Here is a 144,179-nt window from a genome sequence, read left to right on the forward strand (position 1 = left end):
ATTGATTTCAAAGTTTCATTCTTCTTTTTAATTTCCATAAATTGAGAAAAAATATTACTCTGATTGGTAAAAGAAGTTGACCGAGACTATCCTTTTGCTATTTCCACTTGTTGTATATTGTATATAGGCTCAATTAACAAAACAACTGTAGAAGGTGAAGGTACATCAAGTGACATAGTTTATGAAATTTCTTTTTCTATTTCCCTTACTTTTTTCCTTTTGCATACTCTGAATTATGTTCTTTCTGAATTTGAAGTGGAATTTGAAACAACTTAAATAACCATCTTGAGTTATTTTTCTTTCTGTTGAGGAGTAAATAAAACTTCAGGTTTTAGAGGCTGCTATTTTTCTTGCTCTCCTAGTAACCTTTTCTAGGGTACCCTCTTTGGTATATTTCTTTATTTTCATATCCTTCAATGTCTAGTCTTGGTGAACGAAAATATGGGATAGAATCTTCTAGTACTCTAATATATGAAGTATTAGCAATTTTATCATAAGGCCAACTCTGTCCCTTTGTAAACTTCATTTGTTGCAATAATAATTCAAATTAGTTATCAATAACGCTAGTGTTCACAACAAAAGGTCCTACCTCTCCGTTGAGCTTGAAAATAGACTCTTTCTTTCTTGGGAAAATTAAATTTTATCTATATTCAAACTATATCTAATGAATTCAACTGCAAAAAATATGATTGGGAGAAGGAATGGTAAACGGTATGGAGGAAGTTCACATCCATACATCCTTATTTGAGTAAATCTTTTATAAAAATACCAATCTCATAATTGTGTTTGCTCACTAAGATCTAAAGTTTTCTTGAACTTATAGGTAAAATCCTTTAGACTTCACCCTTGTTTGAGAGACCGTAACATACTAATAGAAATTCATCCACAAAGTTTGAAAAAGAAAACTCCTTAAAATGTTTCCTAACCAAAGATGTCTAATGGAAGCATGACCATGAATTCCTTTAACATATTATTTTTGAAGTTGTAGCTAAGAGAACTCACTTAACTGATGGAACAAGAACAAATACACCAAAATTTATTGATGGTGAAAGGATGTCTCAATTTCAAAGTTCATAAATTGTTCATGAATGTTGTCTAAAAGAAACTGATTGAAATTGAAGTACATAGAAGGCTTCTTTCTTGGAGATAAAATGGACATAAAACCTAATACCACTTCATAAACAACCTTATCATTTTCATGTCCTAATAAACAACACAACATTGATATGATTTGCTTGGAAATATATGGGAAGATATTTGAAGGATAAGGAGGGTTGTGCTAGGGAATGCTAGCTCCCTTTGGTAAAAAGGATTCAAATATGAGAGTTCTTTATGGAGCGGTTAATTTTTGATAAGTTTCTAGCAAAATTTCACGAGAAAATGGATGAAGTGAGGGCTTGTAAAATTGACGTAGAAGTGTTATAAACAAGGAATTTTCATTTTTGGCAATAATGGCTCTCTTACTAGGTAAATATCTATTTGAACACCACATGACAAATTCAAGAAAGTGATGGCTTTATGGAAACATGAATTGGGGAAGGAGGGATTCCCAAAGGGAAAAACCATTACTATTATCTTCAAACCTTTGGAATGTCGATTTTTTCAATTCATAAAGGTCGAATTGACATTACGTTTCCACAATATTCATATCTCGTTCGATTAAAGTCATCTCATAAATTTTTACTAAAGTAGAGGTAGGTGGGGCTTTTGATTGGGTTTTACCAGTCTGATTCATACTCATAGTTGTAGTAGATATGAACAAGAATGAGAGAGTGAATAGTAAAATTACCCGGTGATTGGCAAGCTGTTGAATTTGTGCTTTGAGTTTTCTGAATTTTTTATAGTGTTTTGTTGATATCGACAAAATAAATGACCCAATTATAAAAGGAAACAAAACCTTTTTATCGTTGAATGTTTCCCTTTTCTTTGATTTTTGTTGATAAGACATTTGGTAGAAAAATCCTTTGAAACGGCCCCAAACCATGGTGGTAATGCCGTAGCGGGGTGGGTAATTTTTATGAGGGGAGGTATTCTTTTGATTTGAATGCTCCATGTAAACCAGCTTTTTTTTATGAGTACAACTAATAGCGGACACCCCCCCCAAATGCAATAAACATCAGACATGCGAGGTGGTTTTATTTTAATCATGATCCATTGATCTATGCAGTCATATCTACAACATGAAAAAAACACATGTATTATTCCAGTGATAGCAGACCCCCCATGCAATAAACATCGAACATGAGGGGGGCGGGGTGGGGTTCCGCTTTTGATCCTCATTCGTTGATCTTTGAGTGTATATCTACACCATGCAAAGAAGCATGCATATTATGACACGATTTATTTACAATGCTATTAAATTTTTTTGGAAAAACATTTATTTAAGTTTTGATTTAATAAATAGCACTTTATAGAATACAAACTATACATTATTTATACAAAGTGAGAAGAAAAATAAAATTCATTTGGAATATTTAGGGAAACATTTTGTGACGAGAAAATGTTACAACAATCTCCATCATGGCATCAATTGTACCAAGAATACCTATTTTTTCTAAATCCTACTTTGGTTTGGTGATCAGGAATACCTATTTCTTCTAGCATGCACTTTACGAACAAAAAACTTATTTACATTCCAATAATAATCTTTAGAATTTCATATTAATACATAACATTTTATTAATATAAATTTACATATTAATCTTTACAAAGTGAAAAAAATCAAATATTCACAATACTTTTTGAAAAATTTTTCTAACAAGAAAATGTTGAAAAAGGGACAATAATTTTGCATTGATTGATTAAAATGTTGATTTTGTGTTGATTTATTCATTAAAATTTAAATGGTTCGGGAAATGTTTTTTGCTACATCAATTGCATCATCCTCCCAGTGCCTATTTCATCCCAGGAGTCTTTGACCTTCACCAATCTTTGTACTTCCTCTGAAAATAAGGCTACCACTACTTGCATGAGTCTACTCGTGCTTCAAGAGAATAAAATCATTGAATACCATTGAAGGATGAAATTTGATGATCCATCGATGTCAACACATGATTCCATGAGATTTGAGATGTGTGTCATGTATCTGATCAAGGATCTGACCTAATATAGATGCAGAGTGGAGATATACCAATAAAAACCTTCATACATGCTTTAGATCCATTGACGTCTTGTATTAGTCTTTGAAGCCTTGGTGGTGGAGGCACCAATATGTCAACACCTAGGGAACACAAAACTCTAAAGTAAACATTGTAACTGCACAATTGTTTTTTGCACAAATATCAAATAATACTCCAGCACCATCATATATATCACTGGGAGTGACATAATAAGAAACTTTATAATTTTAGATTAATACATAACAATAATCTTTACAAAGTGAAAAAAATCAAATACTCATAATATTTTTTAGAGAAATTTTATGATAAGAAAATGTTACAAGAAGGAAAATACTAAATTTGTGAATGAAAAAGATTTAGGTTTTCCTAGTATGATGTGATAACTGACTATTATCCTAGCTATACCCACCTACTTGGTTCAATCAATCAATTTATAGTTTCAACATTTTCTAAATGTCATATGTTTTATATATCCTTCAAATCTAGTTCATAGATTTCTATATATGCATGTCGAAAAGTTCAACCATCTAAATTTAAGTATGTTAGATGCATAATGGAAGCTAAAACCAGTGATTGATTAGATGATTTTAATTAGAAATGATGATCCAAATGAAGGACTTTCTCATTATTTTTCTTGTTTTATGTTTGTGGCTTTTACTATTGTAAATGATTAAATTCCTCCTAGAATTTTTCCTCATCATCCTTTGCATGCCACGTCTCCTCTACCTATCATCTAATCATTCACCACATCACCCCTCATCATACTAGCCATGCCTAATCCACCCTCCATGTGGTAGGTACCACCTCCTCCTAACACAAGCCTAGCATCACCCAACCCCAAACCAACTGGCACACTCAGATTCAATAATGACAGAGGCGTTTTATCTTAAAGTTGTGTGAATTTTGTGCCGTAAAGCTATGCTTCCATTAAAGCGATAGATTGGTGCAGAGGGGGCCATGTGTCACTCTAGTGGCACACATGTCCATATAGCTCTACACGTGGTTGAACCAGTTAGCACAACACCATAAGAACTTTCCTACCGAATCCGACCCTCACACGTGTCACATCCTAACTGGTATAAAAGGAGAACTAGGTCCCATTTATTGCATTTTATAGGATTACTATCCAACTTGACCTCTACATAATTGTAGTAGTAATTTTCCAAATTTGGTAAATTTTAAGTCTATGTCTTGCAATTACGATGCTAATATCAACACTTGGGATCCACTCATGGAAGTGTTTGACTTGAGCAAGTCCATTAGCATTTTAGGTGAGCAAGTGGGTTCCTTAACAACATCACAAATCATCGAAGAGTCATAGTTTCCACTTACAAATCGAAGCGGGAGTTAGAAATCGTCAAGAGATAACTCCTTTGGGCATGATAACACATTAGTAGAATGGAAACTGAGTTGGAACTTCTAATAAAAGAGAACTATATCGAAACTTCTCTCAAGGTATTGAGGAAGATAGTATGGGGACAAATAATAAACATGGTTGAAAAACACTAGAATCATTTGGAATTTATTCAAGAAATTACCGAGACCATGAGGATAACATGTAGAGAAATAAAGGCCATTGAGAGTACTATTGGATATTCCCCCTCCAAGGCTGAAGTAATTGTAGACTTCCTTAACTAAGTGCCTAAGGAAGAAATTGGAAAGGTCAATCTTAACAGGTCTGAATGGGTGATGAGATCTAACCAAATAATAAGAAAAAATGAATTAGTGATGATGGCTAGAGAAGAGGTGAAAGCATTGACAGAAGAAATATAAGGTTTTAAAAGGAAATGTGAGATTCTTTACTGAAAGAATTTTCCAACCTTCTTTGATAATGATGGGAACTTTCTCCCCAAAGAGTCCTTCATGAAAATCCTAGTTGCAATTAAAGAAGACCACAAGGGTTTCAGAGAGAAATATCACACTCTCCATAGGAAGGAGATTATAAAATTATATAATTATCATTATAAAATTCTATTCTTGGTCAAGAATATTTTCAAAGAGCGAGTCAAAATTGAATTTCAAGACATTGCCATTTTGGAAGGAGATATCATAGAGGCCTAGTCATGTGATATTCCATACGGTAGAGAGTGGAGGACTCTGATGGACTTGAAAAAATGTGATATACAATGGGGATTTGTGCTAGTATTGCACGAAGCCTCAATAGAGGCAAGTTCCAACTCAAAACCTTCATCACATCAGACATGACTTTAGCAGTTTCCACTAGCATCAACATTGGTGTTGACATGACCATCGACATCGTTGGCAGCTCGGCCACAGTAGTGCCCAACTCAAAGAGAGAATGAAGACCTATTATAGCCAAATCTACATCAGTTAAATGAACATAATTTTCAAATTCATAAATATATACCAGTTAGATTGTAATTAATTTTATTGCATTCAACATAGAAATAAACACAGATGCATTAAGATCTACCTATTATTTTAGTGATTGCAATAGTTCTTCAAGCTACTTTGCTTTCTTGTGACATTTTATGGGGGAAAGCATGTGATACTTGAAAATAAACTCAAATTCTAATACAACAATAAGGTTCAACACAAAACTTCATAGTCATTTCATCACAATGCATCACAGGAACAATATTAATATATGGTTTCACTTTCAACAATTTTGTGTCATCTATGTTTTCTTGTTAGAGTTTTAGGACAAGAATGAACAAGTTAGAAAATTAGGCCCAAACGCCACATAAATACATTTAGCAATATTTGAGATAATGATAGATGGATCCATATGCCAAAAATTATTAACAAAACACTAAACTAAGATTTCAATTAGATGTTCCTGGGCTCTGCACTACAACACAACGTAGTGTGACTCTAGGCCCAAAAGCATGACAAGAATCAAGCATTTGAAGCAAAAATAGAACACACAAATTCTTCAAAATTATCTTCATTTGTTTCCACAAAGGCTTTAAAGCACACACATGTCTGTGGTGTAATCATTGAACACATGCATATCTACAACTAGCAGATAAGAGGCAAGAGCCCACACCTTTTCGAATTTTAATTAGGGAGGAGGTTCCATGTTAAGTTGTTTTTGGATACCACCGATCTCAAAGATCTATGCCCATGGTTAAAAGTGACACCGTCCCTCTATTTATCAAAAACTATTGAGAAGGGCCTCGTGTAAGTGGTATGTGGCTTCAACAAAACCATAGGCCAAAACAAACCAGGCCGAGCCAATTGACATGTCACGATCACCTGCACATTCACGCATTCTTCATCAAGTGAATTCGCTAACTTGCAATAGAAGATTCAGGATTTGGAGCACTCCCTTCAAAGAAATTTTTGTGTTTCCTCCCATTTCAGTTGACCTAGATTCCTAAGATCCTTTAAAGAATCTATGCAAAGTATTAACTAATCATAATCTCTCAGAAGTTGAATTAAGAAAAACACAGGGTACTTTAGCAAAAGAAATTGTGCAGTTAAATATTAATGAAATGCAACTTATCTTGGAAAATGAAAGAATTGAGAAGCTCATACAGGAAAAGTAGGTTTCTTTGGAAGAGATTAATAAACTCAAAGAAAAATTGAAGGGAAATGTTTCCCTGTTGAAAGAAAAATGGATAGTCAAGGATGAAATTACACCGAAAACATGCTTAGTCTAGGACTATCTTCATATTGTTTCCAAACAAAAAATCCTACTACAAAAGCCAAAGTGACTTATAAATAGAACTAAATATGAATTAGAAGACAATGTCCCAAAAGCTAAGCATATAGTAAAATATTTGAATGAAATTTATCTAAATGATCTCGGGGCACTAGATGTGGTTCACAGAGCCTCTTTGATTAGATAAGTCAGAAAGGTTATTTGAAAGAACTTCAAAAGGAAATCTCAGTGTTTAACAATAAATCTAATTAGAGAATAAGAGATGGATTTCCCAACTACTGGGATCAGAATGGAAAGTTACTTTATTGGGAGGCTTATGATAAGGAACTAACAAATGTTTAAAATCAAGACATAAAGACACCTGAATCATTAGAATATATAAAGGATTCAACCATTACCACTTATTTGCATCCTAACTTTGAGCTCATGTGGCTGGTAAACGCCTTGTTCATATTCAACTCATATTATACAAAGCATTCCAATTTCTAGACAATTTGTCAAAAAATGGTTGAGTATCGACAACGAGATAGAGCAACATGGGAAAGATGTGAGAGCATGATCACACCTTAAGTTGTAGAAGTAGTGGAACTAGGAAGTAAACAATGACATGTCATATTCAAAACTATCCTTATTTGAATTAGTATTTCAGAAGTTGTCGAATTTCTTTTTATAAGAATTTTTTTGTATGTAAATATTTGTTCAAAAGAAGTTAATGTATGATGCAAAATGTCTCTCTTAAGATAAGTGCATATTTATTAATGTTACATCTTCTGGCAAAAAGTACATGTTTCTTATTTTAAGTAGGCTTAATAGCCACTCCATTAATTTTAGCACTGTCATTCTCTCTTGTGTTCTTTGTTACACTCACTAATTTTCGTACATGCTTCACACATTGGATTCCTCTCGGCCCAAGTAAAAAAATTGTTTATATTTTTTATTATTCATTCCATTTTTAATCAATGAGAGTATGTAACCATCAAGAAAACAACCAATTTGTTAGGTACTGATTTTCTTCAAGAATTTATCATTAGATACATAGGTGGATTGTCTCCAATCATTTATTTTGGAAAACAAATTATTTAAAAGATTTATTACTTTTGTGGATGTCCTAGGCACCAATTCTTTTAAGGATCCACATTACATCGAAACTCGAATACATAAAGAATTGAAATGTGACTCTAGGAAAAATCTCCAAGAAGTAGCTCCTGATATGATGTGGCAAGCATAAAAACTATGGTAATTGTTATATCCCCTCCATTCTCTTTAGAAACTTGGTGTAATAAATTTGTATATATGACACATAGACATAGGTCATCAACCCCATACATTCTCATCCAATCCACAAACAAAAATGAAATTACTTTTATATTACAAGATCGATGACATCATTTCAACAGATAATTGGATGGACAGATTTGAATAACGGGGTAGGGACTCATGATGTCAGCCAGAATGGGGGCCTCATGACGTCACCTAGAAAGGGCCTTCATGAAGTTAGCCAGAAGGGGGCCTCATGATGTCAGTTGGGGAACTCATGACATTAGCTGGAGGGGGGGCTGCTATTGGGGTTTTTCCTCCCAGTTCTGCCCCTCCATCGAATGACTACTATACGACCAACCAAATCCATGATATGCAAGTGGGTATGGTCTTGTTTGGCATACAATGAGAGCGCATGTCCCGCTATCATAGCTTCATCTCTTATTTTTTCTCCTCCCATCGAACAACTATTATCCACATGGAAAAATCCACAATATTCAAGGTATGACATTATTTGGTATATGAAGAGGAAAGGGGTCCCTCTATCGGAAGGTAAAATAAATCTATTTTGCATTAGATGTATTTCTAGCACATAAAACAAACATCGCAAAATTACCTGGGCCTCGTAGAGGGGGGCTAACCTCCCCACTCAAACCCCCTATACAAGGGGGGATTTTGCCCCCCCGTGACCCCCCCGCTACGCAATTGGTGCAATGGAGGGGAGGATCTGCCCCCCCTCTAACCCCCTGATTAACTAGGCGGGCTAGTCGTGGAAAGAATATAACACAACCAAACATTATCCCACTTGTTGTTTTCTTTCCACAGGGGGCCACATGAGAGCTTAGTCATTTATCCAGCCCCGCAACACCCATCGTTTCTCTACACCAAGAGAACTTCTCAGAGCTCATAGATTTTTTTAATGCATTTGCAATATTCTTCAAAGTGTGCACCTTTACTAGCAACACCTTTTGTCTTCTATCATATCCCTCGCAAAGTGATACTAAACATCAATGTGCTTTGTCTTTGAACGGTAAGTAGGGTTCTCTTCCAAGAAAATTGCACTTTGGTTATCACAGTCTACTCTTATAGCTCCCTGTACTAACCCCATACTTGAACATAATCTTTGCAACCAGACTGCTTCCTTGCTTGCATGAGTGGTTGCCATGTATTATACCTCTGTAATTGATAGTGCTGTTTCTTACTCATCCAACTGACTGCACCTCCAAATAGGTTAAACACATACCCACTTGTAGATCTTCTCTGATCCAGATCTCCAACCCAGTCTGCATCAACAAAGCCACGCATATCTAAAACTCTATCCAATCGTAGTCTTCCTTGGTAACACAAACCATAATCACTAGTGCCACACAAATACCTGAAGACCCGCTTCACTGTTGTCCAATGATACTTCCCTGGTTTTGACATAAACCTACTCAATACTCCCACTGCATGTGAAATGTCTGGTCTAGTATAGACCATCGCATACATCAAGCTACTGCCTGCACTTGCATATGGAACACGAGACATGTCCTCTTCCTCTTCTTGTGTCTTGGGACATTGTTCAGCAGATAACTTTACACCACAGGAATAGGAACCTTCATCGGTTTACTATCCTGCATATTAAACCTTTGTAGTATTTTCTTGACATACTTCCTCTAGTTTAACTAGAGCTTCCTCTTTGCCCGATATCTTTTAATTTTCATGCCCAAAATATAGTTTGTAGCACCAAGATCTTTCATGTCAAATTTGGATGAAAATTGGGTCTTCAAATCCTGGATAATTTATTTTTCATTTCCAACCAGCAACATATCATCCACATACATGACCAAATAAATAAAATGGTCACAAATTAATTTAAAATACACACAGTGATCTGCTTTGCTTCTGGTGAAGCCAAGTCCCCGTATAAATGTATCAAATTTATGATACCACATCCTTGGTGACTTTTTTAACCCATACAGAGACTTCTTTAACTTGCATACCAGTTCTTTCTTACCCTTCATTGCAAAGCCTTCAGGTTCTTCATGTAGATCTCTTCTAACAGATCCCTATCAAGAAATTCTATCTTCACATCCATCTGTTCTACCTCAAAATTAAAAGTAGCAGAAATAGATAAAAGTAATCTAATAGAAGCTACCTTGGCAATAAGAGAAAAAATATCACCGAAATCAATTCCCAGCAATTGGGAATAACCTTTTGCTACCAACCCAACTTTGTGTTTCTCCACCTTTCCTTTTGCATTTGTCTTCTCCTTGAACACCCATTTGCTGCCAATGGGTTTCCTTCTAGTTAGCAACTCCACCAGATCCCAAGCCTCATTTTTGTGCACAGATGTCATTTCATCAACCATGGCCTCTTTCCAGAGTTTGCCATCCTCTAAATCTACTACTTCCTTCATAGTTCTGGGATCATCATTAGTAATAGATAAAGAAAAATTTGAACAAAAAGAAGATGGACTATACCTTTCTGGCTGCCTTCTTTCTCGAACTGATCTTCTCATAACTGGAGTTTGTGGTTCTTCATCTTCTGTTTCCTCTTCTGTTGTAGATTCTGATTCCTCCTCCATAATCTCAAACTCTATCTTCTCAGGTTCGCTTTGTTGGACTTCATGTTTAATAACATCTTTCACCTCTCTGAACACCACATCTCGGCTGTACACAACCTTCCTTGTTACTGGGTTTCAAAGATTGTAACCCTTTAAACCATCCTTATACCCAATAAAGATACACTTTTCAGATTTACTATCCAACTTTGTTCTTTTCTCCTTTGGAACATGGACATATGCATCACATCCAAATACTCTCAGATGTGAAAGAGAGGGTTTCTTACTAGTCCATACCTCTTTTGGAGTCTTATCCTCCAACGCTGATGAAGGTGAACTGTTGACTAGGTAACATGCAGTCTCCACTACCTCTGCCCATAATTCCTGTCCTAACCCAGCACCACTGAGCATTCTTCTTGCCCTTTCCATCAACGTCTTGTTCATTCTTTCTGCAACTCCATTTTTCTCAGGTGTGTATGGAGTAGTCTTCTGCTGTGCTATACCACACTTCTTATAGGATTCTTCAAAATCCTTCTTGTAAAATTGTCCACCGTTATCTATCCTCAACACCTTTATCTTCTTCTCCATCTAGTTTTCAACGAGAGCCTTAAATTCTTTAAATGTGTGAAATACTTCAGATTTCTTCTTGAGGAAATATATCCACATATTCGTTGAGAAGTCATATATAAATGATACAAAGTACACAAACTTACCTAATGATGGGATCTTCACAGGTCCAAACACATCACTGTGCACAAGCTCTAATATTTGTTTCGCCCTCTTACCACTACAGGGGAAACTCACCCAATTTTTCTTCCCATATACACAATTTTCACATAAATCAAAATCTAGAGAGCTGTTAGTCATACCTTCTACCATACCTTTACCATGAAGTATTCAAAGGCCCTTCTCTCTAATATGTCCAAGCCTCTGATGCCATAGCATGGTATTTTCTATAGAGACCACTAGATTTTTTGCTCCACCTTTAGGAACCACAGAACTGTTGCACCCATCAACAATAGTGATACCTTCTAATCCGAACTGCTCGCATCAATACAAGTGCTCCCCGAATCATCTTGCAAGTATCCTTCTCGAACATTGTTTTTACACCTGCATCTGTTTCTAGGAAAACTAGTATTCCTAAAGAATGCTAGCCCTCTAGGTTTGGCAACTACCCTAGAAACAATAGTTTAAATCAATTCAATGATTTCTTCTATGTGTAATAGATAAGAGAAAGATAATGGAACCAACCTAGAACTTCTGCTTAATCCCTTGCTTGATCTCTCTCTCCTTTGACAAATCCTACAACTCCTCCCCATACTTAACATGCTTGGAGAGTACCTGCACAAGTACATCAACAAAGAACCATCAAAGCATCGTGATCTATTACAACATAAACATTACAGAATCAGATATATAATGAACAAATGATAGCATTCACAAATGATAAAATTCACAATTGCATAATCATATGGAAGAAAACTTGAAGAACTTTATTAATAGAAGGGAGAATTACAACCCATTTGTTTGATCCAGCATCATCCTCCCAGCTTCCATCCTTCTTCACCTCATGAAATAACAATATCACACCAACGATACAATTCTCTTTCCTCAATTGCAAACTATCAGCACTTCCTTGCAATTCACAATATTTCAGCCTCCAGTCTCTTGGATGAAGGATCCATTTATAGATGTGTGCAAGGGTGTGAGTAATCCATGGGGTTTTATTAGTGCCATTCCACTTGTTACAATTGATTCCATAAGAGAAGGGATTGGAGATTTCTTAGATCCCTTACTCATCCTTGGGCGAATTCAGAGAGGCAAGTGGCATAGGAGAAGTTTCTAGAAGATTCCATGAGCAACCACCTAGCAAACTTTCTCGAACATTTGTCCATCCTCACCCATCGCACCCTATAGAAGGCCTAAATAGTATGCATCACACCCTGGCATTGTACCACTCAGTATGCATCAAACTTTGCCAGTGGAGCTGTCATTATGGTTCAATTTAGGCAATTTCTAGATGGTTTCTCATATGGAACTTTTGGGGAATGATGTATTCAGATGACTATGTTCCTTTAGGGTATGAAAAAACTCTTTTATGGGTTGATGAGCCCTAGAACATTGACATATAAGTTCGGGGTTGATGTGCCCAAATATGTCTATAACAGTTGCCACCTAAAGCATGAGGTTGTAAATATTCATGTCGGGTGAAATGCTTTATCATGAGGATCCGAAGTTTCGAACTGGAAGGTGACCTGCATCAGTTACAATACAATACATCATCATAATATAATTTTCATGATCTAGCTAAGGGAGGCATTCCAATTCTTAGCTTTATAAATTCATTTCATGTACATATATCAAATAATCATTTGCAGATATAGACTGACGATTCTTCAGATATAGAGTCATCATCCATGGTTAGGGTGACCATCTGTGCAGAGCATTTCTACATTTGATGTTTTGATATCCCTGAATATATCACAGCCCAGCTGGATAAAACTAGATCCGGGGTCTTCAAACTCATTCAATCTTCACTCGATGTACAAGTCAATCCATGTGAAGAGATGTTCTGAAGTCGAACATCGAAAGACATCACCTGATTACTAGCCAATGACGTGAGCTATTAACAGACGCGAGAGGGATCACCCATAATGATAATGATCCTCAAGGTACTACAGTATAATTCACGTGGTGTGAATATATGATCCGATGTTGAACACCATGCAAAATCTTTCGGTCGAAGGCCATGGATGTCAACCTGTCGCCGGAAGTGAGAAACTTGCCATTGATGTATGTAAGCTTCAAAGCACCGAAAGGGGTGTTTCTGAGTCAACTTCTTTGATAATGAGCTAATGTCGACAAGAAGTGACTTGTTGTAGGAGGGCCTTGATGTATCCCACATCTATGACACGAAATGAAGCAAATGATTTCTGGAGGTGAAAATGAACTGACGACACAAGGTTCAGGAATGGTGGTCATGAAAAAATGAAGGTTGGAGGTATTGCAGTGTATGGGACATTAACTAGATTGTGGTTTCTCAATTTAATGACCTCTCTTGAACATGTCGGTGACACTGAGATGAACTAGTAGTGTTAACCCAAAAATATGGATGGTATGAAAGACTAATGGTAAGATGACCGGTGAACGGAATAACCCAACCCAACTCAGTAATGGTGATGAAGTGAAAGTGTCATGTTCAAGAGCGACTTGCTACCATAAATTCTTCAAGTTTCTTCCATTTTTCCCCATTCATTGCTGACCAATACCTCTCTATTTTTGTCAAGCTTGAGGAGGATAACATATGCTTGTTCTATAATTCACCCTTTGGGCAAACCTATTGCTATTTGACATTTTAACAAGTCTAGAAACAGTGAAACTCAGTCTCTTCTAGAATGGACAAGTTTGTCGCTATTGTTTTAACGAGTTTAACGACAAGGATACCTAGGTCCTTTTCATGTTTAGAGAGTTCAAAAAGGGATGAAAAGAAAACTCCATAAGTTCTTTTTCGTAAAATAATCCCTCAAGTCTAAAAAAGGATAAAATAATACGAAAGGGATGACTTTTGCAAACACTTTAATGTGCTAAAAAAGACAAGTGCTTGACAATATTTTCATGTTTACAGAGTCTTAAAAGAGTTTAAAGAGGACTCTATTTTGAGGAACAAGTGGTGTCTAGGATAGCAACTGGTTTTGGTGATGTTGGAACTTCTCAAAACATGTTGATTTCTATAAAGACGCTGGCTAATAAGACCACTCATTGCAACTATTCCTCAAAAAAGGTAAAACAACCAAGTGAGAGTGTATGATCAGCCAAATGGATGGTGGCGATGAGATGTACACAACCAAGGCTCAAAAGGCTGATAGAATGGCAGTCACAAGGGTTAAAATTTGAAAATGGGTTCATTTTTAGACAAGCTTGAACCATGGGGAACTATGCTTGGATTTAGTTTCATGTTTACACAAGCTTGAAATGAAAAAATTATGCTTGGATTCAGTTTCATTTTTACACAAGCTCAAAACGACAAAACTATTCTTGGATTCAATTTCATTTTTACATAAGCTCAAAATGAAAAACTATGCTTGAATTCAGTTTCATTTTTACACAAGCTCGAAACGACAAAACTATGCTTGAAAAATGGTTTGCATGGTGGTCAAAGATGTTCAATTCACTATTTATCACATCAGATTCTTTCATTAGTCATTCAACCTGCTCAAAACTCTATCAAATTGATTAGAAATACATATATATGGATGAAAAATGAACTACAACTAACATTTCATTTTGAAGTACATGAATAGTAAGCATAAAAAGAAGTTTTTACCTTTCACTTTCATCATTTCATTTCAAATTTGGGATTTGGAGCTCTGAAGCAGTTTTCCCCCTCAAATTACACCAGTCGATTTTAGGAGATCCTGTGGACCATTTTCCACGCCGTCAGGACCAGGTAGGAGCTACCCTTGAGCTCTTCATTTTCATTCCATCTTTTCTTGATTATGAGTAAGTTTTTTCACTTTTCTAGGCCCCTGGGGTTTAAAGATTTCATTCCCCAATCATTGCACCTAGCCTATATCGAAAGGTGTGATGCATACTGAGCTGCCAATAGGCCATTCAGTATGCATCTCACCTTGCTCAAAGGTAAGGTGCGATGGGTGCAGAAAGGTAACTTTATACATTGTTTTTTCATCAAACTTTAACCTATTTTTGCTCAACATTGGATCCTAACTCATCTATTGTTTGCATTTCAGTTATTTGTTGGATCAAGATGGTTGTCACATGGCATGAACAAGAACATGAAGAGGAGGATATGATTGCTTTACACAACCATGACACAGTGGATGCATTAAGAAACTGTGGTTTACTGAAGTTCTTCCGCATATCCAGCATGAGACAACAGATCAATTTGTTGCAGTATTTTTTCAATGCTTGGGATCCTATTAACCAGGTATTCCAGATCAGAGGTAAATCTATTCCTTTCATGGTCGAGGATATTTATTTTCTGACGGGATTGTCGAGGTGTGGTGCCCCCTTTTCACTATCAGGATTTGCTCATGGGGGTGAATCTCTGAAAGATTACATTTGTCAATTTTGCAGGGGTGGATCTCAACCCAATAGAGATGGTAAGATTAATATCTGGGATGTCACTGATCGACCTTTGAGGACCATTTTATTTACCTTTGCTAGATTGGCTGGCAGCGCGGCTTTACATTTAGCGAATAGATCTTACGTGTAGTATGCCTTGGAATGCCTAGAACCAAAGGTGTTCAATTGGTGTGAGTCAATACTTCCTATTATAAAAGAACAACTATCCAAAGTAAAGAATGGAAGAACCAAGAACTTTGGTTATGGATCCATATTGACTGCTTTTGCTTTGGAAAGAATTCCACTGATGCAACCTCAAAAAATTTCACTGGGATTGCCTGCACCGAGGGAACCATGGATGCAGAGATGGGTAGACCTTATGGCTAGACATGTCGGCCAGTCATAGATCTCCTTCTCAGATGCCTTTTTTGAGTGGTTCAACTAACAAGAGATGGTATTTGTGGAGTATCCATATGTCGGGATGGATTTCCAAGGTGATCTGGATTTAGCATTACCAGTTGGTGAGCAGTTGAGTGTTATAGGTAAAATGATTCAACCACATCTTCATTTTTTTAGTTTTATAATGTTTTTGTGTTTTTGATGTTACCAAGACTAAAGAAACTCCTATGTGTGTGTAGATATTGGATCAGTGTGACCAGTGGTACGCCCATGGTAAGCAGCTGACGCTCCAGTAGGAGAGGGTGTAGGGAGGGTTGTCCTTTGGGATCTAGACATATTAGAGACCCTGGCAGTGCTGCAGGATCACATTGAGGCCTCACTCTCGGCATTTACGATGTCAAAACCGATGAGTTACCTTTGAGGTTACAACACCATACTACTGGTGTACCGAGTCATTGAACTAGGCTCCTGCGCATGATAGTAAAGGTGGTGACATGTTATCACCAGCATCACTAGTCTAGGATGTTTTTCTGCATTCAATTTGAGTTTCTTGGCCAGATGACCAATTTTGTCTTAGACGCAATTTTTTTTTGAAAACTATAAACAGCTATCTACTTTTCATTTTTGGAGTTTTATTTCGGCTAAGTGATGAAATTCTAATGCAAATGTTGATGTGAAATGCTTTATTTAAAATTTTTGCAAATGTCTTTTTAACACATAGTTTGCTAATGAATCAATCAATGTGTTTAAGTTTCTAGAAATGTGTTGATATTGAATGGAATCAGAATGTCTTTCCAAAATACTAACTCTTAGGAACATGCGATAAATAGCTAGGTTCTGAATGGAATAAATTCCAGTAAGTTGTAGAATGACATGTTGTGAATCTAGCTTGATAATGAGTCAGTGTATTCCATGTGAAATGGCATTAGAGAGAATTTCAATCAATGTGCTATACTCAACTATGTTGTTTGTTGATCAGCCAATACATATCCCCCTGAAACTCACTAACTCGCCACTTGGAGCAAAGATGGTCTAGGCCACAAAAGATAGGTTCTACCTACTACAACTAGCTCCGTCGGCATACCCAACAAATGGTGCCAAAAATTCTGCCATCTGCAACAAATGTGAAGTGGATTACCTAACCAAAATGACAACTCTAAAAGAAAACATTCAAAAATTTAATAAAAGCATATGTACAATGATTTTACTACACTTAATCAAGCATAGTAACGTTTAAGATACAACCCGTTTCGGGGCTGCGATAGTGGAATCCCATCATAGTCGACTAGCTCGTAGGCTCCTTTTGTTAATACTCATTTAACAATGTAAGGGCCCATCGACAATGGTTCAAATTTACCTGCTCCTAATTTGTTAGAGTCCTGATCGTAAAGCAAGACTAGGTCCCTTCTGAGAAGACACGAGGCTTGACATTTTTGTCATATTGTGCCTTTATGCATTTCTTATGTACTTCATTAGCCAATGCAGCATCACGATGGGTTTCATCCAGATGGATTAATTCCAAGAAACAAACCTCTTCTTCAGAATTTTCAGGAAGCAGATTGATTGCAAGCTTGAGGGATGAGATTTCGCACTAAATTGGTAAGACTGCTTCCAGACCTTACACCAATTGAAAGGGCGTAAATCCGGTCGCATTTCTCACCAAAGTCCTATATGCCCACAAAGCTTAGTACAGGATTAAATGCCAATTCCGTTTATGGACTCTGATCATTCTCTGCAGCATGCACTTAAGGACTTTGTTGATTGCCTGAACTTGTCCGTTAGCCTACAGATAATAAGGAGTAGAACTATCATGGGACAGTCCTAATTTGGCAGTTAATTCGATCATCATGTGATTGCAAAAATGTGACCCATGATTTGTGACTATATCATGTGGTACACCAAATCTAGAAACTACATGATTGAAAAAGAAAAGAGCCGTTGTTTTGCCACTGTTGTTTAATGTAGGCATCGCCTGTCACGCAGAAAGAGTCGTTAGTGCGGACACAACCGACCTTCCTAGAAGCCTAAGACTTTCTAATGACAAACAAGACAAATAAGAGCAATCCTTCCCTAAATATGCTTTTACAATATGAGAAATCAAGTGTTTAGATCCTACCTGTAATCCAACGCTGTTGTAGTAGTCCAGCTTTGTTGATCCGGATGAGCTCCTCCTTCCCTTCGAAACCTACATTCACTAACAATCAAACGATTAAATAGCACCTGAATATCACATAAAATAAAACATATTTAACATATAGACCAAGGAGTATATGAAACAACTCATAAATAACAAATTGTTGAGAAGAATGGACTAATTTGTATTAAAAGGTAACAAAAGGAACCATTACAACCTGAGCCTTGGTGCTGTGCAAGCTCCTCCCAGGGTCCACAAGAGTTCTCCCTTACTCTGATCAGCTCACCCACCTCCCAATGGAAACAAGTAAAGATGGTAATCTCTCCTCACAAGCTTCTACAAGGAAGTCCTAATTCCAGCAGCATCTACCCTTAGGAATGTTCAGTTTTCAACCTCCCCTCCCTTTGGCCCAATGCCTGTATTTATAGTGTTCTAGAGTAAGTTATTCAGGTCCACCATCAATGGGATAAGCCCCTCTTTGGATGGGATAGCTCCCCTCTTGATGGGATAAGTTCCTCTTTGGTAGGGGTACATGAACCATCTGGAGGCGCTTCATACACGTCAAACAAACTTCTAGAAGACTCTAGAAATGACCACAAGTAACGTTTTTGGAGTGAAACTTGCGCCTTTTGACCTTTACAGGAGTACACACCCATTGCTTTACATACAGAGTGTACAAGTACGCGGGTATTGTGAACTTGGAGTGCATACACGCAGGTAAGGCTAAGAGAAACTGCGTACCAGAGATAATTGACTTTTAATGACTTTTCTCTCTTTCTTGAAGTTTGACATGAAGAGCAGAGGCATGAGACTTGCCAAGGGGGATAGTATGACAGTGGATGGAGCCATACTAACTGCAAATAGTCATGGTGACATTTTTTAGTGTAACAGATTTCCCCCTAAAGTGCGAAGCCTGTAGTAGATTAGGGTTTTTATGATCTAGGAAGGGTGAAGTACTTTATCATTTCAAGGAGTATCTTGCAGAGGACCTGGTCAGAACCTGCAAATTTTCAACACAAAATACATATATAAGATGATATCATCGCTGAGGTAGGCATTCCCATACTCAGATTGAAAACTTTAACTAACAATCTAACTACTGCTCTGATACAAGAATGATTTTGCAGTACATCACAATCATAGACTTTTGTAGACACAGTATGGATGCAACCATCTGTTTATGATTAGTTTACTGTATAATGAATACAGAACCCCTCGCAGCCTGGATGGTGGAAACTAGATCCAGGGTCTTCATCTCTACTTCCTGAATTGGTACGATTCTATCCATGCAAATAAATGAGTTGATGTCGAGCATGGTAGAAACCACTTGATTACTGGTCAATGATGTAAACCGTTAACAAGTGTGAGAGAGACCACCAGTAATGTCAATGGTTCTCAAAGTACCCAGTACAATCCATGAAATGTGAGTGAATGGGTTGATGTCGAACACGTCACGGAATCCTTCGATCGAAAGTCAATGATGTAAACTGTCGTCAAAGGTGAGAAACCTGCCATTGATGCATGCAGACTTCAAGGTACTGATGATTTCTAAGTCATCTTTCTAGATAATGTGCTGATGTCGATAGAAAGCGACCCGTTGCAGGCAAGGCCACAACACGAAATCATTGTTCAAGTTGAAGAAATGTTGCTGTAAGGACTGACTCAGGGATGGTCAAATGGATGACAAGTATTTTGCATATGAATGGTTTATTTGCAGAGACCTCTTGAACACATAACGACACGACAGATGGCTTGGCGACGATTGACCCAAAGTTAATACCCAAAAACGGTTGAAGATTTTTCAAAGTGGTTTGATCAACTTTAAGGCAAAGGATTTCCCAACCCAGGTGAATGAAAAGTGTCATGTTCAAGAGCGGTGATAAGGTTCTTCTGTAACAAAGGATGAAAAATAGGTTCATTCTTCTCTCTTTTCCCCCACCATTTCTGGCAAGTACCTCTTTATTTTTTACAAGCTTGAGGAGGATAACATATGCTTGATTATAAGCTCATCCTTTGGATGAGTCCAACTTAGTTTAGATTCGGACCCTAAGAAGGAGTGGTCCGTTCCTGTTTGTAATCGAACAGGTCCTTTACTGTGAAATTCTAACGAGTCCAGTATAGGAGAAACTCGGCGTTTTTCAATTTTAGAGAGTCTGAAAAAACTAAAGAAGACTCCAAGGTGAACTTTTTTGTAAGTTTGTGTCTCCCAAGCCCGAAAAAGTATAAAATAATACCTGAGAGAACCGCTTCATCTTTTATGACCAAGGAGTACTTTCATCATTAGTGTCTCTGACCTGAAAAGTAAAAAGCGATCAAGGACACGTCGTTTTATTTCCAATATCGAGTTTGAAACGACAAAAACCCGGCAATCTTTTCCTGTTTTTACGGTCAGAAAAGGGCTATAAGGGGACCGTCTTTTAATTCCGTTTTAACGAGTGTAAAAGAAATGCTCGGCAATCTTTTCATGTTTTAGGAGTCAGAAAAGGGCTTAAAAGATGACTCTGATGTCTTGGTTCGTAAAAAATGATGATTTTACCCTAAAGTCCTTTTGTCCTGCACAAAAATAACACATTACTCATACCTGTTTAAGATGGGCAAAAATACATTGAAAAATATCCTTTCATGGTGAAAAATAAACAAACTTAGCATTCATTCATCCAAAAAACCTATAAAAAGACTTTTTACCATGTCATTTTACCATTTTACTGTTGAGGTTGAGAAAAGGGCTTTTGACAAGAAACTTCCCGTGGACTTTGCGGAGAATACGACCGTCAGAATCGAGTGCCGTCTCTTTCAGGTATTTCACAACATCCTCCTCTTCAATTTCATCCATTTAGAATTTCATTTCAAGTCTTAGTTTGATTTTTTAGAGGGTTTTGGGTTTTAGGGTCCTCTTCTCGGGGGACGCAGGTGCCCCATGGGCGACCTGCGTACCCCGACTTTTTCATATATGGGAAAAAGGTCAGAGTAAGCAGCCCACCTTTAGGACAGCTGCGTCCCACCGCTCTGTTTTCTGAACGCGGGGTGCGTACTCCGCGTAAAGCAGATTTTCAAACCCCAAACACAAAAATCAACCATCAAATTTTTATTTTATGAATTCTATTCAATGTTTTTTGGTGTGTAGACTACCCACCATGCTAGATTGGTGTGAAAGAGAACACGAAGATGTCGATTTGGCCGCAATAGGTCATCAACCTTCCATTGATGCTTTAAAGGCATGCGGTCTCTACAAGTACTGGGCCATACCTGGCATGAGGGCCCAGGTGCCATTCTTAGAGTGGCTGGTTGAAAGGTGGAACATTTAGGATCAATGTTTTTACATCGGAGAACATCAGCTCGAGATAGAGTCCTCCGACATATACTTTCTCACTGGCTTGCCTAACAGGGGCGAGCAACTCTCTCTATTCGGGACTAGGTCAGGTGGCTAATCCCTTGCTAGTCTCCTGCTAGAGTGGTGCAACAATCAAAACCAGGATAAGGGGATAGAAATCAAATACATATCCCGACTTGAACTTATGGTAATTGCCTTTACAGTTACCAGACTTTGCGGCGCTGCCGCTTTGCACATAGCCACTGGTTCCCAAATGTGGATGGCTATAGATTGCTTCCAAGGCACCATTTTCAACTGGTGCGATGCTGTGTTGGCCAATATGAAGGGCCAACTAACCAGGGCAAAGAACGGACAACTGAAGGCCTTTGGATATGGGCCTTTAGTTGTGAGCTTTGCCCTAGAAAGAGTTCCAATGCTGATCCCCCAGCATCTTACAGTTCCAGTTGGGCCTCCTCGGGAGCCTAAGTTGACAAGATGGGTTGCGGTAATGGCCCGGCATCCTGATGAGGGAGCAGCAGTTGTTCGATTTCCTGATGGTTACTTTCACTGGCTGGAGGGCCAGGTATTTGCGATTCAGGATTTTCCTTATGCCGGAATGGATTTTCGCAATGATCCGGACATGGTTCTTCCACAGGGAGAACAATGGGATGACAGAGGTATTTCATTTTTCACAAGTTTTTTAAATTATCTATTTTTTTGTTGTTTTTTATATATCGTCTCAAAACTGACAGTGACAAATTTTCAAAATGCAGATGTAGGTCCACGGCGTCCGGCCAATCTCCGGGCTTTTGAGAGAAGAGTACCAGCTGTACCAGCACCGACCCCACAGGATGCGGCCGCAGAGACCTTAGCCGAGCTGGAACAGGATCTAGAGCGTCTGACGGCGGGTATACCAGAGACCACTATAGATGACATTCCTATCCGACTTCAGTGCTATGTGGTCGCAGTCCCAGGACCTTTCAAGAGATTCCTGTGTAGGGTAGCGCGGGCAGTGGTCTCGTATAGAGAGCACCACCAGTGATTGGCTAGTCACTTTTGTAGACACATGCGACATTTTTGGTTTTTTGTACTTATCATTTTTGCCGATCATAAGGTGTTTTTCAACCTATGATCGAAGACGATGTATATTTTTGACACACTCCTATCTATATATATCATTATTACCGGCTTATTTTGTTAAACATGTGTGATGAAATGTTTATAAATTTACATTTATGATTGTTACAAATGTCTATTTAGCATTCGAGACGCCATTGCATCTGCTAATGTATTTAAAGACCTTGGAATATGTTGATATTCAATGTAATCAAATTCACGTTCCAAGAGACGCACCCTCAAAAACAATCTTAATAACACCGGATTTCTAATGGCATAGACTCTATTAAGCTGTAATACAACGAGTTCAGAATCTAACCTCACTATCAAACTCCGAATCCCAAATGAAATAGATTCAAATAATAGTTCAATCACTGCACTGTATTCTGCAATGTTGTTTGTTGTTTGACCGAGGCTCACCCCATGCAAAGAAACTAACTCGTCAGAGGGCGAATAGATAACCCAAGCTGTGGAACAGATATTCCGTGTACTATGACAAGCACGATCAGCAAATCCAATGTACGTTTTGAGAGGTGTCGACATCTGCAATATCAAGAGTAAAACCAAGATAAGCCAGAATAACGACGAAAAACACACTCTCTAAGCTAAGCACACTATCTAAACTAAGCAAACATACCAGCGAGAAAGAAAAAGTAACCTAACTAAAACTAACTGAATCTCCATACCCATCATTTAAGCATAATACCTCTTTAGGTAAAGTCCATTTCTGGGCTTACCCAAAGAGTCCCCATCAAAATCTACCAGCTCATATGCCCCTTTTGCTAGCTTTCGCTTGACAATGTAGGGCCCATGCCACATGGGAACGAATTTTCCAGCACCTAATTTATCGTTAGCTTGATCATATAATAGCACTAGGTCTCCTTCCAAAAAATTACGAGGGGTCACGTTACGATCATACTGAGCTTTCATCCTTTTTGCGTGAGTCTCGATTGCCAAAGCAGCATCTCGTCGAGTCTCAACTAATTTAGCTAAGTATAACAGATGCTTCTCCTCTTCGGAAGTAGCTGGGAGTAATTCGATGGCCATTTGAAGTGATGGGATTTCGCATTCAATGGGCAACACTGCTTCCAAACCATTAACTAGTTGGAAAGGAGTGAACCTTGTTGATGTTTTTACTGAGGTACGATACGCCCAAAGCGCTGAAAATAACATGTTATGCCAATTCGACCGATGAATACCAATGATTCGTCGGATCATGATAACTAGAACTCTGTTGATGGATTCAACCAAACCGTTTGCTTGAGGATAATAAGGAGTAGAACTATCATGGCGTAAACCAAGCTGGCTTGTAAGTTCTGTCATCATAATGTTTCGAAAATGGCGCCCATGGTCAGTGATTATCGCTTGTGGGACACCGAACCTAGCAATAATGTGATTGAATACGAAAATCGCTGCTGTCTTGCCGCTTGCCTCGAATGTAGGCATCGCCTCGGCCCACTTAGTAAAATAATCAACCGCAAGGATGATATACGCATGCCCCCCGGCCGAGTGAGGGTTACATGTAATAAAATCGATACCCCATTTAGCAAAAGGACCAACAACAATTATAGGGTGGAGAGGAGCAGGTGGTGCGCGCATCTTACGATCAAACACTTGATAGTTGTGGCATTTCCGGACCGCAATGATACAATCTTTAAACATGGATGGCCAGAAATAGCCAGCACGCAACACCTTCTGAGCTGTGGCATACCCAGACATATGACCGCCACATGCTCCAGAGTGACAGTCATTCAGAACCCTTTCTGTGTCTTCATGAGTTAAGCAACGACGAAAAACCAAGTCCGCCCCACGACGATAAAGAGTATCTCCAATAATTATGTACTGTTGGGACTGAAATCGAATTTTTCGGCGTTCCGACTTTGAAGCTTCGGGCCGAAAGGATTGGGTTTGGAGATAGACAATTATATCCCCATACCACAGATCTAAAGTGTTGATAAGAAACAGATATTCGTCCACAATGGGTTCCTCTGCCATAGTTTCCGTGTCAGCATGCGGGAAGTCACACATCAATTCCGCAAAGACTAAGGATTTCTTAGACTTGGACTTCTCAAACTCCAAATCAACTCCTGCAGGATAACAATCCATTTGGAGTACTTGCCCCCTAGCAATCGTTTAGTCAAAATATAGATCATAGGGTTGCAATCCGAAATCACTGTAGTTTTACGGAGGAGAATGTAATGACGAAAACGCTGGATAGCCTGAACAGCTGCCAGGGCCAATTTCTCCACATGCGAATATTTTAGCTCAGTGGGATTTAACATCCTACTAAGATAATATATCACATGTTCCGTTCCGAATTCGTCTTCCTGAACTAAGACCATTCCAATGGTGGAGTGGGAGGTGGCGAGATACAAAAAGTAGTCCTGGTTGTAGTTGGGAGGATGCAGCAACGGTGCATGGGTCAACGCGTGCTTAAGCGCATCAAAAGATTTCTGAGCTATCTCATCCCAAGAAAATTGAGCGTTTTGTTTCAACAACCGGGTGAAACCCTTTGTAACCTCGGTGTAGTTAGGAATGAATCGACGTAAAAAGTTTGCTTTCCCCTGCAAACTTTGGAGTTGGCGCAAACTCGAAGGAGGAGGCAAGTTGATGATGGCTTCGACCTTCGAGGGATCGACGCGGATACCGGCTTTTGAAACGACAAATCCTAGCAATCGTCCCACTTCTATGCAGAAGACACATTTGTGTGGGTTCAACCGAATTCGATAATGCCGACACCTCATAAAAATAGCGCGTAAGTGGACAAGGTGATCAGCTCGATGTAAAGAATGAGCAGGCAAATCATCAAGATATGGTTGCACAATGTGCTTGATGTCGTGAAACGCGTAAGACATTGCCCGTTGGAAAGTGGCTCCGGCATTCTTAAGTCCAAAAGGTAATTTGCAGTAAGCAAATGTCCCCCAAGGACAAATGAAAGCCGTTTTTGGTTGATCGGCAGGTAGAATATTGATTTGGTTGTAACCGGAAAAACCGTCCATAAAGGAAAATATTTCACTGCCGGCACAATCATCAATTATTTGATTGATATAGGGCGTGGGATAGTTGTCTTTTGAACAAGCATGATTTATATCCCTATAGTCGATACATATTCTTATTGTTCCTTGTTTCTTGTTAACCGGAACAATATTCGATACCCAATCCGTTAACGGGATCGGATAAATAAAACCTGCTTTCAACAGCTTCTCGAATTCTGCTTTAATCGCAGCCGCTTTCCTAGGGTGTATCTGACACAGACGTTGCCGAACGGGTTTAGCGTCCGGGTAGGTCTTGATTTCATGAACAACAATGGAGGGATCAATTCCTGGCATTTCCTCATAGGACCAGGCAAACACGTCGCAGAATTCTTGAAATAGGACCTTGTATATTTGAATTTCGTTATCTGTACACGAGGCACCTATATGAATGTTTTCAATAATTCCGGTTTTGACTGAAATGTCAATGGCAATAGTTTGGGAGATGTTTCCCAAATTCAACTCTGAATCAGGGTGTTTCATGGGATTTTGAGCGTCCTTGACATATTCAGCTGTAAAAATTGATGAAAAATCATTTTCAAAGTCATCACCCTCAGGTAAAAACGAAGATCTATGATGAAGATCTTCCCATGGTAGATCGTCTACACTTAGGATTTCGCGAAGTTGTTCGTCAGATGACACGACTTCAGGAAACGTTATCCGTTCTGAGGTTGATGTGAAGAGTGATTCCTCATGGACCACATTCATTTGGTCGATTTGGGTTGAACGCGAGTCGGTAAAAGACTGCACGGCTTCATAAGCAATTTCATATGGACTCAAAGGCATGGCATCACCGAATGAGTCTATCTCATATTCAGATGGGACAATCCAAGGATCATCGTAAATAATAGTGTCTGAAGTAATCATATGAATGGATGCGAATGAAGGGTCTGCATTGATCAAAGGAAAAGGAAAAGTTCCCAGTAAACCGGAATCTTTAACTAATCCTACACCAACATCCTTGTAAGGGATAGTCATTTTACCGACATGCTGGATACTCTCTGAAGAGGCTGGGTCGGATGAAAAGTAAGCCAGCTGGTCTATCGTTACGATCTTACCATTATGTGGAAACTTTATAACTCTGAAGACCGATGACACGACCGCTGTCATAACATAAGACCAACTGCAACCCAAAAGAAGGTTGTAGTCTAGAGGGGCATCAACCACCTCCACATCTAGACTAACGGTTTTTCCTTCAACCCCTATAGGCAAATCCTGTAGAATGCCAAACGAATGGAACCCATGGCCATCAAAGGCCTTAAGAATCGTCGGGGATTGGTTCAGTGAAGGAGAACCAAGCGATCTCCAACACTGAATCGACATAATACACGTAGAAGCCCCTTCGTCAATTACAGTCCGATGGATAGGCCTGTTTTTGACTATCACTGGAATCTGGAAAGCCATCTAATGAGGGAGACGCGGTGTACTATTTTCTAGATCAAAGATTATCAGGTTCGGGTCCTGAATATCAACAGATCCTATAGCCGACAAGAGTAATTTTCGTTGTGCTGGGCATGATTGCAGCACTTCCAAAACCGACATTGCTGAGGGTGAAACAGCTAAATCCTCAACAATGTTATAATTCTGAGCTGCTCTCGCATGTGGATTGAAAGCAGACTTTCGAAGTATACCCTTGGTGGGCGGTTTGATTACCAAGTCTGGATTAGGTTTCTTGATCTGTAGTGGATCGGAACCGGGAGCTGAGGTTGATGGATTTGAATGAGAAGATTCTGCTTCTTTTCCATCAACAGGATTCTTACTACCATAATCTTGCGATCGAGTCGCAATCCGTACATGAGACATCATCAATATGGGTTCTTCACTGGCACTCGAGGAGGAACCTATCATTTTACTCTCCTGCTTTGGAAATGGATCTTTCAAAACAGCAGGAGTTGGGGAACCCTTAACGATTTTCACAACCTCTGCCCGATGAGGGCAATCTCTTGTGAAATGATCTTCTTCACAAATTAAACAAGGATAGCGAGGTTTGCGCTTTTCGTTGTTAGATTCCGACTTCTCTTTTTTCTCCTTTGGAGCCTTGTCTGCTTTATCCTTCTTCTTGCCTTTCTTCTTACCACCGTTTTTTGATTTAGCCGTAGATGACTCTACAGCGTGAATGTCAACGGTAATTTCAAGAGAAGACTCTCATGTCGGGGAGTCTGGTAAGGTTATTATTGGAGAAGAATTCTTTGAGGATTTCTTCTTACTTTTCGTATTCACCGTACCAATCATGCCATTAGCAGCATGAGACCCCGAAGGAGCAGCAACAATTTGATTCGACTTAGGAAGATCTGGGATCTTCTCGTGCAACGTACCCGACTGAGTGTAAACTAAGTCAAGGTATTGGGCTTGAGCAATGACTTGCTCCTCAGTAACTACTCCGGCCTTAGCTACATCTTCAGTAATCTTCGGTAATAATGATTTTACAAACCATTCAACTAAGATTTGGTCTCGGATAAAAACTTTCACTAAACGTCTTCGACGTCTCCATTCATGAATATGATCGGAAATATAAGTGGAGGTCGACTGTTTTAATGAAGTTAATAGCTCCGTGCCATTATTGTATCTGACCGGCAACTGAAAATGAGTTAGGAACGAGGTAGCTAACTGGCTAAAATTGTAAAACGAGGCCCGTGGTAACTCAATGTACCACTTGGCCGCGAGACCAATGAGCGTACGCTGGAAAAGACATAAGCGGATCGAATCATCGGAGATAGAATTTGAAGCACACCAGAGGTGGTAAGTCATCACGTGATTGGACGGATCCTCTCTAGACTTACCTTCGAACTTGGGTATATCACTGGGCAACTTATTTGGCATTGGCGGCCAGAACGGAAGATATTGAATTGGATCGTTCGTTAGGCGCGTCAAGTCTGGTAAATCGAAAGTTGCGATAAACGGTAACTGCCGGTTAGGATCTCTAAAAATTTGGGTCACAAGACCAGTCCCAGGAGGAGGATATCCAGGATAACTTGGAACAGGAATCGCATTCGGGATATTATATCCTCCTGGAAAACTAGGATTAACCGGACCGTACTGGGGTTGTTGAGGTTGTTGATAAGTGTACCCAGGATACGGTTGATACTGGTAAACCGGTTGTTGGACAGCAGGACCGAATTGGTACTGTCCCTGGTACTGTTGGTAGGTAAATTGAGGTTGACTTGTTACAACAGTACTTAAACCAGGCTGCCCTACAGGCATCTGGACCGTGGTTTGAATCGTAGATCCGGACAACGGTAAAGATGTCTGAGGAGTGGTTGCAGAGACAGTAGAAACCGGAGCTGTTGATACTCCAGAAGTAAGTGCGGTAGATGTTGCGGTAGTTGCAGCAGCCGTTTGAGATGGAGTACTAGGTGCAATTGGCGGCTGAGTAACTACCAAAGTTACAGAAGTTTGAACATTTGACTGGACAGGTTGTGGTTGCTGGGGTGAACCAGAAACTACAGGTTGTCCAGTTTGAGGTAACAACTGTATACTTGGCTGCAACACCTGTTGACCTTGTGATGGATCCCACACTATCATTCCGGGGTATTGACCCGTAACAGGTTGAGGATACTGAGATCCATAACCAGATTGAGGATAGGATTGATAACTGAAAGGTACAGTTCCCATACCTTGAACATATGACTGACCTTGAGGTGGTTGATAACCTTGACTCGAGTATTGACCTTGAGGTTGATAACCTTGGGTTAAATACTAATACTGGGGTTGACCTTGACCTTGAGGTTGATACCCTTGAGGTTGATACCCTTGTGGTTGATACCCTTGAGGTAAATATTGATACTGAGGTTGACCCTGGGGTACATATTGAGGCTGGGGTTGACCTTGAGGCATGTATTGTACTATGGGTACATACTGGCCTTGAGGTTCCCCCCCAGACACAATTTGTGTACCTTGAGGTTGCCCCCCAGGCGTTAATTGAGCCTGCCCCCCAGGCGGTAATTGGCCACCTTGAGGTTGAGAAACGGGAACTGAACCTGACATCATGTAAATGTCCCCTACACCCAACGGTTTATTACCATTGTTTCCAGCTAATGACCCATGATCAATGGGTTGAGGAGATGCCCCCGCAAAGGTACCAGAAAGTGACTGATACCCGGTGGGAACAGAAGGACTGCCGTGTAAGAAAGATTCAGGAGATTGAGTGAACATGGATGACGGACCAGACATATTTACAGGAGTATAAATACCTCCAGGTGGGAAAGGAGTACGAGGTGGAGAAAAACCTACCCCTGAGTTGTCTAAATAATTTGTTAACGAAAGGTACCAAGTAGTACTTCTAGGAGGACTGTAAAAGATAGATTCACGCTCCCTTAGATCAATAGTAGGTTGATCTTCAAAGATAGATACGCCTAATTCTTCCTTTGGAACAAGTTCTTCAATAGCTATCAAACCAGTAGGAAGATTTTCGGTGATGACTCTTTCTACCCTAGGTGAATCTGGTACACTAGAAGTTGGAGTAACAGGTTCAGATATTTCAGGTTCTTCGCCTATATCACTAGTAGATGAAAAACTACCAGCAAGCTCAGAAACTGCAACTGCTTCAGGATTATAACCTGTCTCTAGACTTTGGTAATCTTGATGGACTACCAACGAAGACTCTCCTTCTTCAGGTGAACCTACTCTACTGCCACTAGGAGGAGTTACAAGGACCTTTAAACCTTCGTGATGACTCGGGACGTCTTGAGGAGGTTCACCCCGAAGTCTACGGGATTTCCTCAACAATTCGGCCACAGAAACAACCTCAGGAGACTTTCCCCGAAGTCTACGGGACTGTCTCGGTAATTCCGCCACAGTTAAAAACTTTTAACTACTGCACACGCAAACAAAGTAAAATCTCAAAGCAAACCACCTAAAGTCTCTAAAGAACCAAACAAATTTGAATCATACGCCTAAAGAATCTAAGGCATCAAACCAAGCACAAACAGTAACCTTCCAGACCGAAAACGCTAGTTGGAGATGAAACCCAACATCGCCGGATTCAATACAGAAGTGGCGGGTGGAACAGTTACCCTGGCAATCTGCTTAATGAATAGACCGGCACAAGTTCCTCCACTTTAACCGTCTCGAGTGAAGTGAACCCCCCGGAAAATCCAAGTGAGTCTAGCCGACGTCTGCTCCAGGTACAGTGGGATCTTCCCTCCACTGTCACCTCGGTAGAATCCTAAAGAAAATGGTCACTAAGGTTACCAACCGCAACAAATGCACCTGGGGGAACAGTCTACACTCCGACAGCACGCAAGGGCAGAGTATCAAGCTCAATCCCCTTACCGGCTCCTTGACAAAAATCCAAGGTTTACCGTTTGTAATACGTGCGTGTCTGGCGTCGTTCCCAACGAGGGAGGATTGATCCCCTCATTGGTTCGGACATGAGCTCGTGCTTCTCCTTTAAGAGGAGCTTTCCCAGAGTACAAATCAAACAATTGGGTTTATTCTATCACAAGATAAGCTACTTGTTTGGTTTTGTTGTCTTGGAGAGTTAATTACTCTCCTACTCCAAGACACTAGCCTGATCTAAATTGGTGTTTCAGAGCCCTAGTAAATAAAAGTTAGTAAGTTGATTTTACTTTAAGCGTTAATTTTATGGTTTTCTTAAAGACAAAAGGTAGTGGAGATGAAACTGGTGGTGTGTAGACTCGACTCGCAACCACTACAAAGATGCATCTAAGATGATTTACACTACTTTTATTTTTTCAATGAATCTCCTAACTAAGAGAGTTGGAAAATGCAAATTTTATAGAAAACAACTTTCTTAGTAAAGACAATCAAAGAAACAATTCTCTTTATCTTTTCAAAACACACAACTCATGACCACTAATTACTCTACGAAATTTCCTTTTTCTCCCAAAAGTCTACAAATGCTACCAAAGCAAACTTTTTCCAAAAGAATTTTTGTGTTTTTTCTAGATTAATAAAGCATGTAAAACTATTTTATCAAATCAAATTTAACAAATCTAATACAATCAAATCAAATTCACTCAAAAGCAAATCAAAAGTAAATTTACCTAAAAGCAAAAAATAATGAGGACAAAAGCCTACAAGGATGATTCCCGGATGTTTTACTCAGTCAAAATGCAACTAAGGATCAGTTCATGCAGAATCATAAACTAACCAAAAAACAAAGTCGAAATCTTTTTGTTCTTTTTTCTCAAGAATGGAATTCAAGGCTTTAACAAACAAAATTTTCAAGATTCGCAAAGAGAAGACGCAAAGGTAGGTCTCTCACAAGGGTGACTTCTACAACAGGCCTGACTCCTAAGAGGACTGACCAAAACCAAGGAGATCCAAAGTTTGACAACCTCTAAAGTCAAAGTCACTACAGGACCAGTTAAAAATCGAACCCTAAGGCAAAATCCCTATGAATTCCACCAAAACCCTCGATACTAACGGGACAAGTTCAGGTGAAGATCTCTGACAGTAAACTAATGGATCTGGGCAGTAAAAAAAAATTAAAAACAAAATCTAAAGAGCAAAAAGAGGAAAAATGGAATTTTCTCAAATTTGACAGGGGTACGCAGGTGATCTGTTGACACAGGCGCGGGTACGCCCTGTGCACAAAGACGCAGTGCGTACTAGTACGCACTGTGTCAAACTCAGAGACTACGTACTGCTGGCAAAGCTAAGAAAAATAGAAATCTAAATTGACTCTAAGCTAACCCACCCAAATACACAGTTAGACAGCCAAAAATCAGAAAACAAGCGATTTTTCTCAGACCAAAATATCAAATCAGAAAGAGCTCAAACACATTCATGGATTCCCCAGCGGAGTCACCATTTTGTCACATAGAAAGAGTCGTTAGTGCGGACACAACTGACCTTCCTAGAAGCCTAAGACTTTCTAATGACAAACAAGACAAATAAGAGCAATCCTTCCCTAAATATGCTTTTACAATATGAGAAATCAAGTGTTTAGATCCTACCTATAATCCAACGCTGTTGTAGTAGTCCAGCTTCGTTGATCTGGATGAGCTCCTCCTTCCCTTCGAAACTTGCATTCACTAACAATCAAATGATTAAATAGCACCTGAATATCACATAAAATAAAACATATTTAACATATAGACCAAGGAGTATATGAAACAACTCATAAATAACAAATTGTTGAGAAGAATGGACTAATTTGTATTAAAAGGTAACAAAAGGAACCATTACAACTTGAGTCTTGGTGTTGTGCAAGCTCCTCCCAGGGTCCACAAGAGTTCTCCCTTACTCTGATCAGCTCACCCACCTCCCAATGGAAACAAGTAAAGATGGTAATCTCTCCTCACAAGCTTCTACAAGGAAGTCCTAATTCCAGCAGCATCTACCCTTAGGAATGTTCAGCTTTCAACCTCCCCTCCCTTTGGCCCAATGCCTGTATTTATAGTGCTCTAGAGGAAGTTATTCAGGTCCACCATCAATGGGATAAGCCCTTCTTTGGATGGGATAGCTCCCCTCTTGATGGGATAAGTTCCTCTTTGGTAGGGGTACATGAACCATTTGGAGGCGCTTCATACACGTCAAACAAGCTTCTAGAAGACTCTAGAAATGACCACAAGTAACTTTTTTGGAGTGAAACTTGCGCCTTTTGACCTTTACAGGAGTACGCACCCATTGCTTTACATACAGAGCGTACAAGTACGCGGGTATTGTGAACTTGGAGTGCGTACACGCAGGTAAGGCTAAGAGAAACTGCGTACCAGAGATAATTGACTTTTAATGACTTTTCTCTCTTTCTTGAAGTTTGACATGAAGAGCAGAGGCATGAGACTTGCCAAGGAGGATAGTATGACAGTGGATGGAGCCATACTAACTGCAAATAGTCATGGTGACATTTTTTAGTGTAACATCGCCTCAGCCCATTTTGTAAAATAGTCGACAGTGACTATAATATACGCATGCACCCTGGTTGAGGTGGGTTTACATGTCATGAAATCAATGCCCCATTTAGCGAATGGGCCAACAATAATGATAGGATGCAGTGGTGCAGGTGGTAATCTGGTTTTGTGATCAAAAATCTGACAAGCATGGCAACTTCTGACTGTAATTATGCAATCTTTGAATATGGTGGGCCAGAAGTAACCAGCTCTATTATAGACATTTTTGGGCACTGCAACCCCAATCATAAATGTCCATAAACCAAGGGCTCTTAAGTCCCTAAAAGTGTTGTTCCAACCTCTAAAGAACAAGGTCAACTTATTACATCTTCTCCCAGAAGTTCTCCATGAAAAACTACTCAAAATTGGTCAAAACTGGACCATCTCACCTGCTTCATAGTCAAAGTGCGTTGCATCCCACCTAAATACACACGGGAGGTGCGATGCATACTGGAAGGCCCTTCTATGGGTGTGATGGGAGAGAGTGGAAAAATGGCAGGGTCAATCTGCAAGGTGGAGGATCATGGAATCTTCCAGAAACTTCTCCTGTGACACTTGCCTCTCTGCATTCGCCCAGGGATGAGTAAGAAATCATCAATCTCCAAGTGGAATCAAGAACTATCAAAGAGAGGACACTAATCAAATCTCAAAAGCTGACTCACCCCCGTTGCAAACATCTATATATGGATCCCTCATCCCAGAGATCCAAGAGGCTAGAATTTTGTATCTTGTAAGGAAGTGCTGCTGGTTTCTTGGTGTAACATCATAGTGTTGGGTGATCTAAGCTTTTCATGAGGTGAAGAATGGCTTTCTTACTGAGAGGATGATGCTGGGTCAGAACAATTGGTTGTAATCCTCTTTTCTATTCTTGATTATTAATAAAGCTATTCAAGTTTTCCTCCACATTCTTGTATTATTGATAATATATGCATTTGTGTGGTCAATATATATCTAATCCTATATTGTTTATGATAGTAGATCTATGTTCTTGGATAGTGTTATGATGCTTTGATTCTACAGGTGCTCTTTGAAGCTGGGTAGACAAGGAAGTGAGTGGCAAATATCTATCAGAAGAGAGAGGAATCAAGCAAGGAACCAAGCGCAAGACAGAGGTTGGTCTCCTTATTTCCCCTCTTATCTACTTCTCATAAAGGAAAATGACAGTGGTTTTAGTTTGTTTGTTTCTAAAGTAGCTACCAGCCTTAGTGGGTCTAGCATCTCTGCATAGACACTAGATTTCCTGATAAAAAGCTCGTAAGATCTTTTGTGTAGTAGCATAAACAGATAGATGCCCCCCACAAGCACCTGAATGACAATCATTCAAAAAAAATTCGGCCTCCTCATGCGTGAGGCACCTTCGTAAAACCGTATTGACACCACGACGATAAAGTGTATCACCAACGATTAGATAATCTTTGGTTTGGTATCAAGTATGTCGTTGTTCAGAGAGAGAGGTGTTAGGCCTAAAAGTTTGGGTCTAGAGATAGACCATTATATCCCCGTACCATGGATCACTAGTATTCCTAAAGAATGCTAGCCCTCTAGGTTTGGCAGCTACCCCAGAAACAACAGTTTAAAGAAATTCAATGATTTCTTCTATGTGTAATAGATAAGAGAAAGATAATGGAACCAGCCTGGAACTTCTGCTTAATCCCTTGCTTGATCTCTCTCTCCTTTGACAAATCCTGTAACTCCTCCCCGTACTTAACATGCTTGGAGAGTACTTGCACAAGTACATCAACAAAGAACTATCAAAGCATCGTGATCTATTACAACATAAACATTACAGAATCAGATATATAATGAACAAATGATAGCATTCACAAATGATAACATTCACAATTGCACAATCATATGGGAGAAAACTTGAAGAACTTTATTAATAGAAGGGAGAATTACAACCCAATTGTCTAATCGAACATCATCTTCCCAGCTTTAATCCTTCTTCACCTCATGAAATAACAAGATCGCACCAAAAATACAATGCTCTTTCCTCAATTATAAACTATCATCACTTCCTTGTAATTCACAATATTCCAGCCTCGAAATCTCTGGGATGAGGGATCCATTTATAGATGTGTGCAAGGGTGTGAGTCATACATGGGGTTTGATTAGTGTCATTCCACTTGTTACAGTTGATTCCACAAGAGAAGGGATTGGAGATTTCTTAGATCCCTTACTCATCCTTGGGCGAATTCAGAGAGGCAAGTGGTTGATGTGCCCAAATATGTCTATAACAACATCATCCAGCTTACTTACATAAATCAAATTTCTAGCCAACGTAAGAATATCTAGAACACCCGGAAGTGTTCTAATCCTTCCACCTTGCAAATTCAACTTAACTTTTCCGTGACCAACGATTTTAGCCTTTCTGGATTTAAGAGATCCGTGGTTTGTATCTTTTGAATCAGTTACCGGAGAATCCATAGTATGAACATTTTTATGCCAACGTTTCAAATCGCAACTGGGATCCATCATCAGGACTTATGAATGATGATAAAAGAAGAGCTGCTTAGAAGGACATAAATAATATTGAGGATAATAAATTATTAGGATCAGCAGCATGTCCGCTGAATATTTATTTTTAATTTATTTATTATTTAATTATTCATTTTTAATTTTAATAAATTATTTTTATTTTATTGTTGAGTTTTATATATTAATTTTTACAGGTGAGAGAATATATTAATTTAAAATTCAAAACCTAAAAGGTAATAATGATTAAATATTTAATATAAGATAATAAAATAATTTTTATTCTTATTTATTTAATTTTTATTTTATTTATTTATTTATTAATTTATTTATTTATGATTTATGTTGAGAAATGATTATTTATTTTTATTTCTATAAATATTAGTATTTAAAGAAAAGAGAAATAAGTAAATTGTATTAATATTTAAAAGTCCTTTGATTTAAAATATTAATATTAATAATAATTAATATATTAATTAATTGCTATAAATTAATTAATATATTGAATTAATTAATAATAAATGATTTTAGCCTTCCTGTCATCCCCCAAGAAGACATCACCACCATCATATTTCTCATACTCACAAAACCACTCTCTATTGGGATTGAAGTCAAAGGATGCACCTAAGTCAATCAACCATGCCTCATGATCTACATGTGTGCTTGAATAAGCCAAGTACACATCTTCACCTTCATTTGAGGTGGTTTTTGCCTCTACGGAAGTAGCATCATCAGATCCCTTTCTTTTGTCAAGAGCTTTAGATTTACAGCCCCTTTTGTAGTATGCTTCCTTTCTGCATTTCCAGCACACCTTTACATGTTTTCTTGGAGATTTAGATCTCCCACTCGATGACTTATTTTTGTTTCTATTCTGGGACCGTTCTCATACAGACAAGGCATCACCATTCTCACTCTCCATATTTTTCTATCTCATCTCCTCCGTCAATACAGATGAGACTATTTCATCAAACTGCAAGGCAGTTGCATTTCTACCTATTGCAATAACTAGACTATCCCACGAATCTGGTAGAGAACACAACAAAATGATGCACTTCTCTTCATCTAAAATTTTAATATCAACAAATAATAACTGACTTACTTGAGTATTAAATGTGTTCAGATGCTCTATCACCGAGTTTCCATCTTTCATCCCCAGGTTATATATATTTTTCAGTAGGAACAGTTTATTCACCAGAGACTTAGATTGGTACAAAGTTCCTAACTTGTTGCACAAAGCCTTAGCAGTAGCTTCCCCTAATACATTCAGCAATACTGAATCTGAGACACAAAATCGTATTGTGTTCTTTGCCTTCCAATCCAACTTCTTCCATTCTTCATCGGACACTCCCGATGGTTTAATACCTAGATCTACCGTGATCCATTGATCTTTATCTACCAATAGATCCTCCATCTTGAGTTTCCATAACTCAAAACTCTAACCATTAAATTTATTAATCTCTATCTTTCCACTGCTCGCCATCTTCTTTCACCACTAGAATCGCTCCCACAAATCTCCCACTGAATAGGGTCTACCACAAGCCCGAGTGAAACCCCTTAGCAACAAAGGCATCCCCTTGATTCCAAAACAACTCCGATACCAAATGTAGGTTTCAACCCCGTACAAAAATTACTTGCATATGAATTCTAAAGCACATAAAATAAACAATAGCTAGAGCATAACACATAAAACAAATATACATAGAGATTTTCCCCTAGATCCCAAAATTGGGACTACCAGATTGATTTTTCATTATGTTCCTTTCAATGTTACAATACATATATATACATGTCGAAGCATCCAATACCATGGACGGAAAACCATTGCACCCAAAACCATCTACAAAAACCATGCACAAAACCATAGGTAGGTTTGGCCACCTAATATAGGTTCCAAAAAAAATTTCCCCGGGACGCTGCCCTAGACCTCGTAGAGGGGGGCTAACCGCCCCACTCAAACCCCCTGTGACCCCCCCCTACACAATCAGCGCAACAAAGGGGGGTCTCTGCCCCCCCTCTAACCCCCTAGTTGACTAGGTAGGCTAGTTGTGGAGAGAATATAACACAACCCAACAATGGTCCCATTTAGCATACAATGAGAGGGTGTGTCCCATTATCCCAGTTTCACCTCTCAGTTTTTCTCCTCCCATCGAACAACTATTATCCACCTGGCCAAATCCACAATATGCAGGGTATGGCCTTGTTTGGCATATGAAGAGGAAGGGGGTCCCTCTATCGTAAGGTAAAATAAATCTAGTGCATACTATATTTGTTTTTAGCACAATTATAAGCATTGGATGTTAAAGCAAATCTAGCACACATTATATTTTTTCTAGCACAAAAAACTTTGTTCTTGACACAAACATAGGCATTGTAAGGTAAAACAAATCTAGTGTAAGGAAAAGCATAAACAAAAGCATTGTAAGGTAAACAATTATCACAAATGAGATTTGTAGGGTAAATAAATATAGTGTTCTGTAGATTTGTTTATAGGACACAAACAAAAGCACTAGAGGCTAACAAAAATCTAACGACTGCTTGATTTGTTTCTAGCACAATCATAAGCATTTGTTGTTTTTTGTTTTATTTTTGTTTGTAAGTGCATGGTTTGTGCTTGCTAGGAGCTATACAAGCATAGACTATTGTTGTATTTTGTTTGTAAATGCATGATCTATAGTCATCTTGGATATAAATGGTCTCTTTTTGATTGGGGCTTTTCCCATACATTGGAATGTTTTACCCTAGGATTTATTTTATATGCAGACTCCTCTTGAATCTGTACACCTTTTTTCTAGTAATATAAAAGGATGGATTTTTCCCTTGGAAAACAAAAATACACTTTCACTAATTTCTAGATGCACAAGGTCACACTTTTCTTCATCAACACAACTATCTTACAAAACTCAAATCTACACTTTTTAAGGACCTAGAGTTTAACATCCCTGTGTATCCATCCTGAATAGTATGTCCTTAGATATGAAGGCAGTGAGTTGTAAAATCGGAACTAAAGTTTTAAATTACTATGAGAATGAAAATGAGAATTATATAGTATTTATAGTACTATAACTTTATTTGGAAGGAAAACCTCTAAAATGACTTCCAAATATCAAATTTAAACAAAAAACATATTCACTAAGTTGTAGGTTTTAACCCTGTACAGAAATTACCTACATACAAATTCTAACAACAGAAAATAAACAATGTGAGAGCATAACAGATTAAACACATATACACAGAGATTTTCCCCTCAATCCCAAAACAAGGACTACCAGATTGATTTTTCATTATTTCCTTTCAATGTTACAATACATATTTATACATGCCGAAGCATCCAATACCATGGACCTAAAACCATCACATCCAAAACCATGTGCGAAAACCATGCACAAAACCGTAGGTAAGTCTAGGGTCCAAAAAAATCTCCCTGGGGCTAACCGCCCCCATACAGGGTGGGTTACTAGCCCCCCGATGCATAGTCGGTGCAACGAAGGGGGGGGATACTGCTCCCTTGCTGCATAGTTGGCACAACGAAGGGGGGGCCTCCACCCCCCAGTTAACTAGGTGGGCTAGTCATATAAAGAATATAACACAAACCAACATAAGTGATATTTAAATATAATTTATGCTTCACTTATGGCTTCTAAAAATATTATGTAGCATCAATTTTGCACATTGTTTTATTTTTGTAAGGACCATGTTGTGGTTCTCCAACTTGTACAAATTTCTTATGAGCATTACATATGCACATGCATTAATAATACAAGTTCCATTTACAAAGTTAAATACAAATGTGGTGGTTTTATATGAACTAATATTTATCATTCTATAAATCTACCTTGGAGAAAAGTGTTTCAATAAATACAAAATTCCTACCATGATGTTTAAAAAAATTTCATCCACAGTACTTTTCTGAAAGTTGTGTTTTGGCTAAAATAAAAAAACCACACTTTGCATGGTTTAACCTTAATTACAAAATACAATTGAATTGTTACAAAATTGGTACAAGTTCCAATGAAAAACATGATTTTGATAAAAGGGGATTAGGTTGACCTCCTAGTTAATGATCAGGTTATTAGGGTCGGAAGGGTGGAATCCATGGAGATCATAACTTTTTATGCTCAAGAAAGTGTTAATGTGGACTATGTTATAATTTTGATAATTGATGTCAATCAACCGCATTTGGTTCTAGAGTGTGTTGATTAAAGGGAAATTCATCAGTGGAAGGTCATGGATTTGAGGATCAACATAAGTAAATAAAAATATTGAAGCATGTGTTAAGTGTTATTGATAGTACCCTAATGGTTTTGTTTGATCAAATACTATTCTTATTTACTTTCTTTTACACGTCTAAATTGTTCTTCTACAATTTTCATCGGAGACAAGATAGATCTTATGCAAGATGGAGTGAAAATCGGTGAGGGTTCCATATTCAATACAAAGCATGGGCATATGATGCATGCAAATATGGTAAAGAAAGGATGCATAGTGGTTAGAATTGAGGTGTTAAAAAATTATGCTCATCTACGACATCAATTGGGATTTGAGCATTCACTAGGGGGTGCATTGGAAACTTTTGAGATTTAGCCAAAATTAGATTTGGAGCCTCCCTATCATGATCATGCAGTAAATATTCCCTAGGATAGGTCTAACTTCATGTGTGCAAAGGTTTCTCTTAGTCACAAAGGAACAGTAATGTCTATTTCCAAAGGAAATATAATGTCCATGAGGATGATATGGTTTAGGTGAAATACTAGGTGAAATGGAATTTGGTGTTTTCATAGAAGAGATGGAAAACAATTTATAAATGTGTAGGACTGGGGATAACCATATACATTCTTTTATTAGATGGCCAATAAATAAGTTAGTCAATAACAAATGTGAGATGTTAATGGTCAATAAAAAGTTCAAGGATCCACCCAAGGAAATGGAAATATGGGAGGTTATAGAGGACACAAGGATTCCCTTAAATAGATGGTATGAGGATACTTATAATGAAGAAAATTTAAAAATAATTTATTTTCATGTAAGAAGGCCATTTAATAGGGTTAAGCAAGTTGTGGATACTAAAGGAAATGTGGAATGCAGAAAAAAAGATGAAGAGAATGAAATTCAATTTTTGACAACAAGAAATATTGTTTTGAACATGTGGATAGGAAGTCCATTGTAGCAGCTAGAAGGGGTTTGAAATAAATAAATAAAAATGGTATCAATTAATTTGAGGATGAAGGAGAGATGATTTGGATGGAAAAATACACCTCAGACATCTTCAAGGATAATTAAAGTGACACTCTTCATGTAAAGGTTGATTGGTGGAAGCCTATTCTAGGGAGATACAATGGAAGAATTTTAGAATAATATTGGGTACTGTTGTTAGGACTACAACGACCTCCTCAATTTTTCTTTTTTTAAAAGAAGTAAATGAAAATAAGACCCCTATACATGTATATATATTTTTAAAATTTTGTAAATATTTTTTTCCTTTCTTTTTAGTACAAAAGTTCAAAAAATATTAAAATAAATAGGAAGGTCGAGGTATAGAACATTTTATTTAAAGTTCTCTTTCTAATTTCTTGACCTCTGATCTCCACAACTATCTAATAATCTAATAGTTAGGGTCGGGGCATTTTTTTTAAAATACTTTTGTTTATAGTTCCTGACATTAGACTTTCCGACTCATTTGACTATGTTATAGCCAGGGATTGGAAGATTCTATTCAAAAAAATTTAGTCCTGAATATCGACCCCTCAATTGTCATATGTGTTTTTCTTATAAATAATATTATTTTCTTCTTGTTGTTTTGTTTTAATAAAATAAAACTGAAGGTTGATGAATTGATAACTAATAATAATAATTTAGTCAAAAAACCTTCGACTTCCGACTAAATAAATCCTCATTCAGCGAGCTATCTAAACATTTGGATATCATTTCTACTTTAAATGCTTATTAATGAACCAATACATGGTTTTTTTTTTTTTTTTTCCTTCGGTTATATCAATTTTTCATTGTTTGTTTTATCAATTCTGCATGCTTTTTGGTTTTATCTATTTTGCATGTTATTATTTCATCATGATTCCTACATGGGAAGTTTTTGGAAAACAAAAAAAATTATTAAAATTTCCTAACTTTCTTGAACAAAGTTTCTCATTTGCTGCAAAAGCAATTATGAAACTCCATTAAAATTTGCTTGTTACTGGTTAGTATTTAGCTTGTTATACATTTGTTGGTTATTGGTTTGTATTTAGCTTTCTCTTTGTAATAAATTATTTTCTCGTCTTGCTCTCTTTTTACAAGTCCATAATTAAGTCCATCAACCTCTGACCTCCAATCTCTGACTAAATAGAACCTCATTTCATGAGCTGTTAAAACAGTTGGTTGTCTTTTTGCTTTAAATGCTTATTAATGAACCCACACATGTTTTTTTTCGGTTCTATCAATTTTGCACTTTTTTTTTAATCAAATTCACATGCTTTTTGGTTTTATCAATTTTTCATGTTATTGATTCACCATGATTCCTACATGGGGCATTGTTCCAAAAAAAAATAGCTTTCTATGTTAAAATTTCCCAACTTTCTTGAACAAAGTTTCTCATTTTCTAGTTAAACGTTTAGTTGCCATTTCTACTTTAAATGCTTGTTGATTAACCTATACACATTTTTTCAGTTTTATCAATTTCACATGCTTTTTTATTAATTCACCATGATTAATACCTGCAAGTTTTTCAAAAACCATAAAAAATAGCTTTTTAATTTAAAATATCCTGACTTTTATGTACCAAGTTTCTAGTTTGCTGCGAAAGTGATTCTGAAACTCCATTGAAATTTGTTGGTTACTGGTTAGTATTTAGATTATTATAGATTTGTTGGTTACTAGTTAGTATTTAGCTTGGTTTTTATAATAAATTATTTTCTCATCTTGCTCTCTTTCCATAGGTGCTTTGAAAATAGATAAAAAAGAAAAACTGAAGGCTAGCATATAAGCAATTCATGAAGTTAAAATGAAAACGAAAGTTGCAGATGTGTTGGAGGTTGAACATTCAAATTTCATTCCATCATTCATCTTAGACATTACTCACAAGATGTAAGATGTAGGTAAGTATTCTTGGGAAGAAATATTTACTTTCTTTGAAGAAAAGAAGTGGATAGGGTCAAAAAGATCAGATGATAACATAATCGCATAAATTCAGATTAGGGCCAAATATATATCCCTATTTTGATATGATAAACTAGATTTTCTCACATTCTCATGTTCCAACCCACTATATTGTGGATCACAACCTAAATGTGATCACCTCTTGGAAGCCTCAAGTGCTTAGCAACATTTATAAGTTAAATCCCCCAGAAATTATTCTGGATAGGGAGTTCTTAGATGGATTCAACAATGATGTGTTAAAGAATAAAAAAATACTACAATTCAATGATTGAAGGATGGTTACATGATCCCGAAAGTTGTAAATTGAAAATAGGGAAAGATCACCCAATAGCAATCCTAAAAGTCCCTTTTAGGCATATAGTCAAGATTTCCTTTAGACTATATGGGGAGGCTAATCAAGAAAATTTCAAACTTGAATGGATATCTCTTATTCATGGCATATATAACAAGTAAAAGAGATTCAATTTGGTAGATATTTTGTCATAGGATATTTCACAGGCTATTAAATCATCTAAAGTTGCTCCTCCTAGGCTTGAACATGGAGTTCATATGTTTTCCTTCCTCATGGATGTTGTCATGGAAACAATTCCTTTTCCCTTATTGGATTTAAGGTATTCCTTTAATTATTAGTAAACTGTACAAGATTATACCTCCATTTTGTGGTTAAGTAATATTAGAAAGAATTTCTATGATATTTTCAATTATATCATGATTCCTTTACATGAAGTTCTTGTCGATGAAACCCCTCCTAGAGGTACTAAATCTTTACAAGAAGCTTTGTTTAAAATCAGAGATTGGTTTATTAAAGAGAAATCCTCTTTCATTATAATTTTTGGAAGTGAGGTAGGACCTCATGTCTTGCCAAGATACATTCCTCACAGACTAACCATCACAAAAATTGTCAATCAAGCAACACTCCCCAACCAGGCTAGAATGTTGCATAGAAGGCAAAAGAAATTATGGCCTAATTTTCCTATTAAGGTTGGTCAAATGACTCTTAAGGATAGAGGTCATGATGTGGTTGAAGCTAAACAATTGGAAATAATTTGGTTTCATACTTTACCTCATTATAATTATGACCCTATTCATATTATCATCAATCATTACAAATCAATTACTTTATCAAAACTTTTTCACCATCAAGACCCTTTTTATGATTATTTATTTTGTGGTATTGATAATTTTGATCAAGTGATTGAAAGAGAAAAAATTATGGATGATGATGAGAAGGAGAAGGTTCAAAAGTTCAGGGAAGACACTTATGATTTTTATCTTAAACAAAGAAGTTTCAATACTTCTATTCCTCAAAAATTAAAATTATCTAAAAAATTAATGTTTTGATTTATTAATGTTCCTGTAGAAACTTCTTCTATATTCCCATCAAAAAAAAAATTCAAGTATTAGAAGTCTTACTTTCAGCTGTTAATTATTCATTATTGTCATCTTATGTTTTATTTGGAACAATAGAAAAATGAACAGAAAGTGATATCCAAAATCAACCAAAAGCATCTCAAATTCCAGAAACATAATCAATGGCAGAAAAAGGAAAATATATTCATATGAAAAAAAAATGATTATTGATATCCAATCACCTGAACAAATTAATCAATTAGAAACTACTATGGATATGGATTTTTTAGAGGAAAAAAATGTTCACAAATCAAGTGAAATCCAAGATACCATTTAGTCAATTGTCAGAGATATTGATAAAGAAACTCAGAAAAGTTCAATGGAAACCATTCTAGAAATTTAGAGAAAAAATGAGGAGATGATCAAAAGACTACAAAAACCTCGGAGCCCTCAATGCAACTCTCTAAATATTGCTTTCTTGGCATTATTGTAACTCCCATTTCTAAAAACATTGATATTGCAAGTTTTTTTTAGACCTATATCTAAGGTTGAGCCATTTACAGATTTTGTGGCTTCTCTGAGTGAATATTATTTCAATTCACAAAATAAATCAGTGGTCAAGAAAACAAAGAAGAGGAAGCATGATGATTCTATGGAAATTATAAAATTTAGTTGGCAAGCCTTAGGGGACCATCATGACAAGGCTAAGGAATCAACCCGAGTCTTAGGATCCTTTGTAAATTACACCTAGAGCTTAGTGGACAATATTTATGATATATATGTTTAGAGTTTAGACAAGATTAAAGAACTGGAAGAAAAACTTGAAAGAAGCAAATATTTCAATGAAGATGAATGGCACAAGCATTCTACTAAACTTAGAGAAGGATTTGATATCACTCTATAGCACATGGAGTATAAACAAAATTCTGATAAAACATGATTAGAACAATCACCAAAAACCATGTTAAATAAAAAAATTACTCGGCATGCCACAAAAATAAAAGATTTGAAAATAGCTCAAGAGCATCAAATTTTAGTTTTCAAAAGTGAATATGCCTCGTTACAACAATAGTTGAAACAAAGCCAAGAACAAGCTACAAATGTCATTTTCTTCAAAGAGAAATATTTGCAAATAAATCAAAGCTTAAATAAGGTTCAACTGAAGTTTTACAAATAGATGGATAAGATTTATAGGTTTTATATCGAGCTATTATCCCTTAGAGAGAAAATTGAATCAATAATAGTAGATGATCAAATTATTAATACTAAATTTGGATATATTGTTGATTGGGAGAAACAATTTAGTCCTGAAAATATTGTTAAATTCTCAAAGAAAGATAAAATAATGATGATTGCTTCACTAAATCAAAGAGATATAAATTGTAAATAAATCAAGGAATGGATTGATGATGTAATCAAACTTTGTGACTCTATATGGGATAAAGATTTAGATGTAAGAGATGAGTTTGATATGCCTAATCCAAATCCTCTTAGACAAGCAACTCCATTAACAGTCAATCAAGAAGCAATTTAATAACAAAGAACAACAGATGAAAGTAAAATTAAAGAAATTTCTACTTGGGATGAGAAAAGTTTTCATATTTTCTTCAATCTTTCATTTGAACAAATGAAACAAATTTCTAATTTCTCAACAAGATATAACCACAAGAAAAGGTACCTTGAAAATGTGTTTTCCACCTGCCAGTTCAATATTGATCACTTTGTAGCACTTCATATTCAAGATATTACAAAGAAATATTTGGTATGGGTTGCATGTATCCAAAAGAATAGTTCAAAGAAAATGAGAGTAGAATCAAAATCTGCTTCACTAATACAACAAGAAGATTGAAACGACCTACCTATTCCAAAGAATTATTTGTTTTGGTTAGATAAGATTTGTATTTTAGGCATATATTTAGTTGAAAAAATCTGGGAAGATTTTCTATATTTATATAAGGACAAATCTTCTCTTATGTTACTTTTTCTTATTTATATGATCCATTACATTGGTGTAAGGGGAAATTATTCAGACTCAAGACTTGCATTTTATAATCAGATTTTGACTTTAATATTTTGAAGACCAAATTTTAGAATTGAATGTGTTCATGAGTTATGTGTTTGGTATCATGCAATCATTTTGATTATTTAATTTGTTAAATTGTGTATCTTGGGAGGTACTCCAAGCCCTAGGGTTCAGGGTTTAGAGGAAAAAAAACCACAAGGGCAGCTTGTGGGCTTAGAACCCAAGTGTAGGGTTTTGGCACCCATCATATTTTGGGGAAAAAATGTGATGGATTCATGGTACGTGATGGATGATGATGATAGTGCTCAGAAAGATGATTCCAATGCATCGCCCGAATTTGAGTTTCGTTAGAGAGATATGAATTTTTGAAGTTGACATAATTAATTAATTTTCAAGTAGGCCGACTTGATAAGTGTCACTTCAAATGTGACGTTGACCCTTGATAGTGTATAAATATGAAGTGTATTGAGTCATTTTAAGAATCCATTTTGTGGCAATATATCTCTAGGAACAACTCTGAAAGTTCATGGAGGAATATCTTTGTTTAGCCACAACAAGGGGAGGGTAAAGACAATGTCAAAGAGACCAAGGGACAACAAGGGTACTTTTGTGTGAAGGTAGTTTTCTGTAGGTGATAGTGAAGTGTGTAAAGGGCTATTTGAAGGCATGTTTAAGGGTTGTTCTCAATCGTGGATGCTGGGTAGTGAAGGTTGTAGGGCTGTGGAGAAAAACATAGTTGCATAGAGATTGTTTGGTGGTCATTTGGAGGAGGTTGTAAGCCTATAATATCTACTATGTTAGGTTGTAGTACATAGCCAATAGGTGGGCCATCTCTAGGGCCGAGTTTGAGGTTAAATAAGGGAGACATAGGTAGCATAGGAGTGGAGGCATCTTCCCTTAGTGAACCACATCCTTAGAAGGATTTCATTGCTGACGGTGCATTGGGTGGAGGGAAGTGTGGTGTACCCTAACCAATGGTACAGTGATATCAAGTGCAAGAAGTGGATAGTAGCATTTTGAAGAGGTGTATTGGGTCAAGAAGTGACCAGTTTGGATCAGATTTCATAGCAACCTGTTGATTCCAAGTGGAGGGTCTTTCGAGGAGGAGAAGAGTATTTCATAGGAGAATAGTCGACAATGAGTTGATTGGGTGTCATAGAGCTGATTGGAGGGTAGTGTCTTGGCTACTCAAAGTAGCCCTAGGCGAGCTATCTTGAAGGATGAAGAGTAGTTGAAGGTTTGGTGAAGGATGGTGCTAGAGTGCAACACTTTGATGGATGATAGTTGTTGATAGCATGGCAGATTGGAACTCAGGAATTGGCGAACCCGGAGAGTAGTTGATGAGCCTATGTTCATTGTAGAAGATGTTACTTGTAGCAGTGATAGGAGGTGGCCCTCTTGGAGTCTCGATGTGTAGATATTGTCATGTACTAATGCACTACTAATGATAAGTACGTGTCTGACGGACCAACAGGATAAGATACGACATAGAAGTACTACAACCAAGTTTTTTGTTATATCTTGTAACCATAGAATGTTGTATTTATCATATTTGGATTAATATAATGAAGATTGGTGATTGTACATTATTGTACAATTAACTTTAAAACTGTGTATATTGTGCATATGTGATTTACTACTTTATATTTCCACTATCCAAAGTAGTTTATGGTTGAGATTATTGGTTTGGTAGCATCAGTGATTTTAAGACTCTAACCTAGACCCAAGGTCATGGAAATTTAACCTGGTATCTGAGCATGTTTGAGCTACTTTGGAAGTAAGTAAATTAGAGTTGTGCCTAGCAAAGTACAACTCGAGAGGGATTTGGTCACATTGTTAGTGAAGGGTTCACTACAATGTTGAAGTTGCAGGAAGGTATCCGATATGAGGAAATGTTAGAGGGTTTTTCCAACTATAGTTCATGGAAGGAAAGGATCAAGTTGATATTACAGGTCAATAGGATATGGAATTTTTCTGATAAAGAAATTAAGAAGCCAAACGACCCTAAGGAGCTGGAAATATGGGAAGATTTGGATGCGAGGGCGAGATCGATCATCCTTGATGGTGTGAGGGATGCCCTAATACCTCTTTTTTTTGGGAAGAACACCACATGTGAGATGTGGACGTCTCTTCATAATTTGTTCCAGAACAAGAACGAGAACCAGTTATTGGTATTGGTGGATAAGTTGAAGTCCACCAAGATTTTAAAGGGTGAAATCATCACCTCATATCTGACGAGATTGTCTTAGGTCAAAAATGAGCTTTTTGCCATCGGTGTGACTATCTTAGATGGAGATATGGTAAGGATTTCACTGAAAGGGTTCACCGAGGAATATAATCCCTTCATCAAAGGAATATTTGTGGGAAAAGCTACCATACTGGCATAGGCCATGGTATGACTTCATTCAGGAAGAGTTGTGATATGAGGATCTTTAGCCGAAGAAGAAAGCTTCAGATGATCACGTGGAACTTGCATCAAAAATGAAGGGTAAGCAAAAGGACTTGAGTAAAGTCAAGTGTTTCAACAGTGGTGAGATGGGTTATTTTTCATCGAAATGTATGAAGAAGAAGAAGGGAGATGATGAAAAAATCAAAGGGAAGAAAGGCACCCTAATTTCTAATAAAGAAGATATGGATGAGCTCACTAGAAGATTGGAAGACGAAGAGGAGGATTTTGCTATGATTTCTCATTTCTTGCACAGTACAATCAAAGAGGATGTATGGTATGTGGACAGTGGTGCGATGAAACATATGATAGGGTCACAAGATATTTTTGAGACTCTATCTAGATGGGACTCAAAGTTTCACATGGTGTTGGGTGACAAGAGTTAGTTGGAGATCTAAGGATCGGGTGTTGTGCCATTCAGAATGGAGACATGATGTATGATGCGCGTCCATCATGTAATGTTTGTACTAGGACTCAGATATAATGTGCTCTTCATCTCAAAGATGGAGAAGAAGGGGTTTGAGGTCTTTTTATAGGATGGAAAGGCAAGACACGGGCTTAGAGTCTCTAAGTGCGATGGGATTGTACTTGGAGTTAGAGAGCATAATCTCTACAAGTTGACTGCCAAGCCCGAGGATCATGGAAAAAAGCATGGATAGGTGCAAGTTCCAGAGAAACAGGAGCAAGTGTAGGTGCAGGCTTCTAAGGAGAAGGGATAGGTTCCGAAGAATAAGGTACACTTTTCCAAGAAGATAAAGGTTCTACACACTTAGAAGGATTCTAGTTCGAGAGGGAGATTACAGATTTAGAGGGAGACTCTGCAACCCAAGAAGAGCGCATGGTCAATGGCAAGTAAGGGTGCTCCTACAAATGCCAAGAAGGAATCATGGAAAGAGTGGAAGACATTACAGGATAAAAAGAAGAATCAGGTTGCTTCTACCAGTGACAATGATAATTCCAAGAAGGGCGTATTTCACCATATAGGGATTGTTGTGATTATGAGTGCCAAGAGTTGGGCAAGTGTTGCGAGTAGTGATGATGATGACAACATACTTCCTAGACTTGGAAGTACCTTCCTTGCTAAGAGGGATTGTTGAATTTTGTAGCTTGGGAGGTACTCCAAGCCCTAGGGTTTAGGGTTTGGAGGGAAAAGCACCCTAAGGGAAACTTGTGGGCTTGGAACCCATGTGTGGGGTTTTGGAACCCATAATTTTTTGGGTAAAAACCACAATGGATTCATGGCATGTCATGGATGATGATGATATTGCTCGGAGTGATGATTCCAATGCATTGAAAATCATTTGAATCCAAGTTATCATTAGAAAGATATGAATTTTTGAAGTTTACATAATTAATTAATTGTCAAGTAGGCCGACTTAATAAGTGTCACTTAAAATGTGAAGTTGAGCCTTCATATGTGTATAAATATGAAGTGTATTGAGTCATTTTAAGCATCCATTTGTGGCAATATATCTCTAAGAATATCTCTAAAAGTTTGTGGAGGAATATCTTTGTTTAGCCACAACAAGAGGAGGGTAAAGACAATGTGAAAGAGGCCAAGGGATAACAGGGGTACTTTGGTGTGAAGGTGCTTTGCAGTAGGTGAGAACAAAGTGTGTAAATGGTTTTTTAAAGGCACGTTTAAGGGTTTTTCTCAACCATGGATGCTAGGCAGTGAAGGCCACATGGTTGTGGAGCAAAATAGAGTTGCGTAGAGGCTATTTGGTCATGTTTTGGATCTGGTCGTAAGCCTACAACAGTTGTTGTGCTAGGCTGCAGCCCATAACCAGTAGTTGGGTCATCTCTAGGGCTGAGTTTGGGGTTAAACAAGGTAGACAGGGGTAACGTAGGAGTGGAGGCATCTTCCCTTAGTGAACCGCAGCCTTAGAAGGCTTGCATTGCTGACTGTGTGTTGGGTGGAGGGAAACATGGTGTGCCCTAACCAATGGTACAGTGACAGCAATTGCAATAAGTGGACAACAACATTTTGAAGAGGTGTATTGGGTCAAGAGGTGACCAGTTTGGATTAAATTTCATAGCAGCCTGTTGATGCCAAGTGAAGGGTATTCTGAGGAGGAGAAGAGCCTTTCCTAGGAGTAGATTCGATATTGAGTTAATTGGGCGTCATAGAGTTGATTGGAGGACAGCATGTTGGATACCCAAAGTATCCCTAAATGAGCTATCTTGAAGGATGAAGAGAAGCTGAAGGTTTGGTGAAGGATGGTGCCAAAGTGTAACACTTTGATGGATGAAATTTGTTTCTAGCATGGCAGATTGGATCTTAGGAATTGGCCAACCCAGAAAGTAGTTGATGAGCCCGTGTTCATTATAGCAGATGTGACTTACAGTAGTGATAGGAGGCAACCCTCTTGGATTCTCGATGTGTAGATGGCTTGATGGACTAAGGCACTACTATTGAGCAGTACGGGTGCAACGAACTGACAGGACAAGATACGACATAGAAGTGTTGCAACCAAGTTTGTCATTGTATCTTGTAACCATAGACTATTTTATTTATCATATTTGGATTAATATAATGAAGATTGGTGATTGTACATTATTGTACAATTTTGTTTAAAAGAGTGTATATTCTGAAAATGTGATTTACTTCTTTCTATTTTTGTTGTGCAATTTAGTTTATGGTTGAGATTATTGGTTTGGTAGCATCAACGATTTTAAGGCTCTAACCTAGACCCAATGTCATAGAAATTCAACATAATTGATGTCTCTAGTACTCTGCTCTAAATTGTCTACATGTTTATTTCTATTGATTATTAGGATATTCTCATTAATGTCACTTATGATATGTTACAATATATTTTTTTCTATCAAAATTATTTAAGTACAATAAATTTGTTATATGTTCATGTTTTATGAGTTTGATGGTAAATATTGATATTCCAACAATAATGTTTTGGTTTGATCTTTTTATCGAGATAAAATTCTTTTCAGATCATTTATTTCAACATGATGCATGTAAATCAATATCTATATATATATATATATATATATATATATATATATATATATATATGTATATATATATATGTATATATATATATGTATATCTATATATATATATATATATATGTATATATATATATATATATATATATATATATATATATATATATATATATATCTATATATATATATATATATATATATATATGTATATATATATATATATGTATATATATATATATATATGTATATATATATATATATATGTATATATATATATATATATGTATATATATATATATATATATAGATATGTATATATATATATATATATATATAGATATGTATATATATATATATATATATAGATATATATATATATAGATATATATATATATATATATATATATATATATATATATATATATATATATATCTATATATATATATATATATATATAGAGAGAGAGAGAGAGAGAGAGATATAGATATATATCTGTGTGTGTGTGTGTGTGTGTTGTAGCTCCTAGAGACAATCCCTGGGTTAAGGAGAGGTCAGTGCCTAGGACATCTTAGTCTCTCTTGGATATGACTCATTGTTTCTCAATAGATGAATGAAAAAATGATTTTAAATCTAGTTCAATCACCTTTCATAGAGGCAGATTTAAACATACACATAGGCAATATAGATCATCCCAAGAATAAATGTCTAAGACTGATGGCCTACACATAGTAAATGAAACTCAATTTATTGTTGTAGTAAAGACGAGAAGGAGAGAATTAAGGAAGGAATTCAACACAGAGGGTTGGACAAACTGAGAATCCTAAGTAGTAAATCCCAACAGAATTATGGAAGAATAAGGAAATGAAGTGTATAAATTGTGGAGCACATTTTATGGTTTCAAACACAATATTTCATGGGCACATTCTACTACAGTATAACATAGTGAATCTATAATCTCATAGGTACTCTATGCTACAATATAACATAAGTAAATCCATTATTTATAAGAGAATCCAAGAACTACTACTTACACAATATGACAAAGAAAAATACCTATGAAATGACATACTGAGGAAGAACACAGAGCACATTACTATGCTTGGAAGCACTAGATCTTCTTCATTAATATCCAAAAATGGAGCCCATATCACAAGTTCAACACTATTGAAATTTATATAATAGTTACCAACTCATGAACAAGAAATTGAACCAAAACTTGGAACCTCTTTCTCTACAAGCAGAACTCTAAATCTTTGAAAAGTCATAATTCAGATCCTGAAGAATAGAATTTAAGAACCTTTATAATGACTTTATTCCCTGTTTTTATAGGGAGAACCAAAGGAAAAAAACTTGCAAAATATCTTCAAATGTTACAGTTGTTTGATTGACACAACTGTTTGAGCATGTAAATTTCCTAATGATTACAAAAAAAATCTAATTCTCTTCTTGAAAATGGAAAAAATTACAAAATAATGAAACATGAGAAACGTGAGGTGTCTTGATGGACACAAAAAAATATCTCCATGTTGATTCCTGTGATATCCTTAGGTAGACTTATGCTCCAATGAGTGGATTAGTTGTGGGCTGATGATCTGGCCATACTTCTATTAGGATATTCCTCCACAATTACTGACTAGTTCACCTATTACTTTCTCCCTTTAAAAAATTGAAAATTCCCCTCTTGGAGCTGACGATGATCAGGTGTGGTGGCATTGAAGGTTTCTTGTGATATATATTCTGACCCATCCATTCATTTATTTCCTCGTTGGTACGCTATCAGGGCCCAATACATCTCTTAACATTTCCATGGTGTAATTTCGGAGCTAAGGCACATCATAAATTTATTTAACATTACAAATATCCAAAGTTTAGATGCCTCGAGCCCTTTTGTGCTTAGCTCTGTATTGTTCATATACCATAGAACCATCACTTGTTACCATTGGTATAGTTCCTGGGTGCTACAATATCCTATCCTTCCTTTATCGTAACTTTCTTTAGAAAAGTCTTACGAATTCACAGAGTTCTAATAACTTTGCCCCTTTTTGAGTTTGGCCCCTTAACGTTTCTCCCCTATAGGACCGGCCATTGTGGTTTTAGGCTCATTACTTAAGTGCTAAATCCCTCAGGATCCTATCGGGAGCCTATCTCTCTTTGTATCCATGCTTTTCTATTGCTTCCTTTGAATACATATGACAAAGTTCCTCTCCCCTTCGGAGCTCCCCTCCTCAGAACTTATTCAAATTGGAAATTGAAACAAAGTTATGATGTCTCCATCTTTCGATGAGTTGCATAACACTTGGGTGTTTGGCTTTGGTCTACACCATTATTTCTTTGGGCCCTCGAAACCAAATGCCAACAACACATCCAAAGCCCCTCTAATCGGGACCTTTTAAAAGATGTAATTTCAAAGTGGTTCTGAAAACTCTGACCTTTGATATTCTACATAGCACTTGGTTCCTCCACCTTCTCTATTCCGTTGGTCCTCTGAGTCCTCATGAAAAAATGCCAACAACATCGGAGCCCTTCCATTAGATCATAATGTTTATAAAACACTTTAAATAGGGGTTATGAAATCTCTTTCCTTTCAATTTATGACCTCCAAGATGATGTCATGCTAAGGTCAAAATCTCCTCACGGCACCTCCTGAGCGGTGACATGTGTCATACATATTTTTCCCTTTAGGCCCCCAAAAATGTCGAAACCGACTACCATGTCTCCACTGTACGGCCATGTCCTACTGACGTCATCAATCATGTTTTCTTCTCAGGGCCAATTACCAACTTCCATGTGTTGTCTTCGGAGGAAAGAGAAAAAGGCCATCAAGTCCTCGGATTTTGAATGATTTCCTTTGTATTTCCTTTTCTCGACAACCTTAGGGCTGTTTGAAGAATTTTAGTTTCTAAGGAGTTACAAAACTTTGAGATCTCGATTCCATTATGATATGAAGTCTTTTCCTTCCCATATTGGGTTCTCGAGATGCTGAGGATTTGATATGCCATTTTGAGCCCGCTTTTAAAATAAACCTCTAAGGTCTTCATGTTCCTTCCTTTGATATCCTGCATGTTGGGTGTGTGTTATATTATTTCCATGACTAGTTACACACATGGGGGGAAATAGCCCCCCTATTCATTGCAATGGGTGCAACGCCTTGGGAATTTTTTTTGGACCCTATATTAGGTGGGAGGACCTACCTATAGTTTTGTGCATGGGTCTCAAACATGGTTTTTGGCATGATGGTTTTCTAACCATGGTATTTTGTAGGTCTATTCAAGGGAACTACGATTATGTTATAATCCAGGGTTAATGGATTGAGGTTTGTGAATTCTTCGACATGTATATATGTGTATTCTAGCATTTTAAGGAACATAATGAAAAATAAATCCGCTAGTCCCAGTTTTTGGATCTAGGGGAAAATATTTGTTTATTTGTTTTGTGTTTCTCACCATTTTATATTTAGTTTGTAGGTAACTTATATACAGGATTAAAACCTGCATTTGGTATTAGAGTTATTTTGGCTTCAAGGGGATGCCTTTTCTGTTTAGGGGTTTTTCTCGGGCCTGTGGTAGACCCTGTTCAGTGGGAGATCTGTGGCATCAATTCTTGTGGTGAAAGAAAATGGAGAGTAGTGGGAAGATAGAGATAAATAAATTTAATGGTTAGACTTTTGAGTTGTGGAATATCAAGATGGAGGATCTTCTTGTGGATAAATATCAGTGGATCACAGTAGATCTAAGTACTAAACCAATGACAATGTTAGCACAAGACTGGATGAAGTTGGATCGAAAGGCAAAGAGCACAATACAATTATGTATCTTATATGAAAATTTCAGACAACCAAAGAACCCACTCTTCTACATTTATATGAAAAATTTTGATAAGAAAACTCATTATTGTCTTATAGATGGGGGTTTTGGTCCAAATGTTATGTCCAAAACCATCATGGAAGAAGTATGATTTTCTTGTTCAAATGAAACTCCTAGAGGTATGTTAGCCTTCAACAAGAAAAAAACACCATTGGAGAAATTGAGGATCTTACCTTAGCATTGTGTTCTCATCCGAAGATCGTACATCCTGTAATGTTCAAGTCATTGATATTCCAGGTTGTAATTACTCAATCATTCTTGGTAAAGATTGGAAAATGCTAGCTAGTGGTTATTACCCCATGGATGGCTCACATCTCATCATTCCTAGAGACCCCAAGAATATAATCGTATATAGGGAATAAATAATAGTATCTTATATTGAAAATATTCCACAGCCATCAATCAAGTATATGGAAGGGGACCTTGAAATTTATTCAATTTTTAATGAAGAAGAAAATAGTCACCAAACTAATGCAAATGTTACCACATATTCAAATTTAATTCAGGATATGTTCTTTGATGGGGTGTCATCAAAAGAAGGAAATGGGGTTGGTATTCTTCTATAAAATTATTTTGGAAAATCATATTCTTATTCATATCATTTGAATTTCTCATGTACACAAAATGTAGCAGAGTTTGAGGCTCTATTACTTGGGTTAAATAATTCCTTTTTACTTGGGATTCAAAATATTTCTTTTTTTTGGACATTTTGAATTAATTGTCAATATAATCAAAATAATCTATACTCCTTCAAACAAGTTAATGAGGCTCTATAAAATCCTTGCTTTAGATGCATTCTTAGAACTTAAAAGTTTCAATATCACACATATAAACCAAAGAATGAACGTTATTTTTGATCACTTGACAATGTATGTTGCAAGGCCTAGATATTTTGATTCAATGAACAAACCTGATTATGTTGTAGTAACATTGTATAGGCCCCACCTCCCTGATAATGAAGAATCCTGGAAAGTCTTTGATGAGGACTAGGATATTTTGAATTTTCTCACAAATGATACTAAGGAATCTTCCAAAATCATTAATATCGATCAGAACAAATATCCCAAAGGCTTAGTTCCCTTGGAAGATGTATTTTTTCCTAATCCCATAATCCAACAAACCAATTCATAATGTTGGAAAATGTAACTAGGTGCAGTCTTCATTAATGTATTTGAGTCAGCGTAAAATGTACTTGTCAAAAGAATAAAGAAAATCATTTTTATTATTGCATAAATGACTTATTAAATCATGGGTTCCATGCTTGGGTCATCATTATATTAGTCAAACTCCCCATTGTGGACTCCTAGGATTAATATTGAGTTAATAGAGTCATTGTACATTTAAAGAGACCCTTCTTGGGATTTTGAATGATGTAAAAAGGTTTATTATTGAGTCAGGCTAAGGACACCAATTTTAACTCACTTGGAGCCTATAAATAGAAGGAGTTTGAATTCATTTGGAGCATCTCATCTCAAGCAAGTTTGATATCTCTAAGGAAGCTGGAGAAGTGAGAAGTGGGTCAAATAATTATAAAGAAAGTGCGAGTTGGGTCAACTCTAAGGAGAAGGAAGAAATCAAATTTTTGTATCTACCATTTCTCTGTTTCGTGCCTTAGTTTGGGAGTTCAAAGTCTTCCAAGTGTTGCCACTACCAGTTATTGCTTGATGCTGTAAGTTGTTGCATAGTCGAAGTTGATGGGGTGGAAGTGTCGTTGCAAAGGGGTCGAAGATATGGAAGGCTGACTTGGTGTGGAGGGAAGGTTTGGTATTTGTCTAGGTTAAAGAGTCTCAGAGAATACAACTGATGGAAGATAAATTTTTACTGGGTTTTCCCGTCGAGGGGTGTCACACGGAATAAGTCGATCTTGCGGACAAGATAGACCTTCCTAGAATCTAAAGAAGACCTAATGACAAGCAAACCAACCAGACACTATCTTTCTCTAAATATGCTTTGATAAACAATAGCAAACAAGTGTTTTTACGACCTACCTTAGGTCCAACGCAAGCTTGTGGATGCCCTCGCTCCTTCGATCCAAATGAGCTCCTTTTTGCGAATCTTCAAACACAAACAAGGCAAACAAATTAAATAGCATATAAAAAGCCAATTGCATAAAACATATTTAACATGAAAGTCAAGGAGTCCATGAAACAAATAACATAAGATACTTGTTGAGAAAAATGAGTTTGATTGTATTAATTCAAAAGAAGAAGAACTTTACAACCTTTGCCTTGACGCTGTAGAAGCTCCTCCCAGGGTCCAGCAAGAAGTCTCCTCTACTTTGACAAGTTTCAATCACTCCCCAATGAAGCCAAAAATATGTGTGATCTCTCCTCTTAAGCTCAACTAGGAAGTCTTGATTTCACCAGCATTTACCCTAAAAAATGTTTAGCTTCTAACCTCTCTAGCAACTAGCCCAATGCCTATATTTATAGTGCAATGGAGGGAGGTTACTAGGTCCTCCTTCAAAGGGATAAAGCCCTCCTTCAAAGGGATAGCTCTTCTCATCAAGGGATTAGCTCCTTCTCTTTTGGGATGCATGAACCACCTCAGAGCGAACAATCCACGTCAAAATTCCTTCTAGAAACCTCTAGAATTAACCCAAAGTGAGTTTTTTAAGATAAAACTTGCGCCTTTTGACTTTCACAGGGGTCCGCACCTACACCATTAGGGACAGAGCGGGCAGGTCCACAGTTTTTGTAGACAGAAGGTGCGGGACCGCAGGTGACCATGAGAGAAAGTGCGGAACCAGAGTTTTATTGATTTTCAATGTCTTTCCCTCAATTTCAAAGCTTGACTTAAAGAGCTGAGGCCTGAGACTTACTTAGGAGGATAGTACAAGTGATGATAGACCCATACTGACTGCAAATAAGCATGGTGACGATATTTTTGTGTAACAGATTGCCCCCTAAAGTGCGAAGTCTGTAGTAGATGAGGATTTCATTTATCATTTAGGAAGAGTGAAGTACCTTATCATTTCGAGGATCATCTTGTGGAGAGCCTGGTTGGAACCTGTAAAAACATTCAATGCAAGATATATATATGAGATCATATCATTGCTGAGGTAGGCATTCCCATACTCAGATCAAAACCGACTTAGAAAACTAACTACTGCTCTGATACAGGAATGATCTTGTAAAACATCACAAGTATAGACTCATGTGGACATAATATGGACGTAGCCATCTTTTTATGAATAGTCCATTATATAATGAATACAAAATTCCTCGCAGCCTGGATTGTGGAAACTAGATCCGGGGTCTTCATTTCTATTTCCCGAAACAGTATGATTCTATCCATGCGAATAAATGTGTTGATATCGAACATGGTAGAAACCACTTGATTACCAGTCAATGATGTAAACTGTTAACAAGTGTGAGAGAAACCACCAGTGATGTCAATGGCTCTCAAAGTACCCAGTACAATCCATGAGATGTGAATAAATGTGTTGATGTCGAACATGTTACGGAATCCTTTGATCGAAGGTCAATGATGCAACATGTCATCAAAGGCGAGAAACCTGCCATTAAGGCATGCAGATCCCAAGGTACTGACGATTTCTAGATCATCTTTCTAGATAATGAGCTGAAGTCAATAGAAAGCGATCCGTCACAGGCAAGCCCACAACACGAAATCATAGATCAAGTTGAAGAAATTTAGTTGCAAGGACTGACTCACGGATGGTCAAGATGGATGACAGATATTTTGCAAATGAATGGCTTATTGGCAGTGACCTCTTGAACACATAACGACACGACAGATGGTTTTGTGATAATTGACCCAAAGTTAATACCCAGAAACTGGCTGAAGACTTTCAATGTGGTTTGATCAACTGTTAGGCAAAGGATTTCCCAACCCAAGTGAATGAAAGTGTCGTGTTCAAGAGTGGTTACAAAGTATGACAAATAGACTCATTTTTCTCTCTTTTCCCCCACCATTTCTGGCAAGTACCTCTTTATTTTTGACAAGCTTGAGGAGGATAACATTTGCTTGATTATAAGCTCATCCTTCAGATGAGTCCAACTTAGTTTAAATTCGAACCCTAAGAAGGAGTGGTTCATTCATGTTTGTAATTGAACAGGTCCTTTACTGTGAAATTTTAACGAGTCTAGTATAGGAGAAACTCGGTGTTTTTCAATTTTAGAGAGTCTGAAAAAACTTAAGAAGACTCCAGGGTTGACCTTTTTCGTAAATTTGTGTCTCCCAAGCTCGAAAAAGTATAAAATAATACTTGAGAGAACCGCTTGATCTTTACGACCAAGGAGTACTTTTCGTAATTAGTGCCCCTGATCCGAAAAAGTAAAAAAGTGATCAACGACACGTCGTTTTATAACCAATATCGAATTTGAAAAAACAAAAATCCGGCAATCTTTTCATGTTTTTACGGTCAGGAAAAGAGTTGTAAGTGGACCGTCTTTTTAATTCCATTTTAACGAGTTTAAAAATAAAAACTCAGCAATCTTTTCATATTTTGAGAGTCTGAAAAGGGCTTAAAAGAGAACTCTAAGGTTTCACTTTTTCGTAAGTTTTAATGAGTTCGAAAAAATGATAAAAATGTACTCATATGGCCGACTTTCAATTTAATTTACGAGCAGGAAAAGACGGAAAGAACTCGGAATTTTCATTTGTTTTATGAGAATGAAAGATAGCAAAGTAATCTCGAGATTTTCATGAGTTTAACGAGTCTTTAAAATAACTGAAATTGACTCGAGATAGGTTTCATTTTTACAAAAGCTTGAAACAAAGAAAAACTATGCTTCAAAGTAGTTTCATTTTTACACAAGCTTGAAACAGAGAAAAAACTGTGCTTGATGCCCCCTAAGCATAACTGCTAGAGCGCATACCCCCCAACTTCATTTCATTCAACTAAGTACAAGTTGGATGGAATGAAGGTTCATGTACGAGATCATTTGAAAGACTCGACCTAAAAATGTAAGAAAATTATGCAAGAACCTGAAATAACTAACCTAAATATACAACTTAACATTTATGAGATCTAGTCAAACTCTCGACTCAATTAGAGGAGGATTTGTTTCATTTTTTAACGAGCTCGACACAGGAAAAGAACTATGCTCGGATTCGGTTTCATGTTTATGCAAGCTTGAAACGAAAAACTATGCTTGTTATAAGTTCACATGCCCCCAGCATAATGACGCAAATCAAGGTACATGCCCCCCAAGCTTCATTGCATTCAACCAGGTGGATGAAATGAAGGTTTACTTTCGAAATCTTGGAAAGACTCGCGGGAGTTGTTTCATTTTTTAGTGAGGTTGACACAGGAAAAGAACTATCCTCAAAACCCTTGTTTCATTTTTAAATGAGCTTGACACAAGATAAGGAATTATGCTCATAACTACTCTCTACAATCTACCTAACAAGGAACTATACTCTAAAAAACCTTGATTCATTTTTTAACGAGCTTGACACAAGACAAGGAACTATGCTCTAAAATCCTTGATTCATTTTTTTACGAGCTTGACACAAGACAAGGAACTATGCTCATAACTACTCTCTACAATCTACCTATATAACCTACCCTTGTTTCATTTTTTAAAGAGCTTGACACAAGACAAGGAAGTATGCTCAAGACTCCTTGTTTCATTTTTTAACGAGCTTGACACGAGACAAGGAACTACGCTCCAGAAGTTCGCATGCCCCCAGCATAATGATGCAAAGCGAGGTACATGCCCCCCAAGCTTCATTGCATTCAACCAGGTGGATGGAATGAAGGTTTACTTTCAAGATTTAACTTGAAAAGGGAGTTGTTTCATTTTTAAGGAGGTTGACACAAGAAAAGAACTATCCTCATACCTAATTCATTTTTTAACGAGGTTGACACAGTATCAGGAACTTTCCTCTGACCAACTGATTCATTTTTTAACGAGGTTGACACATGAAAAGAATTGTCCTCGCTCACTAATTCATTTTTTAATGAGGTCAACACAGTAAAAGAACTATCCTCATACTTGATTCATTTTTTAACGAGGTTGACTCAGTAACGGGAACTATCCTCTGACCAACTAATTATGGCTTCCAACTGGAAGAAAGACATGTCAATGGACACACCTTGATCATGGCTTCCAAGAGGTCTTCATCACAAGGAATAATAGTTATCTGGAAGGAACACATGTCAAGGGACTCAAAAGGGATAAGAATATCACGTTCAAGTAATCCCATAGAGTTTTCCATGTCAATTACTAGATCTAAATCAAAGGAAGATGAGCAAATAGTGAGAGGCTCACTTACAACGGTAACTGAAAACATGGGACTAGTTGCCACATAATTAACCCATGGCGGGGTAGATACCACTTTAGAATCAGGAACATTCAGGGGTGTCATATTATTGGTAGTTGAAACAAGACTAGGGAACGAAAGTTGGTCTACAGTCACAATATTGCCATTATGAGGGAAAGACATCACGCGAAAGAGTGTCGATACGACAGCTTTCATTGCATAAACATAGTCTCACCCAAGGAGTAAATTGATATCCAATGGACCTCGAACTACTATAAGATCAATACAGACAGTTTTACCTTCCAAGGTAATAGAAAAATTAGGAAGGATCCCTAAAGGTTCAGTTAAAAGCTTTCAGATTCTGCGTAATAGGCGCAAGCTGAGGGGAACCCAAAGCTTTCGAAGCAGTTGAGGATAAAATACTAACAAAAGCACCTTCATCTACCTGTGTGTGATGCATGTCCCTACCACCAGCCTTAACAATGATTTGGAAAGGGATGGACGAAGGAAGACAAGGTTCTGTCAGTCTATTCCAATCAAAGGAAAAGACCTCAGTACTTGGAGGGGGTTCCATAGAAACAGGTTGTTATAGACATTTTTGTGCCTTACAACTCCAAGCATGAAATGTCGATAAACCAAGGGCTCCTAAGTCCCTAAAAGTGTTGTTCTAACCCCTAAAGGAACAAGGTCAATAGATTACAGCTTCTCGCAGAAGTTCTCCACCAGAAACTGCTCAGAATAAGTCAAAACAGGATCATTTCAGCTACTCCACTGGCTAGGTGCGTTGCATTGCACCTAAATACACTGGCTCGGTGCGTTGCAATGCACCTAAATACACTGTGAGGGTGCGTTGGGTGAGAAATGACAAATGGCAGTGTCATTCCGCGAGGTGGAGAGACAATGGAAGCTTCCAGAATCTTCTCCTATGACACTTGCCTCACTGAATTCGACCAAGGATGAGTAAGAGGCCTTCAGTCTCCAAGTGGAAGCAGGATCTGACAGAGAGAAGACACTAATCAAATCACAAGTTGACTCATCCTCACACATATCTATATATGGATCCCTCATCTCAGAGATCTAGAGGCTGGAATTTTGCACATTGTAAGGAATTGTTGTTGGTTTTGAGACAAACATCAGAGTATTGGGTGATCTATGCTTTGTTGGAGGTGAAGAGGGGCTTCTTTGCTGGGAGGTTGATGCTGGGTCAGGAACCATCAGTTGTAACTCCTCCTGGATCTTTTCTTGTTTATCAATAAAAACTATTTGAGTTTTTCCTCCATGCTTTTGTATCATTGATGCTTGTTACATTTGTATGGTTAACTTAAATTTGATCCTAAGTTGTTTATGAATATAGATCCATGTCTTTGTATAGTGTTCTTCTTCTGTGATCTTACAGGTACTTGGTGAAGCTGGGAAAGTAAGGGATCAGGTAGCTGGAGGCTGTCAAAGAAGAGAGGGATTGGATCAAAGGATTAGCGCAAGACACAGGTTGGTTCTTTCTATTCCTCTCTATCTATAGTTCATAAAGGAAATACAAAAGTAGTTTTTCTCTGTTTTTTTCTAAGGCAGCTGTCACACCTTAGTGGGATAGAGTAGTTCTAAATAGACACTTTTCCCGGTAACAAAATGGCGACTCCGCTGGGGAAAGTATAATTAGTTTTTGTGTATCATTCTTTGTTGTTTGTTTCATAAACTTATAAGTGGCGTTCGAACTGCATTTTCCATAAAAAATGTAAAGTAGACATCTGCTGCTTCAATCTATTCACTGGATCTGTTTATGATTTGAACAGCTGATTCACAAACTATCTGATTGCCCTTGTGATAGCTCTTAGACCCTCCTTAGATCTACCCCTGATTGTGCATTACTGATTGCTTTTACTCGGCCAAAAACCAAAGACTGAACTGCAAACTGTGACCTAGAACCCGGACAGATTCTCGTTTCTAGCCCAGCGCAGGTACTGTTAAGAGATCCTCAATTTCAGCGCACTTCCTGAAAGGGCAACCTGCGATGCATTGCAGTTTCTCTGTGTTACAAGTGCGCTGATCAGACTAGCCCTGTGGAGCTGTGGTTCTTCTGCTTCATTTTCTCCAGTTCTATCTCTGAATTTTGCTGCCTGTGGTCAGTATATGTCTGTTTAAAACCCCTTTTCTTTACTGTTATTCCACCTCATTTGTACAAAAGAACTGTAGATGTTTTTGTGTGTTTGTTGAGTCGTTTACAGTTTTCCATTGCAAAAGTAGAATAGTCGTACTGTCGTCCTTTGACTTGGATCTGTCACAAGTGTCGATTTCGATCATAGGAGAAAGTTTGATTGCTGTTGATGGTCGATTATACTTTTACTATTTCCTTTGGTCTGAATTTGTGATTTTCTAGTGTCAACTACAAGTGTTCATTTCAAAATCGCAAGGTGTCGTAATCATCTCTGTTTTTGATTTCGAAAAAGAACTTGTTTATATTTGTCGCTTAAAAAGAAATTCACATTTGTACATCAACTTTCTTTTGAGCATCAATACTAAGAAAGTCGAAAACAAATACATGCATGTGCATTTGCATATAGACAGTCTGTTTGGCTTGATTTAGGAAAGTGCATTTACAGTGTGCTCTTTGCTCTTTGTGAAAAGATTGTGTCTTTCTTTTCCTCTAGTAGCTAGGATTTTCGTTGCATAAAAGAGATAAAAGTTTGTTTATCATCTTTAGATTGCATTTTAGGAATTACATCTACATCTCGTGGTGAACCCAAAAGGCACACTTCATAAGCAAGATCAACTTAAAATAAATTCAATGAATCTAACAACGCTTTGGAATTTAACGCACAACATTTAGAGGTCTAGGCTAGAGACGTATTCCGGCATCGTAAAGCCTGGTAACTGTTGTCCTCACTGATGGTTGGGTGATTCCTCCACTTTGAGACGATAAGTGCCAGTACGGACTTGTGCTCCCACGTACCGTCGAGTATATTTTGGGAGACCCCTATAGGCTTAAATCCTTTATCCATAGGAAGCCGTGTCTACCGCCCTATCGATCGCAATGCACTGAACACAGCATTCGGGAAGATTGACTGCCGTACTGTAAAAAGTATTTTGCAGTTTTGCGATTGGTTTGGTACTCCCTCTACCTAGACCTCCAGAGCAGTCCCTTTTGTTCCTTTTCAGACTCCTTAACGGAAAAGGTCCATCTGAGCACTTGTCACTTCAGGCTCATTAAAAATCAAAGAAGACTAGAGTCATATTTTGTTTTTTCTCGACTCTTAAAAACTGAAAAAACAAGTTGTGTCGAAGCGTATAAAAATTTAATTTAAATGGAATATTCATTACCCTTTCCTACGTTGATCTTGGGTTGAGAAAATGGAGTCTACCAACCAAGGAATTTCCCTTGGAGGAAATCCTAGTCCCTTTTCCTCTTGTGGAGATGTTGGTGCGCCCCATATGGCCACATTGTCGCTTCCAGGGCTGACAATTGGTTTGCCTGTATGGCTCTTCTCAACCTCTGTCGTTCAGAACACCACTCTTCCTGAACAATCAAATCAGCAATTAGATGAGTCTAGAATTTCCCATCAACCTTCTACTTCCTCTGATTCTACCTCTCCTCCTTCCTCTTCGCTTGATGGGGCTGTTAAAGAAAAAGTCAAGTTCCTAAGGAGAAGAAGGAAAAGAAGAAGAAAGAGAAGAAGAAGAAGGAGCCAAAGGCAAATGGGGGAAAATGAGTGTCGTCTAATGAAAATCCACACACTGCACCGACCAGGCCTAAATTGCCATGTGTCATTTGCAAAGGAGACCACTTTCACAGAGATTGTCCTTGCATCCCTCGGATCTTAAGGGACTGGTCTCCTCGTTTGCACAACCTGGTGTCGTCAACCTCTGATGATCATGTTGAAAGCACACCATCAACTAGTGAAAGTGAAGCCCCAGGACAAAAAGGGAAATGTAGATTTCCTTGTAAACTGTGCGAAGGTGATCATGCCGTCCACCGTTGTCCCTTCTTAGATGAAGCTAAAATAGTTTTGGATGATCGTCCGGTTTCACCGTTACGACTTCCTCTTGGATATAAAAAACTCTTGCCGAGTCCGTCACTAGTTGAAAATCCGGCTGGCCTGCTCAGGTGGTCGGTTGAAGCACCTATCATTGAAGATAAACCATCTAGATCCATACCAGACGAAAGTCAAAAGGTCGAGGCGGCAGTTGACCCGGTCTTGCCTTCAAAGGTTTCATCTTCAGATGATACAGTCACTGAAGAGAACAAGGATGACACCATCCAAATTCTCTTCATAAACACAGACTCCGACGAACAACAGGGCAATTTACCCGTTCCTTTATCGCAGGAAGAAAGTTCGTAATATCCGTACCCGGCTGTCTATTCGGTCCCACCTCCAAGCAACCTAGTTGTCTCCTTCGACTGGAATCAACTAGGCACACCCTGTTTACCAGCAAGCGTACCATTCCGAATTATCGTTCAAATATATAGAATGGTTATGGCTGGTACCATCATAGATGAGGGGGCTTCTGTGAGTATCCTTTCCTCAACTGCTTGGAAAGCGCTTGGTTCACCATTGCTTTTGCCTGAGATGAGAAATCTGACAGGCTTTGATAAAGGAACCAGTCGACCGTTAGGGATCCTTCCTGATGTGCCCATAACATTGAGAAAGAAAACAGTTCACATGAACATAATGGTAGTTCAAGGACCCCTGAATTACAATCTACTCCTTGGACGAGACTATATTTATTGCATGGGAGCAATTGTCTCCTCACTCTTTAGAGTAATGTGATTTCCGCATGAAGGAAGAGTGGTCAAACTCAGGGACCAACTTTAATTTCCCGGATCATACAGAGCAAATAGTCATATACCATCCCTGAATGGTCTTTTCACGCAAGAAATGTCTCAATATCCAGTCCGTCCTCCCGATGAGCACGAGTAATTTGGAGGGATATGACTGAAACCCAAGGGGCATGCACCCTGGTCTGCTTCGGTAAGAAAAATTCGGGTATAGGGTAGGTTTCTGTGGGAGAATATGACTAGTTTGTACCCCATCCGTGAGTGGAAAAGAGGGTTATTCTAGAACAAGATTCTCTTATCAAATTTATGTGAGTGGAGTAGCCTCCTTCACTCACCTTTGTCTATTTCAGTAAACATCGCCGAAGAAGTGTTTTGTTTGCGCTATGAATAAAGCAATCTTTGGGTAACTTGTAAGAGGTAGGCCTCTCTCGGTAAAACAATGTTTTATCGGAAAGAAGTAGGGGTAACCTTGAAACTCTATTTTATACCTGGGGACATGCAAACCTTTTGGAGTGCAAGCAAAGAATGATCATTTATCTGTTTTTTGGATTGGTCGTTTCCTAACTTGCATAAAGAAAGGATGTGGGGCAAAACTCTAAAAGTTGTCGTTTTATATGAGACTTTATTATCACACGACTGGATTAATCGAGCAGTTTTAGCACATAGTTCAAGCTCGTTAAAAAATAAACATAAGACATGAGCAAATGTTTCCACCTGCGTTTAAGCTCATTAAAAAATGAACTATTCCCCAGTAAATAACCACCGTGAATGTAGTACTTCAGCCATTAAAGCCTTGGTCGTGTTTGCACCATCACCTCTACTTTTTCATTGGCCGATCATTCACCTCCATTTGATTGTTTACCCATTTTGAGGAATAGCTGCGAAGAGTGATTTCACTAGCCATCCTTGTGACACTGCCGTGATTGGAAAATTCCAAACCTTACCTGAAATCAGCTGCTACCCGTTTTATCACTCGTTCCTCAAAAGAAGAGTCTTCTTTAAGCTCTTTTCAACTAACTCGTAAAATATGAAAAGATTGCCGAGTCCTTGGCCTTCCAGCTCATTAAAGGGACAGGAAGTGCTATCCCTCATCTAGATTTTAATCTTTTTGGACCTGAGGGATTATTGCACAAAAAGATCGAGCGCTTGTTTTGTTCGGCTCGTTAAAACTATCGAAAATTCATCCCTTTTGTATTGTTTTATACTTTTTCGGACTGAAGGGATTAGATGACGAAAACGGAATTTTGGGTTTACCTTTACGTACCTTTTCAGACTCTCTAAAATTGAAAAGGACCGAGTTATCTTTGTCGTTAAAGTCGTTAAAAAGATTAATAGCGACAAACTTGTCTTTAGACGAGAACAAGTTTCACTATCGCTAGGCTCGTTAAAACATAGCAATGGGTTTGCCCGAAGGGAAAATTATAGAACAAGCATATGTTATCCTCCTCAAGCTTGACAAAAATAAAGAGGTACTGGTCAGCAATGACTGGGGAAAAATTGGGAAGAAAACTCAAAGAATCTTTATTGGTAGCAAGTCGCTCTTGAACATGACACTTCCACTCCGTGTCCAAGTCGGGTTGGGTTGTTTCATTCACCGGTCACATCGCCATGGTCACACCACACCATCCACATTTGGCATTAATGCTACCAATCCATCACATCAGTGTCGCCGACATGTTCAAGAGAAGTCATCTAGAGAAGCCACCTGTGTCTCACCCACTACCATACATTATACTCCATTCTTTCATAACCGCCACCCTGAACCGTATATCATCAGATCGTTTTCACCTCCATCAAAATCATTTGCTCCGTTCCTTGTCATTGATGTGGGATTCATTAAGGCCCTCCTTTGACGGATCACTTCTTGTCGACATCAGCTCATTATCCAAGAAGTTGATCTAGGAACACTCCATTCAGTACTTTGAAGCTTGCATGCCTTAATGGCAAGTTTCTCGCATCCGGCGACAGGTTTACATCAATGGCCTTTGACCGAAAGATTTTGCGTGGTGTTCAATGCCAAGTCCTTTATTCACACCACGTGAATTGTACTATAGTACCTTGAGGTTCATTATCATTATCGGTGATTCCTTTCGTGCTTGTTAACAGTTTACATCATTGACTGGTAATCAAGCGATGTCTTTCCATGTTCGACTTCAAAACATCTCTCACATGGATCGACTTGTACTTCGAGTGAAGATCGGACGAGATTGAAGACCCCGGATCTAGTTTCATCCATCCGGGCTACAGGGAAATAAAGACACTAAATGTACAAGCACTGCAGCACAGATAATCATCCTACCAAAAGGATGATGGCTCTATTAGAATCATCAGCCTACACTCAGACGATTGTCTGTCCTATGTACATGAAAATGAATTTATAAAGTTGAGCATGGGAATGCCCGCCTTAGCTAGATCATGAAAAATAGTATGAAGATAACGTATTGTATTGTATCTTATTACAGGTCTCCTCCCAACATTGAAAGAACTTTGGATCCTCATAATAAAGCATTTCACCCTACACCAAAAGGTTAACGACCTCATACTTTAGGGGGCAACTGTTATAGACATTTTTGTGCCTTACAACTCCAAGCATGAAATGTCCATAAACCAAGGGCTCCTAAGTCCCTAAAAGTGTTGTTCTAACCCCTAAAGGAACAAGGTCAACAGATTACAGCTTCTCCCAGAAGTTCTCCACCAGAAACTGCTCAAAATAAGTCAAAACAGGATCATTTCAGCTGCTCCATTGGCTAGGTGCGTTGCATTGCACCTAAATACACTGGCTAGGTGCGTTGCAATGCACTTAAATACACTGTGAGGGTGCGTTGGGCGAGAAACGACAAATGGCAGTGTCATTCCGCGAGGTGGAGAGACAATGGAAGCTTCTAGAATCTTCTCCTGTGACACTTGCCTCACTGAATTCGACCAAGGATGAGTAAGAGGCCTTCAGTCTCCAAGTGGAAGCAGGAACTGACAGATAGAAGACACTAATCAAATCAGAAGCTGACTCATCCTCCTTACACATATTTATATATGGATCCCTCATCTAAGAGATCCAGAGGCTGGAATTTTGCACATTGTAAGGAATTGCTGTTGGTTTTGAGACAAACATCAGAGTATTGGGCGATCTATGCTTTGTTGGAGGTGAAGAGGGGCTTCTTTGCTGGGAGGTTGATGCTGGGTCAGGAACCATCGGTTGTAACTCCTCCTGGATCTTTTCTTGTTGTCCAATACTGGATGATTGACTAAGATGAGAAGTCATAGTACTTGTTTGAGCCTGAGTCACTCCAGATAAGGAGGCACTAACCTAAGGTTGTGATTGAGTCGTTGAGACAAGAGGTTGTTGTATTGCAACCTGAGAAAATTGGGGTTGACATACAACAGGTAGCGCTTGTACTTGCGACGCAGTCACCATAGCAGGTATAGTGGGAATATTTGACACAGGGTGGACTGGTTGCATTGAATATACAACCCTTGGTTGCTGAGGCAGTATTGGTACCCAACCGCTGGATGTAATTCCAGTTTGACCTGAACTTTGTTGTAAACTCCCATATGGTTGTTCTCCGAGAGGGAACAATGAAAAGGCATACTGCCCTCCATATGGTGGCAATCCAGTACTTAAAGGGTAGATTGGCCTTTGAAGACACATTGGATCAATTTGTTGAGTTTCAACATAAGAAATACCAGATGATAATTCGGATGAAGAAATAGGAACAGACCATGTCGTCGAAATAGTCCCTGATTGGACTCCAGCTTGTTGTTGATAACTTGCCGGGACAGATGGTATACCGGCGAACATTGTTGGAGTAGCAGTAGGAGGTTCTGCTGCTGCTATGTCGGATGACGCAGTCCTAGATGTCGACGATTGTTCAGACATATCTAGTCTATCCAAAAGATTTCCTAGCGATTCTACAAGAACTTGTGATGAAGTGAGACTAACTTCGGAGATCAACGAGGGAAAGGTGATGATTATTCCGTTTAAAATAAATTTTAGACGCTTTGACACAACTTGTTTTTTCAATTTTTAAGAGTCGAGAAAAAACAAAATATGACTCTAGTCTCCTTCGATTTTTAATGAGCCTGAAGTGACAAGTGCTCAGATGGACCTTTTCTGTTAAGGAGTCTGAAAAGGAATGAAAGGGACTGCTCTGGAGGTCTAGGTAGAGGGAGTACCAAACCAATCACAAAACTGTAGAATACTTTTTACGGTACGGTAGTCAATCTTCCCGAATGCTGTGTTCAGTGCATTGCGATCGATAGGGTGGAAGACACAGCTTCCTATGGATAAAGGATTTAAGCCTATAGGGGTCTCCCAAAATATACTCGACGGTACGTGGTACTCCCTCTACCTAGACCTCCAGATCAGTCCCTTTCGTTCCTTTTCAGACTCCTTAACGGAAAAGGTCCATCTAAGCAATTGTCACTTCAGGCTCATTAAAAATCGAAGGAGACTAGAGTCATCTTTTGTTTTTTCTCGACTCTTAAAAACTGAAAAAACAAGTTGTGTCGAAGCGTATAAAAATTTATTTTAAACGGAATATTCATTACCCTTTCCTATGTTGATCTTGGGTTGAGAAAATGGAGTCTACCAACCAAGGAATTCCCTTGGAGGAAATCCTAGTCCCTTCTCCTCTTGGGCAGATGTTGGTGCGCCCCATATGGCCACATTGTCGCTTCCAGGGCTGACAATTGGTTTGCTTGTATGGCTCTTCTCAACCTCTATCGTTCAGAACACCACTATTCCTGAACAATTGAATCAGCAATTAGACGAGTCTAGAGTTACCCACCAACCTTCTACTTCCTCTGATTCTGCCTCTCCTCCTTCCTCTTCGCTTGATGGGGCTGGTAAAGCTAAAAGTCAAGTTCCTAAGGAGAAGAAGGAAAAGAAGAAGAAAGAGAAGAAGAAGAAGAAGCCAAAGGCGAATGGGGGAAACGAGTGTCGTCTAACGAAAATCCACACACTGCACCGACCAGGCCTAAATCGCCATGTGTCATTTGCAAAGGAGACCACTTTCACAGAGATTGTCCTTGCATCCATTGGATCTTAAGGGACTGGTCTCCTCGTTTGCACAACCCGATGTCATCAACCTCTGATGATCATGTTGAAAGCACACCATCAACTAGTGAAAGTGAAGCCCCAGGACAAAAAGGGAAATGTAGATTTCCTTGTAAACTGTGCGAAGGGGATCATGCCGTCCACCTTTGTCCCTTCTTAGACGAAGCTAAAAGAGTTTTGGATGAGTGTTCGGTTTCACCGTTACGACTTCCTCCTGGATATAAAAAACTCTTACCGAGTCTGTCACTAGTTGAAAATTCGGCTGGCCCGCTCAGGTGGTCGGCTGAAGCACCTATCATTGAAGATAAACCATCTGGATCCATACCAGATGAAAGTCAAAAGGTCGAGGCAGCAGTTGACCCGGTCTTGCCTTCGGAGGTTTCATCTTCAGATGATACAGTCACTGAAGACAATAAGGATGACACCGTCCAAATTCTCTTCATAAACACAGACTCCGACGAACAAGGGGGCAATTTACCCATTCCTTTATTGCAGGAAGGAAGTTCGTCAGAGCCGTACCCGGCCATCTATTCAGTCCCGCCTCCAAACAACCTAGTTGTCTCCTTCGACTGGAATCAACTAGGCAGACCCCGTTTACCAGCAAGCGTACCATTCCGAATTATCGTTCAAATATATAGAATGGTTATGGCTGGTACCATCATAGGTGAGGGGGCTTCTGTGAGTATCCTTTCCTCAACTGCTTGGAAAGCGCTTGGTTCACCATTGCTTTTGCCTGAGATGAGAAATCTGACAGGCTTTGATAAAGGAACCAGTCGACCGTTAGGGATCCTTCCCGATGTGCCCATAACATTGAGAAAGAAAACAGTTCACATGAACGTAATGGTAGTTCAAGGACCCCTGGATTACAATCTACTCCTTGGACGAGACTATATTTATTGCGTGGGAGCAATTGTCTCCTCACTCTTTAGAGTAATGTGATTTCCGCACGAAGGAAGAGTGGTCAAGCTCGTGGACCAGCTTTCATTTCCCGGATCATACAGAGCAAATAGTCATATACCATCCCTGAATGGTCTTTTCACGCAAGAAATGTCTCAATATCCAGTCGGTCCTCCCGATTAGCGCGAGTAATTCGGAGGGATATGACTGAAACCCAGGGGGCATGCACCCTGGTCTGCTTCGGCAGGAAAACTTCGGGTATAGGGTAGGTTTCTGTGGGAGAATATGGCTAGTCTGTACCCCGTCCGTGAGTGGAAAAGAGGGTTATTCTAGAACAATATTCTCTTGTCAAAGTTATGTGAGTGGAGTAGCCTCCTTCACTCACCTTTGTCTATTTCGGTAAACATCGCCGAAGAAGTGTTTTGTTTGCGCTGTGAATAAAGAAATCTTTGGGTAACCTGTAAGAGGTAGGCCTCTCTCGGTAAAACAATGTTTTATCGGAAAGAAGTAGGGGTAACCTTGAAACTCTATTTTATACCTGGGGGCATGCAAACCTTTTGGAGTGCAAGCAAAGAGTGATCATTTATCTGTTTTTTGGATTGGTCGTTTCCTAACTTGCATAAAGAAAGGATGTGGGGCAAAACTCTAAAAGTTGCCATTTTATATGAGACATTCTTATCACACGACTGGATTAATCGAGCAGTTTTAGCACATAGTTCAAGCTCGTTAAAAAATAAACATAAGACATGAGCAAATGTTTCCACCCGCGTTTAAGCTCATTAAAAAATGAACTATTCCCCGATAAATATCCACCGTGAATGTAGTACTTCAGCCATTAAAGCCTTGGTTGTGTTTGCACCATCACCTCCACTTTTTCATTGGCCGATCATTCACCTCCATTTGATTGTTTACCCATTTTGAGGAATAGCTGCGAAGAGTGATTTCACTAGCCATCCTTGTGACACTGCCGTGATTTGAAAATTCAAAACCTTACCTGGAATCCGCTGCTACCCGTTTTATCACTCGTTCCTCAAAAGACGAGTCTTCTTTAAGCTCTTTTCAACTGACTCGTAAAATATGAAAAGATTGCCAAGTCCTTGGCCTTCCAGCTCATTAAAGGGACAGGAAGTGCTATCCCTCATCTAGATTTTAATCTTTTTGGACCTGAGGGATTATTGCACAAAAAGATCGAGCGCTTGTTTTGTTCGACTCGTTAAAACTATCGAAAATTCATCCCTTCTGTATTGTTTTATACTTTTTCGGACTTAAGGGATTAGATGACGAAAAAGGAATTTTGGAGTTACCTTTACGTACCTTTTCAGACTCTCTAAAATTGAAAAGGACCGAGTTATCTTTGTCATTAAACTCGTTAAAAATATTAATAGCGACAAACTTGTCTTTAGACGAGAACGAGTTTCACTATCGCTAGGCTCGTTAAAACATAGCGATGGGTTTGCCCGAAGGGAAAATTATAGAACAAGCATTTGTTATCCTCCTCAAGCTTGAAAAAAATAAAGAGGTACTGGTCAGCAATGACTGGGGAAAAATTGGGAAGAAAACTCAAAGAATCTTTATTGGTAGCAAGTCGCTCTTGAACAGGACACTTCCACTCCGTGTCCGAGTCGGGTTGGGTTGTTTCATTCACCAGTCACATCGCCATGGTCACACCATACCATCCACATTTGGGGTTAATGCTACCAATCCATCACATCAGTGTCACCGACATGTTCAAGAGAAGTCATCCAGAGAAGCCACCTGTGTCTCACCCACTACCATACATTATACTCCATTCTTTCATGACCGCCACCCTGAACCGTATATCATCAGATCGTTTTCACCTCCATCAAAATCATTTGCTCCGTTCCGTGTCATTGATGTGGGATTCATTAAGGCCCTCCTTTGATGGATCACTTCTTGTCGACATCAGCTCATTATCCAAGAAGTTGATCTAGGAACACTCCATTCAGTACTTTGAAGCTTGCATGCCTTAATGGCAAGTTTCTCACTTCCGGAAACAGGTTTACATCAATGGCCTTCGACCGAAAGATTTTGCGTGGTGTTCGATGTTGGCATTATGATTCAAGTGTTGTCCTTGATGGCAACTCACTCAGAGGTTGGTACAGGTGCTCAGAGGTTGGTACAGGTGATGGCAACTTAATCAGAAGACAGATCTTAGTACAGCATGCCAAGGAAGTTCATATACGCAGGTTCGTTAAGCCCAAGTCGCGTGTACACGCAAGTTGGATTCAGAAAAAGCGCGTGTATGTGGAAAAGTACCTTTGGTCCATGGTGGTTAGTCCTTGGAAGTTGTGCCTATGATTTCGGACCATTGTGTCTCGACGGGCGTGTCGATCCCTAGTTTTGAAGTTGATGGTATTGTGTTACTATGGTTTTGGCTCTTGGTATTGAGCAAGGCCTAAGGCTATATAAGGAGAAGAAGATCATTAGGCAAAAACATCTTTCGACAAGGCTTGAATATCTAAGAGAGAAAGAGATCTGATATGTAGGATCTGGGTTGCTTGATATGAGCTAAGGAGAAATCACATCGGCGGATGGAAGACTAGATCTAAGGATAAATCGGGATCTAATGGTTTGAAATGCACTATTATGATATGGTTAATTACGCGTATTTCTAGATCTGCATACTGTCGCAATATTATGTTCTGGATCTAACTGATGTCTGGTACAGCTGCAAGTTGAGAGAATCTATTTTTAGATCTGTACGCAGTTTGGCTTAGGTAAAAGCGCATGTATACGCGGGTTTCGCTCATTGAAGTAGCGTATATCTCTGAAAGCTTGATTTTTGGGTTTGCAGTTGGATCTGACTGTTATTACAGAGTTCTGTAGACTGCTCTGTGTTCTGGTATTTGGTGATTGACAGGGTTCAGTGGTTCAGTGATTCAAAGTTTGATAATACTAGTATTGGTTGTTTTATGCTTCAATGATCTGTTGTGAAAGTTGAATGAATTGGGGTCTACAGATTGTAATGTTGTGCTTCAGGAATATCCAGTCTGAAAATGTATGAAAGGTGGTACCTGAAAGAAAGAAGATTGTAGGTCAGCACCTACGTACTAGTATCTTGGCTAGTACAAGAGCAAAGGGGGTTGGAGCTCCCTTCCAAGGAAGCTTGGAGAACGAGAGAAGGTTGTAGCCTTCTATAGGTTGTAGCCTGCATACTGGTATAAGGCTGCACCAGTACAAAAGATTGTAAACTGAAGTTTCATATTAAAGAAAGATAGAGACAACTTGCAGCAGGTGGTTTTCACCCACATTGGGTTTCCACCTTACATCTTGGTGTTCATGTGTGTGGCTTTTGATCTGTTCTGTTATACTACACCTGTTTACTGTTAATGTGGTGAATAATGTCCTGATGAACCTAACTGAAGAATAAGCTAACTAAATTATGAGTTTTCTTCTTATACGCTGTTTTATTTGGTCACAGTAGCGTGTACACGCTGGTTCACCTAACTGAAGTAGCGTATATGTTTCTGAGCATTGAAAAAGTTTGATTGATCTAATAATACTGATTCATCCCCCCTCTCAATATTATTTCCAACATTCGACGCCAAGTCCTTTATTCACACCACGTGAATTGTATTGTAGTACCTTGAGGGTCATTATCATTATCGGTGATTCCTCTCGCGCTTGTTAACAGTTTACATCATTGACTGGTAATCAAGCGATGTCTTTCCATGTTTGACTTCAAAACATCTCTCACATGGATCGACTTGTACTTCGAGTGAAGATCGGATGAGATTGAAGACCCTGGATCTAGTCTCATCCATCCGGGCTGTGATATATATTCAGGGAAATAAAGACATTAAATGTAGAAGCATTGCAGCACAGATAATCATCCTACCAAAAGGATGATGGCTCTATCAGAATCATCAGTCTACGCTCAGACGATTGTCTGTCCTATGTACATGAAAATGAATTTGTAAAGCTGAGCATGGGAATGCCCGCCTCAGGTAGATCATGAAAAACAATATGAAGATAATGTATTGTATTGTATCTTATTACAGGTCTCCTCCCAACATTGAAAGAACTTCGGATCCTCATAATAAAGCATTTCACCCGACACCAAAAGGTTAACGGCCTCATACTTTAGGGGGCAACTGTTATAGAAATTTTTGTGCCTTACAACTCCAAGCATGAAATGTCCATAAACCAAGGGCTCCTAAGTCCCTAAAAGTGTTTTTCTAACCCCTAAAGGAACAAGGTCAACAGATTACAGCTTCTCCTAGAAGTTCTCCACCAGAAACTGCTCAGAATAAGTCAAAACAGGATCATTTCAGCTGCTCCATTGGCCAGGTGCATTGCATTGCACCTAAATACACTGGCTAGGTGCGTTGCAATGCACCTAAATACACTGTGAGGGTGCGTTGGGTGAGAAATGACAAATGGCAGTGTCATTCCGCAAGGTGGAGAGACAATGGAAGCTTCCAGAATCTTCTCCTGTGACACTTGCCTCACTGAATTCAACCAAGGATGAGTAAGAGGTCTTCAGTCTCCAAGTGGAAGCAGGAACTGACAGAGAGAAGACACTAATCAAATCACAAGCTGACTCATCCTCCTTACGCATATCTATATATGGATCCCTCATCTCAGAGATCCAGAGGCTGGAATTTTACACATTGTAAGGAATTGCTGTTGGTTTTGAGACAAACATCAGAGTATTGGGTGATCTATGCTTTGTTGGAGGTGAAGAGGGGCTTCTTTTCTGGGAGGTTGATGCTGGGTCAGGAACCATCGGTTGTAACTCCTCCTAGATCTTTTCTTGTTTATCAATAAAAACTATTTGAGTTTTTCCTCCATGCTTTTGTATCATTGATGCTTGTTACATTTGTATGGTTAACTTAAATCTGATCCTAAGTTGTTTATGAATATAGATCCATGTCTTTGTATAGTGTTCTTCTTCTATGATCTTACAGGTACTTGGTGAAGCTAGGCAAGTAAGGGAGTAGGTAGCTGGAGGCTGTCAAAGAAGAGAGGGATTGGATCAAAGGATTAGCGCAAGACACAGGTTGGTTCTTTCTATTCCTCTCTATCTATAGTTCATAAAGGAAATACAAAAGTAGTTTTTCGCATTTTGTTTCTAAGGCAGCTGCCACACCTTAGTGGGATAGAGCAGTTCTAAATAGACACTTTTCCCGGTAACACAGGTGAAATGCCCCCCGGCGTAGAGGAATCTGATGTAACAAAAAGAACCTGAGCGGTATGAAGTTCACTCTCTAAAGGGAAAGTGGGATCGACCGAATGTGAAATTGAATCGACCACTTGATCAACTAATGGATCATCAACTTGAGTGACATGAGTTTCACTCTCCAATGGAAGAGTATGATTGACTGTACTTGAAATTAGATCAATCACTCTGTCAGTTGACGGTAGGTTGGGAGAAAGTTTACAGTAACCAGTTGGAAATTCTTGCTGTGGAATAGTAAGGTTTTCCAACAATTTTGAGGCTTCATCCATGTGAGGGAAAATGTGAGTTTGATGACTCCCTTTGCGTAGCTTACAAGGAAACCTAACTTTACCCTTTTTCCCAGGAACCTGACTATCACTGGTTGATGGATCAATGGAAAGTTGATGAGATTTTTTTGACCATACTTCCAAGACCTTTGGAATACTAGGACAATTGATAAGGAAGTGGTCACCCTTACAAAGACTGCAAGGGTATTTGGGTTTACGATGCATTTCAGAGTTTTCCTCAACACAACTAACACTTACAGCCATGGTTGGTTGGTTGACTTCTTTCTTATCTTGCTTCTTCTTCTTCTTCTTCTTCTTCCCTTTCTTCTTCTTCTTAGACACCTGGTTACTAGCATCAAGGCTTTTACCAAGCGAAGAGGAAGAAATGGAGGAAGAAAATTTAGGTGAAGAAGGTAAAGGGTCAACAGAAGGTTGGTGATGTTGAGATGGTGAACTCTGTTGAGGTGAAGCATTCGGTTGAGGTGGAACAATTGGAGTATTTGGGGCCAACGAAGTTGAAAATAACCATATCGGTAAACCTATTGTAAATCCAGGTAATGACAAAGTAGCCATATAAGGAGGACCAACATTTCCAAAATAAGGAAAGGTTCTAGGATTCTCGTTAAGAGGGGTTCCTTGGTTGGTAAATTCCGGAACACTTGCCATTATATTCAACTTCGGTGAATTTAAAACTAGAATTAACAATTCTCAATTCACACCTATGGTCTCTAAAAGTAAAAACAAACAAATTAACATGCACTATCAAATCTAGGAGTCAAACCACACACAAACAGTGACTTTCCGTACTGAAAACACTAGTTGGTGATGAAATCCAATGTCGCAGAATCCAATACAGAAATGGCGGTTGGAACAGTTACCCCGACAACCTACTTAATGAATAGATTGGCACAAGTTCCTCCACTTAACCGTCTCGAGTGAAGAGAACCCCCCCAGAAAATCCAAGTGAGTCTAGCCGACATCTGCTCCAGGTATAGCGGGATCTTCCCACCACTGTCACCTTGGGAAGAATCCTAAAGAATATGGCCACGAAGGTTACCAACTGAAACAAATATACCTGGGGGAACAGTCTACGATCCGATACGCACGCAAGGGCGGAGTAGCAAGCTCAATCCCCTTGAAGGCTCCTTGACATAATCCAAGGTTTACCAACAAGTGACCCCAGGCTCCTCGATAATGGTTAATCCGAGGTTTACCGTTTTTAATACGTGAATATCTGGCTTTGTTCCCAATGAGGAAGGATTGATTCCCACACTGGTTCAGACACGATTTCGTGCTTCTCCTTTAAGAGGAGCTTTCCCAGAGCATAAATGCAACAATTAGATTTCTTCCCTACCACAAGATCAACTACTTGTTTGTTTTACTGTCTTGGAGAGTTAACTAAAACCTATTCCAAGACACTAGCCTAAGCTAGATTGGTGGAAAGAGCCCTAAAAATGTAAAAATTACTAGATGAATTTTAATTAAGCGTTGTGTTATTTAGGTTGTTATTACTCAAAAGGGTAAATGGATATGAAACCAATGGTGTTATGACCCGACTCAAAATTGAATGCAATCGAATATGATAATGTAATCCTTTCAATTCGATGAATCCTAACTAAAGTAAGGAGAGAGTTTCCATTCACTTCCAACAATGTAAAAAATTGATCACTAAGAGAAAATATAACAAATTCTCTAATGCACTAATTTCATTAAGAAAAACTAATGCAAACCAATTCCAAAATAATTTTTATTTTCATTTTTGTGTGTTAAAAACAAGAATAAAAATATGTAAATTCAAATCAAAGAAAGCTGATCTAAATCTATGATTGATTTTTTCAGAACGTAAACCATGCAATTGTAATCTATGCACAATTCACTTGAAAAGTATGTAAATGTAATCTATGCACATTTTTCATTCATATTCTGAAAATGAGAATTCTAATTATCCAAATCTGATCTATGCAAGAGAATTCTCAAACACAAGATGATTCTAATGTAATCTGAGAACCGATCAAGTGCAAGCCGAGAAAATTGGGTGAGAGTTCCAAAGATCAAAAAATAAAAACACTCAAAGGCGATTAACACTCATACACAATTTAGCCCCCCCCCGGCGAATGAGGGGGAAATTTTTTTGCAAAAACAAAAGCAAAAAGATGCAAAATTGTGAAAAGACTGAGACAAACCTCCAAGTAATGACCAAAGGAAATCAAATTAAGAATTTCTCAAAAAAGAGACTCAAAACACCCAATTGATAAAAGCTTAAAACAAGAATGCCAATGGAATTAACCTAAGAAAAGTTCTTAACAAGTCATATGTAGGTCTGGGCAGGGGATAACAACATCTAAACAAAAACTAAACTGACTAACAGAGGAAATCTTAGATTTTTCAAAATTTTGATAGGGTCAGCAGGCCCACAGCTGACACAGGTGTGGTCCCGCTCTGTGTTAAAAGCCAAGCTGCGGGCAGGTACGCACTGTGTCAAACGGCTAGGGTGCGGTCCTCTCCTAAAGCTATGAAAAACAAAAAATAACCCTGGATCTACAAACTCTACCCAATTTTACACACAACAATCCAAAAACATAAACAAAAACACAATTTCTTAGGTCAAAGTAAAAACAAGGAAAAAAATAAAGTCCTCAATGGAGTCGCCATTTTGTCACATGGAATAAGTCGATCTTGCAGACAAGATAGACCTTCCTAGAATCTAAAGAAGACCTAATGACAAGCAAACCAACCAGACACTGTCTTTCTCTAAATATGCTTTGATAAACAATAGCAAACAAGTGTTTTTAGGGCCTACCTTAGGTCCAACGCAAGCTTGTGGATGCCCTCGCTCCTTCGATCCAAATGAGCTCCTTTTCGTGAATCTGCAAACACAAACAAGGCAAACAAATTAAATAGCATCTAAAAAGCCAATTGCATAAAACATATTTAACATGAAAGTCAAGGAGTCCATGAAACAAATAACATAAGATACTTGTTGAGAAAAATCAGTTTGATTGTATTAATTCAAAAGAAGAAGAACTTTACAACCTTTGCCTTGACGCTGTACAAGCTCCTCCTAGGGTCCAGCAAGAAGTCTCCTCTACTTTGACAAGTTTCACTCACTCCCCAATGAAGCCAAAAAGATGTGTGATCTCTCCTCTTAAGCTCAACTAGGAAGTCTTGATTTCACCAGCATTTACCCTAAAAAATGTTCAGCTTCTAACCTCTCTAGCAACCAACCCAATGCCTGTGTTTATAATGCAATGGAGGGAGGTTACTAGGTCCTCCTTCAAAGGGATAAAGCCCTCCTTCAAAGGGATAGCTCCTCTCATCAAGGGATTAGCTCCTTCTCTTTTGGGATGCATGAACCACCTCAGAGCGAACAATCCACGTCAAAATTCCTTCTAGAAACCTCTAGAATTAACCCAAAGTGAGTTTTTTAAGATAAAACTTGCGCCTTTTGACTTCAACAATAATACCAACTTCACAATCCCATCCTGCACAATCAAAGAATATTCCTATTGATTCTGATGACGAAGAAGTTCCAATATTTGAAGAAGAAGAAGATCATCATGAAAACCCTACTACAAATCAAGAAGAAGAAGAAGGACCAAGTGAGCCTACTCAATCTGTGGTCATCGTAACCATGAGGAAAAGGAAAAATTGGTTAAAAGCTACATTAAAATATGTTGAAGGACATGAAGCTAAGAAAATAATCTTCATGGAAAGTAAGATACAAAAAATATATTATGGTTATGTTGCATATATGATGAAATTAATTGAAGCCAGACAATCTGCATTCAAGGAATCTTCTCATCAAGAGATTTCGAAGAAGGTGATGCAGGGAGAATATCAATCCATTATGAAGAATGGGGTTTTGGAAATCATCCCTAGACCTAATGAAGAATTGGTTGTAACCTCCAAATGGCTCTATAAGATAAAGCATGCTCTTGATGGATGTATAGAATAAAGTTAGATTCATTGCAAGGGGTTTCTCTCAAAGGGAAGACATTGATTATGAAGAAACCTTTTCACCCACAACAAGGTACACTACCATTAGAACTTTGGTTTCATTGGCTACTACAATGGGTTGGAATATCCATCAAATGGATGTGAATATTGCATTTTTGAATGGGACCATTGATGAGGAAGTGTGTATCGAACAACCCAAAGGCTTTGAAGTTAATAGCAGGGACTCTCATGTTTGCAGACTCAAGAAGGCCCTATATGATTTGAAGCAAGCACCTAGGGCATGGTCTATAAGGATGGCTGAATATATTATTAGAATTGGGTTTGTAAAGAGTTATGTTGATCAAAATCTCTACATCAATGTCGTGAGTAATGAACCCATCATTATTTTAGTATATGCGAATAATATATTCATCACATGTATGGAGAAAAGAATTCAAGAATGCAAGAAGATGTTGGAAGCCAAATTTGAAATGAAGGATCTAGGACTGATGCATTATTACCTGGGTCTAGAAGTATGGTAGAGACCCGGGGAGATACATTTGGGGCAAGGAAAGTACATTATCATGTTGTTGTAGATATTCAAGATGATGGATTCTAAGCTGATGACTACTCCTATGATCACCAATCTCAAGAAGTTTAGGGGCCCTGACTCTAGGCTCATCGATCCTACCACCTATTTTTAGTTGGTGGGCTCCCTAATGTATCTAGTAAATACTACTCTAGATATACGTTTTACAGTAAACATTCTTAGTCAGTTTCAGTTGGAGCCTCATCATGATCACTTGATAGTTGTCAAGCACATATTGAGGTTTCTTCAGGGCACTATACACCACTGCCTAAAGTATGATAGTAAGGAAGTCAAGCTAATTAGTTATATATATTTTGATTGGGGTGGCAGTGAGACCAATGGAAGGAGCACTAAAGTAGGATATTTTAGTCTAGGAAATGTTATGATCTCATGGAAAAATAGGAAGCAATATATCGTTTCTTTATGTAGTGTTGAGGTAGAATATGTGACTGCATGTAAAGTAGGAATGAGGTTGTTTGGTTAAGGAAGCTTCTAACATCTTTGTTCAAAAAGTCTCTAGGACCTACTATGATTAATTGTGATAATCAAATTTTTATCAAGATGTTTGGAGATCCCGTGTTTCATGCTATAACAAATAATATCAACAATAATTTCCATTTTATTAGGAACCTTGTGCAGGATGGGATTGTGAAGTTGGAGTGTGTCTTAAAAGATGAACATGTAGGAGGCATACTAAAAAAGTATCTTCCTAATAAGAAGTTTTAATATTTAAGAAGCATGATTTTTTTAGAAAATATTGTTGATTATATTGATGACAAGAGATTGGTGTATATTTGTTGAGGCTTTATGAGTGAAAAATTTCCTAGGAGGACATCTCGTTGAGACTTTATGTTGATGTCGAGGTCCCAAAGTAGGGAGGGTGGCATGGGTCGTAGAGCTCTGACCATGGATACGCACCTAGGTCCCTAGGTTTGTGTTTAGCAAGTAAGCCTGATGGTACCTAGAGAGGTTGAAAGGTTGAGTCCACGTTATTACTACTTGGATAAATTTCCCTAGTTAGGAATCTAGTCTGTGCCACTACGGTGACTAAACTGTTGAGAGACCAATGGATATATTTCCCTAGTCAGGAATCTATTCCATAGCATTTTAGTGTCTAAACTTTTCATTGTTCATATAGTTTGAGATCTTCCATTGTATTTGTATATTATTAATACCTCCCTAATTAAGAGGGAGTGTTGGCAAATGTAACTAGGTTTGGTCTTCATTAATGTATTTCAGTCATCATAAAATGTACTTGTCAAAATAATAAAGAAAATATTTTTTATTGTATCAATGACTTATTAAAGCATGGGTTTCATGCTTGGGACATCATTATATTAGTCAAAGTCCCCATTGTGGACTCCTACGATTAATATTGAGTCAATAAATTCATTGTACATTTAAAGAGACCCTTCTCTGGCTTTTGAATCATGTAAAAATGTTTATTATTGATTCAACAATAATACCAACATCAATCCCCTTGAAGCTCCTTGACATAATCCAATGTTTACCAACAAGTGACCCCAGGCTCCTCGATAATGGTTAATCCGAGGTTTACCGTTTTTAATACGTGAATATCTGGCTTTGTTCCCAATGAGGAAGGATTGATTCCCACACTGGTTCAGACACGATCTCGTGCTTCTCCTTTAAGACGAGCTTTCCCAGAGCATAAATGCAACAATTGGATTTCTTCCCTACCACAAGATCAACTACTTGTTTGTTTTACTGCCTTGGAGAGTTAACTAAAACCTATTCCATGAAACTAGCCTAAGCTAGATTGGTGGAAAGAGCCCTAAAAATGTAAAAATTACTATATGAATTTTAATTAAGCGTTGTGTTATTTAGGTTGTTATTACTCAAAAGGGTAAATGGATATGAAACCAATGGTGTTATGACCCAACTCAAAATTGAATGCAATCGAATATGATAATGTAATCCTTTCAATTCAATGAATCCTAACTAAAGTAAGGAGAGAGTTTCCATTCACTTCCAACAATGCAAAAAATTGATCACTAAGAGAAAATATAACAAATTCTCTAATGCACTAATTTCATTAAGAAAAAATAATGCAAACCAATTCCAAAATAGTTTTTATTTTGATTTTTGTGTGTTAAAAACAAGAATAAAAATATGTAAATTCAAATCAAAGAAAGCTGATCTAAATCTATGATTGATTTTTTCAGAACGTAAACTATGCAATTGTAATCTATGCACAATTCACTTGAAAAGTATGCAAATGTAATCTATGCACATTTTTCATTCATATTCTGAAAATGAGAATTCTAATTATCCAAATGTGATCTATGCAAGAGAATTCTCAAACACAAGATGATTCTAATGTAATCTGAGAACCAATCAAGTGCAAGCAGAGAAAATTGGGTGAGAGTTCCAAAGATCAAAAAAAAAAAACACTCAAAGGCGATTAACACTCATACACAATTTAGCCCCCCCCCCTGGCGAATGAGGGGGAATTTTTTTTGCAAAACAAAAGCAAAAAGATGCAAAATTGTGAAAAGACTGAGACAAACCTCCAAGTAATGACCAAAGGAAATCAAATTAAGAATTTCTCAAAAAAGAGACTCAAAACACCCAATTGATAAAAGCTTAAAACAAGAATGCCAATGGAATTAACCTAAGAAAATTTCTTAACAAGTCATATGTAGGTCTGGGCAGGGGATAACAACATCTAAACAAAAACTAAACTGACTAACAGAGTAAATCTTAGGTTTTTCAAAATTTTGATAGGGTCCGCAGGCCCACAGCTGACACAGGTGCGGTCCCGCTCTGTGTTAAAAGCCAAGCTGCAGGTAGGTACGCACTGTGTCAAACGGCTAGGGTGCGGTCCTCTCCTAAAGCTATGAAAAACTAAAAATAACCCTGGATCTACAAACTCTACCCAATTTTACACACAACAAGCCAAAAGCAGAAACAAAAATACAATTTCTCAGGTCAAAGTAAAAACAAGGAAAAAAATAAAGTCCTCAATGGAGTCGCCATTTTGTCACATGAAATAAGTCGATCTTGCAGACAAGATAGACCTTCCTAGAATCTAAAGAAGACCTAATGACAAGCAAACCAACCAGACACTGTCTTTCTCTAAATATGCTTTGATAAACAATAGCAAACAAGTGTTTTTAGGGCCTACCTTAGGTCCAACGCAAGCTTGTGGATGCCCTCGCTCCTTCGATCCAAATGAGCTCCTTTTCGCGAATTTGCAAACACAAACAAGGCAAACAAATTAAATAGCATCTGAAAAGCCAATTGCATAAAACATATTTAACATGAAAGTCAAGGAGTCCATGAAACAAATAACATAAGATACTTGTTGAGAAAAATGAGTTTGATTGTATTAATTCAAAAGAAGAAGAACTTTACAACCTTTGCCTTGACACTGTACAAGCTCCTCCTAGGGTCCAGCAAGAAGTCTTCTCTACTTTGACAAGTTTCAATCACTCCCCAATGAAGCCAAAAAGATGTGTGATCTCTCCTCTTAAGCTCAACTAGGAAGTCTTGATTTCACCAGCATTTACCCTAAAAAATGTTCAGCTTCTAACCTCTCTAGCAACCAGCCCAATGCCTGTATTTATAGTGCAATGGAGGGAGGTTACTAGGTCCTCCTTCAAAGGGATAAAGCCCTCCTTCAAAGGGATAGCTCCTCTCATCAAGGGATTAGCTCCTTCTCTTTTGGGATGCATGAACCACCTCAGAGCGAACAATCCACGTCAAATTTCCTTCTAGAAACCTCTAGAATTAACCCAAAGTGAGTTTTTTAAGATAAAACTTGCGCCTTTTGACTTCAACAATAATATCAACAAATAATATCAACAATAATTTCCATTTTATTAGGAACCTTGTGCAGGATGGGATTGTGAAGTTGGAGTGTGTCTTAAAAGATGAACATGTAGGAGGCATACTAAAAAAGTATCTTCCTAATAAGAAGTTTTAATATTTAAGAAGCATGATTTTTTTAGAAAATATTGTTGATTATATTGATGACAAGAGATTGGTGTATATTTGTTGAGGCTTTATGAGTGAAAAATTTCCTAGGAGGACATCTCGCTGAGACTTTATGTTGATGTCGAGGTCCCAAAGTAGGGAGGGTGGCATGGGTCGTAGAGCTTTGACCATGGATATGCACCTAGGTCCCTAGGTTTGTGTTTAGCAAGTAAGCCTGATGGTACCTAGAGAGGTTGAAAGGTTGAGTCCACCTTATTACTACTTGGATAAATTTCCCTGGTTAGGAATCTATTCCATAGCATTTTAGTGTCTAAACTTTTCATTGTTCATATAGTTTGAGATCTTCCATTGTATTTGTATATTATTAATACCTCCGTAATTAAGAGGGAGTGTTGGCAAATGTAACTAGGTTTGGTCTTCATTAATGTATTTCAGTCATCATAAAGTGTACTTGTCAAAATAATAAAGAAAATATTTTTTATTGTATCAATGACTTATTAAAGCATGGGTTTCATGCTTGGGACATCATTATATTAGTCAAAGTCCCCATTGTGGACTCCTACGATTAATATTGAGTCAATAAATTCATTGTACATTTAAAGAGACCCTTCTCTGGCTTTTGAATCATGTAAAAATGTTTATTATTGATTCAAATATAATTTATGTAACCTCCACACCAAGTTGACCTAAGGACACTAATTCGACCTCACTTGGAGCCTATAAATAGAAGGAGATCAAATTCATTTGGATCATCTCATCTCAAGAAAGTTTTATATCTCTAAGGAAGTTGGAGAAGTGTGAAGTGGGTCAAAGAAGTCTAATGGAAGTGTGAGTTGGGTTTAGTTTAAGGAGAAGGAAGAAATTGAAGCTTCAGAGCTACTCTCTGTGTCCCATGACCTAGTTTGGGAGATCGAAGTATTCCAAGTGTTAATGCTGCCAGTTGCTTCCTGATGGCATAAGCTACTATGTAATCAAAGTTATTTGGGTGGAAGTGCTGCTACAAAGGGGTCGAATATTTGGAAGGATGACTTGGTGTGGAGGAAAGGTTTGGTCTTTACCTAGGTTAAAGAGTCTTAAAATATTATTATTGAAGGAAGAGAATTTTTTACTAGCTTTTCCCTTCGAGGGGGGCTTTTCCCTGGTATATTGCCTACATCTTGTGTCTTGTGCTTTTTTTTATCTTCATACACACATAATATTGTAATTTCTTGATGAAAGATAACATAATAAAGAAGTAAAAGAAGACAACATAACTCACAAGTAATTATCAATAAAGAGGAATCAATCCCTAATCTACTTGCATTGATTTCTCAACGCATAAGACTATTGATAAAATTGTACAAGTGAATATTGGAACCAGTGATGATCCTAAAAACTACATGTTTCTGAATATTCTACTCAAGAAGATATTAATAAATTTTTCAGCCTCTTTTAAAAAAAAATTGATATATTTTCATGGTTATATAGTTACTTGAAAGGTTTTGATTCTATTCATATTTCTCATGATATACCGATCAAATTTTATTTTCCACTTGTTTGAAAAAGGAATATACCTATAAATCTAGTCTTAGAGGCAACTATCAAAGATGAACTAGAAAAAATTCTCATTGCCCATATCATTTATCCTATCAAATATTCTGAATGGGTAGCTAACTTAGTCCTTGTTCAAAAGAAAAATGGCCAAATCCATTTGTGTGTTGATTTTCGATCATTAAATAAGGCTAGTGTGAAATATAACTTTCCCCTTCTGAACATGGAATTAATTTTACAACAAGTTGTTGGTTTTGCAATAATTTTATTATTAGATGTCTTCTCTATCTATAACCAAATCTATGTGAAGAAAAGTGATAAACATAAGACAACTTTTACCACTAAGTGGGGAACCTTCGCTTTTCATCGCATGCACTTTGGTCCCACTAATGTCAGAGCCACATTTAAGAGAAATATGAACATTTCTTTTGATGATCTAATTGGAAAGATTATGCAAGTATATTTATGTGATTTGATAGTCTACTAAAAAAGTGTATAGTCCATTTTGATCACCTTGCAAGAGTTTTTACTCATTGCAGGAAATATGGGATATCATTAAATCCTGCAAAATCAATTTTTTGCATCAAATTAGGTAAATTACTTGGACATATTGTATATGATTATGGTATAAGTATTAATCCTAACTTTGTGTCTTCCATTCAAGATCTTTGTGCTCCCACATCAAAAAATGACATAAACACCTTCACAGGAAGAATAAATTTCAGAATGTGTTTAATTCTAGATTTCACCCAAATTGTCAAGCCAATTGATCATTTATTAAAGAATAACTGATCTTTCAATTGGAATCCTTCTCCTCAAAAAGATTCCCAATATATCGAGGATGTTCTTTCAACATCCCTGGTTTTAGCTATTCCTGATTTTTCTAAATATTTAATCATATATACTAATGCTACTAAGGAGGAAATTTTTGCGATCTTAATGCAAAAAAATAGTCAAAGACTGGAACAACCTATATCATTTGCTAGATAGAACTCCCTTTCTAGCTATAAAATTCTTTTTCTCAAAATCTAATATGTGGAAAATTCAAACATTGGCTGAGAAAAATCCAAGAACATGATCTCACTATAGTCACTACTAACTCCATCAAAGGTCAAGGTCTAGTTCTCCATCTTGCATAATAGTTAGAACAAATTCATGAACTTGAATTTTAGAATCAATACTTTTTTAATCTATTTCTTACACAAGATGATCAATCTGATCTTCATTCACATATTTGGTATCACAATGTCATTTTTATTTATAACTCACTAAAGATGCCCAGAAAACTTAAACAAAATATAGAAAATAAATTTAATACTTGATGCATCAAAGTATGTTTTTGTAGGCAATGTCTTCTTTTAAAAATCTCTTGAAGGAATGCTCCTAAGATATATAAATGGAAAAGTTATGAAACTAATTTTGAAATATTTGCATGGTTCATCCAAACAATATAATCAAATTTGTGGTCAATTTGCTACAAGAGTCACTACTTATAAGATCATAAGAGAAGGGTATTATTGGTCGCATATCTTTAAAGAAACTTTAAAGTTTGTTAGATCATGTTGCTAGAAGATTACAATATTCATCCATTCCTCTAAAGCCCATCATTTCCACCTATCCCTTCACTAAATGGGGGATTAATTTTATAGGTCCAATCAATCCACCTTATTCAATTGGTCACACTTTTATTTTGACTGCAACAAATTATTTCACCAAATGGTTTGAAGCAGTCCCTTTGAAAAGGGCCACTAATGAGCAAGTCATTATGTTCCTTGAAGAAACTTTAATACCCAGATTTGGCACACCTATCCATATTTTGTCTGATAATAGACATGCCTTTATATTTTCTAAATTTTCACTTTTTGTAGAAAAGTAAACTATCATGAATACTTTTTCATCTACTTACCACCCCCAAGGAAATTGTTTGGCCAAATCAGCCGATAAGAATCTTCTAAGAATTCTCAAAATGATTGTTTCAGACAATCCTAAGAAATGGAATCATTTACTTTTTAAGACCTTATAGGTAGATCACATTATAAATAAAGTAACTATTGGTGTCACACCCTTCCAACTTGTTTATGGACATGAAGTTGTTATGCCAGTCGAACTGAAATTTGCCTATTTTCACCATTCCTTTCAAATTGAAGAATTTAAGGAATATGATTTGATCAATAATTATCATGAACTTTTAGCCTTGTATGAACAAAGAAATAAATCCTTTAATAAAATTTAGAAAAGGAAAAACAATGTTAAAAAATATCATGATAAAAGGGCTACACATTTTTCTTTCAAAATTGGTCAAACAGTTCTTTTGTGGGATTGTACTAATGTTGAAATGGGTAAACATTTGAAGTTCCAAAGGCTTTGGATTGGACCATATGAAATTTTTAATAGAGTGGGTAACAATTCCTGCTTACTGAAGGATGGCGATGACAGACTGTTATCTTACCCAACCAATAGTTCCTCTCTCAGACATTACTTAGATCATGTTGAGGGATCTATTCAATTATGAAAATACTCTGGTCATTGTTCCTAATTTGATTTTCATATTTTTTGTTTATTTCTCTTTTTGATGTTTTATTTTGTTTCTTTCCTTTCTTCATTTCATATGTCGGTCCTTTGTTGATGCACACAAGAAATTCAAATATGCATTTTTCTTAGAAACTTGACAAAAGGAAAATAGTTATTGCTCGCTACAACTTGCTAAAAGCTGAAAGAAACACAAAGGTATTACTGCCATATTTTTAACATTATATGATTTTAAGCTTGAGTACACATATGGTAACTCATTTTGTTACAACAACATAAGATATATATATATATATATTTACCTCCCTCTTCTCTAGGAAAATCTTTCCCCAAGGAATATGTCATGGGAATAATAATATTAGAAGAGTGTTCTATTTTTTCTATAAATTGTCATGAGAGGGGGGGTGGCATTAGGTGATCTTGTTTTCTTTTCTACTTTGTGAACCCATAGATACTGATTTCAATATAGTTTCCTATATTTCCTTGTGGAGTCACCAAATTTTGATATTGTTGGCTTGTTGGGGCCTGACCTGGGCTCGGAGTTAATTAGCCAAACAAATCCTTGTACAATTGGCCCTTTCAGCAATAGTCTGTGGGGCGCAGACTAAGGTCTCACCCGAAGTAGTATGGGGGAGGTGCTGGAACAAGGTTTCCACACCCTTGAGATGTCTGAAGGTTTGATTTGGTCCAACTGTTAGTCCCTTCGTGTAGGTTACTTCGCACACTTCCCTAGCCTTGGTGCCCTTATATATTCGTTTTCATGTAGCCCTAACCAGGGGCTATGGGGCTTCCGTTCTGCTGGAGAAATGCTCTGCACTATTTCCCTAGGTCACACCCGAGATCTTACTTATCTTCTTACAACAGTTAGTTATCTTCGTGTAAATGGATGCCTTATGTTATATTTATTTCTACAACACATTCATATGAGCTCGCGCAACAACTAAATAGTAAAATTACAATTCATACCAAATAATACATAAAACAGGAAAAGATAAATAGAAATATGGTATAACTTCTCTTTTAGTAATTCATCCCACGGTTACAGACTCGACCTGCCTACTGATCTAGGTGGATCTTTAGAAACAATGGCATGGAAAATCTCAGAAATCAAAGTGCTCAGAATGAAGTCAACTCAGGACTAGAGCATAGATCTCGTCATCCTGGTTCCAACAGCATGAATGGTATTTCAATCCGAGTCCAGATGGTGAAGTTATCATGAAAAGAGGATTACTTTGTTTCTCAGAATGAGAATTTCTCCTTTAAAAATGGGTTTAAGCCTTAAAAGGCCAAAAATCACAATTAGAGGATTTATGGAGGTGGACTTAGGAAGGTCACAGAGAAAACCCCAATCACTGATCTCTTATCAAATCGGATTGATGGATTGGGAGGGAATTGGGTCGGGAGGAAGGACATGTGCATATATCAGCGATGGCAGGAGCTGACTTGTGATGCGATCGGTGACACAGAGCAATCATCGATAAAACAATCGGCGGGATCATTATCGAAGAACCTGATTGATAAGTGAGCGGGATGCAGATGCAATCGATTGATGCCGATATCGGCGATCGGTAGTCAGTCATCCCCGAATAATAGGACTATTGCTCCCTGATATGCCCATTGCGATGTCGAGCCTAGACCCGATAGGAAAATACACTCGATTTATTAAGAAGTCCGAGTAAATAGATTTTTGCCGGATTTTAGTGTTTTCTCGGGGTTTTTTGTATTTATCTCTTCAATGATAAAGAGGCTATTTTTAAGGGTGATTGTACCTACTATTCCTTCCACGCCACCAGTCTCTATTGTGAACCAGACAGCCCCAATTTAAGCGGGATTTTGTCCAAATGACCCATTATAAAAGCACGATGGTTGGAAAAGCACGAGGGAGAGGATTTTTCAGCATGTTGTCTCATTTGAAAGGAGGCCGATAATGCACTTGGTCTATTTTTGACAAGTTGTAGATGTTTTTAGCCCCTTTCAGTGCCACGGACGCTTTGATGCTACCCACTTCTCCATCTGATGTCTCCATTTCACAACCATTTGTCAGAATGGACGTATAAGCCTCTTGTATGCATTTGATGATAGTAATTCTCTTCTTTCATGCCATTTAATATAAAGGCCTCCCCATTGTTGAGATGGGCCTGGAGACGTAGTCCGAATTGGACGAACTCCGTTATCAAGCTTTTGTGTATTCTTTTTGTGCCTTTTATGTGCTTTCTTCTTCTTTTCTTGTGTGCACATTTTTGTGTTAAACTACAATTTTGCATGTGATTCTTTCATGCATCTATAAGAGAAAACATCCTGGATCAAGTGGTATCAGAGCAGCGCTTTTTAGATGTGAATTTCATGTTTGTATGCTAACAAGAAGTAGGCATCAAAGAGGCAAATGGGAACTAGAACCTTTCAATCCAGAAGCAGGGCATGCACCTTGAAGGAGAAACATGGAGAAGATGAAGCTCATCTTGAAGAGGAGCGTAATTTTAGAAAGACTTTCTATTCAATGGTAGAGAACATCAGTCAGTTGGTTTTAAGACTGGAGAAAGTAGAAGAGTGGAATCCAGAAGGACAAGGCTCAGCACATGGGAATGGTGGAGAATAACCCTCTCCTTCTCCTTCTGGGAGTGAAGGTTCTCGTTCCTCTCACCACCATAATCGTAGAAATTCAAAGGATGCATCTAAGAAACCCTTCCTTAAATTGGATGTTAAATTTGATCTTCCTATGTTTAGTGGTGAAAGTAACGTATAGAAACTTAATAATTGGATTAGGCAGACTGAGGTCTACTACAGGATTTAGCAGATCATTGAGGATGAGGAAAAGATCCAGCTGGCCTCTCTATGGATGAGTAGCACTTCTCTCATTTGGTGGGAGAGAAAATTTCAAAGCAGTAAGAATGTCGGTAAGCTCTTTTCCTCATGTATTGATTTCACTTCTGCGTTAAAGAAACAACTTTATCCCTTAGGATACAAGCAAAAAGCTTTGATGAATTGGAAATATTTAAGGCAAGGCAAAGGGCAGGATGTTCAGAGTTTTACAGAATAATTTAGGAAGCAAGCACTGAATCTAGGTATTGCACTTGATACATTTAAAGTTGTAACTAAGTATATTGGCTCACAGCATAGTTATATTAGACATTCATTACTGTTGTTTGAACCAACCACTATTGATTCGGCTAGTGTAAAAGCAATTCATATTGAGAATAGGGGCAAGAATGAAAGAGATGGTTAGTCCAGAAAGCCACCGTTCAAACCTCCCAATGGAAAATCCAAAGCGAAATGGAAAGGGAAGGAGAAGAAAACAATAGAAACCAAAGAAGGAGAGTGGCCTTATTGCAATCAATGCAAGAAGGAAGGCCACGATGATGATCACTGTTGGAAGCAGCACCTAGAAAAGCGTCGAAAGAAGTATGGGGGAAAAGGGAAGCAGAAGACAGTGGTACCAGCATAGCAAGACCTTGGATCAGATTCGGGAGATGAAGCACTGATCACAATAGCAGGAACAAAAGGTACTCTTACACCTCCTGTTAATTCTAAATCGCATGAAGGCACCAGTTCTGTAGATGAGTCCCTTTCGAATGACCAAAAAAGAATTGAATTATTTCATATTAGAGTTGTTATAAAGCATACTAAAGTTGAAACTCTGTTTGATATTGGATCCCAAGCAAACTTAATTGCAGAATCCCTGGTAAAGAAACTCGGCTTAGAGACAAAACCACACCTGAAACCTTACCCGCTAGGATGGATACTTGATAAGGTGAAATTGAATGTAACCCAACAATGCAAGGTCAAATTTGTGATTTCATCTAAGCTAGTAGATGAAGTAGAATTGGACGTAATACCATTGGATATCTGTCGCATGGTATTAGGGAGCCCATACCTGTATGATAGAAAGGCAGTGTTTTTCTGTCATGAGAACAAATATCAAATCACCAAGGATGGGGTAGAATATATAGTGAGGGCTCATCAAAATAAAATTAATGCCAGCCTTGTAAGCACTGGACAAATGAAAAGACTGGTGAATTCCAGTAAAGGATGCATGCTTATGGTTGTAAGGGAGAAAGAGGTAGAATTTGTTGATGCTTTCCAGGGCTGCGATCGGGAGCATAAATAGGAATTAACTGAATTGATTTCTAATTATGATGAGCTGTTTCAGGAACTGAAGGGATTACCTCCGAAGAGGGAAATCCAACATGAAATCCATCTACAACATGATGCCCCTCTACCAAATATTGTCATTTACAGGATGTTGGCTATTGAGATGGAGGAAATCGAGAGACAAGTGCAAGAATTGCTGGAACAAAGTGTCATCAGGCCAAGAACCTCTTCATGTGGTTTGCCAATTGTTTTAGTGCCAAAGAGAGATGACACCTAGAGGATGTGCGTGGATTACTGCACGCTCAAAAAGGTCACAGTGAAAAATCGTTATCCCATTCCACGCATAGATGATTTGTTAGACCAATTAAAGAGTGTTGTTTATTTCACAAAGTTGGATTTGCGTAGTGGCTATCACCAGGTCAGAATTGTGGAGCAGGACGTGTGGAAAATTGCCTTCAAGACCAAGCAAGGGCTGTTCGAATGGATGGTGATGCCATTCAGGCTTTGCAATGTTCCAGCCACTTTTATGCCAGTTATGAATGATATATTTCAGCCTTTCATTGATGAGTTTGTTCTTGTGTATTTAGATGATATACTAGTCTTTAGTAAGAGTTGGGTTGAACATGTGTATCATGTAAAGAAAGTGTTTGATGTGCTGAAAAAAGAAAAACTCTTTGTAAGAATATCAAAGTGTGAGTTCAAGAAAAACTCTTTGGGTTACCTAGGTCATACTGTTGGTCATGGTCAGTTAAAAATTGATCCCTCTGAAGTTGAAGAAATTTTAAATTGGCCTAAGCCTACTAGTGTAACAGAGTTCTATAGATTTCTAACTGCAGTCTAGTATTGGAGGAGATTTATTGCTAATTTCTCTGTCATTGCAGCACCTTTGCACACCTTGACAAGTGTGAAATAGGTCTTCCAATGAGGAGGAAGACAACAAAATTTCTTTGAAACATTGAAGGAAAATATCAGCACCGCGCCAGTCTTAGCCTTACCCAATCTCCAACAGCCATTTGAGATCAAAATCGATGCCAGTGGTTATGCCATGGGAGCTATATTGATGTAGCAAAAGAAGCCAATTTTTTACCATTCTGAGAAGTTTTCTCAAGCTATGATAAACTATCCCACCTATGACAACGAGCTTTATGCCTTGGTGCAGAGTGTGAAAAAGTGGAAACACTACCTGATCAGAAAGGAGACCATCATCCATACAAATCATCAGCCCTTGTAGTACCTTCAGTCACAAACCAAGTTGCAACAATCTCATCATCTCAGGTGGATGGGCTTTCTTCAACAGTTTCATCTAGTAATAAAGTATAAGAAGGGCACTAGCAATAAAGTGGCTGATATGCTATCTTGCCCTCCTATTTCTGCTTCTGTTATTTTGCATAATGCTTCATTATCTTTTGAGAGTTATGCTGAACAATATGCTAACGATGATGACTTTAAGGAGGTTTATGCAAAACTAACCCATGGTTCACAGGTGGACAACTATCACTTGTAGGGGAAATTGTTGTATCACCTTGGTAAATTGTGTATTCCCACAGGGGAAAGAGTACATGTAATTCGAGAGGCCCACACCTCTCTTGTGTCTGGACACTTTGGTGTCGAAAAGACTTTATGTCATGTACAAAGATTTTATTTTTGGCCTCATATGAAAAACATTGTGACTCACTATGTAAAGGGTTGTGTGATGTGCTCTATTTCAAAGCCCTCTAATAGAAAAATCAGGCTCTACACACCACTCCCTATTCCGAGTTGTCCATGGGAAAGTGTGTTAATGGACTTTGTAGGAGGCTTACCTTTGACTAGGAAGAGTCATGGATATTTGCATGTCGTCATTGACCATTTTAGCAAGATGTGTATTATTATGCCTTGTAAAAGGAAGATTACTGCAGAGCAGACTACTTCTCTTTTCTTTCAGCATGTTTGGGTCCACTTTGGATTACCCACGTCAATTATGTCAGATTAGGACTCTCACTTTCTTGGAGAGTTTGTGACCAGCTTGTGGAGGATGATGGATACCAAAATGAAAAGAAGCACGACATTTCACCCGTAGACCAATGGACAGACATAGGTTGTTAACCGTACCGTGCTACACTTATTACGAGGCTATTGTGGGAAACATTCCAAGTTATGGGATGAGCATCTCCCCTACATATAGCACTCCTACAACCGAGCAGTGCATTCATCTACACAACATTCACCATTTGAGACATGTTTTGGTTACCTATCAAAGGACCCTTTTGATATGGTCTTTGGAAGGGAAGATGGCTCTAGTGGACATAATGATAGCAACAAAGCTCAACAGTTCATTCAGCGAATCCAATTGATTCACCAAGCAGTGCAAGAGCAGTTGGAGAAAAGTCAAGCCTGTTATAAGGCTTGACATGATAAACACTGAGTCGACCATCAATTCCAAGTGGGTGACAAAGTGTGGTTCCACATCAGCAAAGACAGGATGAAGGGAGAAGGAAAGAAGTTGTGGCCAATCCGGTATGGACCATTCACCATTTTGGAGAAGATTGGGAACAATGCCTTTCATCTTGACTTGCTGGTATATATGCAGATGTACTCAGTAGTGAATGTGGAGAACCTAAAGCTGTATGAACCACCTTTGATCATGGACACTAATGAGGTGGGCACAGTTCCTACAATTGATGATTTTGCACCAGAATATCTCAATGAGTCACCTGAAGACATCATCATCGATAGAAGAACCAGGACTTCATGGTGAGGAGACGTAGAACACCTTCGAGTTGGTTTCAAAGGAATACACCCTAGCAAGGCTAGATGGATGGAGAAAGAAAAAGTGAGGGAACAATTCCCTCACTTGCCAATTGGCTAATGAAAAGCTTTTGGTAGTCCAAAAGCTCCTCAATGGGGAGGATTGATCTAGGTGGATCTTCAGAAATAATGGCTTGGAAAAGCTTAGAAATCAAAGTTCTCAGATTGAAGTCAACTTAGGACCAGAGCATAGATATCGTCATCCTGATTCCAACAGCCTAAACAGTACTTCAATCTGAGTTCGGATGGTGAAGTTATCATGAAAATAGGGTTGCTTTGTTTCTTAAGAAACTAAGGATTTTTCCTTTAAAAATGGGTTTAAGCCTTAAGAGGCCAAAAATCACAATCGAAGGATTTATGAAGATGGACTTAGGAAGGGTGTAGAGAAAATGCCAATCGCCGATCTACGATCAAATCGGATCGGCAGATTGGGAGGCAATCGGGTCAGAGGAAGGACATGTGTATATATTGGCACTGGCAGGGGTCGACTTGCAATGTGATCAGCGACACAAAGCGATCGGTGATAAAATGATAGGTGGGATTGTTATCGAAGCACCAGGCTGATATGTGATTGGGATGCAGATGCGATTAGCGATGTCGATATCGGCGATCAGCGATCGACGGTCGGTCATCCCCGATTAATAGGACTATTTCACCCCGATATGCCAATTGTGTTGTCGGGCCTAGACCCGATAAGCAAATATGCCCGATTTAATAAATTTTGAAGTCTAGGTAAATGGATTTTTTCCAGTTTTCTCGGGATTTTTTGTATTTATCTCTTCAAGGATAAAGAGGTTATTTTTAAGGGCGGTTGTGCCTACCAATCCTTCCACACCACTGGTCTCTATTGTGAACCAGACAGCCCTGATTTAAGTAGGATTTTGTCCAAATGACACATTATAAAAGCACAATGGTTGTAAAAGCACGAGGGGGAGGATTTTGCAGCATGTTGTCTTGCTTGGCAGGAGGCTGATAGTGCACTTGGTCTATTTTGGACAAGTTGTAGATGTTTTTAGCCCCTTTCAGTTCCACAGACACTTTGATGCTACCCACTTCTCCATTTGAGGTCTCCATTTCACAGCCATTTTTTAGAATGGAGGTATAAGCCTCTTGTATGCAGTTGATGATTGTAATTCTCTTCTTTCATGCCATTTAATATAAAGGCCTCCCCATTGTTGAGCTGGGCCCAGAGATGTAGTCCAAATTGGACGAACTCCGTTATGAAGATTTGGTGTATTCTTTTTGTGCCTTTTATGTTCTTTCTTCTTCTTTTCTTGTGTGTACATTTCTGTATTAAGATGCAATTTTTCATGTGATTCTTTTCATGCATTTATAAGAGAAAACATCCTGGATCACCTGTGCACTCAGCTGTGGACTACTAGGCCTTTGTGCACTTAGGTTCAGAGCCTTCTCCTACTCTACGACCCAAAGATAGGATTTACAATTGACTCAATGCTTCATTAATCCCTTAGACTCATCATGCTTACATCTCCTTTCTACACTTAGAGCCTTGCTCTATTTATATAATCCAAACCAACATTACATTACAAAACCAAGCGCACACAACCCTGTGACTCTATTATGACTTCACACTCCGCACCCACAAATCGCAGACTCTTTACAATGGACTTAATCAAAACTTGGGTTTTAAGCCCCAAAACGTGCCTTGGGGGGAGTTCCACACCCAATAGGCCCCCAACACAAACATCGTGACTCGCCCTTGAGTCACTCTGTCAGTGTGGAGATCTTCACGTGGAGACCCTCTAACTATGCTCGAATGGTTGCAAGTTCGGCAATGCACTAAGCGGCTGCCTGTTGAATCTTCTATATGCATTGTTCTGAGACTGCGGTGTCATAACTGCTTCCCTACATCTGTTCCTGCGTCCCTTGAATTTTCACGAGCTTGCCTTCAATTGTTGTTGTAATTATGAATCCCTCGTTAACCCAAGGCCGAACGCATGCCTTCAAGACTTCTTCTCTATGCCATGCTACATCCACCTGCTCTTTCAATGCTTTGGCCTGTTGCATTCATGCGAGCCTCTGAGTGAGGGCCACCATCTGCACGGTCCTTTTGACACTGTCATACTACTGCTGGATCTCATGTGCCTCTATCTCTAAGCACTGGATGTTAGGGTCCTCCTGTACATTGGTGAGGACCTTGAAGGACTCTTCCAACATTCTGGTGTAGTCCCTTACTACACTGCTAATCTTTTCCATCCTCGATGTAATAGCACTGGTGCGCTATTCTCTGAATTCTAGAGGGGTGGATAGTTGTGCCTTCAACCGCAGCTTTGCTATCTGAAGGTTCAGCTCTAGCTGAATCTTGGTCATTTCTTCTTGCGCCTTGCACACCCCTCCTACTAGTTTGTGGATGCGTGCCTCTACTGGTGCGTCTGTTGAGATGGCTAGCTCAGGGACCATGTGACAGGCTTCTTCCAGTACCTGTACCATCTATCTATTCTACAACACAACCTCATCACATTGCAGGCTCAACTACTCCATGTTGATCTTTTTCTTGCTCAGCACTTGCAATGTGCAGCTCTCCCTAGCTCGCAGTTCTATAGTAATCCCATCCTGCGGAACATAGAGTGTCTCCCGCGGGAGCGTAACCATGATGATCCCTATCCCTTTGAGTGTACTAACTGTAGGCCTGTCAGCCTCATTTTTGGTAACCAATGCCCCTTTTGGCAGCACTATTGTGTTGGTTGTCTGAGCACGTAGCATTTGCTTGATTGCAGCTATCCCAACTACGAGGCTAGTCGAAAGGGTACTAACATAAGGAGTGCGCACCTACAACTCTTGAATCTGCACTCGGAGGGCCCCCAACACAATCTGATTCTCCTCCGTGAAGCTCTAGAGGGCTTCTGTGGTGACATCATACACTATCTCACCTATGTCGTGTAGATCACCCTCAGTAAGAGTGATTGGGTCAATCGACAACTTGGATGCTTTCACCTTTTTGCGCGGTCCCGTCTATTCGCTCGAGTGCTTCAATAGTGTTGGTGATGTTTGTGGGTCTGTGCCACCCTCCCCTTCCTCTATTTCCATTTCTTTCTCCTACCGATGTGAAGGTGGCTTCTAGCCCTTGCACGCCTTCTTGGCTACCTCCTGTGCTACTGCTACTACGGCATTTTTCTGTTCTGCAGCTGCCTGGGCAGCGTCCCATGCCTCTTATGCTTTTGCTACTGCTTTTTCTTCCTTTCTATTTTCTGCCAACTGCGCCATGCACAGTTTGGCATCCTATTTCTTCTTCTCTGCAGCAGACTTTTCCACCACAACGATGTTTGGGGCATGCCACTTTGGCAGCCATGTCTCCAGTATATAAAAAATTACATCATCTGTGGCTATGAAAGGTAGCTCACTCCATTACTTGGCTAGGTCCTTGCACACTCTAATATATATGTTGTGGAAGTCCACTTTAAATTATGCAAAAATTTACAAGTTGTTGTAGACAGTGGGTGATAACCGCAGCTTGCGGTTAATCCCCATTTTGATGTTCATCTCCATGAACACCTAGAATATCTTGTTGTCACGGATCCAGTTTGTGTCTTTCGCAGCCCACAGTGGAGCATACTTCGTGGTCTCCAGTAGATCCCTGTTAATTGTGAGGAACTAGCTGTCCTCCGACAATTCCCATACCACCAACACTATGGACAGCAGAAACCACACACAGTGGAACATTTTTCCTTGTTCTTGGGCCTCTCGACAATTTTCCAGGAACTCTTTGCATAAGAACTCAGAGCAGTTAAACTGGACCCCCTCCGTGCACTTCTCAACAAGTGCAACCACCGACACAGACACCTCGTCTGCGTGGCACTTCAGCATGAGCTTTCCTGCTAGTAGCTGGGTTGCCACTTTAACTACATTGTTGTTGATGCTATATATGGCGTAGTCCCTTTTCCTCTTCTCCAGCTTGTATTTCTTCTTCATGGCCTCCGTGATGGCCAACTCGCTACTCTTCCCCTCTGAGATGTCTGCGGGGTCCTCTCCTTTGCACGGGAGCTGGGTAATCCAATGGATTAAGTGGTCCATGATGGGTATGGGCTCCCCCAGCCACAAACACCCACCATGCACCAGGCAGAGCAGCTACCTGATGATGAATATCATTACTGGGGTGCGGTGGAAATGTGACACCCAGAGCAGGTTTAACAACCCTACCTTTTCCACTGCACGTAACCACTTTCATGGCTCTAATTCTATAACCCCCACCGCGGTGTTCTGCTTGGGCTTCATGAGCTACACGTTCTCTAGATGGGGGAATTTCTCATGGTCAGCGAGATCCCAATCTTCAAATTTCAAGTTTGGCACCCGCCCCCGTGTGTGTGCCCTCAAAGATGATGTCATTCGGGATAGTGGAGTTTGGAGAGAGCTCTTGCTCTCATTGAGGTCCTTGGGCACTTCTACCTTCCCTTTTTGTGAAGGGATATACGTGGGCAGCTTGGTTGGAGGGTGTGCAGGCTTAATTTCTTCCCCCATTCCCTCATCCTCATCTTCTTCAATTATGAGGTCCTCCAGGTCTTCCTCCTCCTCGCCTGTTTCCAAGTTAACTACTCTCCCTTTCTCCTCCATCATTAATCTGGTGCATAGTGGGTTTCATGGGCACACACACACACACCAGAATCATGGGTTGTTTATCCTTCTTCGGTCTTGGTGTGTGCGGTGATTTATGGATTTCTGCAACAATCTCGATGCCTTCAGGGGCATCTTCCACGGTCAGAGCCTATGCAGCCTCTTCGAAAATCATCTCTAAAATTTCCCTAGCTTCCTCAGATGTTGCCATCTTGCTCGACTAGAAATCTCTTAATTGCTTAATCAGGGGCTCAATCAACGCTCTACATAGGGCAACCAGGTTTTGGCTCAAAATATGCAGGGCATACAACAGCTCAATTCCCAAATGACCAAGTGTTGTTTACTAGGCAACCCTTTGTAATTATAGCGCCTTTTGAATTTGAATTCGACCGTTCCCCACAAATCTGGTTCATTAATGCTTCCTTGGCGGCAGATTTTCCCAAATCTTGCCCATAAAGCACGTCTTAATGCCTGCCACCCACTCCATTTGGTCTCAAGTTGAGAACCACATCGTGAATAGTGACTCCAATGGTCACTTTCTAGACAGACCACGCAGTAGCACAACCCCCTTGCATAGTCACGGACCTTGTGACACTTTGCTCTTGCATGCAACTCCAACATCGTGTAGCTCCCGGGTAGAGTAGTTTATAGTCCCGCTCTTCCTTTCAACATCCTGGAGCACTAAGACTCTACTCCCCATGGTTAGTCAGGTGGCCATGCCACTTGTATAGGGTTTCAACTAGTCATCCATCATTCTTCCTGAAAAACATCCACATATGATTGTTACCGACTACGTCGCACACTTTACCATTGGCATCACGCTATCATGGGTGATCCCTTCCATAATGTGTGGTCTAATCCAAGGCATTAGGCTGATCAACTCTCGGCGGTAGTCCCAAAATTCGTCGATGTGATCATGTGCACCTTGTTTTATCACCATGGTTTCTTTATTGAGACAATCCTTCTTGATTGTGTCCTCAAGCTTCTCGGCCTCCACTTCCAGAGCACTTTTCTCCCTTAATCGCACCCTTTCTTTCATAAGTTATTGGAGCCTAATATCAGCCTGTTGGATTTCTTCCTCAGGTCCCCAGCATTCTGCTTCATTCAGCTCTGCGATCCCTTCTTTCAAGGCTCCGCAAGCTGTCATATCTATCGGTGGTGCTATGCATAAACTAGGCATTTTATACTTGATGGGGATTACAACATTTTCTCCATACTCCAGCCTTGGAGGCATCTGCTCCATCAGTTTCTTGCATGTTTTCCTATAAGCCATAGAACTGCTGGTACGCACAAGTCCCAATCAATCTGCTACACATTGTGCACCTTGTTCAGGGCTTCACATACTTCGTTAAAGGCGTTTGCGTGGATAGCTTTCTACCCACTTGTTCCTCCCATACTCTATTGTTCCATCCTAAGGGGTCATTCGTGCAAGTTCCTCGCCCACACATGCTTACTGATTGTGTCTCCTAACATGAAGTCTGTGTGCATCTGCGCAAGTTTTGTAACATATGCATGTATCCATGTGGATAGGTGTGTGCATGGATCGTTTCACCTGACAATCTTGTCTGTTAATCACATTTGAGGCTTCCTAAACCATATGCGCATCATTATCCTACATTCGTGCTAGTCCTCAAAGCTTCCTTGGTGCGTACCCCACCACCTCGTGGGCATACCATGCAGTACCCATTTCAAAGCCTCGAAACGTTGATGTCCTGGAACTTCTCTTTCGAATCTATTCAGGAAGTCATTTACCTCACGTAACCCATCATACATAGGCAGATTCCTTACCTTCACTGATACGCAACATAGTGATCTCATCATCATGTTACAGTTCAACATGGTTACCTCATGTAGCCAGTTTTGCCATCGCTCTATCTCCTCAGCAGAATTTGATGTATAGGAGCTTTCGCGCTCCCATGAGAATCGTCCATCCGTGGTTGGATTTACCCAATCTTGCTCTCGCATGGTTATCTTGTATATGCAGTCCAAGTCATTGTCACCGTCATAGTCGTGCACTGGCTCCATGTAGCGTGATCCTTCTGTAGGGTCCAAAGGTAAAACTATGAGTAGAGACATTTTCTCAAAAATCATCTTGCGCTTCTTCAGATTTATCACCCCATTCATGTTAGTGGCCCAATCGATTACTAATAACTCAGGCTAGGAATTATTGTCGCCAACAATCTCTATCACTTCAAAACATGAAAGTGTGCTTTCCCCTTCAATATCTATGGTGATTCCCTACAATCTTCCCATAGGTAGGATGTTTTGTTGGTTTTCCATTCATAGTTGGATAAGAGACCATTACAACATAGGCCTTCCCATGCACTCCCATGTTTTCTTTGGCACAACGTTCATGTCTAATCCTAGGTCCAGAATAACTTGGTCCATCTCATATTCCCCAATCTACATGGTCAATATCATCTCTCTTCCTATCCTTGTCGCGTGCTTTCCAATCTTCCAGACTAAGTGTGGTTCTCCTAGCACGGTCCCAGTGCATCTATTAATGAGTTCTTGTAGTCCCTTTATAGCCTTGCTATCGCGCAACAGCTTCATGCATGTTTCCAAGAACATTGTGAGCATCAATAGGTCCATTTCTGGCTCCGGTCTGTCTTTGCTTCTTGATGTGGAGGCATCAACGAAGCTCTTCTTGGCTTCCATGAAGGTTTCCTTAATGCGTTCCAAATCAAAATCTAGTTCTTTCATCGTATCCTTGCAAACCCAAGTACTCTCTTAAGGCTACTTTCCTTTGTCATCCCCTGTTGTAATTCCACTTTGGAGGAAAATATTCACATTAGGGTCTTCCTCGTGCGGCTCAGACCTCATCATTTGAAGGTTCTGAGTCGGGGGAGGTTGGAGCGCTCCCTTGTCACGCAACCGCACTATCAGTGTGGAACAATCCTCCATCTCATGATTAAAAAATGTATAATACAAGCATGATGGACACGTCAGATTTGTACAATCATGGGCATAATGTCCTAGCCCTCCACAATTGTAACATATCAGCTGTCTGTGACCCCTTGTAGGTCCTCCTCCACCTCGGCCTCATCCGCGCCCCTGAAATCCGGTTCGCGCCATCCCTGCATTCTGGTTAGGGGGCCCGTTTCTTCCTGAATTTTGTAGGTGGGAGTCCTATCCATAATTAGTTTATAGCTTCTGTAGGTGTGCTTATCATGTCCTACTGATCTATAGAAATTATAGAACAACTGTTGCGAATTCTATGTGTACTTCTGTAATAAATGGCAGTTTTTCATAGCATGCTTTCCTCCTATTTGAAAAATCGCACACCATAAAGTAGGCATCGCACTAGGTCCTGCTTGTGTCTCTAGTCTCAACGACATTGGTCCTCCTCCTACGAGGTAATTCGTGAACACTAGACAGTAGTCATTTTCATGACCCTAACCCTTACATTTAACACACCATACTTTGTCGCACACCTCTGGGCGAGATGCCTTATCTTGTTTCAGACTCCGCATCTCAAGGCACAAGTTTTTCGATTGCACTTTAATCTATTGAATTCCCCTATTAGGATCCTGTATCAAGGTCTCATGCAGTCTCATCATGATCTCCAAGGCTTTGGCCTAAGTTTTTATCCTCTGTTGTGACAGTGTGTTCCTTAAATGTAGTGTTAACGATGCTACTAATCATTCACAGTGTTGTCCATCCATCAAAGTCATGTTAGCTTCGCGAATTGTGCACTTCAGTCTTTGATCCAACTCCTAATGGGTCTCGCTTGGTAGCATCATGATCTCCTTGAACCCAATGATCGACTGCGCCTCTGACTTCGGCCTGCTAAATTCCCAGTTCAGTGCAGTTTGGATGTCTGTGATCCTCGCATTCAGCTTGTCATTAGAATGCTTAATGTACCAGGTCAACGCGTGATCCTGCAGAGCACTAACCAATATTTCCTTCTTTATATTGTTATCTGTAACTCCCTATGCTTCCCATACAACTTTTATCACAAACCAAAACTGGTTCGGATCTTCATTTACTACTCCCTTAAACACTGGCGACTTTATTGCGCTTGCCATATTGACTCGCAGTGGTGGCCAAGGTGGTATGGGTGAAGATGGGGGTGAAGATGATGAAACTGGTGGTGGTGTGGGTGGGGGTGGCATGCGTGGAGTCCTATGCCTTATCAAATTGATCGCACTTCTTGGTGAGACCTTCGTGAGCTCTTCCTCATCTCCTCGCAGAGGTGAAATCAAGGGGCTAGTTTCTAGTTATGCACTACCTTCATTTCTATAAATTCTCCCACTCCACGTAGCCCCAAACATTAATGTATTTTCATAACCTGATTTTCACACAGTAGCATCTTAATCCAAGTGATCAAATAATTAACATACTTACCTCGTGGTCCTTTGAGGAAGCATCACTCTACCTTGCTATAGCTGACTGAAGTATCTACTGCAAACTCAGTAATGAATCCTCCTATAATTCAATCGAGCCAGTGATCAATAGCTCGCGTGATCTTATCCTCTGATGCTTCCAATCTACGCACCAATTTTGGAGTCCACACAATAGGTCTGTCAAGCTTGCACCTTCCTTGGCTATTTGTTAGCTTCATGATCCACTCGTATAGCTTGGTAGGGAAAGATGCGAAGAAAATTTCATGGATCTCTATGTACAGATAACAATCCAACCACTCTTCGTTTGATAGTCACAGATTTCTGTTCTCTTGCACCACAAACTCATGAATCTTCCTATCCAACCAATCCTCAATTCATTTCTTAGTTAGATTCCAGTGATATGACATTAGACATCTCTATGCAGATCTTGGTCCCAACAACAAAACCATTTGTTGGCTTATTAGGGCTGACCTAGGTTCAGAGTTAATTAGCCAAACAAATCCCTTTACTACTAGCCCTTTCGGCAACATTTCGCGGGTCATGGATTAAGGTCTCACCCGAAGTAGTATGGGGGAGGTGCTAGAACCAGGTTTTTGCACCCTTGAGATGTCTGAAGGTTTGATTTGGTCCAACTATTAGTCCCTTCCCATAGGTTACTTCGTGCACTTCCTTGGCCTTCACACCCTAATATATTCGCCTTCGCACAACCCTGACAAGGGATTTTGGGGCTTCCACGCTGCTAGAGTAGCACTCTTCACTACTTCCCTAAGTCATACACGAGATCTTACTTATCTTCTTAGAGCAGTTAGTTATCTTCGCGTAAATGGATGCCTTATGTTATATTTATTTATACAACACATTCATATGAGTTTGCGCGACAACTAAACAGTAAACTTGTAATTCATACCCAATAATACATAAAATAGGAAAAGATACACATAAATAGGGTATAACTTCTCTTTTATTAATTCTTCCCACGGTTACAGACTTGACCTGCCCTGCGCACTCAACTGTAGGGGTCCGCGCACTTAGCTACAGACTACTAGGCCTCTGCGCACTCAGCTGTAGAGCCTTCTCCTACTCTACGACCCAAAGACATAATTTATCCTTGAATCAATGCTTCATCAATCCCTTAGACTCATCATGCTTAGATAATTTTCTCTACACTTAGAGCCTCGCTCTATTATACAATCCCATGGTCCGCGGGCCATGGGTAGATCTTTCAAGTTGGCATTACATTACAAAACGAAGGGAGAACAAACCTGTGACTCTATTATGACTTCATGCTCCGTGCCCATAAATCGCAGAGTTTTTATAATGGACTTAATCAAAACTTGGGATTTAAGCCCAAAAACGTGCCTTGGGGGCATTCCACACCCAATAGAGACCCAATTTTGATCCTTTAATTTTGTAATATGCTACAAATTTTGCTTGCCTCTGTCGTGCTTAGTCATCCCTCAATTTGACTACTAGTGACCCTCTCTTCTCAATGTTTTTCATTTTCGTGACCAGAAGGGGAGGACCATACATTTTTTACATGAATTTGTCCATATGCATCACCTACATTTCATGTTTTTCATTTTTCTCACATTACAAATAATTATCATGCCTGCAATTATGATATATTGACTCAGTTATGGTATAGGCCTTCAATTCTAATGTCATTGATATATGGTCATTTATTATGGTTCTAGTAAAAATTTTGGGTTCTTACATCATGCAATACCCAAAGGATGACAAGCACAATGGTTATATATATATATATATATATATATATATATATATATATATATATATATATATATATATATATATATATATATATATATATATATATATATATATATATATATATATATATAGATAAATAGATATATAATGCTAAGTCCACTCTAAGGAACTTTGGATGTTAAAATTATTGGTTGATACATGTTTAAACATTAGCTGTTATATACATTACAACTAGTTTGTATTATGCATGATATTGGTATTTCCATGATAACATATAACTTATTGTTATAGTGTTAACCTTTGTGTTGTAATATTATTTCTATGGTGTTGACCTTTTCATATTGAATTGGATTTTAATTGTGTTGTGTCATGAAAATAATGGTTGTATTGGGTGATATGCCTATTGGCTTCTTGTTTTTCTTAGAAATTGGCACACATATATGTTGAACTGGAATTGTGTTTGTTTTTAGTTATATGGGAAAAGTTTATGTTCAATATTTAATGCGTCACATTGGATAACACAATCCATTTGGTGATTTTAAAGCACCACTATGGAAAACCTTACAATGCCTTCCCATTTCATTTTTTGTTCATTATTCAACTTTGAGAAAAAAATTGTTTTACACCCTTGTATGGAAATTGATTTTTACATAAGGTTTTTACCACTAGAAGCATTCTAGCTACAAGAGCTGGAGTATTGGCTTAGAGTGAAGCCATGGGAGGTACTGTTTTTTACTTCTAGCATTGCATAGGTAAGTGTATGGCTAGTTTTATAGTTCATTGTGTTTTTTTTATGGTTAGTTTTCTTACCTCTACTTGCTAGTTTCTATCAATCAACTCCTCAATCACCCTGTGGCCATCATTTCTTTTTCTATCATTTCATATACATGAAAATTATAAAGAATATCATGTCCCTCTCCTCATGAAGTTTAAGTTTATTTTTCCCTTTGTTACCACACTTCATTGCAAAAGAAAAGGGAAAAAAACTTTCCTCTTGTATAAATATGTCAACAATTTAGTTTGGGAATGAAACCCTTGTGAAAATATATGGCTATTGCATGCCATAGCGAAGTTGTTAATTCCATGTAGGAAATTTAAGGTCTTTCTCATGCATTTTTATGTGCATACAAATTTTGTATCCATATTTTGAAAATTTTCCCTGCGACAACAAAACTGCTTGAAGCTCTTCTCCCTTATGAAATCCCCACAAAATACACATTTTTTTGGGAAGTTTTAGTGTCTATGGATAAACGCCTAAACCCCTAGACTAGTAGCTAAGTCTAGAACAACAGTGCAAAGCATTCTCTACTTTTTCTATAACCAACAGATTAAATAAGACAGTAAAGAAGCCTACCTGAAGCTTTCGCTTACTCCTTATCTCCCTTGACCAATTATGTTGGTCCTTTCCATACTTAATCCGCTTGAAAAGTTGCACACAGACAGAAGACAAAAACCAATCAAAGCATATGATAATGATCTATTGATTAAACATAAAATGGAATCAAGTGCATAATACACATATGAAAGCATCAATAAAAAATACAAACATATGGAAAAATATTTGAACACTTTATTAGTAAAAGGAAGATTTACAACACAATTTGCTTCATTTAGTGCCACTCCTCCAGTTCAATCCCATCCTCTCCTCATAACAAGCAAGACATTTTGACATCATTATAATACTTGAAACCAACTCAAGTACCATACTAACAACATCTACCTATAATTTAATGATTTACATTCCCTGATCACTTAGACGAGTGGTCTTTTTATAGGTAAATGAAGGAAGTTATGCCATAAATGGTGACAATGAATGCCCTCCCAAACGTAGGTTTTAGTTCCATGGAGGAAGGGATAAAGGGATTGATGTTCCTTAACTTCCTTCCTCATCCAATTTCTAGCCCAAAGGAGTGGATAGCCTTGGGAAACTTCTAGAAGCATCCTATGGATAAGAATATTCCAAACCCCAATGCATATTTCGCTCAAATTCGCCATTTTTTTTTGTTCATCTTGTTCAACACATTTCAGTTTTCATATTATTTCATCAAGATGTTTTCACTTAGGGTATTTGTTTTTGAAGTCATAGGCTTCTTGCAGTTTCTCAGTAAGACTAGTCCCCTTGTGCCAATCGACAATTCAGGTATCATTCTTCACCCAACATGATAAGCTTCCTCCAAATGTTTGCATATCCTAACATCATTTCTCTGAAATCAACCATATGGTACACCATCTTGATGATGTTTACCATCACCATCCATCCTCACACAGTAAGCATCCACATCAGTCGATAGAGCCTCACTCACATAAATTACCCCAGTTCATATTACCCTTAACACTGTCGATATCCATGACCATTCCCCTAGGCTCAAGAGCCATTTTCACTCACATTTGTAAGATGATCAACCTCATGCTTCTCTTCTTTGCACATTTCTTACCACCCCCACTACTGGGACGCCTATATTGTTTATCAACTAGATAGAAATGAATGCCCCTTCGCATTCTACACTTGGCCTACCATTCATATACATTGCATTATACCATCTATATCATTCCATCGACGTCATCAACCCCACATCGAGACCAGCCAATAGGGTCCATGCCTGCAACAGTAAACCCACCAACAAAATCACATAGACCATCACTTTCTAAGGCCACCAATCTTTGTGTTTGTACATCCCAAACCACTTTTAAAATTGGTTTGGCAAGCATACAATTTTTTTTAAGGAACATAATTCTGTTACACTAAAAAATGTCACCATGACTACTTACAGTTAGTATGGCTCAAATCAACAGTCATGCTACCCTCTTAGGCAAGTCTTATGCCTCTGCTATCCATCTCAAACTCAAAGAAGAGAGAAAGTCTTGTAAAAAATGTGTTTATCTCCGGGGTCGCAGGTTCTCTCTAGCCTTACCTGCGGGGACGCTCACAATGTTCACAAAAGCTGCGTCCTTGGACGCTCTGTATGTTAAGGGACAGGTGTGTCCTTCTGTAAAAGGCAAAATGCGCAAGTTTCATCTTAAAAAAGTTACTTGTGGTTACTTCTAGAACTTTCTAGAGGTCGGTTTGATGAAATGGATGCGCCTCCAGTTGGTTCATGTATCCCTATTAAGAAGGAACTTATCCCATCAATAAGGGAGCTATCCCACCCAAAGAGGGGGATTATCCCATTGATGGTGGACCTGAATAACCTCTTTACAGCACTATAAATAAAGGCATTGAGCCAGAGGGAGGAGAGGTTGGAGCTATACATTTTCTTTGGGTAAATGCTGCAGGAATTAGGACTCCCATTTAGAACCTTGTGAGGAGAGATTGTCTTTGCTTGATTCTACTTGGAAGTGGGTGAGCTTTGTCAAAGTAGAGGAAAACCCTTGATGGACCCTGGGAGGAACTTGCACAACACCAAGGCCAGGTTGTAAGAGTTTCTTTGTTTCGTTATTAATACAAACTGGTTTATTTTTCTCAATAGCTTGTGTTAATGAGTTATTTCATGTGTTCCTTGGTCTGCATGTTGAATATATGTTTTATTATATGAAATGCAAGTGCTTGGTAATTGTTTGATTGTTTGTGGTTGCAGGTATTGATGTGAAGGAGGAGCTCATCCGGATCGGCAAGGACGGACTACAACAACAGCGTTTTGGAATAAGGTAAGCCTAAACACTTGTAGTTTTCATGTTTTAAAAGGTATATTTAGAGAAAGATCACTCCATTTTGTCTTTTTTGTCGCTAGAGAGTTTAGACTCCTAGGGAGGTCAGTTGTGTCCGCACAAACGACTTTTTCCGCCACGAAAAATTGGCGACTCCGCTGGGGAATCCATTAATGAGAAAGTCTTTTCCTTTGTGTGAACTTTGCTCTGAGAAAATCATTTTTATTTTCTGGTTTTTGACTGTGAGAATTAGTATTTGGGTGGCTTAGCTTTAGATTTAGTTAGATTTGGTTTTTCTTAACTTTTCCAGAAGGACGCACCCTCTGAGTACTGCACAGTGCGTCTTTGGACGCGCTGTTGCCGTTTGCACAGAGCGGGCCCGCGCCTATTATAACGGGTTGCCTGCGTCTTCCTGTAAAATTTAGGAAAATTCCATTTTTTGCTTTAATTGCTTTTAGATTTTGATTTTTCTTAGTGTTTTCTGCCCAGATCCTTTAGTACCCTGTCAAAAATTTTCACCTGAACTTGTTTTGTGAGCTTTGAGTGTTTTAGTGGATTTCAACGAAGTTTAGGCCTAGGGTTTGATTTTTGGATAGGTCCTGTAGTGACTTTGACGGTAGAAAGTTGTCCAGCCTTAGATCTCTCTGGTTTGTCAGCTTTCTTAGAAGTCGGGCCTGTCGTAAAGTCTCCTTGTGTGAGCAGCTTGCCATTTAAGTTGTTTTGGGTCAAATTTCGAATTACTTGTTTATAAAGTGTTGATTTCCATTTTACAAAAGAACAAAAAGATTAGAGTTTTGTTTTGGCTAGTTTTTGGTTCTGCAATAAGCTAGTCCTTGATTTGATTGTGATCAAGTAAAACACCTTAGAATAATCATTGTTGGTTTTGGCCTCGTTAAGATTGCTTAGAGTAAATTTACCTTTTAGTTTGCTTATGAGTGAATTTTCGTAGATTTTAATAGTTGTTAAGATTGATTTTTGTTACCTTAGATTTATTTGCTTTTTTAAAAGAAAAATACAAAAACATCTTCTTTAAAAGTCTTGTTTCAAGTAGCTTTTTGTTTTTGAAAGAGAAAAAGAGTTTTTTCGTGCATGTAAAGAGCGGTCATGTTTTTATGCTTGGAAAAGACAAACGAATTGTTTCTTTGATTGTCTTCAATTAAGAAGTTGCTTTTATAAAGATTGCATTCTCTCAACTTTTTAGTTAAGCAATTCATCGAAAAAGTAAAGTAGTGGGTAAATCATCCTAGGTGCATTTTGTAGTGGTTTCGAGTCGAGTCAACACACCACTGGTTTCACTTCCATCACCTTTTGACTTAAGAAACAACCTTAAAAGTAACGCTTAAATTAAAATCAATCTAGTAATTTTTATTTTTCTAGGGCTCTGAAACACCAACATAGCTTAGGCTAGGGTCTTGGAGTAGGTGAGTACTTAACTCTCCAAGACTACAAAACCAAACAGATAGTTTATCTTGAGTAGATTAAATCCAATTGTTTCAGTTGCACTCTGGGAAAGCTCCTCTTAAAGGAGAAGCACGAGCTCGTGTCCGAACCAGTGAGGGGATCATTCCCCCCTCGTTGGGAACGACGCCAGACAGTACGTATTACAAACGGTAAACCTCGGATTAACCATTGTCGAGGAGCCAGGGGTCACTTATCGGTAAACCTTGGATTATTGTCAAGGAGCCGGTAAGGGGATTGAGCTTGTTACTCTGCCCTTGCGTGCTGTCGGAGTTTAGACTGTTCCCCCAGGTGTAATTGTTGTGATTGGTAACTTTAGTGACCATAATCTTTAGGGTTCTACCAAGGTGACGGTGGAGGGAAGGTCCCACTGTACCTGGAGCAGACGTCGGTTATACTCACTTGGATTTTCCGGGGGGTTCACTTCACTTCGAGACGGTTAAAGTGGAGGAACTTGTGCTGGTCTATTCATTAAGCAGGTTGCCGGGGTAACTGTTCCACCCGCCATTTCTGTACTGAATCCTGCGAGGTTGGGCCTAATCACCAACTAGCGCTTTTGGTCCGGAAGACTACTGTTTGTGTTTGGTTTGACGCTCTAGATTATTTAGGCGTGTGCTTCAAATTTGTTTGCTTCTTTAGAAGACTTTAGGTGGTTTGATTTGAAATTTTTACTTTGTTTTCGTGTGTTGTAGTTAAAAATCTTTAATTGTGGCGGAATTACCGAGACAGTCCCGTAGACTTCGGGGCAAGTCTCCTGAGATTGTTACCGAAATAGATTTGTTAAGAAAACTCCGTAAATCGCGGGGTGAATCTCCTGAAGACATTCCGGGTCAGTACGAAGGGTTAAAGGTCCTTGTAACTCCTCCTAGTGACAGTAGAGTAGGTTCACCTGAAGAAGGAGAATCTTCCTTGGTAGTCCATCCAGATTACCAAAGTTTAGAAACAGGTTACAATCCCGAAACTGTTACAGTTTCTGAGCTTGCTGGTAGTTTTTCATCTGCCAGTGAAACAGGCGAAGAACCTGAAATTTCCGAACCTGTTACTCCAACTTCTAGTGTCCCTGATTCACCGAGAATAGAAAGAATTATCACCGAAAATCTTCCTTCTGGTTTGATTGCTATAGAAGAACTTGCTCCAGAAGAAGATATAGGTGTCTCTCACCTTGAAGGTCAACTTACTATTGATCTAAGGGAGCGTGAATCCATCTTTTACAGTCCTCCTAGAAGTACTTCTTGGTACCTTGTGTTAACCAATTTTTTAGACAACTCAGTAGGTTTTTCTACACCTCGTACTCCTTTTCCACCTGGAGGTATTCATACTCCTGTAAATATGTCTGGTCAGTCGTCCGTGTTTACACAAAGTCCTGAATCTTTTTTACACGGCGGTCCTTCTGTTCCCACTGGGTATCAGTCACTTTCTGGTACCTTTGCGGGGGCATCTCCTCAACCCGTTGATCATGGGTTATTTGCTGGAAACAGTGGTAATATACCATTGGGTGTAGGAGACATTTACATGATGTCAGGTTCAGTTCCCGTTTCCCAACCTCAAGGTGGCCAATTACCGCCTGGGGGGCAACCGCAGTTAACGCCTGGGGGGCAACCTCAAGGTACACAAATCGTGTCTGGGGGGCAACCTCAAAGTCAGTATGTACCTATGGTGCAATACGTGCCTCAAGGTCAACCTCAGCCTCAATATGTACCCCAAGGTCAACCTCAGTATCAATATCAACCTCAAGGATGGCAACCCAAGGATGGCAACCTCAAGGGTATCAACCCCAAGGTTATCAACCTCAAGGGTACCAACCTCAAGGTCAAGGTCAACCCCAGTATCAGTATTTACCTCAAGGTTATCAACCTCAAGGTCAATACTCAAGTCAAGGTTATCAACCGCCTCAAGGTCAGTCATATGTTCCAAGTATGGGAACTGCACCTTACAATTATCAATCCTACCCTCAATCTGGTTATGGATCTCAGTATCCTCAACCTGTTACGGGTCAGTACCCTGGAATGTTAGTGTGGGATCCATCACAGGGTCAACAGGTGTTGCAGCCAAGTGTACAGATGGTTCCTCAAGCTGGACAACCCGTAGTTTCTGGTCCAACCCAGCAACCGCAACCTGTCCAGCCAAATGTTCAAACTTCTGTAGCTTCGGTAGTTACTCAGCCGTCAATTGCACCTAGTACTCCATCTCAAACGGCTGCTGCAACTACCGCTACATCTACCATACTTACTTCTGGAGTATCGACGGCTCCAGTTTCTACTGTCCCTGTTACCACACCTCAGACATCTTTACCGTTGTCTGGATCTACGATTCAAACCACGGTCCAGATGCCTGTAGGTCAGCCTGGTATAAGTACGGTTGTTACTACTCAACCTCAATTTGTTCAACCTCCGTACCAGGGACAGTACCAACATGGGCAAGCTGTCCAACAACCGGTTTACCAGTATCAACCGTATCCTGGGTACACTTATCAACAACCTCAACAACCCCAGTACGGTCCGGTTAATCCTGGTTTTCCAGGAGGATATAATATCCCAAATGCGACTCCTGTTCCTAGTTATCCTGGATATCCTCCTCCTGGGGCTGGTATTGTGACCCAGAGTTTTAGAGATCCTAACCGGCAGTTACCGTTTATCGCAACTTTGGATTTACCCGACTTGACGCGCCTAACGAACGATCCAATTCAATATCTTCAGTTCTGGCCGCCAATGCCAAATAAGTTGCCCAGTGATATACCCAAGTTCGAAGGTAAGTCTGGAGAGGATCCGTCCAATCATGTGATGACTTACCACCTCTGGTGTGCTTCGAATTCTATCTCAGATGATTCCATCCGCTTACGTCTTTTCCAGCGTACACTCATTGGTCTCGCGGCCAAGTGGTACATTGAGTTACCACGGGCCTCTTTTTACAACTTTAGCCAGTTAGCTACCTCGTTCTTAACTCACTTTCAGTTGCCGGTCAGATACGATAACGGCACGGAGTTATTAACTTCGCTAAAACAATCGACGTCCACGTACATTTCTGATCACATCCATGAGTGGAGACGTCGAAGGAGATTAGTGAAAGTTTTTATCCCGGACCAAATCTTAGCTGAATGGTTTGTCAAATCATTATTACCGAAGATTACTGAAGATGTAGCTAAGGCCGGAGTAGTTACTGAGGAGCAAGTCATTGCTCAGGCACAATACCTTGACTTAGTTTACACTCAGTCGGGTACGTTACACGAGAAGATTCCGGATCTTCCAAAGTCGAATCAAATCGCTGCTGCTCCTTCGGGATCTCATGCCGCTGATGGTATGATTGGTATCGTGACTACGAAGAGCAAGAAGAAGTCTTCCAAGGCTTCAACTACTCCAATTATCACTTTGCCTGATTCTCCGACAGGAGAGTCTTCTCCTGAACTCACCGCCGACATTCACGCTGTAGAGTCATCTACGGCCAAATAAAAAAACGGTGGAAAGAAGAAAGGAAAGAAGAAGGCTAAAGCAGACAAGGCTCCAAAGGAGAAAACTGAAAAGTCGGAAACCAATGACGAAAAACGCAAACCTCGATATCCTTGTCTTATTTGTGAAGAGGATCATTTTACGAGAGATTGCCCTCATCGGGCCGAGGTTGTGAAAATAGTCAAAGGTTCTCCCACTCCTGCTGTGTTAAAGAATCCATTTCCGGAGCAGGAGAATAAGATGATAGGTTCTTCTTCGAATGCCAGTGAAGAACCCATTTTGATGATGTCTCATGTGAGGATTGCGACTCGATCGCAAGATTATGGTAGTAAGGCTCCTGTTGATGGTAAGGAAGCAGAATCTTCTCACTCTAACCCATCAACCTCAGCTCCTGGTTCCGATCCACTACAGATCGAAAAACCTAACCCAGACTTAGTGATTAAGCCGCCCGCCAAGGGTGTACTTCGAAGGTCTGCTTTCAATCCACATGCGAGAGCAGCCCAGAATTACAACATTGTTGAGGACTTAGCTGTTTCACCTTCAGCAATGTCGGCACTCGAAGTGCTGCAATCATGCCCAGCACAACGGAAATTGCTTTTGTCGGCTATCGGAGCTGTCGATGTTCAGGACCCGAACCTAATGATCTTTGATCTAGAAAATAGTACGCCACGTCTCCCCCATCAAATGGCTTTCCAAATTCCAGTGATAGTCAAAAACAGGCCTATTCATCGGACTGTGATTGATGAGGGAGCTTCTACGTGTATTATGTCGATTCAATGTTGGAGATCGCTTGGTTCTCCTTCGTTGAACCAATCCCCCACCATCCTTAAGGCCTTTGATGGCCGTGGGTTCCGTCCGTTTGGTATTCTACAAGAATTGCCTATAGGGGTTGAAGGTAAAACCGTTAGTCTGGATGTGGAAGTGGTTGATGCCCCTCTAGACTACAACCTTCTTTTGGGTCGAAGTTGGTCATATGCTATGACAGCGGTCGTTTCATCGGTCTTCAGAGTAATTAAGTTTCCACATAACGGTAAGATCGTGACTATTGATCAGCTGACATACTTTTCATCCGACCCAGCCTCTTCAGAGAGTATCCAGCATGTCGGTAAGACGACAATCCCTTATAGGGACGTTGGTGTAGGTTTAGTTAAGGATTCCGGTTTACTGGGAACTTTTCCTCTCCCTCCACTCAGCGCAGATCCTTCGTTTGCAACAATTCATATGATTACATCAGAAAACATTATTTATGATGATCCTTGGTTCGTCCCATCTGACTCTGAGATAGACTCACTCGGTGATGCTATGCCTTTGAGTCCGTATGAAATTGCTTATGAAGCTCTCATGTCTTTTACCGACTTTCATTCAACCGAAGTCGACCAAATGAATGTGGTCAGTGAAGAGTCACTTTTCACCTCACCCTTAGAACGGATAACGTTTCCCGAAGTCGTGTCATCTGACGAACAACTTCGCGAAATCCTAAGTGTAGACGATCTACCATGGGAGGATCTCCATCACAGATCTTCGTTTTTACCTAAGGATGATGCATTTGAAAATGATTTTTCATCTATCTTTACCGCTGAATATGTCAAAGACGCTCAGGATCCAACGAAACATTCTGATTCAGAGTTGAATTTAGGGAATATTTCTCGTACTATTCCCATTGATATTTCAGTGAAGCCCGGAATCGAGGAAAACATTCATATAGGTGCCGCATGTACTGAAGAAGAAATCCAAACTTACAAGGCCCTATTCCAAGAATTCCGCGACGTGTTTGCCTGGTCTTACGAGGAAATGCCGGGAATTGATCCTGCCATTGTTGTTCATGAAATAAAGACCTACCCGGATGCTAAACCCGTCCGGCAACGGTTGCGTCAAATTCACCCTCGAAAAGCGGCTGCGATTAAAGCAGAAGTCGAAAAGCTGTTGAAAGCAGGTTTCATTTATCCGATCCCGTTAACGGATTGGGTATCGAATATTGTTCCGGTCAATAAGAAACAAGGAACAATAAGAATCTGTATCGACTATAGGGATATAAATCGAGCTTGTCCAAAAGACAACTATCCTACGCCTTATATCGATCAAATTATTGATGATTGTGCCGGAAGTGAAATGTTTTCCTTCATGGATGGTTTCTCAGGCTATAATCAAATCAATATTCTACCTGCCGACCAACCAAAAACGGCATTCATTTGTCCATGGGGGACATTTGCTTATTGCAAATTACCTTTTGGGCTTAAGAATGCCGGGCTACTTTTCAACGGGCGATGTCTTATGCATTTCATGACATCAAGCACATTGTGCAACCCTATCTCGATGATTTGCCTGCTCATTCTTTACATCGAGCTGATCACCTTGTCCACCTACGAGCAATCTTTATGAGGTGTAGGCATTATCGAATTCGGTTGAATCCCCACAAGTGTGTTTTCTGTATAGAAACAGGTCGATTGCTGGGATTTGTTGTTTCAAAAGCCGGCATTCGCGTCGATCCCTCGAAAGTCGAGGCTATCATCAAATTGCCTCCTCCTTCGAGTTTGCGCCAACTCCAAAGTTTGCAAGGGAAAGCGAACTTTTTACGCCGATTCATCCCAAACTACGCCGAGGTCACTAAAGGTTTTACACGGTTGTTGAAACAGAACGCACAATTCTTTTGGGACGAGATTGCCCAACAATCTTTTGATGCACTTAAACACGCGTTGACCCATGCACCGTTATTGCATCCTCCCAACTACAACCAGGACTACTTCTTATACCTCGCAGCTTCGCATTCCACCATTGGAATGGTGTTAGTTCAAGAAGATGAATTCGGAGCGGAGCATGTGATATATTATCTTAGTAGGACCTTGAATCCCACTGAGCTAAAATATTCGCATGTGGAGAAATTGGCCCTGGCAGCCGTTCAAGCTGTCCAGCGTTTTCGTCACTACATTCTTCTCCGCAAAACTACAGTTATTTCGGATTGCAACCCTATGATTTATATTTTGACAAAACAACTGCTAGGGGGCAAGTACTCTAAATGGATTGTCATCCTGCAAGAGTTCGACTTGGAGTTCGAGAAGTCCAAGTCTAAGAAATCCTTAGTTTTTGCGGAATTGATGTGTGATTTCCCGAGTGCTGACACAGAGACTGTGGCAGAGGAGTCCATTGCGGACGAATCTTTGTTTCTTATCAGTACTGTAGATCCGTGGTACGGGGATATAATCATCTATCTCCAAACCCAAACCTTTCGGCCTGAAGCTTCCAAAGCGGAACGTCGAAAAATTCGGTTTCAATCCCAGCCATACAAAATTATTGGAGATACACTTTATCGCCGGGGGGCAGACTTAGTTTTTCGACGTTGTTTAACTCACGAAGAGGCTGAGAGGGTTTTGAATGATTGTCACTCTGGAGCATGTGGCGGTCATATGTCTGGGTATGCCACAGCTCAGAAGGTGTTGCGCGCTGGCTATTTCTGGCCGTCTATGTTTAAGATTGTATCATTGCAGTCAGGAAGTGCCACAACTGTCAAGTGTTTGATCGCAAGATGCGCGCTCCACCTGCTCCTCTCCACCCTATAATTGCCGTTGGTCCATTCGCCAAATGGGGTATCGACTTTATTACTTGTAACCCTCACTCGGCCGGGGGGCATGCGTATATCATCCTTGCGGTTGATTATTTTACTAAGTGGGCCGAGGCGATGCCTACATTCGACGCAAGCGGCAAAACAGCTGCAGTTTTCGTATTCAATCATATCATAACTAGGTTTGGTGTCCCACAAGCAATCATTACTGACCATGGGAGCCATTTTCGAAACATCATGATGACTGAGCTTACAAGCCAGCTTGGTTTGCGCCACGATAGCTCTACTCCTTATTATCCGCAAGCCAACGGTTTGGTTGAGTCTATCAACAAAGTTCTAGTTATCATGATCCGACGAACCATTGGTGTTCATCGGTCGAATTGGCACAACATGTTATTTTCAGCGCTATGGGCATACCGAACCTCAGTGAAAAATTCAACAGGGTTCACTCCTTTCCAGCTAGTTTATGGCTTAGAAGCTGTGTTACCCATTGAATGCGAAATCCCATCACTTCAAATGGCTGTCGAATTACTTCCAGCTACTTCCGAAGAGGAGAAACGTTTATTGTACTTGGCTAAATTAGATGAGACTCGACGTGACGCTACATTGGCAATCGAGACTCACGCGAAACGAATGAAAGCTCAGTATGATAGAAATGTAACCCCTCGAAGTTTTTCGGAAGGAGACCTAGTACTATTATATGATCAAGCTAACGATAAGCTAGGTGCTGGAAAATTCGTTCCCATGTGGCATGGGCCCTACATTGTAAAGCGAAAGCTAGCAAAAGGGGCTTATGAGCTAGTTGACTTTGATGGGGACTCTTTGGGTAAACCCAGAAATGGACTTTACCTAAAGAGGTATTATGCTTAAATGATGGGTATGGAGAAATTTTTAGATAGGTTAGATTTTCTTTCTAGCTAGCAAGTGTGTTAGTTTAGTCAGTGTGCTTAGCTTAGAGAGTGTGGTTTTTCGTCGTTATTCTGGCTTATCTTGGTTTTACTCTTGATATTGCAGATGTCGACGCCTCTCCAAACATACATTGGATTTGCTGATGGTGCTTGTCGTAGTACACGGAATATCTCTTCCGCAGCTTGGGTTATCTATTCGCCCTCTGACGAGTTAGTTTCTATGCATGGGGTAAGCCTCGGTCAAACAACGAACAACATTGCAGAATACAGTGCAGTGATTGAATTATTATCCGAATCTATTTCATTTGGAATTCGACGTTTGATAGTGAGGTTAGATTCTGAACTTGTTGTATTACAGCTTAATAGAGTTTATGCCATTAGAAATCCTGTGTTATTAAGGTTGTTTTTGAGAGTGCGTCTCTTGGAACGTGAATTTGATTACATTGAATATCAACATATTCCAAGGTCTTTGAATACATTAGCAGATGCAATTGCTTCTCGAATGTTGGACAGACATTTACAATAATCATGCAAGTAAATTTAAAAAACATTTCATCACATATGTTAAACAGATAAGCCGGTAATAGTGATATATATAGATAGAAGTGTGTCAAAAATATATACATCGTCTTCGATCATAGGTTGAAAACACCTTATGATCGGCAAAATGATAGTACAAAAAGTCAAAATGTCACATGTGACTACAAAAGTGACTAGTCAATCACTGGTGGTGCTCTCTGTATGACACCACTGCGCGGGCTACCTTACGCAAAAATCTCCTAAACGGTCCAGGGACCGCGACTACGAAGCGCTGAAGCCTGATAGGAATGTCGTCCATAGTAGTCTCAGGTATATCTGCCGTGAGACGCTCTAGATCATGCTCCAACTCAGCTAGTACTTCTGCAGCCGCGTCCTGTGGGGCCGGTACCGGTGCAGCTGGATGTAGTCTATCAAAAGGCCGGAGGTTGGCTGGACGCTGTGGACCAACATCTGCATTTTGAAAATTTTACTGTTAGTTTTGAGACGATATATATGAAAAATAAAAAAATACATAATTAGAAAACTTGTGAAAATAAAAGTACCTCTGTCATCCCATTGTTCTCCCGGTGGAAGAACCATGTCCGGATCACCTCTAAAATCCACTTCGGCATACGGAAAGTCCTGTATCGAAAAAACCTGGTCCTCTAACCAGTGAAAGTAACTATCTGAGAATCGAACCACTGTCGCACCCTCGTCAGGATGCCGGGCCATCACCGCAACCCATCGTATCAGCTTTGGCTCCCGAGGACCCAAGATATCAACAGTGAGTTGCTGAGGGATCAGCATTGGAACTCTCTCCAAGGCAAAGCTCACGACTAGAGGCCCATATCCAAAAGTCTTTAGTCGTCCGTTCTTTGCCTTGGTCAGTTGGCTCTTCATATGAGCCGACACAGCTTCACACCAGTTGAAAATGGTGCCTTGGTAACAGTCAATTGCCATCCGCATTTGGGATCCGGAAGCAATGTGTAAAGCGGCCGCGCCGCAAATTCTGGTAACCGTGAACGCTATGACTTTGAGTTCAGGCAGAGTGATGTGTTTTATCTCTATGCCTTTCGAATGGTGAGCCCCAGGTGTGCACCACTCGTCGCGGAGACTATCAAGGGATTGGCCACCCGGCCTAGTCCCCGCAAGACTGAGTTGCTCACCTCTGTTCGGCAAGCCAGTGAGAAAGTATACATCCGAGGGCTCTATCTCGAGCTGGTGCCCTCCTATGTAAAAGCATTGTTCTTGAACGTTCCATCGCTCAACCAGCCATTCCAAGAATCTTACCTGGCCCCTCATGCCCGGTATGGTCCAATATTTGTATAATCCGCATGCTCTTAGGGCATCCAGGGAAGGTTGATGATTTATTGCAGCTTCATCATCCTCTACATGCTCTCTTTCTCTCCAATCTAACATGGTTAATGCCCTGCACATCAGAAATAGTCATTAGAAATTGATTTGGGAATTTTTAGATAGTTTTTTGAGGGATTGGGGTTTTGAAATGCGCGTTTCACGGAAGACGCACCCCGACTTTACAGCACAGGGCGCCCGGACGCGGCTGCCTGAAGGCGGGCTGCGTCTTCCGACCGTTTTCCTGTATAGGAAAAAGTCGGGGGACGCGGGTCACCCGAAGGGCACCCGCGTCCGCCGAGAGGCGCATTCCAAAACCAAAACCCCCCCAAAAAATGAAACTAAGACCTAAAAATTAATTCTAAACGGATAGAAATGCAGAGTAGGATGTGTAAAATACCTGGATAAGACGGCGTTCGATTCCGACGGTCAGATTTTCCGCAGCGACCACGGGAAGTTTCTTGTCAAAAGCTCCTTTTTCAACCTCAACAGTGAAACGGTAAAAATGACATGGTAAAAGGTCTTTTTATAGGTTTTTTGGATGAATTAGTTCATTTTTTACCATGAAAAGATATTTTTCGATGTATTTTTGCCTATTTTAAACAGGTATGAGTAATGTGTTGCTTTTGTGCAGGACAAAGGGATTTCGAAGGAAATTGTCATTTTTCACAAACAAAAATATCAGAGTCATCTTTTAAGCCCTTTTCTGACTCCTAAAACATGAAAAGATCGCCGAGCGTTTCTTTTACACTCGTTAAAACGGAATTAAAAGACGGTCCCCTTTTAGCTCTTTTCTGACCGCAAAATCAGGAAAAGATTGCCGGGTTTTTGTCGTTTCAAACTCGATAAGGAAATAAAACGACGTGTCCTTGATCGCTTTTTACTTTTCAGGTCAACGACACTATTATGAAAGTACTCCTTGGTCGCAAGATCAAGCGGTTCCCCCAGGTATTATTTTATACTTTTTCGGGCTTGAGGGACACAAATGTACGAAAAAGTTCAACGTGGAGTCTCCTTTAGTTTTTTCAGACTCTCTAAAATTGAAAAACGCCGAGTTTCTCCTATACTGGGCTCGTTAAACTTTTACAGTAGAGGACCTGTTCAATTACAAACAGGAACGAACCACTCCTTCCTAGGGTTCGAATTTAAACTAGGTTGGACTCGTCCGAAGGATGAGCTTATAATCAAGCATATGTTATCCTCCTCAAGCTTGTTAAAAATAAAGAGGTACTTGCCAGAAATGGTGGGGGAAAAGAGAGAAGAATGAACCTGTTTGTTACCTTTTGTCTCAAAAGAAACTTTATTACCACTCTTGAACACGAAACTTTTTCATTCACCTGGGTTGGGAAATCTTTTACCTCACAGTTGATCAAACCACTTTGAAAGTCTTTAACCAGGTTCCGGGGATTAACTTTGAGTTATTCGTCACCAAGCCATCTGTCGTGTCGTTATGTGTTCAAGAGGTCTGCAAGCAAAACTTTCATCTGCAAAATACTTGTCATCCATTTGACCATCCCTGAGTCAGTCCTTACAGCAACATTTCTTCAACTTGAACAATGATTTCGTGTTGCGGGCTTGCCTGCAACGGGTCGCTTTCTATCGACATCGACACATTATCTAGAAAGATGACTTAGGAATCGACAGTACCTTGAAGTCTGCATGCATCAATGGCAGGTTTCTCGCCTTTGACGTCAGTTTACATCATTGACTTTCGATCAAAGGATTCCGTGAAGTGTTCGACATCAAAACATCTATTCACATTTCACGGGTTGTGCTTGGTACTTTGAGAACCATTGACATTACTGGTGGTCTCTCTCACGCTTGTTAACAGTTTACATCATCGACTGGTAATCAAGTGGTTTCTAACATGTTCGACATCAAATCATTTAATCACATGGCTAGAATCGTACCAATTCGGGAAGTAGAAGTGAAGACCCTGGATCTAGTTTCTACCATCCAGGCTGCGAGGAGTTTTGTATTCATTATCTATGTAGACTAATCATAAACAGATGGTTGCATCCATACTGTGTCTACAAAAGTCTATAAAAATGATGTACTGCAAGATCATTCCTGTATCAGAGTAGTTAGTCCTTTAGTTAAAAGTTTTGAATCTGAGTATGGGAATGCCTACCTCAGTGATGATATAATCTTATACATGTATTTTGTGTTGAAAATTGCAGGTTCCAACCAGGTCATCCACAAGACAATCCTTGAAATGATAAAGCGCTTCACCCTTCCTAGAATTACAAACCCTAATCTATTCCAGGCTTCGCACTTTAGGGGGCAATCTGTTACACTAAAAAATGTCACCACGACTACTTACAGTTAGTATGGCTCAAATCAATATTCATGCTACCCTCTTAGGCAAGTCTTATGCCTCTGCTATCCATCTCAAACTCAAAGAAGAGAGAAAGTCTTGTAAAAAATGTGTTTATCTCTGGGGTCGCAGGTTCTCTCTAGCCTTACCTGCGGGGACGCTCACAATGTTCACAAAAGCTGCGTCCTTTGACACTCTGTATGTTAAGGGACAGGTGCGTCCTTCTGTAAAAGGCAAAATGCGCAAGTTTCATCTTAAAAAAGTTACTTGTGGTTACTTCTAGAACTTTCTAGAGGTCGGTTTGATGAAATGGATGTGCCTCCAGTTGGTTCATGTATCCCTATTAAGAAGGAACTTATCCCATCAATAAGGGAGCTATCCCACCCAAAGAGGGGGATTATCCCATTGATGGTGGACCTGAATAACCTCTTTACAGCACTATAAATAAAGGCATTGAGCCAGAGGGAGGAGAGGTTGGAGCTATACATTTTCTTTGGGTAAATGCTGCAGGAATTAGGACTCCCATTTAGAACCTTGTGAGGAGAGATTGTCTTTGCTTGATTCTACTTGGAAGTGGGTGAGCTTTGTCAAAGTAGAGGAAAACCCTTGATGGACCCTGGGAGGAACTTGCACAACACCAAGGCCAGGTTGTAAGAGTTTCTTTGTTTCGTTATTAATACAAACTGGTTTATTTTTCTCAATAGCTTGTGTTAATGAGTTATTCCATGTGTTCCTTGGTCTGCATGTTGAATATATGTTTTATTATATGAAATGCAAGTGCTTGGTAATTGTTTGATTGTTTGTGGTTGCAGGTATTGATGTGAAGGAGGAGCTCATCCGGATCGGCAAGGACGGACTACAACAACAGCGTTTTGGAATAAGGTAAGCCTAAACACTTGTAGTTTTCATGTTTTAAAAGGTATATTTAGAGAAAGATCAATCCATTTTGTCTTGTTTGTCGCTAGAGAGTTTAGACTCCTAGGGAGGTCAGTTATGTCCGCACAAACAACTTTTTCCGCCACGACAAATTCTCACCCACATTTTTGGTTCATTTACTTGGCAGAAGTCCTAAGTCACCCTTGGTCCGAGCTAGATTTTCACCCATCTCATATCCATCTTAGTGATCGTCATTTTATCACATCATACTATGACAGTCAAAACAACCATTGCCCCCACTTGATGCCCTACCAAATCTAGAGGCACTTACTTCAACATTATCATTTTGACTACTATAACACCCTCCTCCCACATCAACCCAAGTAACTGACCAACCAGTGTAAACATGTAAGGAGAGGCTACTATGATTAGCTTCAACCTCCTATGTGACCTTAAGGAAATGGAATCAATGGAAACACAACATAAAAACCTTCCACATCAACTACAGGATGCCTGAGAATCATCCTAACACTTCAGGCAGCTTGCCCCTGGGTCCCACTAAAGTTTTTGACCACTTGACCTTTGGACGCTCCCATGATATAGGCCTGCCACCATCAAGGAGACTCTAGACGCTCTCATTCTATAGGCATGGCAACATCCAGGGACTATTTTGTCCAGTTTTGTGTCAGCATCCCCGAGATATAAGCCACTTTTTCAAGCCTAGAGCCCAGGTCACTTCCCATAATTGAATGACACCTTCTAAATAGTAAAATAATAGTGAAACAATGATGCAAAAGAAAATATTTGAACAAGACCTTAACCATACCCCTACTAGCCATGATAGGAATTTCATCAAACATATCTCAAATATGTAATCTACAGGTGTAAACAACAGATGTAAGCATAGGGATCTCATACTTTTCTAAGAATCTCTAAGAACCATTGTTCCCTCATATCATTTGCTGCATTATTATCTATTAGGTCATAGATACATTGAACATTCATTTAAAAGTAAAACATGATGAGAGCCATACATAGCCACTGTCATAAAACACATACATAACTAGCATAATAGTAGTAGTAATACTAATGAAACCATAGCCATATGATCGACATATAAATCAATATAATACTCATATAAATACAAGGAGAAATACCCTTTCATTAATGATGCAAAATCCAAACTCGGGATGGGACTACCACGTTCGAACCGACCATAGAATCACTGATCCAATTCTCTCTTTAGAAATTCACGCCCATACCATATTCCAAGCATGAATGTGGGACTTAAACCAAAGAACCAACCAGGGCATCGAGAGGCTAAAACAATTCACCCTCATCAATAGAAACAATGATTTATAGTAATCTATCGTAGATCACTAGGCCAACACAATAAACATGTCATAACAGGATTTACCATGACCTCCAACTAGCAATGCTATTGACCAAACAAAATATATCGTCAACCTTTCCTTCTCTGCTACACAGTCCCTTGGGCAATCTGGTCACCCCCTTCCATGTAGTCACACACCTTCCAAGCTCCACTGGCACCCCCATCTCAGGAAGTCCACCCTTGGCAAGGCTTCCTTACATCGGATGATACAAAAACCAAGGCATATCCCTACCTCAAACCATCATACCAATCATAGCATTCTCATGGAAATCAATGGACACTATTGGGTACTAGTGTCCCACAATGGCCCTGCTCCCAAATGCTCTACCAACATACTTTTGCATGTTCCAATTCCTTTCGCGGATGTTGCTAATTCTTGTAGTTAGTTTCAACCACCCAACCGAGAATTTCCGCGCTTCCTGTACCAAGTACATAAATTCCATTATATTTAAAATAAATTGAAATAAACTCAAATCATACCTCATTGGTGGCTCATCAATAAGGTACACTTGCAATCTTGTTTACTTCCTTCCACAACAAGTCAAAGTAGCATCTTTGACCAATCATCATGTATAAACATATCACATTAGGTTAGCCCAAAACACAACAATCATAAATCACATGTAACCATCATAAACTTGAATCATAGATCACATGTAATCATCATAGACCAGAATCATAAATCTCATGCATAATAAAACTGAATAAAATACTCATACTTATCCTTTAATCAATCCTTAGTTTCTACCTTTGTCCTTATTTTGTACACACACTGAATCAATTTCCACACCAGAAACACATCTTGTGCCTTCTTCTCAACCATGTGCATATACACATAGTGTGCATTACACACATACAACCACACATGACATGCAGAACCATGCAATGCATGCATCTACACCTAACACACAACACATACACCTACACCTAGTGTCCAACACAACATAATACATGCACCTACACCTGGTGTACACCACCACATAACACATACACCCGAAATACAACACAATACATACATCTATACCCGATGTACAAACCCACACAATACATATACGTACATAGAGTACATTATAATGAATACACATGTCACAATACCATGAATACACAATGCACATACATAGTACCACATTCCCATAACAGAGCATGTACGACATCCACACAATGCCACATGTACACCAGTACCATATGCACAACACATACAAAGTACCACCTATACAAAGCACAACCTACAAAATGTGTGTACAACAACACATTGTTGGCTTGAGGGGGCTTGGCCCATGTTTGGAGTTATTTGGCCAAACAAATCCTTGTACTACTAGCCCTTTCGGCAACATCCCATGGAATGCAGACTGAGGTCTCACTCGAAGTAGTACGGGGGGATGCTGGAACCAAGTTTCTGCACCCTTGAGATGTCTGAGGGGTCGATTTAGTCCAACTGTGAATACCTTTGCGCAGGTCACTTCACACACTTTCCTGACCTGCGAGGCCTTCGCGCCCTATTATACTTGCCTTTGCACAACCTTAATGAATGGCTAAGGAGATTTCACACTGCTAAAGCAGCAATCTTTGCTATTTCCTCAGGTTACACTGTCGATATTACTTATCTTCTTATAAAAGTTAATTATCTTCGCGTAAACATATACTTGATCTTATATTCACTTATTCAACACATTCATATAAGTTTGCATAGAAAATAAATAGTAACCTTGCAATTCATACCCAATATGCTTAAATGCATAAACCAGGAAAAGATACACAAAAATAATGTAAAACTTCTCTTTATTAATGCTTCAATCAATTACAGACTCAACCTGCCCTGCGCACTTAGCTGCAGGGATCCCCACACTCAGCTATGGACTACTAGGCCTCTATGCACTCAGCTGCAGAGCCTTCTCCTACCCTATGACCCAAAGACACGACTTTACACTTCAGACTCAATGCTTCATCATCTCTTAGATTATTCGATCTTAGATTGTCTCTTTACACTTAGAGCCTCACTTTATTTATACAATCCCATGGTGCGCAGACCATGGGGAGAACTCTCAAGCCAACATTACATTACAAAAGTAAGGGCGGACAACCCTATGACTTAATTACAACTTTGTGCTCCATGCCCACAAATTGCAAAGTCTTTACATTAGACTTACTCAAAACTTGGGCTTTAAGCCCCAAAACTTGCCTTGGGCGTTCCCGCACCCAACAGGCCCCTAACACAAATATCATGACTCACCCTCAAGTCACTTTGTCAATGCGGAGATCTTCACACAGAGACCTCCCAACTCTGCTCAGACTACTACAAGGTCAGCATCTCACTGAGCGACTACCTGTTGTATCTCCTAGACGCACTGTTCGGAGACTGCAATATTTCAACTGCCTCCCTGTATCTGCTCTTGCAACCCCTGCATCTGTGCAAACTTGCATTCAATTTTTGTTATGATTATGAAGGCCTCGTCGATCCAAAGCTGGACATGGGCCTTCAAAACCACTTCTCTATGTCGCGCTGTGTCAACCTGCTCCTTGAGCGCTTTGGCCTGTTGCATCCGCGCGAGCCTCTGTGTAAGGGCCACCATTTGTATGGTCATTTTGACATTGTCATATTGTTGCTGTAGGTCACGCACCTCTGTTTCTAAGCATTGTATGTTTGGGTCCTCCTGCAGAGTGGTGAGGACCTCAAATGATTCTTCCAACATTTTGGTGTAGTCCTTCACTGCACTACTAATCTCCTCCATCCCTGATGTAATGGTGCTAGCACCCTATTCCCTTACCTCTGGAGGAGTTGAAGGCCATGCCTTCAACCGCAACTCTGATATCTAAAGGTTCAGCTCCAGCTGAACCTTGGCCATCTCTATGTGAGCCTCGCGCACCCCTGCTACTAACATGTGGATACGCGCCTCTGCTGGGATGGCTAACTCAGGGACCATCTGGCAAGCCTCCTCAACCACCTACACCATTTGTCGGTTCTGTGTGACTACCTCATTGCACTGCAGGCTTAGTTTCTCTATTTTGATTCTTTGTTCACTTAACACCTGTAGCACACGGCCCTCTGTGGCTCGCAGTTTTGTAGTCACTCCATCCTCCAGGACATAGAATGTCTCCCAAGGGAGTGCAACCATGTTGATTCCTACTCCTTTCAACACACTCATGATAGACCTATCGGCATCATTTTCTATAACCAGTGCCCCCTCTGGCAGCACTATTTTGTTGGTCTTGTAGGTGCGCAACATTTCCTTAGCCATGGTTGTTCCTACTGTGAGGCTGGTCGAGAGAGTACCAGCCTGGGGAGTGCGCACCTACAACTCCTGAATCTGTGTCCTAAGGGCCCCCAACACAATCTGATTCTCCTTCGCCAACTGCTAGAGGGCCTCCGCGGTGACTTTACGCATCGTCTCCCCTATATCGTTCAGATATCCCTCAATGAGGGTGATCGGGTCAAAAGAAGTCTTAGATGCTTTCGACTTCTTTCGTAGCCCCACTTGCTCTCTTGAGCACTGGTGCTTTAACTATGTCATAACTGTTTGTAGGTACGCACCACCCTCCTCTATCTCTATCTCCATTTCTTGTTCCTACTCAGGGGAAGGCAACTTCCAGCCCTCACGCACCTTCTCTGCTACCTCCTGTGCTTTTGCTGCAACCTCTTTTCTTCTCTTTTCTGCCAACTGTGTCGTCCATAGTTTTGTCTCCTCCTTCTTTCTTTGCGTAGCAGACTTGCCCACTTCCACCGTGGAGATGGCTAGAGCACGCCACTCTGGCAGCCACACCTCAAGTACATCAAAGATAACATCATCTGTGGCCAGGTATGGTAGTTCATTCCACTTCTTCACGGGGTCCTTGCTCACCCTGATGTAGACGTGACGGAAGTCCGACTTAAACTCTGCGAAGCTTTGTAAGTTTTTATAGATAGTGGATGATAACTGTGGTTTACGGTTAATCCCCATTCTGATGTTCATCTCCATGAACACCCAGAATATATTACTATCTCAGATCTGGTGCATGCTTTTAGTGGCCCACAACGAATCATACTTCGCGGCCTCTGGGATATCCCTTGCAATTGTGGGGAACTGGTTGTCCTTAGGTAATTCCCCATCCACCAGCACTATGGAAAGTAGAAGCCATGCATAGTGGAAGGTTTTCCACTATTCCTATGCCTTGTGGTAATTCTCCAGGAACTCATTGCACAGGAATTCAGACCAGTTAAACTAGACCCCCTCTGCACACTACTCGACAAGTGCAACCACTGTTGCAGACACTTCATCCACACGACACTTCTGCATGACCTTACCTGCTAGTATCTGAGTCACAACTCTAACTGACTTGTTGTTGATACTGGAGATTGAGTATCCCCTCTTTTTCTTCTCCAACTTATATTTTTTTTCATGGCCTCCGCGATGGCCAAATCACTGCTTTTACCCTCTGAAATGTCTGTTGGGTCTATCCCTTTACAAGGGAGTTAGGTAATTCTATGGGTCAAGTGGTCCATGATGGGGATGGGCTCCTATAGCCACAAACACCCATCATGCACTAGGTAGAGCAACTGCCTGATGATGGAGATAGTCATTGGGGCGTGATGGTAATGCGACACCCAGAGTAGGTTCAACAACCTTGTATTTTCGAGTCTGTGCAACCAATTGAGTGGCTCCAACTCTATGACTCCCACAACGATGTTTTTCTTCACTTTCATTAGATTTGTAGTTGCCAAGTGAGGGCATTTCTTGTGGTCAGCAAGATCCCAATAATCAAATATCAAACACGGCACCTGTCCCAGGTGCGCTTCTTCGAAAATGATATTGTCGGGTAGAATTGGAGTTTGTAGAGAGCTTTTATTGTCATCGATATCCTTGGGAAACTTTTCCTTCCCCTTCCGCGAAGGAACATATGTGGAAAGCTTGGTGGGAGGGTCCATGCCCTTAGTTTCTTCCTCCATGTCTTCATCCTCATCCTCTTCTATCAAGATGTCCTCAAGGTCTTCCTCCTACTCATCAGTTTCCAAATTAACCACTTTCCCTTTTTCCTCCATGGTCAATTAGTTCTTAGCGGGTTCCGAGGGGACATGCACATCAGAATAATGGGGTGGTTATCTTTCTTGGGCCTCAGCGTGCGTGGCGATTTAGGGATTTCCACAACTATCCTGACACTCTCAGGGGCATCTTCTACTATCATGGCCTGTGCGGCCTCTTCGATGGTCATTGCTCCAATTTCCCTGGCTTCTTCAGACGTTGTCATTTTGTTTGTCCAGAAATCTCTCAAATGCTCCACCAGGTACTCAAACAATGCTCTTAACAGGTTAAACAAGTCTCAGTTCAAAATACTCTAGGCACATGATAGCTCAATTCTTGAATGACCAAGGGTTGCTTTCTGGGCAACCCTTTGCAATTTATAGCACCTTTTGGATTCAAATTTGACCATTCCCCCCAAATCCGGTCCATTAATGCTCCCTTGGCGGCAAATTTTCCTAAATCTTCCCAATAAAGATCGCCTTAAATGCCTGCCACCCACTCCATTTGGTCTCAAACCAAGCATCACATCGTGAATAGTAAGTATAATGGTCACTGTCCAGCCAACCTATGTGGCATCACAACTACCTTTACACAGTCGCGGACCCCATGACACTTCACTCTTGCATGTAGCCCTAACATCACATAGCTCTTGGGCAGAGTAGTTTATAGTCCCGTGCCTCCTTTCAACTTCCTGGAGCACTAAGACTGTGCTTCCATGGCTAGTCAGCTGGCCAAGCCACCTATATACGGCTTCAACCGATCATCAATCACTTTTCCTAGGAAAAGTATGCTTATTAACTTTACTATCTGCATCATGCACTTCACCATCTGCACCGTGCCATCATCGATGATCCCTTTAGTAATATACGGTCCAATCTAAGGTATCAAGGAGATCAACTCTTGGTGGTAGTCCATAAATTTGTCAATGTAATCATGTGCATGCTATTTTATTACCATAGTTTTCTTATCGAGAAAATCCTTCTTTATTCCTTCCTCAAGCTTCTTGACTTCTACTTGCACTAGAGCGATTTTCTCCCTTAACCTATCTCTTTCATTCATGAGTTCTTGGAGCCTAAGATTATCATTTTGGATATCTTCATTAGGTCCCAACCATTCTTCTTCATTCAATTGCATGATCCCTTCTTCCAAGGCTCTGCAAACTGTCATATCCATGTGTTATAGACATTTTTGGGCACTGCAACCCCAAGCATAAAATTTCCATAAACCAAGGGCTCCTAAGTCCCTAAAAGTGTTGTTCCAACCCCTAAATGAACAAGGTCAACTGATTACAGCTTCTCCCAGAAGTTCTCCATGAAAAATTACTCAGAACTGGTCAAAACAAGATCATTTCACCTGCTCCATAGGCAAAGTGTGTTGCATCTCACCTAAGTACACTCAGTGGGTGCATTGCATTTCAAAAAGCCCTTCTATGGGCTGCTGTTGTGGGGAAAGATGCCTATGCAGGACGATCCTATCCACCTAAGGTGTGACAGTGCCTTAGCAACAAACAGAGACAACTATTCTAGTATTTCTTCCTTTATGAATTGAGAATAAAGAGAGATAGATGGACTCACCGGTGTCTTTCGTTTGTCCCTGGATCCAGTCTCTCTTCTCTTGGAGGATTCCCAGCTACTTGCCTTCTCGCTCGCCCAACTTCAAGAGGTTTCTGCAAGATTACAAGAAGAGAACACTACACAAGACATGGATTCATATTCATAACTAGTTCAGGATTAGAAATAAACTAAACATACTAATGCAATCATACATCAAGAAAACATCAGCATATAGGAGAAACCAAGATAGCTTTATTGATGAATAACAAGGTTCAGGAAGAGATACAACCCAGAGGGCTCCAATCCAGCATCTCCTTCCCAGCAAATGGAATTCCTATCTTCACCCCTTTCAAAGCATTAAGCACCCAATAGCTCCAGTCTCAAACCAACAACAATTCTTTGCAATAACAAAATTCCAGCCTCCAGATCTCATGGAAGAGAGATCCATATATAGATGTTTGGAGAGAGGATGAGTCAGCTTGAGATGTGACTAGTGTCCTCTCCCTCTGTCAGTTCTTGAATCCACTTGGAGGTTCTTGCTTCCACTTGGAGATTTGGAACCTCTTACTCATCACCAGTCGAATTCCCTGAGGCAAGTGTCATTTTGGAAGCTTCCTAGGTTTTAACACCTTGAGAAATGAGCCTGCCACATGTCCACTCTCGTTCAGCGTAGGTAGCTAGTGTTGGATTTGACATTCAGCGCAAATAGCTAGTGTAGCCACTGAAATGATCCTAATTTGACTTGTTTTGAGCAGTTTTCAGGTGGAGAACTTCTGTGAATTGCTGTGGTTTGCTAGCCTTGTTCCTCTAGGGGTAGGAACAACATGTTTAGGAACTTTGGATCCCTTAGATTATGGAAATTTCATGCTCAATGATGTAAGGCACAAAAATGTCTATAACAGTTGCCCCTTAAAGTATGAGGCTGTTTATCGGGTGAAATGCTTTATCAGGGGGATCCGAAGTTCATCCAATGCTAGGAGGAGACCTGTAATACAATGCAATACAATACATTATTTTTCATACTGCTTTCATGATCTAGCTGAGGCGGGCATTCCCATGCTTAGCTTTATAAATTCATTTTTCTGTACATCGAACAGACAATCGTCTGATGGTAGACTGATAATTTTGATGAAATTATCATCCTTTGAGTAGGATGATCATCTGCTGCAATGATGTACATGTCAATGTCTTTATCTTTCCTGAATATATATCGCAGCCCAGATGGATGAAACTAGATCCGAGGTCTTCAAGCTTGTTCGATCTTCACTCTAAGTACAAGTCGATCCATGTGAGAATTGTTCTGAAGTCGAACATGGAAAGACATCGCTTGATTACCGGTCAATGATGTAAACCGTTAACAAGTGCGAGAGGAATCACCGATAATGATAATGACCCTCAAGGTACTGCAGTACAATTCACGTGGTGTGAATAAAGGACTTGGCATCAAACACCACGCAAAATCTTTCGGTCGAAGGTCATTGATGTATACATGTCGCCGGAAGTGAGAAACTTGCCATTGAGGCATGCAAGCTTCAAAGTACTGAAGGGGTTGTTCCTAGATCAACTTCTCAGATAATGAGCTGATGTCGACAAGAAGCGATCCATCAAAGGAGGGCCTTAATGAATCCCACATCAGTGACACGGAACGGAGCTAATGATTTTAATGGAGGTGAAAACGATCTGTGACATATGATTCAGGGTGGCGGTCATGAAAGGATGAAGGATAATGTATGGCAGTGGATGGGACACGGTTGACTTTTTTCTGAACGACTTCTCTTGAACATATGGCGACACTGATGCGATGGATCGGTAGCATTACCCCAAATATGGATGGTATGGCGAGACCATGGATGTGACTAGTGAATGAAACAACCCAACCCGATTGTGGTACGGAGGAAAAGTGTCATGTTCAAGAGCGACTTGCTACCATCAAAGTTTTCTTTAGTTTCTCCCAATTTTTCCCCAGTCATTGCTGACCAGTACCTCTTTATTTTTGTCAAGCTTGAGGAGGATAACATATGCTTGTTCTATAACCTGCCCTTCGGGCAAGCCCATCACTATGTTTTAACGAGCCTAGCGATAGTGAAACTCGTTCTCGTCTAAAGACAAGTTTGTCGCTATTTAATGATTTTAACGGGTCTAACGACAAGGATAACTCGGTCCTTTTCATTTTTATAGAGTCTGAAAAGGTACATAAAGTTAAGTCCAAAAGTCCTTTTTCGTCATCTAATCCCTTAAGTCCGAAAAAGTATAAAACAATACAGAAGGGATGAGTTTTCGATAGTTTTAACGAGCTGAATAAAACAAGTGCTCGATCTTTTTGTGCAATAATCCCCCAGGTCCAAAAAGATTAAAATCTAGAGGAGGGATAGCTTTTCCGGTCGCTTTAACGAGCTGGAAGGCCAAAACTCGACAATCTTTTGATATTTTACGAGTCAGATGAAAAGAGCTTAAAGAAGACTCGTCTTTTGAGGAACGAGTGATAAACAGGGTTAGCAGCTGATTCCAGGTACAGGTTGGAATTTTCCAATCACGGCAGTGTCACAAGGATGGCTAGGTGAAATCACTTTTCGCAGCTGTTCCTCAAAATGGGTAAACAATCATATGGAGGTGAACGATCGGCCAAATGAAAAGTGGAGGTGACGGTGCAAACACAACCAAGGCTTTAATGGCTGATGATATTACATTCACAGTGGTTATTTACCAGGATAGTTCATTTTTTAACGAGCTTAAACGCGGGTGGAAACATTTTCTCGATCTTATGTTTATTTTTTAACGAGCATGAACTATGTGCTAAAACTGCTCGGATCTTGCGTTTATTTTTTAACGAGCATGAACTTTGTGCTAAAACTGCTCGAATACCCAGTCATATGAGAAGAGTGTCTCATCAAGATTCTATTTTTTATGGAGCTTCATCTCACTAAGCTTTGCTCCGCATCCTTTCTTTATGCAAGTTAGGAAATGGCTAACCCAAAAAACAGATAAATAACCGCTATTTGCTTGCACTCCAAAAGGTTTGCATGCCCCCAGGTATAAAGTACGATTTCAAGGTTACCCCTACTTCTTTTCCTTCAAAACAATTGTTTTAAAGAGAGAGGCTTACCTCTTTCAGGTTACCCAAAGATTGTCTCGTTAATCTTTCAAACAAAACACTTCCTCAGCAATGTCTACCAAAATAGACAAAGGTGAGCGATGATGCCCGCCAACTCACATAACTTTGACAAAAGAATCTTATTCTAGAACAACCCCTCTTCCTCTACGGACGGGGTACGGACTAGTCATATTCTCCTGTGGAAACCTACTCTATACCCAAAGTTTTCCTGCCGAAGCAGACCAGGACGCATGCCCCCTGGGTTCCAGTCATATCTTCCCGGATTACTCGCGCTCATCAGGAGGACGGACCGTGGGTTGAGACACTTCTTGCTTGAATAGACCATTTAGGGATGGTATATGACTATTTGCGATGCATGATCCGGGAAACGAAAGTTGGTCCACGAGCTTGACCACTCTTCCTTCATGCGGAAAACACATTACTCTAAAGAGTGAGGAGACTATAGCTCCCATGCAATATATATAGTCTCGTCCAAGGAGTAGGTTATAATCCAAGGGTCCTTGAATGACCATCACGTTCATTTGAACGGTCTTCCCTTTCAATGTTATAGGCACATTGGGGAGGATCCCTAAAGGTCGACTGCTTCCTTTATCAAAGCCTGATAGATTTCTCATTCCAGGTAAAAGAGCTGGTGAACCAAATGCTTTCCAAGCAATAGAGGAAAGGATACTCACAGATGCCCCTTCATCAATGATAGTGCCAGCCATTACCATTCTGTATATTTGAACGATAATCCTGAATGGTATGCTGGCTGGCAACTGGGGTCTGCCTAGTTGGTTCCAGTCAAAGGACACAACCAGGTTGCTTGGTGGTGGGACCGAATAAACGGCTGAATATCGCTCTGACGAACTTCCTTCCTGCGATAAAGGAATGGGGGCATTGCCCCCTTGTTCATCAGAGTCAGTGTTGATGAAGATAATTTGGACGGTGTCATCTTTATTCTCCTCTGTGATTGTATCATTCGAAGATAGAGCCTCTGAAGGCAAAACTAGGTCAACTGCCGTATCAGCCTTTTGACTTTCGTCAGGCATGGATCCAGATGATTCATCTTCAATGATAGGTGCTTCGGCTGACCATCTGGGTGGGCCAGCCGGGTTCTCAACTAGTGAAGGACTTGGCAGGAGTTTTTGATATCCAGGAGGAAGTTGCGCTCGTAAAATCGGGAGATCTTCCAAAACTCTTTTCGCCTCGCCTAAGAAGGGACAACGGTGGATGGTGTGATCGCCTTCACACAGTTTGCAGGGAAATCTAGCTTTCCCTCTCTGTCCTGTGGCTTCACTTTCACTAGTTGACGGCGAGCAGTCAACATGGTTATCAGAGGTTGATGCTACCGAATTGTGCAAATGGGGAGACCAGTCCCTTAGTATCCGAGGGATGCAGGGACAATCTCTGTGGAAGTGGTCTCCCTTGCATATGACACATGGTGATTTAGGCCTTGTCAGTGTTGTGTGTGGATTTTTGTCAGACGACACTTGTTTGCCCCCAGTCGCTTTTGGCTCCTTCTTCTTCTTCTCTTTCTTCTTCTTTTCCTTCTTCTCCTTAGGAACTTGGTTTTTTGTTTTACCAATTCCGTCAAGCGAAGAGGAAGGAGGAGAGGAAGAGTTAGATGAAGTAGAAGGCTGGTTGGCAATTCTGGTCTGGTCTAACTGTTGACTCGATTGTTCAGGAGTGGTGGTGTTCTGAACGACATTGGTTGAAAAGAGCCAGACTGGCAGGCCAATTGTCAGTCCTGGAAGCGACAATGTGGCCATATGGGGTGCACCAACATCTCCCCAAGAGGAGAAGGGACTAGGATTTCCACCAAGGGGAATTCATTGGTTGGTGTGCTCCATTTTTTCAACCTAAAGATCAACGCAGGAATAAAGGGTGATTGTTCCATTTAAAATAAATTTTAACGACTCTTTAGACACAACTTGCTTTTTCACTTTTAAAGAGTCGAGAAAAAGCTAAAGATGACTCTAGTCTCCTTCGATGTTTTAACGAGCCCGAAGTGACAAATTCTCGGATGGACTTTTTCTGTTATAGAGTCTAAAAAAGGCCAAAAGAAACTGCTCTGGAGTTCTAGGCAGAGGGTGTGCCAAACTTTTCGCAAAACTGCAGAATACTTTTTATGGTACGGGCGGTCGATCTTCCTGAATGCTGTGTTCAGTGCATTGCGATCAGTAGGGTGGCCGACACGGCTTCCTAAGGATAAAGGTTTTATGCCTATAGGGGTCTCCCAATATATACGTGATGGTACGTGGGAGCACAATCTGTACTGGCGCTATCGTCCCTCAGGAGGAATCACCCACCATCCACGAGATCGACAGTCACCAGGCTTAACGACGTCGGAACACGTCTCTAGCCTAGACCTCTATGTTGTGCGTTATGTTACAAAACATTGTTAAGTTCATTCAATTTATTTTAGGTTGATCTTTTTAAAGTTTGCCTTTCAAGGTTCACCACGAGATGTATGATACAAATTCCTAAATGCAGTCTAAAGATGATAAGCAAGCTTTTTATCTTTTCAACTTTGAAAATCCTAGCTACTAAGGGAAAAGAAAGACACCATCTTTTCTCAAAGAGCAATCAGCACACTCTAATGCACTTTTCCTAAATCAAGCATGCAAACTTATCAAAATGCAAATGCACAATGCAGGTGTTTGTTTTCCGCTTTCTTAGTGTTGATGCCTACAAAAGAAAGCTTTTTGCACAACTTTGAATTTACTTTTAAATGACCAATACAAACAAGTTTACTTTTTCGAAATCAGAAAGGGTAGAAGAGATTACAACTCTTAACGATTTTCGAAATAAACTTTTGATTCGACACTTTAAAAGAGACAAACTCAAACCAATAAGCAAAAGCAAATGTATAATCAACTGCAAACAACCACTGAACTCTCTCCTAAGATCAAAATCAACATATCTGAATCAAGGGCTACAGGATGATTACTTTACTCATGCAAAGGAAGACTGTAAATGACGCCACAAACACATAAAAACACTCACAGTCTTTTTGTACAAAAGGAGGCGGAATCTAAGCATAGAAAAAGAAGCTATCAGACTGGTACCTATGTTGGTTACAGGTTGCAAAAAATCAGAGATCAAAACAAGGCAAAACAGAGCAGAGAACCCCAGCTGCACAAGAGAAAACTGGTTCAGCGCAACCTTAACACAGGGGTTTTGACATTTAGCACAGGTAGCCTTCACGGGACCTGCGTTGAAATGTAGAATCCCTTCACTGGGTCTGCACTGAAGGAGAAACTCTCGTTTCCCACAGGTTTTGGGTCACAGATTGCTATTTAATTCACTGTTTCAGGCCAAATAAAAGCAACAAGCAAGGTACAACTAAAGGGATGCTTTGAGAGGGTACTAAGATCTATCACAAGGATCATCAAATCATTTGTGAATCCATTGTTCAGATCATAGACAAGTCCAGTGACTGGATCAAGGCAGCAACTGTCTACTTTGCATCCGGGAAAAGCAGATGCAGTTCGATTGTTGTTGTCAAGTCTATGAAGTAAACAATGATAGAAACACAAATAAAATGACTAAACAAATGTCCCCAGCGGAGTCGCCAATTTGTTGTGGGGAAAAATGCCTATGCAGGATGATCCTATCCACCTAAGGTGTGACAGTGCCTTAGCAACAAACAGAGACAGCTATTCTAGTATTTCTTCCTCTATGAATTGAGAATAAAGAGAGATAGATGGACTCACCGGTGTCTTTCGTTTGTCCCTCAATCCGGTCTATCTTCTCTTGGAGGATTCCCAGCTACTTGCCTTCTCGCTCGCCCAGCTTCAAGAGGTTTCTGCAAGATTACAAGAAGAGAACACTACACAAGACATGGATTCATATTCATAACTAGTTCAGGATTAGAAATAAACTAGACATACTAATGCAATCATAGATCAAGAAAACATCAGCATATGGGAGAAACCAAGATAGCTTTATTGATGAATAACAAGGTTCGGGAAGAGATACAACCCATAGGGCTCCAATCCAGCATCTCCTTCCCAGCAAATGGAATTACTATCTTCACCCCTTTCAAAGCATTAAGCACCCAATAGCTCCAGTCTCAAACCAACAACAATTCTTTGCAATAACAAAATTCCAGCCTCCAGATCTCATGGAAGAGAGATCCATATATAGATGTTTGGAGACAGGATGAGTCAGCTTGAGATGTGACTAGTGTCCTCTCCCTCTGTTAGTTCTTGAATCCACTTGGAGGTTCTTGCTTCCACTTGGAGATTTGGAACCTCTTACTCATCACCAGTTGAATTCCCTGAGGCAAGTGTCATTTTGGAAGCTTCCTGGGTTTTGACACCTTGAGATATGAGCCTGCCACATGTCCACTCTCGTTCAGCGCAGGTAGCCAGTGTTCCAGTTGACATTCAACACAGGTAGCCAGTGTTGGCTTTGACATTCAGCACAAATAGCTAGTGTAGCCACTGAAATGATCCTGATTTGACTTGTTTTGAGCAGTTTTCAGGTGGAGAACTTCTGGGAATTGCTGTGGTTTGCTAGCGTTGTTCCTCTAGGGGTAGGAACAACATGTTTAGGGACTTTGGATCCCTTAGATTATGGAAATTTCATGCTCAATGCTGTAAGGCCCAAAAATGTCTATAACAGGTGCGATGGGTGAGAAGAGACAAATGGCAGTGTCAATCTGCGAGGTGGAGAAGCATGGAATCTTCCAAAAACTTCTCCTGTGACACTTGCCTTTTTGAATTCGACCAAGGATGAGTAAGAGATCATCAATCTCCAAGTCGAAGCAAGAACTATGAGAGGGAAGACACTAATCAAATCACAAGTTGACTCATCTCCCTTACAGATATCTATATATGGATCCCTCATCCCAGAGATCTAGAGGCTAGAATTTTGCATCTTGTAAGGAATTGTTGTTGGTTTCTTGAGGCAACATCACAGTGTTGGGTGATCTAAGCTTTGCATGAGGTGAAGAAGGGCTTACTTGCTGAGAGGATGATGTTGGGTCAGAACAACTGGTTGTAACTCTCTTGGCTCTTTCTTGATTATCAATAAAGCTATTCAAGTTTTCCTCCATAATCTTGTGTAATTTATGTTTTGTGCATTTGTATGGTCAATTTACATTTGATCCTAGATTGTTTATGATAATAGATCTACGTTCTCGTATAGTGTTGTGTTGCTTTGATTCTACAAGTACTCTGTAAAGCTGGGTATACAAGGAAGCAAGTAACAAAGGACTATCAGAAGAGAGAGGAATCGAGCAAGGAACCAAGTGCAAGACAAAGGTTGGTCTCCTCTATTCTTCTCTCATCTATCTTTCATAAAGGAAAACGAAAGTAATTTTACTTTGTTTTTTTCTATGGTTGCTACCACACCTTAGTGGGATTAGCAGTTCTGCATAGACACTTTTCCCTGTAACAAAATGGCGACTCCGCTGGGGACCGACTAGGTTGTTTGTTTATCTACATTTGTTTACTTTATAAACTTACAGACAAAGCCTGAAGTTGAGCCAGGTAGCTTTCAAACTGCATTTGCTATGCAAATGCAAAGTAGATAGATGCCCTTCAGTGAATCTCTGGGTTTTTCTTATGAATTAAACAACTGATTTACAAACTCTCTAATTGCCCTTGTGGTGGCTCTAGTAACCTCCTTAGATCTACCCCTGTTGTTAATTTACTGATTATCACTTGCTTGGCCAAAATCCCTGAACTGAACTGCAAACTGTGACTCGGAACCCAAGCAAAGTCTCGTCCCTGGCCCAGCGCACTCTCTATTCTACGAATCTGAAATTCAGCGCACTTCCCGAGTGTAGTAGGTGCGTTGCATTTCAAATTCACTGTGTTACAGGTGCACTGATCAGACTAGGCATTGTTCCTGAATTTTGGTTTCTATTCACTCTTTTCAGATCTATTCAAGAATTTTGCTACCTGTAGTCAGTACACCTCTGTTTGAAACCCCTTTCCTTGCTGATATTCCGCCTCCATTGTGTAAATAACTGTAAATGTTTTTGTGTATTTGTTGAGTCATTTTTAGTTCTCCTTTGCAAAAAAGTAACGTAATTGTATTGTCGTTTCTTGATTTGCAAGTGTCACAAGTGTCATTTTCAGTCATAAAAGAGAGTCTGATTGCTCTTGATAGTTGATTACCCTGTTACTATTGTATTTGATCTTAATTAGTAGTTTTTCTAGTGTCGAAAGCAAGTCTTCATTTCCAAATCGCAAAGTGTTGTCATTATCTTCATTTTGATTTTGAAAAGAAACTTGTTAGTAATTGTCGCTTGAAAAGTAATTCAGATTTGCGCATTAGCTTTCTTTTTATCATTCACATATTAAGAAGGCTGAAAACAAATACATGCATGTGCATTTGAATTTAGACTGTTTGATTGGTTTGATTTAGGAAAGTGCATATAGTGTGTGCTCTTTGCTCTTTGTTGAAAGAATTATGTCTTTCTTTCCTTAGTAGCTAGGATTTTCATTGCACAAAGAAGATAAAAGACTATTTATCATCTTAGATTGCATTTTAGGAATTGTACATCTACATCACGCGGTGAACCTGAAAGGAAAATTTCTTAAGCAAGATCAACTATAAAATAAATTTAATGAATCTAATAACGCTTTGGAACCTAACGCACAACATCTAGAAGTCTAGGCTAGAGACGTATTCCGGCGTCGTAAAGCCTAGTAACTATTGTTCCCACTATTGGTTGGGTGATTCCTCCACTTTGAGACGATAAGTGCCAGTACAGACTTGTACTCCCACGTACCGTCGAGTATATTTTGGGAGACCACAATAGGCTTAATCCTTTATCCATAGGAAGCCGTGTCTGCCACCCTATCGATCACAATGCACTGAACA

This window comes from Pinus tabuliformis, chromosome 5_2 (genome assembly GCF_031772625.1).
Source record: "Pinus tabuliformis cultivar Carrire ecotype Pingquan chromosome 5_2, CPIR1, whole genome shotgun sequence".
Taxonomy (NCBI): Eukaryota; Viridiplantae; Streptophyta; class Pinopsida; order Pinales; family Pinaceae; genus Pinus; species Pinus tabuliformis.